A 113,079-nucleotide genomic window follows, 5' to 3' on the forward strand; every position below is an offset into this window, starting at 1 on the left:
CGTAAAAAAAATTGTCATAAGTTATACACAGCTCAACAAGTAAAATAAAATATGTAAAACAGTAATAATAATAATAATAATAATAATAATAATAATAATAATAATAATTATGATATGACATTATGATTGTATCACAGTGTTATGATGGTAATGTATAACCCTCTATAATGTAAATAAACTGAGATAATAAATTGAGAAAGAAATAACCGCAAAGATTCAATTTTTAACTCTTTTGCCCTTAGTTCTGTCAGTAGCTGCTGCTGCAACGCCTGAACCCTCCAGGGATAAACAAAGTGTTATCTCATCTTAAACACCTAAAATAACCTATAAAATGTCACCATTCCTTTGCTGGGCAATGCAATTTCCCTAAATTCCCGAATAATGTATCCATCTATCTGTCTGTCTGTTTACCTTCCCATCTAAGTATAAGTTAATAAGTTACGTTAATATGAAATATATGAAGTCGATTCTCTATCTCAGAGCGGTTTCTCACCTTCCCTTGGTGGAGGAAGTGGCAGAGAGAGAGAGAGAGAGAGAGAGAGAGAGAGAGAGAGAGAGGGAGAGAGAGAGGGAGTGAGAGAGAGAGAGAGAGAGAGAGAGAGAGAGAGAGCAGTCCGAGGGATCGTCCGACTCCAACACAGCACGACTCGGACGGACAGTTATAGATCCCTCCGCTCCTCCAACCACCGGTGACACCACCCTCTCTTCAGATATAGCCCTGCCTTCTCCCTCCACACTGTGTGGGGTGGGGGTGGGGGTGGGGGTGGGGGGGGGGAGGGGGCCTGGGGGTGGGAGAGTGACAGTGGGAGTGGGAGGGTGGGGTGGGTTTGGGTGGGGTGGGTTCACCCGGGGGCTTCAATCGATTGCTATCTCAACCCCACAGGGAGTAGAAGAACGCTGTGCAGGTCTGACACCACCACCTCGACATGCACTTTTTAACACGCGCACACACACACACACACACACACACACACACAAACACACACACACATGCACATTAACGTCACTATCCTCATCATAACCCTCGTCACGGCTGCCAACAGCATCCGCGGGGAGTGACCCGGCGTGGCCGCGAGGGAACCGCTGTCAAAAGTTGGGGATGTTCTTTCTTCTTCTTCTTCTTCTTCTTCTTCTTCTTCTTCTTCTTCTTCTTCTTTTTCTTCTTCTTCTTCTTCTCCTTCTTCTTCTTCTTCTTCTTCTTTTTCTTCTTCTTCTTCTTCTTCTTCTTCTCCTTCTTCTTATCTTCTTGGTGCATGGAAACAGGGCTTGAAGTTTGGGGTCACCCGTGCTGCAGGCCGCTGCCGTGCCCTCCGGGGTGTCACGATGGTGAATAATGGATGCGACGGTGAATTATGATCAATAATTAACGGGAGCTCATTATTCAATCGGCCCCAAACAGCGAGAGAAGTGCCAGCTGACAAAGTATCAGCGGAACGTGAGAACAATCCGTTATGGCGATGGAAAACTTTGCGCGATCTCCGAAAAGAGACAAACTTTCAACATCACAACCTACTTGAGAACCTTCCAAGAAGCACCACTGGGAGTAGAAGAGGAGGCTCCAAACAAAGTACTCCGGCCATTCAAGTGTGACTCTCTCACGGGACGGTGTGGTTCAAGTGGTCAATTCATTGTTTAAATTTGGGATATATCGCAATTTTTTCAAGATTCAAGATTCAAGAGGTTTATTCGTCACATACATATACATACTTTCATACATATATGCAGTGAAATGTAATACAGGCCTTGTTATAACACTTTATTATTTGGAAACTTACCACTCCGCCGGAGCTTTTCACTGTACTTAAACGCAGTGGAAAGGCTTTATATGTTATTGTGGCAGTTTCGCCACCACACGCCACCCAAGCAGCGTTTTCAGGGCCCTCCGCCACAGAGACACAGACAACGGGGGGTTGTTAACAGTAGTTTATTGCAGAGAGGAGGCTAGGTGGAACAGGCCCGGAGCAGATAGAACATGTCATGACAGTGCTCCTCTCCCGAGTGAGTGTGGGGGTGTTTTAACCCGCTGCTCGTTAGCCCAACCAATGAGCAACAGGTATGCAGCCACCCTGACCCAATCGCGTGGATCCAGGTCAGGTGTGGCTGCTCACCACACCATCCCCACACCACAGTTATACAGGGGAAAATGGTCCTAAACCACACATTCTATCAGGATTTTAAAGATATCTTTGACATTTTTCCACTTCAGCACATCAGTTATTTTGGCTGCATCCGTGCAAACGTTGGAGACGGGAAACAGGAAGTTGCGTCGCTTCCTGCTGCAACCTGCTGTACACTTTGGATGTGGAAAAAAACGTAGTTCTATATAAAATGCAATGTAACTGTTGACTTTGGAATAAGATCTTGAAAATTACCCGTGGGGCAGTTTTAAGCAAAGAGTTTCCTGTTTTCTAAAATATGACATTTTCATAAGGCCTGGTTCGAAACACAACAAAACCTGTCCTTCACTTTTGAGGATTTGAGGTAGAGAGGCGTGGACTTGTTTAATGTGTATTTGCAATGTCGCTGCTATTGCACAGAGGACGGAAGGTACTCAGAGGGCTAAAAGAATCGCTACTGAGAAGACGACAACGGAGACACAGATGAAGATTTAAGGGGCGATGGGGGTGGAGGTGAGCGAGAAGAAGATTGTGGATGTGAATGAGAGGCACCTGAAGAATCTTTGATGAGGATGGATGGATGGACAGATAGAGAGACAGACAAATAGATAGATGCAGTTTCACAGCATTCAAAAAAAACATAAAAAATATATAAAAATGATAATGTTATACATGTAAAAATGTGAAGGTCTGTTTGATTGCACTTGATTGCACAAATTAAACTTGAACCTTTTTATCTCTGTGATTTTATGGTTTTTATGTGTTTTTAGATTATTGTTAATATTTTTTATATATATTATTATCATTATTTTGGTAATGTAAATTTACTACGTAATTTTATTTTATTTATATGCTTTTTCTTCGCTTTCAGACAAAGCCTTCTCTATATAAAGGCAAAGCAAGGCAAGCTTATTATATAGCACATTTGAACAACAAGCCAATTCAAAGTGTTTTACATAAACCACCAAAAGCATTAAGACAGACTGCTAAAGACACATTATAAAAGGACATAGAATGCATAAATGTTAAAAAAAAAAGAATACATACTGTTGTGTTTTAATTAGTAACCTGGTATGATTAAATCTAGTCACCCCACATGTAAACCCTCAACATGTTAAACAAAAATCAATGCATGAACAACCAAATTTAATACCAAATTTAATATAAAACTATCCATTAAAAATACCTTTGAAAAGTGGTACACTCTGTAAACCACCAGATGGCGCCACGGAGGACACCATCTCCCGAAGTCATGTAAGTGTCAAGCCCCGACTGAAGAGTCAGCAAAAATCAGTCTTTCTGTTTTTTATTTTAACTGGCTGCCACTAGGAAACTACAAATGAACGCCATCTTCAAAAGAAGGAGGGTTGTGGCCATGAAGGCCGTGATTGTCTGGCCGAGAAGCGACGTCCGAGAGCGGCTTAACAAAGAAACAAGACTACGATTGGCTCAAAATATATTTTGATTATTGTTTGACCTTAAAAAGAGGCGAGATGTGTAAACGAGCAAACGCCTCGCCTATAAATAGCATAAGAACAAAGCGAGAGGTCAGTTCGGGTTTCGCGAAACCAACTCCGAGTTTCGTTGCTGTGTCCGTGCTTATCTGATACGCAACAAAACTTGCACGCATCGGCTTCTCTTCTTCTCTCTTCCCGTCGTTTTCAATGAGCCCGTGGTGCAGGCTCTCCTGCCCGGGCCTTGGCTGCGAATCTTCTCAACGACGACAATTCACATTTTTCGGCTTGGATCTTCTTCAAACAAGAATAATCTACAGGTCTTGACCCGAATCTTTTGACGACGATAAAATCACCCTTTTCGGCCCAAATCTATCAAGTGACAACAATAGAATGCATTACAGTGCAGTGCAAGAAACGAATCAAAGTAACCTGCTTTTACTTTTTGTTAACCATTATTAAGCCTATTTCCCCTATAGTGTTTTGGGATGGGATGACAGAGGGTCAAAGGTCGGAGGAGTGGCTGGAAGGGTAATGGGGGCTGATGATTGATGCTGACGACATACAAACAGGAACAGGAACAGGAACGTAGGACACCAATGCATCGGGGGGACTTTTTTTTTTTTTTACTTTGAAATAAGTTGTTTACTGTACATGGGAACTCTGTGTGCTGAGAGAACAATCTCAAATCTAAATTCCATCCGCTCTTCCTTCGTGTCCTTCTCCTGAAACTCATCAGTGCGGCCATCAGTACAATTTAAAATACAAATAACAACATTATTCCAGGATTTCAAATGTTTCAAAGGTTTCTGAATCCAAGATTTTCAATCTTGGTTAAATAACCAGATGGAGGCGGAATCACTGTATCATATGACAGGGGTTTGCAGACCAGTAGTTCCCAGTGGGCCATGGAGGAATTGCAGGGCATCTACAGTACACACACACACACACACACACACACACACACACACACACACACACACACACACACACACACACACACACACACACACACTGTATTTTTACATATTTAATATATACTGTATATGCTCCATATTCATGCACACGGGCGCAATTTCCTGCTTTTATGCTCAAATGTAAATTATTGATTCGATATTACTTACTACCTTACTACCCCGAATTTAGGTAAAAAAAAATGTTTTGTTGTTTTTTTGGTTTTGTTTATTGTTTACTGTATATTGTCAAATTCATTATTTTTTTCTATTTTTAAATGTTTATTTGAACAATATTAATTTTTAATGCAGTTTGAATTTAAAAAATGAAAAAATGTAACTTTTATTTACATGACAAGGACAGTACTGAGGACGATAATACCGCGGAGAAGCAGCAGAAGCAGGCTATGCCACCAACAACCATAGTACCAATTCCCTTTCCTCCCAGAGGCCTTGGATTATAGGGAGCCATGATCAAGCGATTATGAGAGATTATTGCACAAGCAGCTTCATACTTTTAGAACTGGGCTGAGAAATATGCTAGGTGTAGCACCAAAAGTGGATTGTATGACAGTTTTTTGGTTTCCGTGAAACACATCATAAGTTACAAAAGTAACAAACATTGTGGACTTATGTCTGGGGCAGGTGCTCAGAGGTTCTGTCCTCCCTGAGCTCGCCTTAGGACCCCTGCTTTACCGTTTGACAGGTGTACTGCCCCAGTCGAACTCCCCACCTGTCACTGTCCCCGGGATGGACAGTAGCTGAAGCGAAACGGTAAGGCGCGGGAGGAGAGAGGGGAAAACTGACCCCTGCCGCTGGTGGACCGGACGCCCCACCACCACACCGGGCTTTCCGGTGGAGAGGGACGGAGGGCAGCGACGGCAGCTTCTCCCCCCGGCCACGGCCAGGCCCAACCCCGCTTTGCAGCGACCAACCCAGCCCTTAGATCCAATCCTCATCCTGAAGTTATGGATCTGATTTGCCAAATTCTCTTAACCACCTTGTTCCAACATGCCAGTGGCTGTTCACTATGGAGACCTCCTGCGGATATGGGTATGGCCTGGCGCGAGATTTACACCTTCTCGCCTGGATTTTTAAGAGCCAACGAGAGCTCACCGGACGCCGCCGGAACCGCACCGCCACGGCGGCCCTCCTACTCACCGGCGACGGCCAGGTATTGGCCCGACGATCCAGCGATATCCATTTTCAGGGCTAGTTGATTCGGCAGGTGAGTTGTGATACACTCCTTAGCGGTTTCGGACTTCCGTGGCCACCGTCTTGCTTACTATATCAACCAACACCTTTTCTGTTACCCGCGCCTGTCAGCAAAGGGTAGGCCCACGCTGATCCACTCCGCTGATCCACAGTGTTACACGCGTGCAGCCCCCGACATCTAAGGGCATCACAGACATGTTATTGCTCAATCTGGTGTGACTGTACGCCACTTGTCCCTCTAGGAGGTTTTTGACGTAGACTGTGCGGGGCCGCGTAACTATTTAGCCTGCCAGAGTCTCCAACCAGACAAATCGCACTAGCATCGGTTTATGGTCGGAACTATGATGGTATCTGATCCTCTTTGAACCCCCGACTTTTATTCTTGATTAATGAAAATTGTTGAATGAATTGTCGGCAAATGCTTTCACCTCTAGCGGCGCAATACGAATTTCCCCCGGCCGCCCCTGTGTGCCGAGCTGTGGTATTTGGTGCAACCGGACCTGCTATGAACACTCTAATTTTTTACAAGTAAACGCTGCGAACCCCACGGGACACTCAGTCAAGAGCATCGAGGTGGCGCTGAGAGAGCAGGGGCCGGGACGGGCGGTGGCACACCTCGCGGCGGACCGTCAGCCCGGCCCCGAAATCCAACTACTGGCTTTTTAACGGCAGAATCTTTAAGATAAGCTATTGGAGCTGGAATTAATTACCGAGTACCAATAGGTACCCTGATTCCCCGTTACCCATGGTCACCATGGTAGGCACAAGAAGTACCATCAAAAGTTGAGAGGGCAGACATCGGAATGAGTCGTCACGGCCGCGGAGGGCGAGCAATCCGTCCGAGGTTATCTCTTCGCCCAAGCGGCCGCGTCCACGGAAGCCGGGCATCCTGCTTGGGTTTTAGTTCTGGTGAATGGCAAACTCGGGACAAAAAAAAATCGACACTTTGAAAAGATACAAGACTTAGAAAAAAATCGACACTTGAAAAAACTTGACATTTAGAAAAGTTTTGAGACTTAAAGAAAAAATTGACACTTAGAATAAATCAGCCAAACTCGGGAAAATTTGTCACTTAGAAAATCGTTAGCGGGAGTAGATATTTAAATACAACAATTCTAAATGCTGATGGTAGATTTGCCAAAACCTTGGATTATATTTTCTATGGACAATATTTACCTGAGATTCATCAAGTTGGGTCCAATGTGTCGACTGCCTTGAGAAAAGGTTATGACAAAGACAAAAAAAGGAAAAAAAGCATTACTAGTGAAATGTTAACAAATAAAGTGAAATACAAAAAATTCATGAAAACGATAAGAGGTACTCCGCCCTTTTGGCAAAGTGTACAAAAACTAGATATCCCAACACGGTTTTGTTCATTTTCTTTGGGTGATTTACGATGGGAAGAAGTTCTACAAAGTATTGTGAAACAAGAAGGAAACCAAAAGAGTGCGGATGACCTGAATTGGTCTGAAAAAAATGTGAAATGTTCAAAATGAATCCTGTTACAGCTGTCCCTGTGTTTGATCATGGCTTCCAATGTTTCCTTAAAGATGTCGTCATGTCATCGCCGCAAACAGTTGGTGAAATAATAGATGACTTCTACAGAATTGAATTTCAGCAGCGTGGATCACCTCACTCATTGTTTGTTGTAGGTTGAGAATGGCCCAGAAGTTGACAATGATAATGAAGTGATAGCTTTTATTGGCTGATATATAACATGTGAAATGCCTCCTGATTCAGACAGACGTGTAGGACATTGTATCAGGTGAACAACAACACAGCAAAAGACACTGAAAAACACGCAAGGAAAAAGGAACATGTAGATTGTAGGAATGTAGGAACATGGAGATTCAATTTCCCAAGACCAACAAGTGACCAAACATTTAGGACTAAATGTAAAAATCTTGATGAAGAGGACAAAGATCAGTGTGAAACAGAAATCCATTCAGAAGAAGCTCTGCGATTTAATAATAACTCACAAATGACAAGAAATGAATCCGAAGCCACAGTAAAACAATCATTTATGATCTGATTCTGAATCCGAACACTCATTTTGTTTCAGTTGATGATTTGTTTGGTTATATGGCAGTGTCAGACTGAAGCTGGAAACGCAGTACAACCAGATGACAATTCTGTGAGATATCAGGCAGGTCTGACGCCTTTTACAGCTTTGTATATGAGTAGGAAGACTTTAAAATCCACTCTAAAGGAAACTGGGAGCTATTGCAACAGAAATAAAATTGGAGTGACGTGCTTCCGCTTTCAAAAGCAAAAGACGGGAAACCACGTCAGTCTGTTAGGAGGGTAATGAGGGATGTAAGGATCCAAAAGTGAACTGTATTGTGAACGTTGTGATGTCGTGATGCGTCAGGGTCCTTTCACAGTGATGCTGTGTTCACATGCATTCAAACTCAACCCGTGTCAATCTCACACACGTTTGTGTCAAAATATGTTAATTTGCGTTTTCAAAGTTTCAAAATAAAATGCAATGAAGTGGATTTGTACATTTTCGATATAAATAATATTTTCTTCAAAATCTTCATACTGTATTTTTCCAATGAGTTGGCGTCCACTTGCAGTACCTAAACCGACCACCAGAGGACGGCGTCCGACAGGTGCAGAATGGCTGCACTAAGGGCTTCACTGGGTTTCAATATCCAGTATATACTGTAACTAACCCTAACCTTAACCCTACCCCTGACCCTAACCTGCATAAAAATACACTTTAGGGACAGAGAACCTCACCACAGACTTATCTTCTCAACTGCGTCTCAATTTGTGTCTTACTTCAACAAAACTTTGATACCGTGTATTTTGTAGTTTACAACGATAGAATCTTATAGTACAATGTGCCATCTTGTGGAAAAGGCCATAACTCCTTATAATTCCTTGACTCATTGTTATTCCATAGCTCTGTATAATTCCAGGACTCCTTTTAATTCCATGACTCGTAATAATTCCATAACTCCTGATAGTTCCATAACTCCTTATAATTCCATTACTCCTCATAATTCAATAACTTTTATAATTCCATAACTCCTTTTTATTCCATTAATCCTTATAATTCCATAACTCCTTATAATTCCATAACTCCTTAATTTAAAAAACAACCAAAAAACAAACATCTGCACAACCACCACAATGTAAATTTGTTCATAACCAAGTGTACGTTTACTGTGTGGTTTACAGGCTTATTGCCAACATTTCGTTGACTGTTTAAGGTTTATTATATTCAATGTCAGGTTTATTGTACATCACCATTTCTATCTTATGTTCCTCTTTCTGCTTCACTCTTTATTTCAATTTATTGTAAAGGACCTTATATATTTTTTAAATATACTGTATATATATTTTACTTTTGATTGTTTATTTTTAGGTTGTACACATACATATTTTTTTATCATTAGGTTTCGTATATACCGCTATTTTTTTATTGTGTACAATGAACTCTTGATTGTATATTTTCAAATGTTTCCATATACTGCTGTTTTATTTTGAATATTTTTAATATATTACTTTATTATTTTGCTGCTGAGCTGTTGAGATCATGTAAATTCCCTCTGGGATGAATTAAGTCTCTATCAATGATCTATGTTCCATATGTCATTGGGCGAACACTCCAAGTGCTAAAAGTCACCATCACACCAGTGTGCACACCTGGCTGGCATGGAAACCACAGAGTATCCACCTGGGAGAAGGCCACTTCTGGGCTTGAAAGTCATATTTGCATATTCAGGGTTGAATAACTGGGCTCGGCCCAGAATAGTCTCCTGTGTCTTCCAGCAGATGTTCTCGTCCCCACGGTGACTCATATTGTCATTATTTCACACTTTACCCTCCTCTCCAAACCATAGCGTGAACAGTGATATGAATATTGGCAGCTCCGCTCCATCATTAACACTTCCAGGCTGAAAGTGTAGTCAATTAAAACTCGACAATTCCTGGAGAAAATGTGTAAAGTGTCCCTGTGTGGCCGTTAGTGTGTCTATGTATTATGTGTATTAGTATTATTATTATCATCAAAAGGAACTCACAATCAGATTATATTGCGTTTTTATATATTTTTTTTAACGGATTGTTAAATAGTATTTTATTTTTATCCTTTTTATATTATTACATATTACATTATTTTCAGATTCCAATTATTTCAGGTTATTTGATGTTATATAATGTTATTATTATATGATGTGATTTATATTAACAATGATAATAATGATATAGAGTTTATTAATCCCTCTGGAGGAAATGAGTTCTCTGCATTTCCCCATCCTCGTATCTGACATATCTAGGGGCAGTGGGCTGCCACCCTCGTAGGGTTAGGGTTAGGGCAGTTGGGGGTTAAGTGTCTTGCTCAAGGACACTTCAGCACCGTACCTGCTCTACCGCCTCAGCTACTGCCCCCGACTGTCCTACTATCAGATAAGTGTCTGTCAGTCCATTTGGCCCCTCCCCCCTGTGTGCTTCTAGAAATAGAAAGTGCCACGCCCTCAGCAGCACCTGTGGGAGCGTCAGTCCAATCCTTCCACAAAGTGGGAGCCTGCGAGTGGAGACCGAGCAGCTCCATTTCATGTCTTTCACGTCCATGTGGCTCAATAACTCTGGAGTAGCGCGGCAAAAAAGGCTAAAGGTTTCATATTAAGAGGATATAGTAGAACGACAACAAGCGTTCACTTACACATTTCTCGATGTGTTTTTAATGTAAATATCAAAGTGTCCCTCATAGTGGTTTGACCACACCACATAAAGCTTTGAGTATGTATTCATCTGTTTCCTGTTTAGGGCCCTGAGAGATGCTGAATTTAGCATTGAAGGATTATAGGTTCACAATTTTTTCAACATTTTCCAACCAACATTTTCCCTAAAATGTTGGTTCCTATCAATTATTTATAACTGTTCATAGAAACAACCTCACTCAGCGCTGTACTGTAGAGGAACTTACCACTCTGCTGCAGCTTCTCACTGGGCCTGAATGCAGTGCAATGGAGCAAATGTTTAAACTTCCATTAATCTTCTTTTTGAAAACGGGAAACTGGCAATATGGACTCACGTGTTTTTATTTTATTTTTGTTACACGTTTTGAATAACATTACAATGTTGGCTACAGAAGATTGTAACGTAACTTCCTGTTTCCAGTCTCTTACTTCCTGTTTCTAGTCTCTTGGGCTCCATTTACCTGCCATTAAAACACAATCTGTATCTGGGTGTTTTATCTGGATAAGGGAAAACACATGTTGATGCAATCACTACAGATTTTCTGTAACATTGCTGAGAAAGGAATCCATCCACAAGTTCAAAACGTCCCCTAACTCCAGTTTACTTCGTCTAACTGCGGCTGACTGCGGCTGACTGTGTTTGTAATGGAAATGTTTGGACTCGTTGGAAGGTTTGTGATCCACTCCCATCGTTGAAGGACTGAACGATGCGCTCATTCTCCAGATAACGTATCTGGACACAGATCCCATCTTCATGCAGGTGTCACAGGGGCCTTGCCTTAGCCTGGATGTGGCCAAAACAGCTGATTTGAGGATGGACAGACGAGTTAATGAACTTTTTAACCACAAAACAATGTCAGACTTTCTGACTGTAACGTGAGTTTCCTGTTTTGAAAAAGGAGTTTTAACATTTCAAGGAGACTTAACATGTGATTTCAGGCTTGCAGACTCAGCAGATTGCCAGTAGGAAGTGACGCAACATCCTGTTTCTAGTCTCTCTAGTATTTATTTTTGCCTTTTTTGGTGAAAGAGTAAATAAAACCATGAACCACCTGATAAAACCTATAACATATGGAGACTTTCTGACTCTTTCTGACTCTTTTGGACTGCACTGAAGCCCAGTGAGAAGCTGCAGCAGAGTGGGAAGTTTCTCAATAGTCAAGCGTTGATGATGGAACCAACATTTTCACAAGACGTGGGTGGAAAAATGACAAACCAATCTTTGAAATTACATTTTAAATATTGAGTAATAATGATATTGACTGGGAGCAAAAGTTGAAATATCCTTTAAATCATGGGTCTCAAACTTGTGGCCCGCGGGCAAATTGAGGCCCGCGGGACGATATTTTGTGGCCCCCTACTTGACATCAAAGTTTAGTGTTAGTGCGAGCCGCGCGTTTTTCTCACAAGCACCTTTTTGCCGAGTCGTTGGGCGAGTCGCTGCCCTGGGCGTTTTATATTTTTTTATCACTTATGGGCTTCCATAGCTCAGGCTCATGACAGCTTCCAGTGGTGTTTGTTGACAAGTTAGCCAACGCAAATTAGCAACGTTAGTCACTTGGTTGAAACGTGATTCCGGAGTGACACCAAGTGGAAGGAAAATATATGCTGTCACCCAGTACAAGGTACAGAGGACTTAGGAAGTGGGCGGACTCAACAAGAGTGATCACTCACTCACTCACTCATCCCATGGCCTAGGGGGCCGTAGGGGTGTCATGTTGGGAGCTTGGGCCGTCAGGGATCTCCAGCGCTCACGGTCTTCTGCTGTACGAAGCAGGGTTTGGAAGCTGCGGCCAGTCCATTCTTTGATGTCGTCTATCCAGGACTTTCTCTGCCTGCCTCCTCTTCGTTTCCCCTCTACCGTCCCCTGTAAGATGATCTTTGACAGGGAGGTGTGTCTTGTGACATGGCCAAGAGTAATCAGTGACCTAATAAAGACAGCAGAGTGCAATAGGAAAGGGAAAGAATTACATTGATAGCATGAGATGGGCGGCAAGAAGAAAAGCCAAATGGTGGTTACAACCTGAATATTATAAAGAAGAAGTTATAGATTATTATTACAAGAGAAATAAAGAGAAGGAAAAAGGACAGATATGTGCGATCCAAAAGAAAACAAATTTACCAAGAACAATTTAATGAAAAAGAGCAAGAAAAAGATATAAAACATGAGACAATGCACTTGATGTTAAGAATTAAGACAGGTGGAGTAACATGGACATATCTGTCTGAAAAGCTCTTCTCCACCATGAACTTTAATAAGTCAAAGTAAAGGTCCAAACTTACTGATGAGCATCTTCAAGCCATACTGAGGGTCTCAACTGCTTCCTCCCTCAAGCCAAATGTGGCTCAGCTGTGTAAGAGGAAGCGCTGCCAGGTCTCTGGCAGCAAGGAGTAGGTATGAGAAGCCTTTGTTCTGAAGAACCCTTCATGTTCTGAACTGTTATTAATAAAGATTGAGAAGATTGGATCAATTCTACTTTTTTTTGGAATACTTGAAACCCTTTTTTTGTGGAATATTTGATGCGGCCCAGCCTCACCCAGACTCTACCTCCAGCGGCACCCAGGTAAGTTGAGTTTGAGACCCCTGCTTTAAATCTTGTGATAAAACAATCACCAACATTTCACAGTTTCCGTGAGGTGTCGCTGCAACACGTTGAACCTGAAAAAGTTCCAAATTGTGCAGTTTGCAGTTTTCTTCCTCACAGCCACCGTCTCAGAGGAGCAGTCAAAACACGTTGATTTGCATGTGAACGCCTCGCTGCCCCCCGAGGCCTTTAAATAAGAGCCGGTGACTCTGAATCCCGGTTCTAGACGGAATCGACCCATCGAGCTGAGCAGCCATGAGCTTCACGTCCATCGTCTGCTTGGTGCTGTCCCTCTGGCTCCACGGTAAGAGCAAAACAAATCTGACTCTGAAGCCAATGAATTGAATCTTTCAATGAAGTTTAACAACACAATGGATCTTATGGCTCTTTTTTGGATCCATTTCCTTGCAGGGTCTTATGGGCAGATCGTGGTGACGCAGACGCCGAAGAGCAAGTTTGTATCTCCGGGTGAGTCGGTCAGCATCAGGTGTCAGTTCAACAGTGACGTATACCGAGATTCAAACGGAGATCGTCTGGGCTGGTACCTCCAGACTCCCGGGGAGCCCCCAAAACTCCTGGTATATCTTGTCACAAAACGTTATTCCGGCGTCCCGACTCGATTCAGCGGGAGCGGATCCGGGAAGGATTTCACGCTGACCATCACCGACGTCCAGCCAGAAGATTCTGGAGATATCTACTGCCAGAGTCTTCACAACATCCAGAGCAACTGGCCACGGACACGGTGATACAGGCTCGTACAAAAACCTCCCCTGGCGTCACACACCAGCGCTCACATTCAGGGATTTAACGACACAGCGGCTAAGAAACCAAGGTATTTCATTTATTTTAGAATATTATTGATAAATAATATTTATTTAGTTCTTTATTGTGAAAATCTTTGTTTTATTCAGGCATTGAGCTGTTTTTTTTTATGTGAGATATTATGTTGTTGCTCAGCACAAACCTTAATGCCTTCGGTATTTAAGAGTCACTTGTAATAAATAATAATAATCCTTCTTCTTCTTATTATTAAATACATGAATAGTTGTTTTACAAAATAAAATAGTAAAATATATATTTCTTAAGATTTCGTTAAATAATATTTAACGAAAATGTTTCTCAAATGCTCCTGTTTTTGTAAGCAAAGGCCTCACGACTTAATATTCGAAATATTCCGGGTTTTCATCCATTATTTAAACTTTTACAATATTTAGACATTTTTGGAAATGGGCAGTACTTCAGAGCCCACTAAAGGAGTTCTGAGTGGAAGAATAGTGGCATGTTGCTAAAGTTGATGAAAGTATGAATAACAAGGCGGTGTGTGCAGCCGGGCATCATGGTCAAATAAGCCCCTTCAGAGTGACATCTCCTCACTTAGCACTAAACTATTTACTGATATTAAGCTTCAACTGGACATATCTGCATTCATTCCTTCAAGTCCTCCATCACCACCAGCCGGCCTTAGCATTAGCATGTGGGCGGAGCGAGACGAGGGAAAAGGTCAAACCAAGCGGTCGTTATTCAGAAATAACCCACAACCGACCTTGCTGCTCTGGACCAATCAGAAGGGAGTATTCCACAGAGCCACCTGTAATAACACCAAATCAAACCAGTTGAATTGAATGAGGAGAACTTTATTGTCTTTATTGTCTGAAATCAAGTGGGTTAGGGCTCGGTCTATGAAGGGATTAATACACAAGTGGAAGCGGTCGCCATAGCAACGGGTGGTGGTGGCGGTCTCAGCAGTGTTGGCGGCTGAGGCTCTGGGTGACGGGGGTCTGGGAGCCCCGCTGGGCCCGGCAGGTCACCCGCTCCGCCGCCGCCCACTCCCGGTCGCTGAGGGTCAGGGTGCTGGTCCAGCGGTACAGGTTGCCCTCGCCCCCCTGCGGTGTCCCGGGGGTCGCGGCGCTGGAAGCTCCGCCCACCGCGGTGGTGGTGCCGCTGCTGTCGTCCAGCGTCCAGCTCAGCTTCCAGTCGGACGGGAAGCCGGCGTCCGCCAGGCAGGTCAGCGTGGCGGACCCCGCCACTGAGGCCAACTTCTCTGAGGAGGGGGGCAGGACGGTCAGGGTGGGCGGGCGTTCACCTGGAAACACAAACAGAGAAAGACAGGATGGAGGGATGGATGGATAGATAGAGGAAATTGCGGTAAAATAGGCAACAATAATACAAATAAAAGAATTTACGAAATATAAATATGCAATAACCTGAAAAAATAGCAGAATATATGGCAACACACAATAAATATAAATACGAACTTGTCTAATATTAACCAACCAAAAGTTCATCCATCATGTCATTTTTGTGCATTTGGTCTGAGCAAAAGTTATAAAAATAAAAACTAAAGATACATATAAAATAAACTAAATATGAAAATAAAACAATAATAAGAAATAAATGAGTAAATTCCAACATTTAAAGGGAACTTACTTCCGACGTCCAGTCGGGTGCCGCTGCCGAACGTCCCACAGTGAAACATCCTCATTCAGCAGCTGCACAAAAACCTCATCACACTCATTCAAACACATTTTAAAGATGAGAACAAACACTGTGCATCCTCCAGCTGCTACACTTGGATTTCATGAAATATTTACTGAAAATACAGTTGTGTGTGAGTGACCAGAGACATGTTCATAAAGTGTTGTGTTCAAAAAGAGGAACAAAAAAACAAAAACAGAAAAATCTGTTTTTATTCGTTTCATTTCTGCTTTATGCTGCTTTTTCTAATTCTACGTGACGCTGTGTTTTCATTGTTTTCTTTGTTTTCATCTTGATATGAAGGGCTGAGCATAGGCTGTATAGGCGGTGGTCTAGGGTGCCATCACCCATGGGGGCACTAAGCCAAGAAGAGGAAATAAATATATACATATATATTTTACAATACAAAATATAAAGACGTTGGGCGCCCCTAGATGTTTATTTTTATGTTAAGATAAATACAGTTTTTGGCCACCCCAAAATGGATGACAAACAAGGGACAGAAGGTAGTACAGTGTGTGTGTTCTGGTTGTGCAGGGTTCCTCCCCTCTCTGAAGCGGCTGCTCAGCACGCCATCCTACTTCCTGCTGCTCTGTGGGAGCGTCCTGAACTTCAACTCCTTCATCGGCCTCCTCACCCTCAAAGACAAGTACAGGAAGCAGCAGTTTGGGCAGTCTGCGTCCAGAGCAAACTTCCTCGTGGGTAAAGACACAAAGTCCAGATGCACCAACACCGTGTGAAACAGGGCACCTTCATAAGAGAGCAGAGATATCTCCAATACTACAACCTGACACCAAGAGACAAAAGATAACACGGTTTCCAGACCGAAACAGTGTCAGGTGTCTTTTCCATAAAAAAATGATTATATAAATAAAAACGTTTTCTTTTATTACAAGTCGCTCACATGGGAATAGAAATCCCACTCAAATATAATGGATTCCGTCTATTCCTCACCTGGCCACCAGAGGAAGCTCTCTGGGCTGAGCTCCATGTTTCACAAGTAGAGACATCAAACATTGTTTCTGTGGGGGCTAATGTGTTTAGAGACGTTGTGCTTGGAGCCAATTCATGGTGTTTCATGATGAAGCTCATGGCTGCCTTGTCTTTTTAGAACCAGCACTACCAGTACATTCAAGGCACCTCTGAGGAGCCTGCACACCGTGGGTGAGTGTAGCTCATATGGGGAGAAAGAGAACAACAGAGCCCTCCTGCAACATCTGGAGCTTCTAGGTTCAGAACCTTGATTCTCAAATCCACTTGACCCTGGAGGGTTTTCATAAAAAGCAGCTGGAGGTAGGAGCAGAGCGTCAGCCTGCGGGTGGATGACAATGTGACTTCATTTTCTGTACAGTAACCATCATATCAAGAGAGACCACTGAAGATGATCTCAGAGAAGCTCCGCCCAGCAGGACTCTGGTGTGACGGCTTCAGACGCTGCCTTCAAGTTCTGCCGTCACGGGTTCCAGTCCTGACCTTTCCATTCGAGTCACTGCTGAGGTTCCTTTAATCGGATGAGTGGAGGAGACAAAGACACCTGGAAAGACTCAGTGGGGGTTCGATGCCGAATTGGTTTTTAGAATCCGGGCCCCGGGGACGTCTTTAAAAGCTCCTGGAGAGCGGGGCTGAGTGTGAAGGGGACCTGATGGTATGATGCTGTTAACACAGACGCTGGATATGTCTGCAGACATGAGGTGGCTGGTTCAACTCCCTCTCCGTCTCAGTAGCTGGATCAACCAAATACAATCCCTCTGGGAGTGTGTTCCCTGACAGAGCGCTGTACAGGGCTTAGATTTTTAAACTCTCTCTTTTACCATCAACATGACACTGACATGTTAACACATCTTACCACCCTATAACCGCCACGATTATCAGAAAGCAAACCTTGTACGGGGTTAGTAAATATGTCAGTACCATCTGTCACAACTTCTAATGCATCTGCACAAATAAGCAGAGGCACGGTTGATCACTTTTACATGACTGTCTCACAACATTAAGAGTTTGGGTTGGCCTTGTTAAGTCTGGAATTTGAACCTATGATCCAGACTTCACACTGAGCTAAACCTTCTGTTGTTCTCAAGCTGTCTGTCTAGATGTCGTACTCACAAGTGGCTGGAGGGGAATGAGTTCCGATCGACAAAGCTTGGACTCATATCACTTCTGATGATGATGTCACAAAGGGCCTCGCTCCTGAAAATAAGGCCATTACCACAGTTTATCACAAATTTCTGCTCCAAAAGTCGATCGATATTGATCAAACCTGAAAAGGACATCCAAAACATCCCGGTTCTAACGAGACCTCAACCTGCGGGCTGGACCACTAATAGTAATAATAATAATAATAATAATAATAATAATAATAATGATAATTATAGTAGGAATAATTATACTAATAATAATAATGATGCTAATAATAGAATTATAGTAATAATACTTATAGTAGTAATAAAACAAGTAATAATAGTTATGATAATAGTAATAATAATAACAATAATGATTATAATAGTCGTGTAGTAATAATAATAATAGTAATAATAATAATAATAATAATAATAATAATACTATTCTTCAAGTGATCCAGCGTTGCCCCTGGAAACAGATGAGCTGATGAGGAGCAGACACAAAGGCCGTCTCACAATCTGTTTGTGAGTTTGGCTCCCGACAGCAACAGAGAACGTCTGCAGCTTGTGTCAGCGTTTATTTTGGTTTACTTTCACTTTTAATACTCCAGGGAAAGTTGTTCTAATGAAAGGGAAACAGTTCTGTTCATCACGTTCAGTTCAGCCACGGTGCAGGGACTAGTGGTACCGGTATATAGTTGGTGCCTTGCTCAAGGGCACCTGTAAAATTACTGTGGAAAGAGGGTATATCCTTTATTTAAATCCACTTAATGTCACCGAGTTGAAGCGATAGCGTCTGTGGTCACTGTGTGGAAAGCTGCGTTAACAACATGATGTTTTGCTGATGGATCATTGACATTCACCCCAAATGTGTCGCTGACGCCACGAAGAAAACATTACTTCCAAAAGTTTCAGGACCTTTCATCACGTCCTTCACTTGCACAGCAGCGGTTTCACTCCTATATGTGTGTTTGTGATTGTCATTAAAAAAAGAGGAAATAAAACAATGTTTTACGTGTAAAATCAATTGATTGATTTACAACAATCTACGTGTGATTAGCGCCACCTGGTGGACAACATCGTACATGATCATCAACCAACCTTTGACGCAACAGAACTATCCAGTGCAACGCAACTGTTTCAATAATTCAACACAATGAATGAACATCTACAACAATATATGAAATAATCGCAACGAAAACACCCAAAACATCAGCCACAAATAATATGACTTAGTGCTCTTACTTTGGCCAGACAGGTGATACATAAACAAACAACTTGTTTCCCTTCAGCAGCAGACCAGAGGGAATGAATGACTTCCGGCTCCAGCGGAAGTCATTCAAGTCAATGGAGGAGCTCCGTCCCCGCAGCGCCCCCTAGTGGACGGGGCCTTCAATGACAGTACTGTGTACATTTTGGTGCATAATGTTACTCGTGACTTTTAGTGATGTCGTTTCAATAAAATTAAATATGGAATTCATGTCATGTGATCCAGGCGACATGTCATCATTTTTAAAACTTGAAATAAAAACAAACTTCAAAACGTACATGTTTTCCAAACATTTTTGGTCGACATAAATAACCACCACAACACAACACAACACATAAAATATGATCCTAAAATACAATTGTACAAATATCAATACAACGTTAGAAAATTGAATAAAACCCCCAAATACCATCAATAAATAGCAACATAAAAAGCAACATAAATAGAATACCTTCAGTGACTTCTTTTTCCCAGATAAGTGCCACTCAGAGCCGTTGTAACATCCACACTCCATTCACTGCGTTACTTTTGAAAACAGGACGTCAAACACATTCTGACTTGATTATGAGGCAGGTGGAAACGCCCTAAGCAAACATACTAAAAAACCAAAACACATTCTGTGTTTAAACAAGCAACATCAGCGAGCATCAGCAAAAAAAAACAAAACAAAAAGGAAAATGTCTGTTCTCCACACAGCGACCACAGAAACCAATGGAAAAAAAGCTTCTCAGGTCCTACAGAGATACTATACTTAATATATGTATATTCATACATATGTTTACTGTATGAAACACATTGCATATACAAAGCTTTAAAGTGGTAATAACACAAAAAGCCAGCGTCTAATTCGCAAAGCACCGCAAATGGTGAAATGCACCGCAAACTGTAGATTACACAAGAAGTTCAATAAAGTACAAATTGAAAGAAACATGTATTTATTATTTAAATGATTGACCTTTTGTCTGGGTGTTCACCGATTATGTCACAATACACAGAATAAAGAAGGCTATTATGCCTGGACAATTAAAAATGTCTGATACGACAAATTTGGGGCAGAATCAAGCAAAATGTGTGTAGCTTGATGCAGGACTACGGAAAATCTGCAAAATGTTATACGTACCCAAAATGATTATAATGGACCCTGTGTATTGCTGCCTGCGGCTATGTTGTTATTGTTCTGATTATTATTATAATTATTCTCCTTGGCCCTTTTCAGGCTAAAAAGTGTCTGGAACAACTGCTGCAGCTATGGACACGGCTGAGGAGTGGTTAGACACCTCAACCCATCTGTGCATCACCCACATGCCAAGGAGTACGATGAGTTTGTGGCGTAAGGCGCTTTGTGACATCATCCAATTTGTGATAAAGCGTAGTCTTAAAATGTAGGACGAGTCCTTCCATAATAAGTCCATTTTTATATGGTGAATAATTTGGTCAAATACAAAATGACCCACGTCATGACATATCTCAGCCATCCAGTGAAAATTTATGACAGGTGGCTCCTTCCGAGTCAGCTACACCAACAACAATATGGTGACTGATATTACAATTATAAGGTTGAAAAAATGGTAAAAACAGAACAGTAAGGTTTATAATTTCTTCATTTCCTATTGTGAAGACGGCCTAGTTTGTGGAGAATAAATTCATAACAACATAGCTTTTTTATAACTGTTTTTGACAACTTCATTTAAGTTGTACATTTTTTCCCCCTTTTTTTTTTAACTGTCAATGACGGCACCGTCCACCAGGGGGCGCTGCGTTGCCGGAGCGCCCCCATTGACTTGAATGACTCATACTTTCTCGTCTAAGGTGTAGAAGTTGTTTGTTTATGGACGCACCAATCAGAACAAAGTAAGATCCCTTAATAATATCCCATGTGGCTGATGTTTTGGGTATTTCTGTCGCAATTATTTCACAAGTTGTTGTAGATGTAAATTGTGTTGAATTATTGAAATAGCCGCGTTGCACTGGATAGTTCTGTTGCGTCTAATGGTTCGTTGATGATCGTTTACGATGTTGTCCACCAGGTGGCGCTGTTAATCAGCCCACGTCAATAGTCCCAGGGAGATTATTGTAAATGAATCAATCGATTGATTTTACACGTAAAACGTGGTTTTATTTCCCCTTTTTTTAATGACAATCACAAACACACATACACGAGTGAAACCGCTGCTGTGCAAGTGAAGGACGTGATGAAAGGTCCTGAAACTTTTGGAAGTAATGTTTTCTTCGTGGCGTCAGCGACACATTTGGGGGCGAATGTCAATGATCCATCAGCAAAAAATCCTGTTGTTAACGCAGCTTTCCACACAGTGACCACAGACGCTATCGCTTCAACTCGGTGACAGTAAGTGGATCTAAATCAAGGCACCCTGGTGGTTAGAGATTACAAACTATGGGTTTACATGTATGTTTGTGTACCTTCTTACCTGGTAGATGTCAGTAGATCATTTAGATTGACTTTTTTTTTCTCTGTGGTCCCCATTACTTTGCCGGATTCATGAAAAATACGAAAAACAGTAGTCCATGAAAACATCGAGTAGAATCCACTGAAAAGTGCGCTTGAGTGATGCGTTCAAGATCCAGCGAGGCGTCGGAAAAAAGATGCCTTGCAATGGTAATTACTTAAAGTAATATCCCAACGTTTTTCGAATTTTATGGTAGGGCGCGGCGGTAAAACAATCTCGATGTTCATGACTGAGTCCATGATAACGATGATACATTCATGAGATTTATTTTCGATACAGTTTGAAAAACAGTCTTTTTTTTCTCGACCTACAAAGACACAACACAAACAGAAAATAATACAGCAGAGAAACAACCACGTGACATGAACAGCCAATCGCACAGCAGAAAAACAGCCACATGTACAGAGCAGAGAAACAACCACGCGACACGAACAGCCAATGGTACAGCAGGAGTGTCGGTGCTTCCTCCGCTCTCCGGTCGTTGGCTCGGATGAGGCCCCCGGAGTTGATGTGGCGGGTCTTCTTTAAACAACAACTACAACTTGAAGTCGCCCTCCTCCCAACCCGAGCCCGGCGCGGCTCCTGCAATAGGAGAGCGATTAAAGAAAGAATCAGCGAATTCCAGTGACGTCTGGTCTGACGGTCAGAGGGAGTCCCTCGCTCCGCTCCAAAAATCCCTGCATTCACAATTAAACGCGTAAGTTAGAACAATGACAAAGTTTGGTTAACAGTCAAAAATAAATGATTGGTTTAAGGGACGTCATGCATAAATAGTCCTTCAGCTAAACTTTGCAGATTTAAATGAAAAGTGTTCAGTTTTGCCACATTCTAACATAATAATTCGAATGACAAATTAATGTTCAAGTTGCCTAAATGTTGTCTGCCTTACAATATCGACAAGTCATCCATTAAACTGAATTTTCCTATTGTTGATTATTTACAGAAAAGATACAATGAAATGCTAATTCAAACTAGCATTTACTTATCATATTCATATTCATAAAATTTATTTATTATGTTAGGTAATTACAAAGATTTTTTGTTATTCTTTGTTATTTGAGAATACATAAGTGATATAAGGATGTAGAATTGAACATTAAATGGCATAATCCTTTCAAATTTGAAGAAGATTCAAAAACCACAAACAGCAATAATAAATCTATGTGCATTGATAATATTGAAAATGCAGATTTAAGTTGAGAAGATGGAAGTATTGATGAAACATGAAGTGATAAACACCAACATGGAATGTTTATGGAACATGTTTACAGCCTGTTGATATTGTACAGGAAGTATTAGAGCAGCACTTTGAGGACATGTCTGTCGCACCATCAGAAGGGAACAACCCTGCACCATTATTGGACAAGACACCAATGACACAAAATGTTTCCCACTTCTTCTCACAAACAACAATGGGAACGTTTCATACGTGTTGTCATCCAAGTTTGATTCACACAGATCTACATTCGTATCAAGAAGTATTGATAAAACTTAACGTATGTTTAGTAAATGTTGATGCATGTCACATTAAACAAAGAAAACCGTAATATGTACCAAGAAAGAATAAGCTGGACCCTGTGTATTGCTGCCTGCCGCAATATTTAGTTGTCCAGCCCTGTTATTGTTCGATTATATTGGAATTATTTCATGGAAACGTAACTTAATCCAAGTAAAAAACCTCAACTGAACTTTACAAATCAATTATGTAAATTCGACTGTTATCATAAATCAACATGACTACATCATAATAAGCGTATACCAGACACGTCATCTACCGTCACTGTTACTGCAGATACTTCGATGCAAAAAGGTTAGATAACAATAAGACAATATGACAAAATAATAAATATAATACTTTTTTTGCAATAAATGTACTTTATAACAATTTTACACCTAAACTTCACAAACTCTAACAAAAAGGCAGAAAGTGTTTGTGAAATTAACAAATTATTCCATAATAATTGTAATTCCAAATTACTGTTCAAGGTTCAAGGGCTTTTTTTGTCACATATACACTACTCACAAAAAGTTAGGGATATTCGGCTTTCCGGTGAAATTTCAGGATGATCCTAAAATGCACTATAATCTTTACAGGTGAACTTAATTTGACCTTCTCTAAACTTTTGAATGCACATGTCCAACTGTTCAATGTTTCAGTACTTTTTGCACAACTTGCTGTTCTCTCACAAGGAGCTGAACGGCAAAACAGGTGTTTGATCCATGAATGGACCAATACATTTCCTGGTTCAATTAGAATTGGTATTTAAACAGTCCTCTTCATCCTGCTGTTCACGTTTTGACATCATGAGACCAAGACGACGCCTAACAATTGATCAACAGTACCTCGCCGTTGCGAGGCTTCAAACAGGATGTTCTCAGAGGGAAGTGGCCACTGAGCTTAGAGTGTCACAGAGTGTCACCAGCAGGTTGCAACAGAGATACAGAGACTGGAAGAGTCATAGAAAGGGTTAGAAGTGGACGTCCTTTGGCCACAATTTTGTGCATGGCACAAAATTATCAAGAAAGTACCTAAAACGAATACGTTGGACCCTGCATATTGCTGGCTGCAGCTATATATGTTATTATTACTACTACTACTATTATTGTTATTATTATTACTAATATTATTATTATTATTATTACTACTATTGTTATTATTATTATATATATATATATTTTTTACTATTTACTATTTTTTACAGCCCTCAGGTTGAGGTCTCATTAGAACTGGGATGTTTCAGAGGTATTTTCCTCAAATCGGATCAATATCGATCTACTTTCAGGACAGAAATTTGTGGAAAAACTGTTCTAATTCCATTAGTTTCAGGAGACATCATCATCCTAAGTTAGATGAGTCTAAGCTTTGTCTATCGGAACTCATTCCAGCCACTTGGTAGTACGACATCTAGACGGACAGCTTGAGCCGGTGCTGCGTTTAAAGAAAATCTGGAGAACTGTAACTTGTGCTGCATTTTACAAAACCCCAGAACCTATAATGGTTCAAAGAAGACGTTTTGGCACCGCAGGAAGTTCCAAGAACCATTGGAGGAACCAACCTTTTCTTTTGTGTCCGCACTGCGTCATCCAGGAGCCATCGTAATTATTAAAATACCGTTCTTTATCCTTCTGTTTTATTTCATCTGTTACCAAAAAGCTGCTTTCAAATTGTGAAATAGATATTCTAATCTGACTGAACCCTGAAACCCAACTAGATGACATGACAAATGTTTATTGAGAATAGAAGGTTTAGCTCAGTGTGAGGTCTGGATCATAGGTTCAAATTCCAGACTTAACAAGGCCAAACCAAACTCTTAATGTTGTTAGACAGTCATGTAAAAGTGATCAACCGTGCCTCTGCTTATTTCTGCAGATGCATTAGAAGTTGTGACAGATGGTACTGACATATTTACTAACCCTGTACAAGGTTTGCTTTCTTATTATCGTGGCGGTTATAGGGTGGTAAGATGTGTTAACATGTCAGTGTCATGTTGATGGTAAAAGAGAGAGTTTAAAAATCTAAGCCCTGTTCAGCGTTATGTCAGGGAACACACTCCCAGAGAGATTGTATTTGGTTGATCCAGCCACCTCATGTCTGCAGACATATCCAGCTTCTGTGTTAACAGCATCATACCGTCAGGTCCCCTTCACACTCAGCCCCGCTCTCCAGGAGCTTTTAAAGACGTCCCCGGGGCACGGATTCTAAAAACCAACTCGGCATCGAACCCCGGCTTCCGGTCCGGCAGCTCATCTCTTTGAGCCACTGAGTCTTTCCTTTGTCTCCTCCACTCATCCGATTAAAGGAACCTCAGCAGTGACTCGAATGGAAAGGTCAGGACTGGAACCCGTGACGGCAGAACTTGAAGGCAGCGTCTGAAGCCGTCACACCAGAGTCCTGCTGGGCGGAGCTTCTCTGAGATCATCTTCAGTGGTCTCTCTTGATATGATGGTTACTGTACAGAAAATGAAGTCACATTGTCATCCACCCGCAGGCTGACGCTCTACTCCTACCTCCAGCTGCTTTTTATGAAAACCCTCCAGGGTCAAGTGGATTTGACAATCAAGGTTCTGAACCTAGAAGCTCCAGATGTTGCAGGAGGGCTCTGTTGTTCTCTTTCTCCCCATATGAGCTACACTCACCCACGGTGTGCAGGCTCCTCAGAGGTGCCTTGAATGTACTGGTAGTGCTGGTTCTAAAAAGACAAGGCAGCCATGAGCTTCATCATGAAACACCATGAATTGGCTCCAAGCACAACGTCTCTAAACACATTAGCCCCCACAGAAACAATGTTTGATGTCTATACTTGTGAAACATGGAGCTCAGCCCAGAGGGCTCCCTCTGGTGGCCAGGTGAGGAATAGACTGAATCCCTTACATTTGAGTGGGATTTTTTTCCCCATCTGAGCCACTTGTTATAAAAGAAAAGGTTTTTTATCTATATAATCATTTTTTATAGGATAGCCAGTTGACACTGTTTCGGTCTGGAAACCGTGTTATCTTTTGTCTCTTGGTGTCAGGTTGTAGTATTGGAGATATCTCTGCTCTCTTATGAAGGTGCCCTGTTTCACACGGTGTTGGTGCATCTGGACTTTGTGTCTTTACCCACGAGGAAGTTTGCTCTGGACGCAGACTGCCCAAACTGCTGCTTCCTGTACTTGTCTTTGAGGGTGAGGAGGCCGATGAAGGAGTTGAAGTTCAGGACGCTCCCACAGAGCAGCAGGAAGTAGGATGGCGTGCTGAGCAGCCGCTTCAGAGAGGGGAGGAACCCTGCACAACCAGAACACACACACTGTACTACCTTCTGTCCCTTGTTTGTCATCCATTTTGGGGTGGCCAAAAACTGTATTTATCTTAACATAAAAATTAACATCTAGGGGCGCCCAACGTCTTTATATTTTGTATTGTAAAATATATATGTATATATTTATTTCCTCTTCTTGGCTTGGTGCCCCCATGGGTGATGGCACCCTAGACCACCGCCTATACAGCCTATGCTCAGGGCCGGCCCTTCATATCAAGATGAAAACACAGCGTCACATAGAATAAGAAAAAGCGGCATAAAGCAGAAATGAAACAAAACAGATTTTTCTGTTTTTCTTTTTTTGTTCCACTTCATGAACATGTCTTTGGTCACTCACACACGACTGTATTTTCACTAAATATTTCATGAAATCAAAGTGTAGCAGCTGTCCATCTACATCTGTACATGCATCTATACATGTAGAGCTGTACGGGAGGATGCACAGTGTTTGTTCTTGTCTTTAAAATGTGTTTGAATGAGTGTGATGAGGTTTTTGTGCAGCTGCTGAATGAGGATGTTTCACTGTGGGACGTTCGGCAGCGGCACCCGACTGGACGTCGGAAGTAAGTTCCTTTAAATGTTGGAATTTACTCATTTATTTCTTATTATTGTTTTATTTTCATATTTAGTTTATTTTATATGTATCTTTAGTTTTTATTTTTATAACTTTTGCTCGGACCAAATGCACAAAAATGACATGATGGATGAACTTTAGGTTGGTTAATATTAGACAAGTTCGTATTTATATTTATTGTGTGTTGCCATATATTCTGCTATTTTTTCAGGTTATTGCATATTTATATTTCGTCAATTTTTTTATTTGTATTATTGTTGCCTATTTTACCGCAATTTCCTCTATCTATCCATCCATCCCTCCATCCATTCTTTCTCTGTGTTTCTAGGTGAACGCCCGCCCACCCTGACCGTCCTGCCCCCCTCCTCAGAGAAGTTGGCCTCAGTGGCGGGGTCCGCCACGCTGACCTGCCTGGCGGACGCCGGCTTCCCGTCCGACTGGGAGCTGAGCTGGACGCTGGACGACAGCAGCGGCACCACCACCGCGGTGGGCGGAGCTTCCAGCGCCGCGACCCCCGGGACACCGCAGGGGGGCGAGGGCAACCTGTACCGCTGGACCAGCACCCTGACCCTCAGCGACCGGGAGTGGGCGGCGGCGGAGCGGGTGACCTGCCGGGCCCAGCGGGGCTCCCAGACCCCCGTCACCCAGAGCCTCAGCCGCCAAGACTGCTGAGACCACCACCACCACCTGTTGCTATGGCGACCGCTTCCACTTGTGTATTAATCCCTACATAGACCGAGCCCTAACCCACTTGATTTCAGACAGTAAAGACAATAAAGTTCTCCTCATTCAATTCAACTGGTTTTATTTGGTGTTATTACACGGTGGCTCTGTGGAATACTCCCTTCTGATTGGTCCAGAGCAGCGAGGTCGGTTGTGGGTTATTTCTGAATAACGACCGCTTGGTTTGACCTTTTCCCTCGTCTCGCTCCGCCCACATGCTAATGCTAAGGCCGGCTGGTGGTGATGGAGGACTCGAAGGAATGAATGCAGATATGTCCAGTTGAAGCTTAATATCAGTAAATAGTTTAGTGCTAAGTGAGGAGATGTCACTCTGAAGGGGTTTATTTGACCATGATGCCCGGCTGCACACACCGCCTTGTTATTCATACTTTCATCAACTTTAGCAACATGCCACTATTCTTCCACTCAGAACTCCTTTAGTGGGCTCTGAAGTATTGCCCATTTCCAAAAATGTCTAAATATTGTAAAAGTTAAAATAAAGGATGAAAACCCTGAATATTTAGAATATTAAGTTGTGAGGCCTTTGCTTACAAAAACAGGAGAATTTGAGAGACATATTAGATAAATTTAATTTAAGAAAATATATAAATGTAATTAATAATAAAATCTTAAGAAATCTATATTTTTCTATTTTATAAAAACGATTTATGTATTTAAAAATAAGAAGAATTATTATTTATTACAAGTGACCCTTAAATAAATACCGGAGGCATTGAGGTTTGTGCTGAACAACAACATAATATCTCACTTTAAAAAAACAGCTCAATGCCTGAATAAAACAATGATTTTCACAATAAAGAACTAAATAAATATTATTTATCAATAATATTCCAAAATAAATGAAATACCTTGGTTTCTTAGCCGCTGTGTCGTTAAATCCCTGAATGTGAGCGCTGGTGTGTGACGCCAGGGGAGGTTTTTGTACGAGCCTGTATCACCGTGTCCATGTGTTGACGCTCTGGAGGTAATGATGACCCATGCAGTAGATATCTCCAGAATCTTCTGTCTGGACGTCGGTGATGGTCAGTGTGAAATCCTTCCCGGATCCGCTCCCGCTGAATCGAGTCGGGACGCCGGAATGAAGTTTTGTGGCGTAATATACCAGGAGTTTTGGGGGCTCCCCGGGAGTCTGGAGGTACCAGCTCAGACAATCTCCGTTTGAATTTCGGTATACGTCACTGTTGAACTGACACCTGATGCTGACCGACTCACCCGAAGATACAAACTTGCTCTTTGGCGTCTGTGTCACCACAATCTGCCCATAAGACCCTGCAAGGAAATGGATCCAAAAAAGAGCCATAAGACCCATTGTGTTGTTACACTTCATTGAAAGATTCAATTCATTGGCTTCAGAGTCAGATTTGTTTTGCTCTTACCGTGGAGCCAGAGGGACAGCACCAAGCAGACGATGGACGTGAAGCTCATGGCTGCTCAGCTCGATGGGTCGATTCCGTCTAGAACCGGGATTCAGAGTCACCGGCTCTTATTTAAAGGCCTCGGGGGGCAGCGAGGCGTTCACATGCAAATCAACGTGTTTTGACTGCTCCTCTGAGACAGTGGCTGTGAGGAAGAAAACTACAAACTGCACAATTTGGGACTTTTTCAGGTTCAACGTGTTGCAGCGACACCTCACGGAAACTGTGAAATGTTGGTGATTGTTTTATCACAAGATTTAAAGGATATTTCAACTTTTGCTCCCAGTCAATATCATTATTACTCCATATTTAAAACGTCATTTCAAAGATTGGTTTGTCATTTTTCCACCCACGTCTTGTGAAAATGTTGGTTCCATCATTTAGAACCGTTCAGAGCAGGAACCTCGCCGAACGCTTGACTATTGAGAAACTTCCCACTCTGCTGCAGCTTCTCACTGGGCTTCAGTGCAGTCCAAAAGAGTCAGGAAGAGTCAGAAAGTCTCCATATGTTATAGGTTTTATCAGGTAGTTCATGGTTTTATTTACTCTTTCAACAAAAATGGCAAAAATAAATTCCAAAGAGACTAGAAACCGGAAGTTGCGTCACTTCCTACTGGCAATCTGCTGAGTCTGCAAGCCTGAAATCACATGTTAAGTCTCCTTGAATGTTAAAACTGCTTTTTCAAAACAGGAAACTCACGTTACAGTCAGAAAGTCTGACATTGTTTTGTGGTTAAAAAGTTCATTAACTCGTCTGTCCATCCTCAAATCAGCTGTTTTGGCCACATCCAGGCTAAGGCAAGGCCCCTGTGACACCTGCATGAAGATGGGATCTGTGTCCAGATACGTTATCTGGAGAATGAGCGCATCGTTCAGTCCTTCAACGATGGGAGTGGATCACAAACCTTCCAACGAGTCCAAACATTTCCATTACAAACACAGTCAGCCGCAGTCAGCCGCAGTTAGACGAAGTAAACTGGAGTTAGGGGACGTTTTGAACTTGTGGATGGATTCCTTTCTCAGCAATGTTACAGAAAATCTGTAGTGATTGCATCAACATGTGTTTTCCCTTATCCAGATAAAACACCCAGATACAGATTGTGTTTTAATGGCAGGTAAATGGAGCCCAAGAGACTAGAAACAGGAAGTAAGAGACTGGAAACAGGAAGTTACGTTACGATCTTCTGTAGCCAACATTGTAATGTTATTCAAAACGTGTAAAAAAAATAAATAAAAAATACACGAAGACACGTGGGTCCATATTGCCAGTTTCCCATTTTCAAAAAGAAGATTAATGGAAGTTTAAACATTTGCTCCATTGCACTGCATTCAGGCCCAGTGAGAAGCTGCAGCAGAGTGGTAAGTTCCTCTACAGTACAGCGTTCAGCGAACAGGTTGTTTCTATGAACAGTTATAAATAATTGATAGGAACCAACATTTTAGGGAAAATGTTGGTTGGAAAATGTTGAAAAAATTGTGAACCTATAATCCTTCAATGCTAAATTCAGCATCTCTCAGGGCTCTAAACAGGAAACAGATGAATACATACTCAAAGCTTTATGTGGTGTGGTCAAAACACTATGAGGGACACTTCGATATTTACATTAAAAACACATCAAGAAATGTGTAAGTGAACACTTGTTGTCGTTCTAATATATCCTATTAATATGAAACTTTTAGCCTTTCTTGCCGCGCTACTCCTCCCAGAGTTATTTACATTTAGTCATTGATCAGACGCTTTTATCCAAAGCGACTTACAATTATTCAAACACCGACGGACGCAGCCATCAGGAGCAATGAGGGGTTAAGGGTCTTGCTCAAGGACACTTCAGTATGCTAGCAGGAGCCTGGGATCGAACCAGCAACCTTTAGATCACTAGACCACCAGCTCTACCTCCTGAGCTACCACCCCCGAGCCACATGAACTCTGAAAGACATGAAATGGAGCTGCTGGGTCTCCACTCGCAGGCTCCCACTTTGTGGAAGGATTGGACTGACGCTCCCACAGGTGCTGCTGAGGGCGTGGCACTTTCTATTTCTAGAAGCACACAGGGGGGAGGGGCCAAATGGACTGACAGACACTTATCTGATAGTAGGACAGTCGGGGGCAGTAGCTCAGGCGGTAGAGCAGGTACGGTGCTGAAGTGTCCTTGAGCAAGACACTTAACCCCCAACTGCCCTAATCCTAACCCTACGAGGGTGGCAGCCCACTGCCCCTAGATATGTCAGATACGAGGATGGGGAAATGCAGAGAACTCATTTCCTCCAGAGGGATTAATAAACTCTATATCATTATTATCATTGTTAATATAAATCACATCATATAATAATAACATTATATAACATCAAATAACCTGAAATAATTGGAATCTGAAAATAATGTAATATGTAATAATATAAAAAGGATAAAAATAAAATACTATTTAACAATCCGTTAAAAAATATATATATAAACACAATATAATCTGATTGTGATTTCCTTTTGATGGTAATAATAATATTAATACACATAATACATAGACACACTAACGGCCACACAGGGACACTTTACACATTTTCTCCAGGAATTGTTGAGTTTTAATTGACTACACTTTCAGCCTGGAAGTGTTAATGATGGAGCGGAGCTGCCAATATTCATATCACTGTTCACGCTATGGTTTGGAGAGGACGGTAAAGTGTGAAATAATGACGATATGAGTCACCGTGGGGACGAGAACATCTGCTGGAAGACACAGGAGACTATTCTGGGCCGAGCCCAGTTATTCAACCCTGAATATGCAAATATGACTTTCAAGCCCAGAAGTGGCCTTCTCCCAGGTGGATACTCTGTGGTTTCCATGCCAGCCAGGTGTGCACACTGGTGTGGTGGTGACTTTTAGCACTTGGAGTGTTCACCCAATGACATATGGAACATAGATCATTGATAGAGACTTAATTCATCCCAGAGGGAATTTACATGATCTCAACAGCTCAGCAGCAAAATAATAAAGTAATATAATAAAAATATTCAAAATAAAACAGCAGTATATGGAAACATTTGAAAATATACAATCAAGAGTTCATTGTACACAATGAAAAAATAGCGGTATATATGAAACCTAATGATAAAAAAAATATGTATGTGTACAACCTAAAAATAAAACAATCAAAAGTAAAATATATATACAGTATATTTAAAAAAATATATAAGGTCCTTTACAATAAATTGAAATAAAGAGTGAAGCAGAAAGAGGAACATAAGATAGAAATGGTGATGTACAATAAACCATTGAATATAATAAACCTTAAACAGTCAACACAATGTTTGCAAGAAGCCTGTAAACCACACAGTAAACGTACACTTGGTTATGAACAAATTCACATTGTGGTGGTTGTGCAGATGTTTGTTTTTTGGTTGTTTTTTAAATTTAGGAGTTATGGAATTATTAGGAGTTATGGAATAATAAGGATTAATGGAATAAAAAGGAGTTATGGAATTATAAAAGTTATTGAATTATGAGGAGTAATGGAATTATAAGGAGTTATGGAACTATCAGGAGTTATGGAATTATTACGAGTCATGGAATTAAAAGGAGTCCTGGAATTATACAGAGTTATGGAATAACAATGAGTCAAGGAATTATAAGGAGTTATGGCCTTTTCCACAAGATGGCACATTGTACTATAAGATTCTAGCGTTGTAAACTAAAAAATACACAGTATGAAAGTTTTGTTGAAGTTAAACACAAATTGAGACGCAGTTGAGAAGATAAGTCTGTGGTGAGGTTCTCTGTCCCTAAAGTGTATTTTTATGCAGGTTAGGGTCAGGGGTAGGGTTAAGGTTAGGGTTAGTTACAGTATATACTGGATATTGAAACCCAGTGAAGCCCTTAGTGCAGCCATTCTGCACCTGTCGGGCGCCGTCTTCTGGTGGTCGGTTTAGGTACTGCAAGTGGACGCCAACTCATTGGAAAAATACAGTATGAAGATTTTGAGGAAAATATTATTTATATCGAAAATGTACAAATCCACTTCATTGCATTTTATTTTGAAACTTTGAAAACGCAAATAAACATATTTTGACACAAACATGTGTGAGATTGACACGGGTTGAGTTTGAATGCATGTGAACACAGCATCACTGTGAAAGGACCCTGACGCATCACGACATCACAACGTTCACAATACAGTTCACTTTTGGATCCTTACATCCCTCATTACCCTCCTAACAGACTGACGTGGTTTCCCGTCTTTTGCTTTTGAAAGCGGAAGTGAGCGCACGTCACTCCAATTTTATTTCCGCTGCAATAGCTCCCAGTTTCCTTTAGAGTGGATTTTAAAGTCTTCCTACTCATATACAAAGCTGTAAAAGGCGTCAGACCTGCCTGATATCTCACAGAATTGTCATCTCGTTGTACTGCGTTTCCAGCTACAGTCTGACACTGCCATATAACCAAACAAATCATCAACTGAAACAAAATGAGTGTTCGGATTCAGAATCAGTTCATAAATGATTGTTTTACTGTGGCTTCGGATTCATTTCTTGTCATTTGTGAGTTATTATTAAATCGCAGAGCTTTTTCTGAATGGATTTCTGTTTCACACTGATCTTTTTCCTCTTCATCAAGATTTTTACATTTAGTCCTAAATGTTTGGTCACTTGGTGGTCTTGGGAAATTGAATCTCCATGTTCCTACATTCCTACAATCTACATGTTCCTTTTTCCTTGCGTGTTTTTCAGTGTCTTTTGCTGTGTTGTTGTTCACCTGATACAATGTCATACACGTCTGTATTTATTTTTAGTAGACTATGGATTGCAATAATGTAATGCAGTTTGACTGAATGCAGTTTCAGTCAATATCAGAATAGATTCCAACGTTCATCGTATTATAAACGAATATGTTATAAAATAATCATGTTTAATCCCTGACAATGTACGGCCCGATATCATTAAACATCAACTCCACGACAGGCATTGACTAAACTTTGCTCAGAGTACTTCAATATCAACATCCTTTGGCCCGGATCAGACCGGCCTCAGCACGCACCCAGGGGCCCAGCGTGCCAGAGGGCCCATGCATGTGCAGAGGAATACATTGAGGGAGTCGCACCACTATCTGATGGAATGGTGTGGAATGGAGAACAATTCACTCGTTGTGAAAAAATCATTTAAATGAGTCGGGAGTCACTGCGGCAAAAGAGTAATTTGCCGGTTTTGTTTCCTTATGTGTGATTGACGACAATATAACGTGACATGAGAGCAACAGTACTTGTGTTGTTTTGTGAGCCAAGTTTTGTCTAAACAGTGAAATGCTTTTGTCGGCAGATTCTCCGACTGGAGACATCCTGAAAGTACTGCAGAACACGAGTTGGGAGGAGAGCGCTGAAAGAGGATTCCGGTACTAGTCTGTCCTTCTGAACATCCCCGGTTCCCAGGTTTATGAATCCCTGAAATGTATTTACAGTCGGTTTCACTCCAAGCTGATGAACTCTGATCAGTCATGTGGTGCGGTGTAGTGTAATGCGAGGCAATGAAATAAAGGAGTGTACCGTTTTTTTTCCCAGTGCCCAAGGCTGGCCCTGTTGTGGTGGAAAGTATACACAGGTAAATAGAGTAAACCATCCTCTGACTTTGGCTAAACCAACACTTTTTATTACAACGTTGTAGTGGGAAACCTTCAGCGTTTGTTTGACTGTAAAGGACATGAAAACATCACTGATGCTATTTCACTATTCTCTGTAATTTCCCAAATATATAAAACCTATAGTATCACCTTGGTAATACTACGAGGTCTTTCCACAGTAAATAATGTTATAGTGAATTTCCACAACAAGTAAGCAACAAAACACTTCATTAAATCTCAGACTATGAAAATAAATCATCAATTATACAAACTGTATCGCCCCCTAGTGAGCAGCAAAGTGAACACATTGCCATCACATTCATTGAAAAAAGACATTTAAAGTGTTTACTCTATGTTGGGAAATTATGTTTCAATGTGTTTTTTATTTCAACCTTTTTCTTTGTTCCAGTGATTTAACTTTATTATTGAACACCTTCTACCAGATTATATCTTTCTTTATTACATTTTTTTACGACCCATACATTTTGTTCAGCCGCTTTGCCAGGCCCTGGAACCTTGTCACACACATTCACTCTTGTTGTTATTATGCTTAAATTATATTGGAGAGACTTGGCAAGAAGTTAAAAGCCAATTAACAAATCAATCCATCCCAAAATGTTTCTTTGACACGACTCCTGTGACTGTTAACATGGTTTCTACTGCGCTACTTCAGGGATTAAAAACGAGGCTGTGTTCACAGGTATTTCTATCATCCAGTCGTAGGTAAATAACCTTTGTACGCTGTAAATCCTTTGCTGCCATTTGAACTGTGAGGCTGGCTCAACTATATTCAGGATTTATTATAATTATTTATGATGAGGAAGCATTACAGATATAACATTGATCCCAAACACTTACGTGTAATACATATTATTTGTATCTTCATTTGAAGTAATTCCCCTGGATCTGCTATGAACAATACAGAGCAGAATGAGTTTTACACACTGTTGGACAATTGTCTTTAGACTCTAAAACCCTTTACTTTGAGGACGTGTTTCTGTCACTTGTAACAAAGTCTGTTTGTCTTTATTTCATTCAAATGTTGGTCATTCAAAAAGAACACATGGATTTGTACTGAGCTGCTTAAACAAACAAAAAAAGTAATTTCATTTGTATATTATGTTGTAAATCCCTGGTGATATGTTAAAGACAATGAGAATAAAATATTCATCTCACCTGGAAAGAGAATCCAAGTAAGTTACCCAAACTAAGTTTAGGCAAATTTTACAATAAACGCTTTTATATGAGTCAATAATTCAAATAAGTAAAAGTAAAGTTAAATTATTAAAGCATGGAGGAGAAATGAAGTTAAATCCAATATAATATGAATTATTTTCTCCATTGACTACAAATCATCTCCCAGGAAACTGAAACTAAAATGTTAATGTGTTTGATTGACAGGTGAGATGATCAGGGGGGCGGAGTTTTTACCACCATCATTTACACCTGGACTGAAGAATGGGTAGAGTGGTTCCTTAAATGTACAACCAGTAAAAGAGTAGATATGAGCCCTGGACTCCACATCATAGAAGGACACCAGACCCTCATCATGATCCACAAACACCCCCACCTTCTGGGGCTTGGCTCTCAGAGAGAGAAGGAGACTTGCAGCAGAAAGAGCCTTGTACTCATTTCCATTTGTCAACCAAATAGTCCAGCAGCCATCCTCAGGACTCGCTGTGATGCCATCCTTCCTGTTGATGGACTCTCTGGCCACTCCTAAAGCCCAGTTATTCTTCTCTTTAACTTGAACCTCAAAGTAAAATCTTCCAGAAGAGAAGCTCTGCTTTGTTAAGACTGATACACATTTAGAGAATCTCTCAGGGTTGTCTGGGACTTCCTTCCATGTGTCTGCATGATGAACTTGTTTTCCATCTTCAGACAGGATGAGGTAAAGATTTGCTGTATCAGGATCCAGAGTCAGATCTACATCATGCTGCTGGAGGCTCTTCAGTTCAGCTTCAAGCAGCTTCTCCATCTCCATGTTCAGTGCCTCCGCCAGTGGATCCAGGGCTCTCCTCAGGGTCCCTGCAAAAGACGGACGACTTTCTTTATGGATTTAAGTTTCTCTTGGATCTTCTCACTGTGCTCAGCCTGACACTTTTCGATGCTGAGCATCAGAGCAGTGAAGACCTGTGCACCAGAGGCTTCCTCTCTGTCGGCGTCTTCTCTACTGAGCTTCACTGAGAGATTTATCTCCTCAGTCCTTCGTTGTCTCTCCTGGATCATCTGCTCAACTTCAGACTCTGTCTTCCCCAGCTGAGCCTTCTTCGCTCCATATTCTACCTCCACAGGAACAACCGGATGGAACTTGTGGTCTGACTCACAACTGACAAACACAGGTGTGTTCTGTCTTGCAGAACAGCTCCAGAGGTCGACGGTGCTTCTTACACACCCTGTCTTCCAGATTGTGCACAGGGTGGATCAGCTTGTGTCTTCTCAGGCCTGGTACTCTGTGATGGGGCTCAAGGTGGGTGTCACAGTACGAGGCTGGACACTCTAGGCAGGACTTCAGGGCCTTCTGCTTGGTCCCGGTGCAGACATCACAGGGAACCTCTCCATGTTCAACACACTCAACTCTCACTTGTTGAGACTTTTTGAACTGAGCAGCCATCTCCGATATGAAGGTATTAACCTGTAATTCAGGTCTAGTATAGAAAAGCCGTTGACACACAGGACATGGGTACTGGACATCACCATCCCAGCGTGTTGTAATACAGGCTTTGCAGAAGTTGTGTCCACATGGTAAGGTTCCTGGACTGGTGAAAACTTCCAGACAGATGGAACATGAGAAATTCTCTTCAGACAAAGGGAAGACAATATTCAGCTAAAATAAAAAAAAAGGTTAAACTATAAGGGAAAACAGTTTTCTTCTTTTCTTCAATAATTCTAAAATGATTGACATCATTTCTAATATTTTCATTTAGCAAAGTTACATTTTTTTTTGTACTACTTTTTACTTAAATACATCTCAGTTAGCCACACTTAATGCAAACATTGAAACGCCAGCTGGGACCAGATTAACTTGTAAACATCATGTGTTCCACTCACCTTGAACTTCGGTTTCGAGTGCTTGACTTGTTTATGGGAAAGTCGCTCTGCAGCGCAGATACTGGCGATGACATTCATTCATTTCACGGATGGGACGCAGTACTCTCCTCTAACCCGTTGTTCCACATTTTAAAGAAGCTTTTTCCTTAGGTTTTAGTTAGACTTCAATAAAATAAATATACATTTAATGATATCCATGTGTTGAGTATCGAGAATACGTCAAGTTAGAATTTCTACCCTGTAAAACAAAAAGCAGTGTAAACGCGTGTGAATTAAAGAATAATGATAAAGAATAAAGTAGTATTTATTGTTTGTCTTGGCCTCAAATTCGTGTGTTGCATACTCCGTTGTACGTGTGTCAGAAATGTCTCTTCAGAGGAGTGGGAACTTTTGTACGTTGTTTCCAGTAGTGAAGTACAACAAAGCAGCCTCTAATAACCTGCTCCCTGTACAGTCCTCACAGTGAAACCACAGGGTGCGGCTGTACACTTGGCAAGCGAACAAGAGTCACGACCGAATAAGTGGAGGAGGGAGGACCGATGCATTATATTTATCAACTGCACAGTATCATACAGGCTCATTCTGAACAGCGAAATTCTTGTGACATGGCAAGCGACAACAGTTTAGAAGGCATGAGAAAGAAGATGTCAAATTAGAAAAAAAAGAGTCACAAATAAGGACAAAAAAAATCAAAAATATGCATCAAAAAATAAAACACTATCAGCAGTTCCAGAGAACTTTGAAAATGGGGAACATAGCTGTGGCAGATGAGGGGGCGTGGTTAAGCCGGGGTCTGCGGGCTCCAGCGCAGGCGTCGTCCCGCACCGGCACAGTAGTCTGGTGCGGCCAATCAGCCCGTGGCCGCTGATTGGTCGGAGTCACTGGGAGGCTTTTCTTATGTTTTATGTCGCGATCTGCAGACCAGATCGCGACCCAAAAAGGGACTGTGACTCGGATCAATTATTGGCTGCTTTATGTTCACGTTTTGGCCAGCGAGCCATTTTGTTGACGTTTTGTTTCATAAACCTCCAGTCGACACCTCACTGTCACAAGCCGTGGTTGTGGACGGAGCAGTCCACAGTAGCCTATGTCTCCTGGTTATATACAAAGGGAGAGTATAAATGGACAAAAAATAATAGAAATATTAAATATAATAAGTATGAGGTGCTTACATTAAATATAGGTAATCTACATTGACTGTACAAGTGACCAGAGCATATGAAGTGTGAACGTGTCATCAATATGATCAATAAGATTAGTATTGCTGGTTGAGGAGCCTGATGGCCTGGGGATAAAAACTGTTTGTGAGCCTGGTAGTCCATGCCAGCCAATAGCCTGGGTGGCTGTAGTCCTTTCTGATTTTCGGTGCTTTCCTAAGGCATCATGCGTGGTAGATGCCTTGCGCGGAGGAGAGATGGCGGCCGATGATGTGTTCACCACCCTCTGGAGGGCCTTGCACAGGCAGCGCAGCAGCTGCCGTACTAGGCAGTAGTGCAGCCAGAGAGGATGCTTTCAATGGTGCATCTGTAGGAGTTGGTGAGAGTTTTGGCAGACATGCTAAACGTCTTGAGTCTCCTCAGGAAGTAGAGGCGCTTTTGAGCAGTTTTTAGCGCAGAGTCCGCTTGCCTGGTGAAGGTGAGGTCATCTCTGATGAACACACCGGGGAACTTGAAGCAGGAGACTATCTCCACTTCAGCTCCGTCTATGTGTTTGGGGGTGTGACCCCCCCCTGCCGCATCCTGAAGTCCACGAGCATCTCCTTAGTCTTACAGGTGTTGAGAGAGAGGTTGCCTGGCACCATTTTGCCAAGTCACTGTCCTCTCTGGGGGCGGTCTCGTCGGCGATATGCAAATTGAAGGGGGTCCAAGGTGTCAGGAAGGGTGAAGCTGATGTGGGTTCTGACTAGCTGTTCAAAGGACTTCATGATGATGGAAGTCAGTGCGACATGGTGGTGGTCATTCAGGCAGAGGATGGAAGGTTTCTTTGGTACGGGGACAATGGTGGTCTGTTTCAAGAAGATGGGGGCTGCAGACCGGTTCAGGGAGAGGTTTAATATAGAGATGAATACCTGGGCTAGCTGGTCGGTGCAGCCTCTGAGGACACGGCCTGGAATGCCATCTGGCCCTGGTGACTTCCGTGCGTAGACTCTTTTAAAAGCTCTCCTCGTGTCAGCAGTAGTTACAGTCGAGACAGAGTGCAGTCGTCCTCGTCCCTGGCTAGCCTCCCAGTAGGAATGGTGTTGCTCACTTCAAACTGTGCCTAGAAGGTGTTGAGCTTGTTGGGGAGAGAGGCGGCGGCCTGGGCATCACTGTTATTGCTCCCTTAACAGTCTGTGATGCATCATAGTCCACACCACATGCGTCCTGGGTCAGTACTGTGGTACTTGGATTCCAACTTGTCCCTGGATGTCTTTTGGCGTCTCTGATGGCTGTGCATGGGTCATATCTAGACTTCCTCGAGGACCATGCGCACATCCCCGTTAAGCCAGGGTTTTTGGTTCGGGAAAGTCCAAACATGGACTTTCAGAACAACATCATCAATGCACTTGGAGGTGTAGGCTCAAACAGAGTCTGCGTATTCATCAATGTCCCCATCAGCTGCAACACAGAATATCTGCCAGTCTGTGGTTTCAAAACAGTCCTGTAGAGTGGCAATGGATTCCTGACTCCGGCGTTGAACTGCCCGAAATACCTTTTTTTCTGTTTTAGGCGTTGTCTGTAGGTTGGGAGGGGAAGAATGGAGGTGTGATCAGCCTTAGCAAAAGCAGGGCGTGGGAGGGGTTTGTCGCTGTTGGGTATTTTTGAATAACAATGGTAAAGAGTCAGATCACCACGGGTAGGAAAGTTAATTCGGAAATTCGTATTGTTACACGAATGTTGTTGTAACACTAATCTCTGTCGCAATGTAGCTTGAATGTTATTCTCGCTTGTAAGTCGCTTTGGATAAAAGCGTCTGCTAAATGACTGAATGTAAATGTAAATGTAAAGCTACTATGTGCTGGTGATATTTAGGCAAAACTTTCCTCATATCAGCCCTATTGAAGTCGCCAACAACAATAGAATCTGCCTCAGGTTGATTGCAGCAGAGCTGAATTCCCGAGGAAGGTAGAAGGGCCGTACTTTTATAGTGAAGCAATGTGTTGTAAGTACTGCTACATCCGAATCCCAGTGAGAGTTACCCCGACTCCGTAGGGCCGTCCTGCTGGTAGATGGAAAATCCAGCCGGGGTAGCGACCGAGTCTGGGTCCTTGCACCGCATTGGCCAACCAGGTTTCAGTAAACGCCAGCACGCAGCAGTTCCCAATGTCCCGCTGGAAGTTAATCCGTGCCTGTAGTTTGTCCATTTTATTATCCAGGGATTCAACATTTGCAAGTAAAATGCTCGGTAGGGGTGATTGCAGTATCACAGCCGAGGTCTGTATAGGACACCGGCACGTTGGCCTATTGTCTTTCTCCTCCATCGATGTGTTGGTAAACAAACCGATGGCAGGACAACAGAATTGCAGCATGTACTCCAACCTATATAGATTTATAGATTCATCTTTAAATCAACAGACATTATTTATCTGTAACTCAAGTGGTAATCCATTAATAGTATTTTGAAGAGCCTCCTGGGATTACAAAATATCCTGACCCATGTAAGCGTTCAAGAAAAAAACAACAACAAATGAATTAAATCGAACTTTGGAGGAACGACGGTGACCTTAGAGCGAACACTGTTATAAGAATGAAGGTAAATCTGGATGTTCAATAAAATAAAAAACCTTTTCAGTTTTTAATGGATTCTGGGACATATAGTATAATAGATCCAACATAGACAATCTTATGGATTGCCACTTTACATCTCTTTACTTTAAATAGATTCCAACTGCATCTTTTTTCATCCTTCATTCATCCAGATCGACAGTTTACTGACCAAAACTACAAGGTTCATTCTGGCATTACAATCTTAAATTCAAGAACTTTCAAGTACTTTTTTGAGCGCAAAAAATCATTGATCTTTATTAATTTAAATAAAATATAAACAGTCTCATTGTCTATTATTTATATTAGTGTATTGTGGCAGTTCCCCTTGCCACATTCCATCCCAGTGGCGTTTTCACGTGGCCTCTTCCTGTCATAATTATGGCAGTAAATGAGGGAGGAAAGGAGAGGAATGCAACCAGGAGGGTGCTGAAGGGGTGGTTCAAAGCAGGTGTTGGTAGTGTGTGTGTGTGTGTGTGTGTGTGTGTGTGTGTGTGTGTGTGTGTGTGTGTGTGTGTGTGTGTGTGTGTGTTGCGTGTGTGTGTGTGTGATTTCTCTTGACTTGATTTGGCCACTAGAGGGCAGAACACAGTGCCGGTGTCGTGCCAAAAACCGATCGTCTGACAAAAAAGTGATTGGAGCATCTACTCTGTCACGGAAACATTATTTATGTCTCAAAATGGCTTGGTTACATTCATTAGGGTTATATTTTAAAGATTATAGCCCACCCAATCCTTTTTACCTGTTGAAATGCCTTTAAAGGGCCAAAACCAGTAAGATGTCGTTTTCTCTTTGCCGAAAAGTGATGGCAGGTCCTACCCTGTGACTGAAAGGTTGTTTCTGCCACAAAATGACGAGATGACAACTGTGTGAGATATCAGGCAGGTCTGACGCCTTTTACAGCTTTGTATATGAGTAAGAAGACTTTAAAATCCACTCTAAAGGAAACTGGGAGCCATTGCAGCGGACCTAAAATTGGAGTGACGTGTTCTCGCTTCCGCTTTCAAAAGCAAAAGACTTGAGCCCACGTCAGTCTGTTAGGAGGGTAATGAGGGATGTAAGGATCCAAAAGTGAACTGTATTGTGAATGTTGTGATGTCGTGATGCGTAAGGGTCCTTTTCACAGTGATGCTGTGTTCACATGCATTCAAACTCAACCCATGTCAATCTCACACACGTTTGTGTGAAATTCTGTTTATTTGCCTTTTCAAAGTTTCAAACTAAAATACAATGAAGTGGATTTGCACATTTTTAATCGAAAAAGTAAATATTTTCCTCAAAATCTTTATATTCCAACTCCACAACTCCCCTATATATTTTTCCATTGAGTTGGCGTCCACTTGCAGTACCTAAACCGACCACCAGAGGACGGCGTCCGACAGGTGCAGAATGGCTGCACTAAGGGCTTCACTGGGTTTCAATATCCAGTATATACTGTAACTAACCCTAACCTTAACCCTACCCCTGACCCTAACCTGCATAAAAATACATTTTAGGGACAGAGAACCTCACCACAGACTTATCTTCTCAACTGCGTCTCAATTTGTGTCTTACTTCAACAAAACTTTGATATTGTGTATCAAAGGGCCATAACTCCTTATCATTCCATGATCCTTATAATTCCATGACTCCTCCATTTAAAAACAACCAAAAAAACAAACATCTGAACAACCAAGTGTACGTTTACTGTCAATTTATGTGGTTTATAGGCTTATTGCAAACATTTTGTTTACTGTTTAAGGTTTATTATATTTAATGTCAGGTTGTTTGTACATCACCATTTCTATCTTATTTTCATCTTTCTGCTTCACTCTTTACTTCATCTTATTGTAAAGGACCTCATATTTTTTATGGCTTTATTATTATTATTATTTTTTTAATCTTTTAGTTTTGATTGTTTGAGACAATGTAATTTCTCTCCAGGATGAATTAAGTCTCTATCAATGATCTATGTTCCATATGTCATTGGGTGAACACTCCAAGTGCTAAAAGTCACCACCACACCAGTGTGCACACCTGGCTGGCATGGAAACCACAGAGTATCCACCTGGGAGAAGGCCACTTCTGGGCTTGAAAGTCATATTTGCATATTCAGGGTTGAATAACTGGGCTCGGCCCAGAATAGTCTCCTGTGTCTTCCAGCAGATGTTCTCGTCCCCACGGTGACTCATATCGTCATTATTTCACACTTTACCGTCCTCTCCAAACCATAGCGTGAACAGTGATATGAATATTGGCAGCTCCGCTCCATCATTAACACTTCCAGGCTGAAAGTGTAGTCAATTAAAACTCAACAATTCCTGGAGAAAATGTGTAAAGTGTCCCTGTGTGGCCGTTAGTGTGTCTATGTATTATGTGTATTAGTATTATTATTATCATCAAAAGGAACTCACAATCAGATTATATTGCGTTTTTATATATTTTTTTTAACGGATTGTTAAATAGTATTTTATTTTTATCCTTTTTATATTATTACATATTACATTATTTTCAGATTCCAATTATTTCAGGTTATTTGATGTTATATAATGTTATTATTATATGATGTGATTTATATTACCAATGATAATAATGATATAGAGTTTATTAATCCCTCTGGAGGAAATGAGTTCTCTGCATTTCCCCATCCTCGTATCTGACATATCTAGGGGCAGTGGGCTGCCACCCTCGTAGGGTTAGGGTTAGGGCAGTTGGGGGTTAAGTGTCTTGCTCAAGGACACTTCAGCACCGTACCTGCTCTACCGCCTGAGCTACTGCCCCCGACTGTCCTACTATCAGATAAGTGTCTGTCAGTCCATTTGGCCCCTCCCCCCTGTGTGCTTCTAGAAAAAGAAAGTGCCACGCCCTCAGCAGCACCTGTGGGAGCGTCAGTCCAATCCTTCCACAAAGTGGGAGCCTGCGAGTGGAGACGAGCAGCTCCATTTCATGTCTTTCACGTCCATGTGGCTCAATAACTCTGGAGTAGCGCGGCAAAAAAGGCTAAAAGTTTCATATTAATAGGATATATTAGAACGACAACAAGTGTTCACTTACACATTTCTTGATGTGTTTTTAATGTAAATATCAAAGTGTCCCTCATAGTGGTTTGACCACACCACATAAAGCTTTGAGTATGTATTCATCTGTTTCCTGTTTAGGGCCCTGAGAGATGCTGAATTTAGCATTGAAGGATTATAGGTTCACAATTTTTTCAACATTTTCCAACCAACATTTTCCCTAAAATGTTGGTTCCTATCAATTATTTATAACTGTTCATAGAAACAACCTCACTGAGCGCTGTACTGTAGAGGAACTTACCACTCTGCTGCAGCTTCTCACTGGGCCTGAATGCAGTGCAATGGAGCAAATGTTTAAACTTCCATTAATCTTCTTTTTGAAAATGGGAAACTGGCAATATGGACCCACGTGTCTTTGTGTATTTTTTATTTATTTTTTTTACACGTTTTGAATAACATTACAATGTTGGCTACAGAAGATCGTAACGTAACTTCCTGTTTCCAGTCTCTTACTTCCTGTTTCTAGTCTCTTGGGCTCCATTTACCTGCCATTAAAACACAATCTGTATCTGGGTGTTTTATCTGGATAAGGGAAAACACATGTTGATACAATCACTACAGATTTTCTGTAACATTGCTGAGAAAGGAATCCATCCACAAGTTCAAAACGTCCCCTAACTCCAGTTTACTTCGTCTAACTGCGGCTGACTGCGGCTGACTGTGTTTGTAATGGAAATGTTTGGACTCGTTGGAAGGTTTGTGATCCACTCCCATCGTTGAAGGACTGAACGATGCGCTCATTCTCCAGATAACGTATCTGGACACAGATCCCATCTTCATGCAGGTGTCACAGGGGCCTTGCCTTAGCCTGGATGTGGCCAAAACAGCTGATTTGAGGATGGACAGACGAGTTAATGACCTTTTTTACCACAAAACAATGTCAGACTTTCTGACTGTAACGTGAGTTTCCTGTTTTTAAAAAGGAGTTTTAACATTTCAAGGAGACTTAACATGTGATTTCAGGCTTGCAGACTCAGCAGATTGCCAGTAGGAAGTGACGCAACTTCCGGTTTCTAGTCTCTTTGGAATTTATTTTTGCCATTTCTGGTGAAAGAGTAAATAAAACCATGAACCACCTGATAAAACCTATAACATATGGAGACTTTCTGACTCTTTTGGACTGCACTGAAGCCCAGTGAGAAGCTGCAGCAGAGTGGGAAGTTTCTCAATAGTCAAGCGTTCGGCGAGGTTCCTGCTCTGAACGGTTCTAAATGATGGAACCAACATTTTCACAAGACGTGGGTGGAAAAATGACAAACCAATCTTTGAAATGACGTTTTAAATATGGAGTAATAATGATATTGACTGGGAGCAAAAGCTGAAATATCCTTTAAATCTTGTGATAAAACAATCACCAACATTTCACAGTTTCCGTGAGGTGTCGCTGCAACACGTTGAACCTGAAAAAGTCCCAAATTGTGCAGTTTGTAGTTTTCTTCCTCACAGCCACCGTCTCAGAGGAGCAGTCAAAACACGTTGATTTGCATGTGAACGCCTCGCTGCCCCCCGAGGCCTTTAAATAAGAGCCGGTGACTCTGAATCCCGGTTCTAGACGGAATCGACCCATCGAGCTGAGCAGCCATGAGCTTCACGTCCATCGTCTGCTTGGTGCTGTCCCTCTGGCTCCACGGTAAGAGCAAAACAAATCTGACTCTGAAGCCAATGAATTGAATCTTTCAATGAAGTGTAACAACACAATGGGTCTTATGGCTCTTTTTTGGATCCATTTCCTTGCAGGGTCTTATGGGCAGATTGTGGTGACGCAGACGCCGAAGAGCAAGTTTGTATCTCCGGGTGAGTCGGTCAGCATCAGGTGTCAGTTCAACAGTGACGTATACCGAGATTCACACGGAGATCGTCTGAGCTGGTACCTCCAGACCCCCGGGGAGCCCCCAAAACTCCTGGTATATCTTGTCACAAAACGTTATTCCGGCGTCCCGACTCGATTCAGCGGGAGCGGATCCGGGAAGGATTTCACACTGACCATCACCGACGTCCAGACAGAAGATTCTGGAGATATCTACTGCCAGAGTTTCCATTACCCCCAGAGCGTCAACACATGGACACGGTGATACAGGCTCGTACAAAAACCTCCCCTGGCGTCACACACCAGCGCTCACATTCAGGGATTTAACGACACAGCGGCTAAGAAACCAAGGTATTTCATTTATTTTGGAATATTATTGATAAATAATATTTATTTAGTTCTTTATTGTGAAAATCATTGTTTTATTCAGGCATTGAGCTGTTTTTTTATGTGAGATATTATGTTGATGTTCAGCACAAACCTTAATGCCTCCGGTATGTAAGAGTCACTTGTAATAAATAAACATAATACTTCTTATTATTATTATTATTAAATAAATAAATAGTTTTTTACAAAATAAAATAGTAAAATATATATTTCTTATTTCTTCATTATTAATTATATTTATATATTTTCTCAAATTATATTTATCTATTATGTTTCTCAAATGCTCCTGTTTTTGTAAGCAAAGGCCTCACGACTTAATATTCGAAATATTCAGGGTTTTCATCCTTTATTTTAACTTTTACAATATTTAGACATTTTTGGAAATGGGCAGTACTTCAGAGCCCACTAAAGGAGTTCTGAGTGGAAGAATAGTGGCATGTTGCTAAAGTTGATGAAAGTATGAATAACAAGGCGGTGTGTGCAGCCGGGCATCATGGTCAAATAAGCCCCTTCAGAGTGACATCTCCTCACTTAGCACTAAACTATTTACTGATATTCAGCTTCAACTGGACATATCTGCATTCATTCCTTCAAGTCCTCCATCACCACCAGAGCCACCGGCCTTAGCATTAGCATGTGGGCGGAGCGAGACGAGGGAAAAGGTCAAACCAAGCGGTCGTTATTCAGAAATAACCCACAACCGACCTTGCTGCTCTGGACCAATCAGAAGGGAGTATTCCACAGAGCCACCGTGTAATAACACCAAATAAAACCAGTTGAATTGAATGAGGAGAACTTTATTGTCTTTATTGTCTGAAATCAAGTGGGTTAGGGCTCGGTCTATGTAGGGGTTAATACACAAGTGGAAGCGGTCGCCATAGCAACGGGTGGTGGTGGTGGTGGTCTCAGCAGTCTTGGCGGCTGAGGCTCTGGGTGACGGGGGTCTGGGAGCCCCGCTGGGCCCGGCAGGTCACCCGCTCCGCCCCCGTCCACTCCCGGTCGCTGAGGGTCAGGGTGCTGGTCCAGCGGTACAGGTTGCCCTCGCCCCCCTGCGGTGTCCCGGGGGTCGCGGCGCTGGAAGCTCCGCCCAACGCGGTGGTGGTGCCGCTGCTGTCGTCCAGCGTCCAGCTCAGCTTCCAGTCGGACGGGAAGCCGGCGTCCGCCAGGCAGGTCAGCGTGGCGGACCCCGCCACTGAGGCCAACTTCTCTGAGGAGGGGGGCAGGACGGTCAGGGTGGGCGGGCGTTCACCTGGAAACACAGACAGAGAAAGACAGAATGGAGGGATGGATGGATAGATAGAGGAAATTGCGGAAAAATAGGCAACAATAATACAAATAAAAAAATTGGCTAAATATGCAATAACCTGAAAAAATAGCAGAATATATGGCAACACACAATAAATATAAATATGAACTTGTCTAATAATAACCAACCTAAAGTTCATCCATCATGTCATTTTTGTGCATTTGGTCTGAGCAAAAGTTAGAAAAATAAAAACTATAGATACATAAAATAAACTAAATATGAAAATAAAACAATAATAAGAAATAAATGAGTAAATTCCAACATTTAAAGGGAACTTACTTCCGACGTCCAGTCGGGTGCCGCTGCCGAACGTATCACAGTGAAACATCCTCATTCAGCAGCTGCACAAAAACCTCATCACACTCATTCAAACACGTTTTAAAGATGAGAACAAACACTGTGCATCCTCCCGTACAGCTCTACATGTATAGATGCATGTACAGATGGAGATGGACAGCTGCTACACTTTGATTTCATGAAATATTTAGTGAAAATACAGTCGTGTGTGAGTGACCAGAGACATGTTCATAAAGTGTTCAAGAAGAGGAACAAAAAAACAAAAACAGAAAAATCTGTTTTTATTCGTTTCAATTCTGCTTTATGCTGCTTTTTTCTTATTCTACGTGACGCTGTGTTTTCATAGTTTGGATCTCAATATGCCTCTGTAAATATATCTTTAACCCAGTGTCATAAGTTGCTATAGCAAGATAGGAGGATTGGGGCCATAGGAATTTTTTGGAAAATGATGTGAGCCCTGCGATCTATCTCAGAATTCTGAGAGTAAAATCAGAATTATTATTCAAATAATTTAAGTCCTAAAATTATTTGAGGTTAATCTCAGAAATAAATTCCAAACTCAATTAATTGTAATAATTATTATTCAAGTACATTATTTTAATAATAATTCTGACTTCTGTCACAGAATTCTAATGTTTATTTTCACGAGGGAAAATAAAGTGTGACTGTGGCGCCCTCTTTCCGTCACCGGTAGTACTACGGTGTACGGTCCCAGGCCTCACAAGTTGGTTCACCTTTGACCTGAGAACAACAGATCCTAAAAACCTCGGTGCATTTATCCCCATTTCATTTCACCATACAAAATAAATCGGTGTGATGAAAGGATCCCGTGAATGCAGATGAGTACCTTTTTAATTTTTCTTATTTCCATCAGCGCTTTCAGTTCCCCGGAGAGCCGAACGAACACCGCGCCAAGATGGCGGCGTCCGGCTTCCGGCTTTGTGAGGTATTCACAACACCTGAGTGAAACACGCGCACCAATAATGTCCTAAACCTCAGCTGCGTTTGACCATCTATTTCAATATTAAAACGTCAGAGCAAAGCCTTGTTGTCCGTAAGAATGTAAATAATATAATCCAATGTGCGTTCAGTTTTATACGTCCGATTGAATGAGAATTACAATAAGAATTTAACGGTTGAAATTCAATTTTGACTGCCAAATTAAAATGTGAAAAGTGCATCTACCCGTCGGAAAATGTAACCTAAAACTCCCAAACCCAATTTCAGCTCATTCTCCATGGCACACTACGGGTGTAATATATCTTTGTCCACAACGTGGGTGTCTATGGGCTTGTGGCGCTGTTCTGCCTGGCTTAGGCATTTGTGTAAAAATGGTGTTTAAATTGTAAATGTGTTTGGAAATTGTTATTGCCTGATAAAGTGTAGCTCCCCCTTGTGCCGCCAAAACAGCTGTGACCTGTGGAGGCGTGGACTCCACAAGACTCTGAAGGTGTCCTGTGGTTTCTGGCACCAAGAGGTTAGCAGCAGATCCTTTAACAACAAACAAACAACAACAAACAAACAATATTCATCACGCAACACACCACACTACAACACATGCTTGCACACACACACACATGCACATGCTTTTGATGGTGGCCGGTGAAATGGATTCTCTGCTTTTGACCCATCCTGGCTTGTCCTTCCTCCGGGGGCACAGCCAGGAGCAGTGGGCAGCATACGTGGACGCGCCCGGGGACCACGTGATAATGTCCATCGCTGGTCAGACGATGATGGGTGCATGTTTTTGGTGGGGGTGACTAATCTCCTGGTTTTGAGCCCTGCCTGATATTTGGAATAAACCTTGTAGACTTTGACTTATTACCTGATTGTTTGTGTGTCGTGCTTATCGGCTCACATCCCTTCTGAGTGAGTGAGCGTAACAATATATCTGCGTTTCTGTATCTGTTTTCTACAATCCATTGATGTAGACAGGTCAGATCAATATTATGTCAAAGAACTGGAAATAAATCAATGAAAATGGACTTATTCACCATGAAAGATGAGGACTACAGGCCGATAAGCGAGGACCCGTGTTATTTCACGGTAAGTGGGCGTGGCTGGTATATATAGTGTGTGTATATAGTGTTTCGCACGGTAAAGGGGCGTGACAATTGCAAACACTAGTGTAGTGAATACTGACACACTGCAAGAACAAGACTGAGATTGAGAACGGAGATGAGATGTATACAGTGTATATAGTATATGTAGTGTGTGTGTGTATGTATGTATGTATGTATGTATGTGTATATATATATATATATTCAAGATTCAAGATTTTTTATTTGTCACATACATATACATACTTCCATACATATATGCAGTGAAATGTAATGCAACGCACCCGGTGATAGCACACAAGAAGTCCTAGGAAAAAGTACTAAAATAAAATAAAATAAAAAGTAGAAAATTACTTTCTAATAGACCGACTAACTGACTCCTAAAACGTAATACAGTAAGTGGAATACTTATAGAATAAGATAAAAAATATATAGAATAAAATACAATAAAAAATAAATTGAAATAAAATGGAATAGGTTGAAGGAATATGCCTATGTATATACAGATATGTGCATTTAAAGTGGCATGTGAATTAAAGTGGCATGTGAATGTGAATAGTGTGAGGTAGTGTTTGGGATAATACAGCACAGTATACAACAGTACGGCGCAGCAATACGGCATCACGAACAACCCTGAACAGTGATACAGTATGCGGTACAGTATGCTACATACAGTACAGACTACATACAGTTAATATATATATATAAAGGGAGATGCTTGACACTGAGACGCCGCAGAATTGTACACAGTGTACAATAGACTGGTCAGAGAGCTGGTCCGAAGTCCCAACGGTCGTTAAACTGGCAGCTCGCTAAGTGAGGATCACCTGTAGTTGAAAGGCTCCGGGTCAGTGCCATCGGGCTCCGGCGGGGGCGGCGATGCTCCGCACGGTGGCTGCCCGTCGAGCGTGTTGAAAGGTTCGGATTCGGTTCTGAAGGAGACTCACGGCGGCGCTCGCTCGAGTCGCTGTAGCGCACCGGGAGCGAGGGAGGGGAGTCGGGAATGGAATTCCTCCAGGAATAATTTAATTCTGTCAATTATTTTTATTTGGGTGGAATGCGAAGAGTAAACCAGTCACGTTCCATGTTAATTACGACAAACACCTCACGTTTATTTATTATTATTATTATTATTATTATTATTATTATTCTTTTGATTTAACCTCGACTTAAATGGAGTCCTCGGTGATTGATTCCAGAATGTTTCCCGAGGATTCGGCGTCGTTGGCGGAGGGGCTCCCGACTCATTCGGAGGTTTCGTTCGCCTGGAACGAGTCGTCCGCGAGCGGGCCTCGTCCCAGCGGAAGCGGAAGCCCCGGCTCCGCGGCCCGGATCGGCGCGAACGCTGTGCTCGTACGCGGTCAAACCGTGGGTCGGCGGGCCGCCCTGCTCCGGTCCGCGGGCGCATAATATACCGTCGTTGTAGCCGTGTTCCGAGTCCGGGCTCGGCGCGAGAACCGCGGCCCCCGGCGGCGGGAAGTAACGAAGAGCAGGTACTCCCGTTACTCCACCCAGGTACATTTATCTGTGCTTGGCTGCGTTACATTCCCTTTGTTTACCTTCGGTGTTTGCCCGACTCCATTTCAAAGCGAACGGCTACTCTAAGTGACTAACACGGCCTCGCTACTTTATTATTTTGAACAACCATTTACAATTAATATTGTTTATCTGTGTGTAACAGCTGATTTTGGGGGCGCTAAGCTAGCTCCACCTGCTGAACGAGATAGCGCTGAAAGTTTGAACCACTTCCGGTTTTCCAGTGACGCCGAGTGAGTGCGTCTGACGTCACACGCTCGTCGTCGTAAATGGACGCGAGCCTCGCCCCCGGCGCGCGCGCACGAGCGTGGGATTTATTGTTGTTATTGTTGTTATTGTTGTTATTGTTGTTATTATTGTTATTGTTGTTATTATTGTTATTGTTGTTATTATTATTGAGAGAAGTAATGCGGAAGTAAGCTGAAGTAAGCAAAACAAGTCATCACACCTAAAACATAGAAAAAATAAAATGGGAATATACATTGAACCTAAAAACGATAAAAAAAAAAATTCTAAAAATTCAAAATTTCGCAACATACAATGAACCAAGAAAATGACAAAAACAAATTAAAAATAAAAAAAACAGAAATTTGGCATCCAAAAAATGTACTGAAAATCTGGCACCCTAGAAAATTACAAAAAATCCAAACATTTGGCATTATACAATGAATGAAGCGAAGGGGAAAGACAAATAATACATAAATAGAGGCATTTAGATAGATTAGATTCAACTTTATTGTCATTAGCAGAGTACAGGTACAGAACCAATGAAATGCAGTTGACGTCTAACCAGAAGTGCAAAAGAAGCATTTAAATACCAAAGTGCTATTTGAATGCAGTGTTTCTGTGGAGTTATGTAGGCAAAAGAGATGTATTATGTACAACAGTGTAAGGTTATAAATACAGGTTTGTCAGGAGTGTAGGGGGATTATGTACAGAGAGTATAAATAGACATTTTATATAAATACTATATATAAACATGTAGTATATCTATGTATATTGTGCAGGTTTTGGTCAGGTTATGGAATATAAAAAAAAAAGTTAAGTTAAAAAAATATTGTGCAGTTTTTTAGGTGATAGCAGTGCAAGGGCAATTGATGAAACAGTGCAGTAGTGAGTGTAAACAGTTATACAGTGCAAGGCAGTAAATGTGAACAGGTGAACATTGCAGAAAGTGAGATGCAACAGGTAAGCAGGTAACAACGGGTAAGCAGGTAACCATTTAAAAGTCCAGTGCTAGGGGGGGTGGGGGTTTATTCAACAGTGTTACAGCCTCTGGAAAGAAGCTGTACTTGAGCGTGCTGGTGCGGGAGTGCAGGCTCCTCTATCGCTTGCCAGATGGGAGAAGGGTGAAAAGTCCATGGTTAGGGTGGGTGTCATCCTTGACAATGGATTTGGATTTGTTTAAGCAGCGGTCATGGTATGTGTTGTGGATGGTGGGGGTACAGCCAACAGTCCTCTGGGCAGAGTTCACTACTCTTTGTAGTGCCTTGCGGTTGGCAACGTTGTAGTTACCGTACCAGACAGAGATGCAGTTAGCATCAGTGTGTACGCTCTCAGTGGTACAGCGGTAGCAGTCCGATAGAATCCTAAGACAAAGCTGTGCTTTCTTAAGGGTCCGTAGGAAGTGAAGGCGCTGATGCGCCTTCTTCACCAGACTGGAGGAGTTGAGGGACCAAGAGAGATTTTCTCTGGTGTGGACCCCAAGGAACTTAAAGCTAGACACACGCTCCACCTCAGCACCGCTGATATGGAGGGGGGGGTATGTTTGCTCCTGGTTCTCCTGAAGTCCACAATGATCTCCTTGGTCTTCTTGGTGTTGAGTTCCAGGTTATTGTTTTTACACCACGTAGTTAGATGTTGAACCTCATCTCTATATGCTGTTTCATCCTCATCTCTGATCAGGCCCACCACAGTGGTGTCATCTGCGAACTTGATTATGGCATTGGAGCCATAAACAGGGGCACAGTTGTGAGTGAAGAGAGAGTAGAGCAGAGGGCTCAACACACAAGCCTGCCTGATAGTCTGATAGTGGAGGAGGAGAGACTCCCCAATTTAACAGCCTGGGGTCTGTTAGTAAGGAAGTCCATAATCCAGTTGAAGAGTGAGTTGCTGATGCCAAGCTGGCTGAGCTTGGAGATCAGCTTGGAGGGGATCACAGTGTCGAATGCAGAACCAAAGTCAATAAACAGCATTCTAGCATATGTTTTTGGGCTATCCAGGTGGGTGAGTGCTAGATGGAGCACTGTGGAGATAGCATCCTCTGTTGATCGGTTGCGTCGGTAGGCAAATTGGTACGGGTCCAGTGAAGGGGGCAGGCAGGCTTTCAGATGTGAGAGGACCAGCCTCTCAAAACATTTTGCAATGATGGGTGTCAGTGCAACAGGGCGGAAATCGTTCAGTTCCTTGGCTGTAGAGTGTTTAGGCACCGGAACAAAGGTGGCAGATTTAGGGAGGAAGCAGGAAGATGATGGTGCAAGATTGAAAAAATATTTTTATTTTATTTTTTACAAATCATTTTGTTGCTGTTGAATCATTGTGGCTACACAATGAAAATGCACAAAGCCCAAAGCCGTAAAATACTTTTTTTTTTTTTTTTTGCCAAACCAAACCTCCTGGTTACACTGACTGGATCAAATGAACAAAGGGTCGGAAGACTGGAACGGATCTTTATTCTTTTTGTTCCTCGAGTCACTCGTAAAATATAAAATCTCCAAAACACACGGGGGTATGGCACTTATTAACAAAATTAATATGGAAATTTATATGCTGTGACATATTAGAGATGAGAAAAAAGAATCCTACCTAAGTTCTACCCAAAAGTATTTCCTTTTCAGTTGAGTGAAAAACAAAACAATTCAAATATTGGCAATATACAATGAACCTAAAATTTCCAAAAATGTGCAATATGCAATGACCTAAAACATTTTCAAAAAACAAAAAGGTGCAATAATACAATGAACCTCAAAAATACCTACAAAATAAAAAAATGTGAAATATACAATGAACCTAAAAATTTACTACAGAATAGAAAAATGTGAAATATACAGTGAACGTAAACATGTGCAAATAAGTGAAAATGTGCACTATACAATGAACCTGAACAATTTAAAAAACTGGGAAAAGGGAATAATGAGCCTAAAAAATACTGACAAATACAACAATCAGCAATATACAATGAACCCTAAAAATTTACAGAAAAGTGTGTGTGTGTGTGTGTGTGTGTGTGTGTGTGTGTGTGTGTGTGCGCGTGTGCGTGCGCGCGTGCGTGCGCACATAGTTGTTATGCAAGCAATGAGCTGAGTGAACGAGTAAACTAAGAATCTTAACACTTAACACTAACTATTTTTCCTGACGTTCGGGGATTCCCGGAAACATTGAAATAATCTTTGTTTGTTTATTTTATTTTTTTTACCCGGGTCCCTCAAGAGACAACGTTTTGCCACACATGCTCACGGCCATGTGTTTCTGTTATGCTCATGAGTCTTTCCCCAGACTCCTTCCTCGTTTCCACAACAGAAGCTGCTGCAGATTACCAATCACTTGAGAATGATGGCGCTTCTTGGTGCGATTTTGTTTTGTTTGGGTTTTTTTTAAGCCGCTGTAATTTCCCAGTTGAGTAGAGACTCGTTGGAAGCCTCCATGGAAACACCCACAACAGAGGCTGCTTTTATTTTTTTTACTCCTTGACAGAGCTTTGGGCTTTACCGACCACAGCTCAGGTCGACTTTGTCATGTGCGGAAGGCTCTTGCGTCATGGGAGGGACGGCGGCACGTTTGGCTTCCTGCTTATCCCGAATTCCCGGCTCGTCGGCTGCAAGGATAAATACATTTCGGTAACGCCCCCCGCCTCTGTGTCGGTTCCACCCTGTCCCCCGCTAGGAGTGAGATGAACCCCTCTGCCCTGGGCCAGTCGCTGCCCCTCTTCCTCGGCCTGGAGGCGGGGAAGGCGGTGGCGGGGGTCCCCTCTGCCTCCGCGGGGCCTGGGCGCGGCTCGTCGGAGATGGAGCTCCAGAAGATGCTGATCGACGAGCGGATGAGATGCGAGAACCACAAGACCAACTACCAGACCCTGAAGGCTGAGCACACACGGTAGGGAGCCCTGGCTGCGTGAAAAAAGTGAAAGATTGGCAATATACAATAAACCTACAGAAGATAAAACTTGATCGATTCCTGAGAGGAAGTTTGGCTGTTGTGTCTTTAAAAGTCCTTCAATTTCACAGTAATGAGGTTTAATTTCAACATAAATATATCATAAAAGTTAAGTTGCCATTTTTGTGTTTTTTTTTTTTTTTTTTCAAATGCATTTGACTGTTTTGCAATTTGCATGTTTCCATCCAAATTCAAGGGAAAAAGTAAGCCATTGTTGGACAACTTGCAAAAGTTGCAATGAATAAAATCTTGATTAAGTTGATTTCCATCATTGTGGTTCAAGCAAATTGACATTCTCCCAGAATTTTTATGATTCACTGTTAATAGAAAGCTCTTCTGCAATAGCTATGAACATGTTAGTGCTCTTGTCATAATGCATGTCGAACTATAATCCCATCGTGACATAAATTGAATCTGGCTGTTATTGGTGAATCTGATGGAGAGTCTTTCTAGTTCCGCTCGTCACCCCCCCGAGATAAATAAAGTACCAGTGTAATGAGTAATGTTTAATGTGTAAGGTGTAATGTGTGCTGTGGTGTGGCTCTCCCAGGCTGCAGGACGAGTTCTTTCGCTCGCAGGCGGAGCTGAAGCGCCTCCAGAGCGAGAGGCTCTCGCAGCAGGAGAAGCTGCAGCTGCTGCTGGCCGAGCTGCGGGGGGAGCTGCTGGACAAGACCCGCGAGCTGGAGGAGCTCCGCCTGAAGGTGCTGGACACCATATATTTAAATATAGCGCATGTTTTCTGTATTGCAGTTCAACAGTAATTTCATAAATAGTTGATATAAATTAAAAAAACACACAGTAAAGCCTATTTGTGACACGGCGCAGCGAGGCACTTGTCAGGGCTGTCATTCAGTGGAGAGGCAAAATGAGCAGAAACAATGAGCGACGTGTAATATCAAAATCTGGCTTATTTGTGAAGTTGAAGATGTAAACTTTCATTCGCTGATATGGGTTTTTTGATGACCGATGCTAATATGTAGTGAGCAGGGCGGCCGATGGCCGATACACTGTATAATGCTGATGTCATGTTGTTATTGTTTTTTTTTCCGATAAAATACAACAATTTAAAAATAACAAGTGAGACACAAAATTGCTGAACTTAAATGAACATTTATTTGATGTTATGGTCTGCATTGTCTCTGTTTGCTTAAGTAGATCTTCACGCTGTCTGCAGTGCAGTTATTTTAAATAAAAATCATTGAGCAGACACTTTTGTCCAAAGGGGCTTTGCAATACATTACATTTGTATCCCAGGAAAAATTATTTTATTTATTTTTGTTAGAAATGTCGCCAAATCCTGTTAAATATGAAATGATATTAATTTCTGTTTTAATAACCCATTTTGGGTACAAAATAAAAGCATGAATACTGAGAAAAGCCTGCGCTATCCCTTAAAGAGTAAGAGTCGCCACTTGATGATGTCATCTCTCTGCTGCGCTCAGTCCACGCTGTGCGTGTGTGAGACGAGGCGGGGCTATGTAGACACTGCAGCGGTGTATGTGTGTGTGTGAACTCGCTGTCAGAGAGAGAGTGAGGAAGCGCAGCTGCTACCGTATGTTGATAGTGCAGAAAATAACCATTGAAACCATTTCAAATATTCAGAATTGATATGTACAGAAAAATTGCTTTTCCCAAGTTTGCAGACGTTTTTGTTTATCTGCCTCGTGAGCGCAGGCCAAATATTGAAATAGTGCGCGAGTGGTGCCATCGTGCAATGTGAGATCTCATCTAACACAAGTCGATGTTCAGCCACGAAACACGACACGTTTTCATCAACACACTCTTAAAAAAACTAAACAAAAAAAACCTGTTGTAAACAAGGGGCCGTGTTCTTTTTCTCGCTTCCGTGTTGAGCTCTGTGCACCGTCATTGGTCCGTGGGTGATTTCCCCGAAGTGTCGCGTTCCTCCCAGTCCGTCCCAGTTCGCTCCTGCGCGGCCGATGACACAAAGCACCACGACTGCAAATGACGTGGAATATTGCCGTGAAGCAGTTTCTGCCGCTGATTTGCGACAGAAACGGTATGAAAATGTACATAGGATAGGCATTTTTCTGTCTCCCCGCGTAACGTTTATGGATCATTTAGGGTTATTCCACTGTTTGCGGACGACCTCGCCCCATCTGTCGTCGGTCCAACTGTGTTACATGGATCGTTACGTCTCCGTTGATCAGTTCGATGAAGGCTTTACCGACCGTCCTACGTTATCTCACCAAGTCTTATCTCGTCTCCTGTAGGTGATGACCCCTCAGAGGTTGGAGCTGCTCAGAGCTCAGGTGCAGCAGGAGATGGAGACTCCCATCAGAGAGCGCTTCAACAAACTGGAGGAGGTCAGAGCTTCTACACTCTCCACTGGTCGTGTGGGCTAGAGAAATCCTCTCGGATCTGTTTTTGTGGTGTTGCTCAGGGTTACACGACACGGCCGAGCGCTCGCGGTCAAGATTATTACGTGGCCGCCCGAACACAGTTGTTTGAGCGGGTCGTCATCGTTTCTGTCGAATCGTCCGATTCTCCGGTTGCCCGTTTCCATTCAAGTTCGAGGGAAATGGTTGGCCACTGTTGGACATTTAGCAAGAGTTGCAACGAATAAAATGTTGATCAAGTAAGTTTCCCCTCAGTCGGTTTCAGGGGAAGTAACATTTTACCTGAATTTCTATGATTTCCTGTCATTAGGAAGCTCTTCTGCAACAGGTACATGTATTATTACCATAATCATAATAAATGCCAAACTTTAATGACATAGCAGCGTAAAATGAACAAAAGAAAGACAACTGCGTTGTCAATTGCAGTTGTTTGAATGACTTACTCAACCGTTGCGACAGCCCTATCCAGACCAAATGCGAGAACCGGTCTTTTAGTTTTACAGGCGTTGTCATTTTGGATGATTTTGTTTTTGCATCACTTCAATCTTGTTGCATTCGCACTTGGAACGTGGGAGGGAGCACAGTGGGCAGTGCACGACAAACACAGGGAGAACTTAATGAGAGGAAAAACATTGAAATTAATACAAAAAACAAAACTCTGGCTTATTGCGCCGGAATCTACGATAATAAAAAAAAAAAGGGCGACAAATATATATTATACCAAGTTGTTTTCATTTGAGAGTAGTTCTGACATGATCAAAAGAACCGTACCAAATACTGGAGGAGAAAAACCTTTGTTTCCACACGGTAACTTCCAATTCAGCTGGCGTCTGAAGAGGCCCGCTCCTTAGCTCCTCAATGTCAGTCATGTTTAACAGCTCTCGACGCCGTTAAATGGCTGCGGTTTGACGTATCCATGGCAACGGGCGGCTGATTGTCGCCGAGTGCCGTTGTGATAAGTGGAGTGCGGCGCTCGCCACCTTCCCCCGGACGGTCGGGTGGATGCGAATGGAGGAAATTCAACTTCGCTGTCTCTCTCCCTGATTGACTCGTTCACATGCCGACTCCCATAATAATACCACGCAGACTGTCCCACCGTTCCCAAATAACTATTGTTGGATGTACCAACAACCAACCTGGGAGGGATCGGTTTCCCAGATCCCAACACTATCAAGCAGCTGCGTTGGCGATGGTTTTGTAAATTGAGGGATCTGACAACATGGAACCGTTGACACGCATTCCCGCCGACAGTGGGCAGTTTAAGCGGTCGCCGCCGACACCCGCGCCCGGGTCAGGTTTGCCTTCGCGGGTCCCTCTTCCACGGGAGTCGACAGGCGCAACGACTGCAGCGGCTTGAAGTCTGGGCCCTGCCTCGCGGGAGCTGGCTTCCGCGGCGTCGCCCATTGCTGGGTTAAAATAAAATAAATAAATAAAATCCGGCAAAGGCAGTTGGTAGTTACTGACGCATTGGCCTCCTTTACGGAGAAGTTGCGTAGGGACGTGAGATGAATGTTACGGACGGGGCCGAATGATTTGGGAAAGCAATCGAATTACGAATTTTAGGCCAATAATACGATTGCGATTTAGTATGTGATTTTTTTTTTTCTTCTTTCTCTCTCGAAGTTCTTTGTCTTTGTACTTTGTCCCTAAACACGAAATTCGATGTATTTATTGACTAAACACGAGCGATAAATCATTCTATAGTATGACCAACGCAACACTGGATACGGTCAACATATAACCTGCTCTCTCCTGTCGGCCAGGCCTACGTGTTATGATGAAATTAGATGAATTGTTGTGAATAACGTATTTTTATTTAACTATTGAATTGTAAAAAGTAAAACCTTCAGTCACGGTACAATATTGACTGGTTGATTTAAGTCAAGCCTTGTGGTTGTTTGAATCTGAAAATTAACATACGAAAAATATGCAGCGTTTCAGCGGGAACGTTTTATTTTTTTATGAAAAATGCAAAAACAAAAAAATGCTCTTTAAATTAATAGTTAAAAAAAAAAAAACAGGTAAAAAATACAAACAGGCGCAATGCTCCGGAAGCAGCACCGCCCGGACTCCACAGGTGTCCTGGGCTCCGCCGGCGGCAGCGCACCGCGGTCCAGGCCGGAGCACCGGGCTCTCTGAGGGGCCAGCGCTGAGGTTCCCTTAAAAACAATCGCTGCAGGCGGCGGGGGGCAAGAGAGGCGAAAGAGGTGGAGAAAGTGTTGACTGTTGCGTTCCACCCGTCCTTGTTTCCCTTCCGTAAGGAGGCATAAGGTGAAATAACAACTCGGCGTCCTGGCCCGCCGACCGCAGGCGCCCCCCACGTCCTCGGTGCCGAGGCGGGAGGCGGGTGCGCAAAATGTGCGCCGACCGCTTACTCTCGCCGCCCCCCGCGATGTTACTGCTTCCATTCACACACACTTCCAGACACCGCTGCGCCAGCTTGTTCCGGAAATGATAACGGGTCGAGGTTGGGGGAAAGTGACGGAACATCAACACAGGCTATTTTTTGCCATATAACGCCAATATGGAACAGTGCCAGTGGGTTTACGGCTTTTGGTGCAAGTGGGAGGCGGGACTATGGGATGGAGAGCAGTTCTAATAATGTTGGCAACTTGATGACAGTCTCATTGCAATAAACATACAGGTACAGTATACATCCTAGGTCCCTCAATTTGGCAACGTTTCAAGGAAACAGTTTTTCCTTGGCCAGTTGAGCGAGATATCCCACAAGGCTGTGCAACGGTATTGAGGAGAAACGGAAGCTTATCTGCTGCGTGTAGTTGTGTTAATACTGGACAAAAGAACCGAAACTTTGGCAGCTTGTTGAGCCGGTTGCTGAGTTGCCGGGTCGTCTTAATGCAGCTCTGTTCATTTGTGAGGTTGAAGTGAACGCTGTGCGCCCGGCCGCAGTCACAGAGTGACGCCATCCGTGACCCGTGACCCCCCCCCCCCCCCCCCCCCCCCCCCGGTCATTTGAAAGATTGGTTTGTTGTGAACAAAACAGTTTGGTGTCTTGCACCGATGCCTGACTTCTAAATCCACAGAGCTGCCAAGAAAACAAGCCCCCTCCCCTTCGGGGAATTGAACCCCGGTCTCCCGCGTGACAGACGGGGATACTCACCACTAAGGGATGGAGCAGTTTTAACACATTTAACATTTGGCAACTCTCATTAGAATAGGATACAGAATACATCCTCGGTTCCTCAGTTAGGTTCCTTATAGATCTCCCATGAGGCTGTGCAACGACATTGAAGGGAAACTGAACCTTATCTGCTACATGCAGAGTCTTGCATTTAGATTCAAGATCAGCGGCTGTTTCAGAGCTGAAGCTGCGTTCACAGTTCACAGTTGTCTTCATTTTGAAGAACACCAGTCTCCCGTGTGGCAGGTGGGGATACTAAACACTATACTCACAAGGATTGGCGGGTGAACAGCTGACCTTCTGGAGGCTGAGTCAGCCGTTGCCCTCATGTTGGGACTATGGGATGGGTGGCAGTTTTAATAATTTTGGCAACTTTCGGACAGTCTGATTATAACAGGATGCAGGATGCATTCCGGCAAGAGTGAATGGGAAGGTCCACAGGTCGGCAGTGAGAGCAGCCGTGTTGTACGGTTTGGAGGTGGTGGCACCGACAAAAAGGCAGGTGGCTGAACTGGAGGCGCCAGAGTTGAGGACGTTGAGCTTTTCATCGGGAGAGACGAGGACAGACAGGATTAAGAACGAGTGCGTTAGAGGCGCAGCTCGGGTCGGCGGGTTCGGTGGGAAAGCGAGAGGGGCCAGATTGAGACAGTTTGGACACATTGTGTAAGGAGAGACGAGAGTTACATGGAGGAGGAAAAGAGGAAAGGCCGAGGAGAAGGTTCATGGGTGTGGCGAGGGAGGACGTGCAGGCGGTCGGCGCCGGGGAGGAAGACACGCAGAACAGAAGGTGTTGGGGGCAGACGGTCCCGCTGTGGCCGCCCCCTAACGGGCGCAGCCCGGAGGAGGAGAGTTGTTTCAGGCCTGAAGCTTCGCTCGCTCACAGAACCAAAACGTAGGGAAACGTTCAGTGTCTGGCATCGACGCAAGACTTCAGAGCCTTCACCGCGCATCACATTCCCCGGGGCCCCTCAATTATGCAACATTTCCAGGAAACATCGGTTTTTCCTTGGTCAGTATAGATCTCCCATAAGGCTGTGCAACGACATTGAAGGGAAACTCAACCTTATCTGTGACGTGCAGGGTCTTTGTGCTGGTTGCCTGGTCGTTGAAATGCTCGGGTCACAGCCCTCCTCATTTTGAAGGAACCCCGGTCTCCGGCGTGACCGGCGAGGGGATGCGCACCACTGTCCTAACAAGCGGCGGCGGCCAGAACAGCTCACCTACTGGCGGGCGAGTCGGCTGTTCCCCTCGTGGCGGGACTATGGGAAGGAGAGTGTCCTGGAAAAACAATATTTTTACATATTAAGAGAAAGATTTGGGAACCGAGGAATTAACTTCAAAAAGGATGAAAGCAGAGCAGTTCTGCAGAAAGGCTATCTGGTCCGCCCAGTCTTGTTCCCGGAGACCCATCTCCTACAGACTGGCATACCATCCCGTGCATTTTTACCTTATTTGGGCACATGTTTATCTTTTACCGCTGTGAAACGTACACGCATGTTCAGCACATAGCTGTAGTTTACCTTTCGCCTCTGTGAAACGTACACACACGTTCCCTGTGTTTTCGGTTGATCCCAGACTTAGCATATAGGCAAGATAATTATTATAAGCTTATCGTAAGCTTAACATTCTTTTGACAATGATTGAGAATGATCAAGGGCTACTTGCCAGACTGCTAGATAAATGATCAGTATTCACATTTGGTTATCAGAAAATCTTACTCCTATTCTCACGTCAGGACTTTCAACCTTTTATGTTTTCAGGGCTTTCAACCTGTCACATGAAGCAAGAAAATATGACCAAATGTGCTTATACCCTTTAAGCATTTCCCACCCCTGAACTCTCGCAAACTGCCTCCTAGGTTCTTCAATTTGGCAACATTTCAAGCAAACATCAGATTTTCCTTGGTCAGTTGAGTGTCGATATCCCATAAGGCTGTGCAACGGTATTGATGAGAAAGCAAACCTTATCTGTTACGTGTAGTTGTGTTAATACCGAACAAAGTCTTAAATTGAGATTTGAGATCAGCAATTGTTTCAAATCTGAAGCCGCGCTCCCTCACAGGCCCGAAATGTCAGGAGCTTGTTGGTTGCTTGTTGGTTGCTTGTTGGTTGCTTGTTGGTTGCTGGTTGTTGCCGAGTTGCCCGGTCTTCTTCGTGCTTGGGTCCATGTTTGCCTCACGGCTCTGTTCATTTGTGAGATTGAAGTGAAGGGTGTGTGCCTGGTCGTCTGAAAGATTTGTTTGCTGTGAACAAAACATTTCAGTGTCTTGCTTGAAATGCAACACGTCAGGCGTCCTCTCGCTGTGGGTCAAGTACCACAGAGCTGCTCAGAAAACAAACCCTCTCCCCGTCGGGGAATTGAACCCCGGTCTTCCGCGTGACAGGCGGGGATACTCACCACATTTAACATTTGGCAACTCTCATTAGAATAGGATACAGAACGCATCCTCGGTTTCGTATAGATCTCCCATGAGGCTGTGCAACGACATTGAAGGGAAACTGAACCTTATCTTCTACATGTAGTTGTGTTCGTACCGTGCAGAGTCTCACATTTAGAGACTTGGCGTGTCACCGAGAGATCGCTAACGAGGGCCCATACGCTTGTTGGGTCTTATCATTTTCTCCTAAAAGTTTGGTGGTGGTTTAATCCACATTGTCAAGCCCTATAATAACTTGTTTGTTATTTATTTTAAAAAGCAAGCAAATTTTATACAAGATTTGAGTTTTGGGTCACTATTTTTTTCAAATATCAAATGGGATATATATATATGTGTATATATATATATATATATATATATATATATATATATATTTTTTTTTTTTTTTCAAGAAAATAATCTTCCGGATTACCACTTTAAACGTAGCTTTGAGAACTAATTTTAGTTTAGTGTTTGTGTTTCTTACAGTGTATATCCTTTGATCCCTGTGTTCCTGGTTTCTAGTTTTTTTTTTTTTTTGTTTGCACAAAACTGGAGTTTGTGTTGTGTTTGCTCCAGGAAGCGGAAAAGTCCTGGTCGCAGTACAACAAGCTGCGCTACGACTACACCCTCCTCAAGTCCCAGAGCGACCTCCAGAGGGAAGAGGGGGCACGAGTCCTGGAGGAGAGGACCATGCGCTTCCAGGCCGAGGTGTGATTTAAGCTCCCACATGACTCCATAAGAGAACCTTCTCCATATTAAACAATTGAAATCAATTTCGACTAACCTTCTCTGGTGTTTCCCGGGTGGCCAGATCTCCCGTATGGAGCAGGAGCGGGAGGACTTGGTGGCCCAGTACCAGGGCCAGGACCCGAGCCGAGACGGGAAGCGGGTGGAGGCTCTGCTGCGGGAGAAGGCCCAGCTCCACCTGCGACTGAAGAGCCTGGAGGCCGAGGGGTCGGAGCTCCGGGCCCAGAGGGACGACTCGGGCCAGCAGGCCGACAGCGTGCAGCGCATTCAACTGCGGCAGCTGGCCGAGTCCCAGGCTGCCATCAAGAGGCTGGAGGTACGGAAGGAAGTAGCCACTAGCCCGCAGCCACTAGGCTGCAGCCACTAGCCCCCAGCCACTAGCCCCCAGCCACTAGCCCACAGCCACTAGCCCACAGCCATTAGTCTGCAGCCACTACCACCCAGCCACTACCACCCAGCCACGAGCATTCAGCCACTAGCCCTGGCCACGAGCCCCCAGCCACGAGCCCCCAGCCACGAGCCCCCAGCCACGAGCCCCCAGCCACTAGCCTGTAGCCACTAGCCCCCAGCCACTAGCCCGCAGCCCCTAGCCCCCAGCCACTAGCCCCCAGCCACTAGCCCCCAGCCACTAGCCCCCAGCCACTAGCCCCCAGCCACGAGCCCCCAGCCACGAGCCCCCAGCCACGAGCCCCCAGCCACTAGCCTGCAGCCACTAGTCTGCAGCCACTACCACCCAGCCACTAGCATTCAGCCACTAGCATCCAGCCACTACCACCCAGCCACTAGCCCCTAGTCTAAGGCCTGTTACATACTCCACGCAAGCTACAATACGCAAATGCAGGTACATGACGGCACGCACGTATTTTGCTTACATACTATACGCACGTATTGGGGCCCTGCCCCAGTCATAGACGGCTAGTCCACAGGGTGGCGCCAAAAGCAGTAATTCAAAACACAGTATATGTTTTTTGTAAATGCTTTATTTTTCAATTCACTGATAATACATTTACGGTGGGGGTGTGTGTGCGTTTATCCGGACACGGTGACTTCTTCCCCCGTGTCAATTGTCGAGTATTGTTTGTATTTAGCGCCTCGGGGGGCGCGAGCAATCGTATGCCACACGTGTGCGTCGCGTTTCCAACACCTGAATGCAAACGTTTGTGACGCCAGAACGCGAGGAGCGGCCCTCGCGTAGCGCTTTGCGTCGTATGTAAGAGGCCTGATGGCGGTGCGGGTGGTGCTTTATTGATTCTCGGCTGCGATGGGATCGCAGGCGGAGCGGCACTCGCTGCGTCTCCAGCTGGACCGCATGGAGGGCGAGGTGCGACAAGGCCACGAGCAGAGCGGACGGCTGACGGGACAGCTGCACAAGGCCGAGAGGGAGGTGGATTCCCTCACCTGCGAGGTACGCTGACCCCTGACCCCCTGGAGTATGTCACCTCCATGTCATGCAGTCGTGGGGATTTTGATGTCATTTGCGATTCTCCATACGGATCAGATCATTCATCCATTCCTGCCGTCGACATCGTCTGGGGAGAAAAGTCAATAACCGCTTTAAAGTGGTAATCCATCAGAATTCCATAAGAAACCAGATTTACCCTCGGGGGGTGCGCGCGCGCGTGCGTGCGCAGAATCGACCGTTTACTGACCACAACTAGCTACTCTGCCGTTCACTTCCTCTTCACTTCCCGCCACCAACCAATGGAAAGTGCATTTAGAGGAGGCGCATGCATAACACAAATACATTGAATGGCTGTTTCCTTAAAGGCCAAACTAAGTATCAAATGAGACTTGTTTTTTATGACAAAATAATCTTATGGATTACAGTTTTAACTTTGGAGTAAACTTTGATTTATAACAGTTTACAGACTTTTAGATGCAACGAAAGCTGTGGGAGTATTCTGCAAAAAAAAACAAAAAAACTGTTCAGTGTGGTCAGCCAACTGTCGATGTGGATGAACGTTCACCAAAAATATCCCCGTCACCTCCAAAAAAAACAACCGAATCAACGGCTCAGAGGAAGGCAAACGTTGGAGAAATTTAAAATGGCCGTCGCGCGCGGGAACGAGGGTGAAGCTGGACGTCGGAAAAACTACAACGTCGCGGTTTCTTATGGAATTCTGGGACTTGTTGCTTCATCCGCCCAACAGACGATGTGACGGATGACCACTTTAAAACTGTTTTTTATTTGTATTTCCTTCTGATGTGTGAAGGATCGAAAAGGGCATCAAAACAATGAATTAAATAAAATAAAAAAATGAAAATCTAAAAGTTGTGAGCTAATTCAGCTCGTGTTTTCCAGGTGGAGAAGATGAAGCACTCCCACAAGCTGGAGGTGGCCAACGTGAAGCTGGAGAGCACCAGGACCAAGGCAGCGGTGGAGCGAGAGAGGGACACTCTGCAGGGGCACATGGACAGTAAGACACACACACACACACACACACACACACACACACACACACACACACACACACACACACACACACACACACCTGAACCGGACATGAGGTCCATCATGAGGGCTGGGAACTTTAATAACGTGTGTGTGTGTGTGTGTGTGTGTGTGTGTGTGTGTGTGTGTGTAAAAAAAAAAAACCAAACAGAAATATTGATGAACTATGTTGAAACTGTTAGTACAGACGCAGCAGTCAGCCCTAACCCCAGACCCTCTCAGGTCTGCAGACGGACGTGGAGGTGCTGACGGCTTCCTTGGAGCGACAGAGGGAGGTGCTGGCGGAGAAAGAGAGGGAGCTGGTTCGGAGGGTGCAAGCCGCCCGCGAGGAGGAGCTCCGCAAGATGGCCGCCCTGCACGAGGAAAAGTGAGCGTCCCAGCATCCCATTAAATAATGCGTTCTCCCTTTGTGTGTTCGAAACATACGCTATGCGGTCTGGTGACGAGGCAACGAGACCGCACGGGGTGGTTGGCAATTGAAAATCCCCCCCCCCCCCCCCCAACTGGGAAGCCGTTACGCTCGAGCCCCCGGAATACGACAGCGCTGCCCTTTAAACCCGGAGGGACGGTCCCCTTGGGCTCCACCCAAGTTGAGCGTGCGGCGCTGACGTTTGTTTGTGTCAGGCTGGAGCTGGAGAACCGCCTGGTGGAGCTGGAGCAGCGGAGGGCGCTGCAGGACGCCGCCGCCCAGTCCCAGAAGGACGAGTGGGAGGGGCGTCTCCACGGCGCCCAGCTGGGGGTGGAGTCCACGCGCAAGGAGCTGCAGAACCTCAGGTGGGCCGCGCTGCTGAGGCCGGCACCGCCCCGGAGGCTGGCGGCGAATCCGACGCACCCCCTAAATGATTTCAGCATGAAACGATCACATTTTATTGCAAAAAACGACGCGAATGCATGCCAACGTTTGGGAAACACCGCTGCAAATTCAATCCTTTGGGGACTCAATGATCACCAAAACTCCCCATGAGACCCTGGCCGGGCTGGCGACCCGGCGCCGTTCACTCAAGGCTGCGGGGAGCCTATTGTTTATGAGCGTCTATTATTTTACCGGTGTTCACTGGTGTTTTTACTTGTCGCGTCAGGGCCAGGCTGCAGCAGCAGAGCTTGCAGCTGGAGGAGCTGGAAAGACTGAAGGCGGAGATATCTCATCTGAAACAGGTAGAACACCTTCAACATCACATTCCTGTCAAAATAAAAAAATAAAAATAAAAAAACCTGCTCGCTCGGCTGCTGGGGGATCGGGCGACTCAGCGGAGGCCCGACCCCGCCCAGCAGCCCAGCCCCTGACCGAGGGGCATTTTGGGGTCGAGCTCCGTCTGTCACTGAAGCCGCCGGTCCTCCTTTGTCCGATCTCCTCGGGGTTGTCCCGAGCAGCAGAACCAGGACCAGGGTGTGGAGCTTGAGGCCAACCGGCGGCTCGGGGACGCCCTGGAGACGCTCCGTGAGGACCTGAGGACGACCAGGATGCAGGCGGACAAGAACCGGCGCGATTCAGAGAGGTGGGAATTAAGATTGACGGAGAAGTTAAGTTCAAACAAAGAACGTTTATTGCATTGGGTCGGACCAATAGGAGGCGAGCTCTCTTATTTAATGCCACCGTTAGAATAGAGACACGTGCAAGTTCATATGAAATGAACAAAGGTTCAGGACCATGGGGCTCCGTGGCGGTGTGAGGGTGAGCGTGTGGGTGTGGGCGTGGGCGCGGGTGCGGGTGCGGGCGCGCGCGCGCGAGCGTCAGCCACTGCAACTGCCGCCAAAACGGAAAACTTTCTCAGCCACACTATTTTAACACAGGAAACGTCTTGGGCGCTGTGTCGGTACAAAAAGAGTCTTTCATACCAGGCTGGTCTTCAGTCTTCCGCTGGTTAGAGCTCACCCCTCCGGGTACAGGGGGTGGTTTTGTGATTTATTTTGGGTGTATGCGGCGCGGAAATTGTGGGGGGAGTTGTGCAGTGAAAGTAAAGAGGCAATATTATTGGACATTTATTACAGTCGAATTGTGCCACGCTGCTCGCACACTTACACCGCTTTTTCCCACTGCGCCAAAAACCCGGTAACACCCGCTAACACCCGGCATTTTTCAACAGTGGTAAAGGGAAATTTTTAATCGGCATTGGCTCTGACGTGAACAGGAGACCCGAGTCGACCCGCTTATTGTGGCCCCTTTACCGGCGCGATGCGACGCGCGTCGAAATTCCGGACGTTGCTGCGTTAATAGACAGGAACATTTCACATCCCGTATAAAATCCAAATCAGAAAAGTTTTGCGACCGCGAAATGGTGTGAGTGTGGGGACCGCGGCGGAGAACCCCCACGTTCCCCGCCGGGCTCCGAGGCGCTCCGGCGGCGCCCCAAGGACCGGGTAGACCCGCTAATTTAGATGTATAAACAGTACCAGTGAGGAAGTACCTCTGCTGAAAGGACCCCAAACCATCTGAGATGTTCTAAATGCTTGCTGGCTCTCCTCCGTCAGGCAGATGGAGGAGCGCCAGGTGCAGTGGCTGGAGGAGAAGCACCAGCTGCAGGAGCGAGAGGCGGAGCTCCAGCAGAAGTACAGCCAGGCCAAAGACAAGCTGCACCGGGCGGCGCTGGCCCAGAAGAAGGTCAGCGACGCTCTGAGACGGAGCCCAGCGACTCCCCGGCGGGTGCTGGGTTCCCCTCCAGAGGGGCCTTTTCTCTGTCACAGCAGCTCGCATCAAAAACAGGCCATAATAATAATAATAAGGCGATAGAACAATAAACCTTGAACTTAACCAGAGGGTGGAAAATTTTGAAATTGTACATAAACCTGAACACCGACCATATCCGTACTTAAAGGTGTTGTTTTTGTTGTTGTTGTTGTTGTTGCAGCGTAAAACGCAGACGGAGAACAAGGAGAAGAAGCTTCAGGATCAGGTCCAGCTGCTGGAAGCCAAAACATCACAGCTGGAGCTGGAGGCCAGCACCGCCCACAAGTGAGCGCCCATCCCCCTCCATAGCGAACCCTTCCGGACACCACAGCGGTGTCCGGAAGCACCACACCCGTGCAGTTCCTGTGGAAAGCGGTTGATGATTGCCGAGCCTCCACATCTGGTTGCCCGGGGGCGCAACTGGGCAACCGTTGTTGTCGGGCCCTGCGTCGAGTTACAGCAGGAAGTTACTATTCTAAAAAAAAAAAAGTCAGGTTGTGTGAAGTGGTTGGCAGTATCCCAGCGGTGGTTGCTCGTGGCGACCGGGCAACCGTTTTCTCTCGGGGCCTGGAGTAAGTTATAAGAAATCCTCGAACTGCGGAAAGGGTGTCGTCCAAACATTTTGATGAACTTTCTTTCTTTCCCTCCAAGATTTATTTTAGAACTTTAGACACCAAAGGTATGGATGTATCATACGTGAATGGAAGTGTAAAGTCAGCAAAACAAACATAGTTTACCGATACAAAATTCAACATAGATATGCAGTATTGTACTCTAGTTAAAAGTTGTCATTAAGCCTGCATTACAATGAATAATATTCACTGTGAAGGAAAAAAGTTATAAATTGCTTTGTATCATAAATACATTATTTTTCCTTCAACGTAATACGCTGAATGAAAAAAGTAATGAATTGCAAAAATCTGAAACCAGATCAATCCTGTTTTGAGAAGCGTCTTTTATTTTGATTTTATGATCATGGTTGTGACTACCAAACAGAAAAAAACAGTTTTCTTTAATTGTCTCCCATCCCAAATGTTTCGGCGTTGCGGTCCTTTGGATTTTGAGGCCGGGAACCGTATTTCCAGTGTGAACATGGTAGCGTGATTGAGATAAGACCGTATTAAACCCCCGGAGGGAAGTTCAGCCGTCACAGCGCAGTCAAGACGGATACTAAAGGAAGATACCAAACAGATATTTATTTATATTTACCAAACAGATGTTATTTCTTATCTCATTTTAATTTTGTCCACCGCATTGTTTTTTGCAGCCGTGACACCTGAATTTCTTAATACTATATGATATTATAATAATTATTATGTAATGTTACAGTTGGGAACGGGTTTCTAGGCCCATAGTCAAAGGAGGACAAAGCCAAAAAAGTTTGGGATGGAGGATAAACACAAACAGAAAATCCGGATTTTCAGTTTTGTCGTTTTTATCGCGGCCGTCGAAACTCACACGGGTCGTGAAATCATATTCATAACCAATTTTTGTGTGTTTGTAGGGTCGAAAAGTAAAATATATTTTCTCAAATGGAATTTATTTGGTGTCATTTGGCTTTCAGATTTGGCAATTTTTAACTTTGTTCCCGAAACTAAACACCAAACGAGTCCGGTTCCAGCGGCCGTAACGCCAGGATTTCTCCCCGGGGGATTATTAAAGTTGTTAATTTATTCAAGTTATTATTTATTAAAGCTGTTATTTATTCAAGTATTTATTTATTCAAGTTGTTATTTATTAAAGCTGTTACCGCTGGAAGGGCGCTTCCATGCTCATAAGTGGCGTTTTCCCGGCCAGGCGTCCCTGCTCCTCGGAGGAGCACATCCAGCTCGGCAGGAAGCTCAAGGAGTTCCAGCGGCGCCACGGCGAGTTCCGGCACCTCCTGCTAGCCGTCCAGGCTCCCGCCGGCTTAGGCCCCGCCCCCCCGCTCGTCCCCGGCCACCAGGGGGGGCCCTCGTCCAGCGTCACAGTAGGTGGAAGTTTATGGGTTTTTAAACAGTGTGCCATATTAGGGTTGGGCCATATTGACTATATCAGATGTTATTGTTTTTTTTTTTTAATGACTGTTACTGCGATATAAATGAGTCTTTTTTTTCGGATGACTAATGGCATAAGATATGAGGAAAAACAATATTTGTACCATTTACAGCATTTTTTTTTAACATATCTACATCAGATACTGGACTAATCTGCAGTGGTTTTTTTCTTGTAAATCTGAGGTCAAAATAAATACAAAGTTTTTTTGTGTTTATTGGCAAAATGACGAGGCGAGTGGCGACATCCAGTGGCACAACACAGAAACTACAATGGAAGACTTGAAATGCGACTTGAAATATGCCAAATTTTTTGCCGCGGAAGTTAAGCTTTGCAGTCGATCAGCGTGGTGCCCCCGCCTACTCGGTGATAAAATCATCTAAAGTCAAATTGAGCAGGAAGCACGGTCATCATCACTCAATATCACCCCCAGGAGGAGCAGAGGGAGCTGACCCTGCTCCACCGCCGTCTGGAGGAGCTGGAGAGCGTGCAGCAGCAGCAACTGGAGGAGCTGGGGTCGCCCTCGCCCCCAACGTGACCTCTGACCTCCGCCCTCAACGGCCCTCAGGTCGGTGGGCCCGTGCGATCCGGCGTTCCCGCAAGAAAGCTCTTCACTGGCGTATTTACATCCAAAGACGGCAAGATGGCGGCGCTCTCCAACATCGTCGACTGTGGTGTCTGTGGTGGCGCTGGACGCTTCCCTGGACCCCTGGACCGCCGTCGCCCCTCGCAGCCACGCCCGCTTGAACCTCGCTCTTCACCCATGCGCCCTGTAACTCCTCACTGCACGGGCCGAAAACATGCGCGAAATCCATGAGACATTTGTACAATATTAAAGTTTCGGCTTCTGAGGACGTTGTTTCGGGCATCGAGACCGAGCTCCGGCCCGTTTACAGGTCGAGATTCGAACCGCGCGCCGGGAAAAACCTCGCCCCTCAAGGCTGAAGCCGTTTGCATTGGGTCCCGAGGACTCAAGGTTCGGGCCAAACGCTGGGGTTCGCCGAAAACCCGAGAATATTTACAAGAATCTACAAATGTGAGACTTGGCGTGCCGTACCTGGGGGCTCAGCTCCAGGAGCAGCTCTTGAGTTTGTCGAACAGACTCGCGACGTGCTGCAGTTGCTCCTTCAGGCCAGCGGGGGCGCCGTTCTGCTCCAGCATCTGGTTGATCTGGGGGAGTTTGGGGGCGGGGTCACTTAAAGGAACATCGGGGGGGGGGGGGGGGGGGGGCGGCGGCCTAGTGCTGTTATTTTACCTGACGACTCACTCATTCTTCCACTGGCGAGTTGTTGTAAAGTTAATGCACGTGACAATAAAGTTCAACTGATGTGCAGCGGCAATGGAACGTGTTGCTGCTGCCGACCAATATGATCAAGGAGAAATCCAGAACAGGCCACACACACACACACACACACACACACACACCCCCCCCCATGGCTAAAATGTACAAAAGAAAAATAAACGCAGCATAGGTGGTGTTATAATTATTAAAAACAAATGAGGATCCAGATTTTATTTTTTTTTACATTTTAATTTTGTCCGGTCTCATTCATTAATTATAATAATCGTGCTTACTATGTCTTTTTTGCTTAAAAAATTTTGGTATTTTACTTTTCTTGATTTGACTTTATTTTTCTTTTAAGACCACTCGGTCTGGTTTTAATTTCATTCTACTGTGTTTATTTTGTGCCACGTCTTACAAAGTCCATTTTTAAATAAAGGTTTACTTACTGAATGAACTGCTGGAAGGAGTGTGACCGTTAGAAATGTAGTACAGAGTAAAAGGTACAGATATTTGTTTTGAAACGTAGTGAAGGACACACATACCTCAAAGTATACTAAAATGTATTAGACCATTGTCTATTGGAAAAATAGGATAAAATAAAACAAGGCCAAATTAAAAATATAAATACACACTACTGCACAAAGTGTCCCAAAATGGTACAAAACCTTCATATTAAATGAACCTGATTAATCCATATGATCAAAGACTAAATAATGGATGAATTTACTTGTTTTTGGACAAAAATACACTTTTACTACCAGCGCAGAGTGCACAAAAATGGTATAACACCTTGATATCGAAATTAACCATTTTTTGGCCTATAAGAAAACCATGAATAATGGCCATCTTAAAATGCATATTTTGAATAAATCCCGACTTCTCCATCACCTGGTGGTGTACGTCCAGAAAGCCGCGGTTCTTTTTGCTCTCACCTCAGGAAGGTAGCGCCGGACGAACTTGAAGAGCTCCCGCAGGGCTGCCGACTCGTTGAACTCGTTCTCATGTTTCTGGAAAGACGGGAAACAAACGTGGGGGACGAATATGAGCGGGCAGAATCTCCCCGTGGCCCTGGGAAACAAACCAAGGTGCCAGTGCTGGGCGGGGGCACCTCGCTGGTGAAGGCGTAGCCACGTGGCCTCTGGTTGTTTTGTGTCCCGATATAAAGTCCTGATTATTTCCGGCTTCTGGTTCTGGCCAGAAAGACTCAACCAGACGGGACCCGATTGACTCGCTGGAGCCGACGCCCGCTCCGATCCCCGTGGGGCCCCCCCGCCGCGCGCCCCCCCTTTCTGTATGCCCAAATCCCCCCGACCCCGCCCCCCTCCACACCTCCCGCCAATCAGATGAACGTCTGCGGATGGTGATGAGCGGGAGGCGGAGCTCCGAGGGCTGTGGGCTTGAGATTTCTTTGTCATGTTTCTTTGTCACATGGAGGAGGGTTTCGATTGGGATTCTCCTCTTTCGATGGCCGCCGTAAGGAGGAGGGACGGCTTGGTGCAGTGCTCCCAAACTCAAACCACCCGGGGGCCCCAGGCCGGCTTGTCTTCTTCTAGGGGGGCCCGTGTTGACCTTTTTAAGGGGAAAACCGGCCCGTTTGTTTTGTTCTGTTTCTCCCGCACATTAGTGAACCGCCTCGTAATCCTGTTGGAAATATCTCTCTGATGATCTCTTTAATTCAAGATGTTTATTCGTCACATACACATACTTTCATACGTATATGCACTGAAATGTCATTGTTTTATATTTTGAAAAAATTATGTACATTTGTGTGGATTAATTAAGCATTTTTTAAGCAACATTTTTTGCGGGTCAGAATTGTCCCTACTATCACCACGTAGCGGGGCCGCATGAAATTGTCTGGCGGGCCGGCTGTGGCCCCCAGGCCTGTAGTTTGGGATCCCTGGCTTAGTATTTGTTTGAGATATCAAAATTATTCGGCTTGGAATCAGCCGATGCTTCAAGTCCCTGTAAAGTGAACTCAGATGGTTTTCTAAACACATGATACATGTTAGAAAGTCATTGCTGAAAACATGTGAACAGCCTGAACGATGTCGTTAAACTGTTTCTTACCGTTTTTGTGGTCCTAATTTTTTTGGGGGGGGGGGGGGGGCGGGGCTAAACCATGAGTCGGTGACGTAGAGCGGCCATACATGGCAGCGCCGCCCCCTCCCCAAACACGATGTAAACACCAGGTCTGACCGTGGGAATCCAAGCATCAGTGGTGAAAGTAGCTGAGCTAACAACCCGGAGTTTGGGATATTTGGGTTTGGTGACGTTGACATTAGCTGCATGCTAGCAGGCCGTGGAGCCCCGACCTGGCCCATGGAGGAGCCAGCAGGGGGCAGCGGGGGTCCTGCAGCCAGACAGCGGCGCTTTGAGGCGAGGTACCAAACACAGGACTGGTTTCAACAGAACATTTAAACATGGAAGTTACTGAACCTTAGTCAGTGAAGCTTTACTGTATATATTATTACACGGTTAACGGGATGGGGCATGGTTTTAGCGTCTTCAGCGGACACGCCCCCATCGTGTGGGAACTGCCTTTTTTTTTTCTCTCTCTCCCTCCAAGATTTTAAACCCAAATTTTTTATACTTGGCGATTATTTGAATAATTCAGATTTATCTGTGGTTAATAACACATTGTCCTGTGGGGCGACAAACTCACAACACATTTGTTTTCACTTTACAGGGACGTTAAGGTTGCGTTGATTGTAAATGGAAACGAGATATTGCATCATAACTTGAACCCCCGGTACCCCGACATCATCCTGGCCCCCTCCACGCCGTTTTTAGGGCGGCGCCGGGCGTGGGGCCGACGCGCCCGGGGGCCCCGCCACCACGGCCGCCGCAGCTGTTTCTCAATGTGTGCTTGGTTCGTTTAACGCAGTTGCGCCCCCTGGTGGGGCGGGGCCCGGGCCCGGGTGCATCGACGCCGCGGCTGGTGTTACCTTTGACTCTTCCAGGAGGAAGTCCTTGAATTGGGCGCTGCTGATTGGCTGCTGGTCGTGGACCTGTTTGTAGTACGACTTCACTTCCTGTTTGAACTGGGGGATGTCTTTGGCGTAGAGCAGCTTGTTGGTGGGCGCGTGCTGAACACAAAGATATGTAAAAGATACACAGGTCGGTTGTTTAGATTCATCGGAACGTTCGAAATCCCACTTTAAATACATGCGTCATGGAAACCAGCTCTTGTGTTGCAAGGTCCAAACTGCCAGGCTGCACAAATTCACCTGTTTGAGTTCCAGCAGAACCGCAGCTCTGTGTCCAACGGAGCAAGTTTACATCCGACAGTCAGAACTATTAGTCGCGAAAGATTCAACTCTTTTTTTGGGGGGGGATTCAGTTCTTGACGAGTCAATCGGTAAAAAAAGAGTCGTTCCATTTGTCAGTCTTTGTTTGGTTTGGTTGGTATAGCGCACGGGGAGCGAGGGAGGACTTCCTGAACCATGAACCAGAGGAGGAAGAGTCGGTTTCGATTCCCAGTCGGGAACTGAACTCTCACTGGAATCATTTCATTAGCAGGGATGCAAAGAGTAAATCGCTCACATTCAGTATAAATTCATGCCAAACACCCTCGACCTTTTTTAACCTTGGACTTTAATTTGGACCAGTGATTACTTTCAGTTTGAGAGTCGAACATACCCTCTTTTGCCGGAGTGACTCCAGACTCATTAAAAAAAAATGTGTTCACTACGACTGAATCGGCCAGATCGACGAGAAACACTGAGATAATAACACTGACATCCCAGTAATAGTAGTAGTATGTAGAGTCCAAGTAGTACTGCTACCTTCCCAGCTGTGTCTCAGAGATTTCTACTGTTGTAGTAGTGCTGTGATACTATAGTAGTACTCGCTGCGTGTGGGACAGGAAGGAGTCCATGAAGGCCTGAGCGATGGTGGTACTGTAGTAGTACTACCTTCCCCAACTAGTTACTGTAGTACTATAGTCTAGTAGTAGTACTATAGTATTGCTACCTTCTACCTTGGACGATGGTGGTACTATAGTAGTAGTAGTGGTAGTAGTAGTACCTTCCCCAGCTAGGTACTGTAGTACCACAGTGTAGTAGTAGTAGTACCATAGTAGTAGTAGTAGTACCTTCCCCAGCTACTGTAGTACTATAGTGTAGTAGTAGTACCATATTAGTAGTACCTTCCCCAGCTGCATGTCGGACAGTGGAAGGGGAGCCCATGAAGGCCTGTACAATGGTGGTACTGTAGTATTAGTACCTTCCCCAGCTAGGTAACTTCCCCAGCTGCATGTCTCACAGGGAGAAGGTAGTCCATGAAGGCCTGACGATGGTGGTACTGTAGTAGTAGTAGTAGTAGTAGTAGTAGTAGTAGTAGTACCTTCCCCAGCTGCATGTCGGACAGGGAGAAGGAGTCCATGAAGGCCTGGGCGATGACGGTCAGGCATCCGTCCAGATGCGGCGTCTTCTCCACGTCGAAGACAAACTGAGGATTCTTCAGGATGTTCACCCAGAACCTGAGGGGCAGGCTGGGGGGAGGGGTCAAAGGTCACCTCTTGTTTGGAGACATGTATATGTGAAAGCCCCCTGCAGGACGTCTTCAGCCTTTTGTTCGGCTATTTTTCTTTTTTAACACGACCCGATAAATATGTGTTTATATTTATCCAGACGTTTTAGGAAAAAACAGGAACACCAGAAATAGCCGTTAGAAAGTAAAACACTTTAAATACCCGAAAGGGAGCGACCATTCTATATACTCATTTATTTAGCTACACACACGCACGTCAACAGTTCAAATCTTCCATTCAGGAAGGACTGGTTAATTTAGTGACAAAAGTTCAAGCTCCGTTAAAAAGTGACGGAATCACACCGCACAGAGCAGCAGCAGCAACAAAAAGAGCTTTTTCTGCTCTCAACCAATGGTACCGCAAAGATGTCACAGACATCTCTGTGACATCAATATTTTAGGGGGTTTTTATCTGAAAACAACTGTTTTGGTCTGAATTGCTAATAACCATATAGTGGAATTTGACGATGTGGCGGACCCCGCCACCAACAGCAGAAATAGAAGGAGCAACATGAGCAACGCAAACATATGAAATGGCGGTTTCCTCAGTTAAATGTTATTTTATTCTGTCTTTTTTATCCAATATGGGAATTATTAATTTAAATAAACACACGGATTACCACTTTAATCCTTATGGGGTCTTAATACAAATCTGGGACTGGCGGCGATCTCCCCCCGAGAACTCAGCTACGCCCTCAGAAACCCCACCTTCATGGACCTCAGGCAGGTTGTTCAAAACCCACTACAGAACGTTGTGATATACAGATATCGATCATATATTTTTTATCAATGTTTTTCATTATTGATCATGTTTACAGACCTGTTAGTCTTCCAGATGTGTAGGACATCTGGGTCGCTGATCTTCAAGATGGCCGCCTGAGCGTCCAGGAAGTCGAAGAAGTATTTGATGGGGGGCGGAGCTCGGCCCTGGGGCGCACCCCAGATTGCCCGGAACAGGTTCTCCACATAAGAGTGCACGGCAACCTGCAGCACCATGGCAACCGAACATTATAATATTATATTGAATATTTATAACGCACAGGTTTATCTCTAATGTGAACTATCAACAGACAGATCATCGTAATAAGAATAAAGTAGCAACACAAATAAAAACGAATATGCAATAAACCTCAAACCAATTAGAATAGGCAATATGTAATAAACCTTGTAATTGTCCAAAAAAGACAATTTTCGCAATATAAACTGAAAAAAAACCTAACCTTTTGAAAAAGAATGGCAATATACAATAATCCTAATCCTAAAATAATAAATATATAACCTAAAAAATTATGCAAAAAAAATTGCTTGATGGAATATACAAAAAAAAAGGAAATATTTGGCAATATAAAATTGACCTAAAAATCTACTTCAAAATAGAAAAAAGGGCAAAATCCAATAAATCTAAAACACATCTAAGAAATAAAAATCATTTGGCAACATACAATAAACCCTAAAAAAAATGATGAGACAAATTATAGAATAGAAAAAAAGAATTATGTTCCCATAATTCTTTTTTTCTACGTTCTGAATAAAAATAGTTCAGGGAATAGGGAACTTTGAAACACACTTAAGGGTCCGACGGTAACAGTTGCCCAGTTGCCCCGGGGCAACCAGATTTGGGCCAATGTCAACCACCTTTCATGTGGTAAAAAGAACGAAGCTCTGCATGGTAAATGATGCATTTAGTCAGTCGTGGCAACCAACACCCGACACGTGGCCGGCAACCGTTTGTAAAAGTTGCCGCCGGGGCCCCGCTAGAGCAGCAAGATGGCGGCGCGGGAGGAGCTCCGTGCCTTGGTGGACAGCAGCTTGGTCAGGTGGACCTCCTTCAGCTTCAGCTTCTTCCTCTCTGGGTTCCTCCGCTGGTCCACCTCCACTTCGGGGTCTATCTGAGAGGAAGGAGCAGCTTGAACCAGGAGGTGATTTAATAACACATATACCAAGCTGCAGTGACGGGGAAGATACCGCATTGAACTTTATTAGATGACATTAAACTTTGAGATAAAACTTGCACTTGATTGATCACTTACTTTGTAGGCTCTTCCTATGCATTTTGTACTGCCATTTCCCTCCAGGCTTGAATAAAGTATCCATCGATCCGTCTATCTGTCTGTCTGTCTATCTGTCTGCTTTTATTCTGTATATCACTCTCGTCCAATCAAATTACTTGACTGGGACTAATTTGTGATATACAAATATGGAATATCTATTGTTTAAAAAACGGAAATATCTATTTTTCTATAAAAATATGACATATATTATTGTGTTAAAAGATGACATGGCTATTATTGTATAAAAACCTGAATTATCTATTGTATAAAACATGACGTATATCATTGTATAAAAACATGAGTGACCTATTATTGTATAAAAATATGACATCTATTATTGTAGAAAACATTTGTTATTGTATAAAAATATTTATTATCGTATAAAAATGACATATCTGTTATCGTATAAAAATATGACATATATTATTGTATAAAAATATGACATCTATTGTATAAAAACATTAATTATCCATTAGTGAACTCTTACCAGGTGGAAGTACTTGACAGAAAAGTTCTGATCATCTGGAGAGAAACGAAGAGAAACAAACTGAGGTAAAGAGAAAGACATCGCTGACTCCAGTTTTTTCACTGCAAAGATCTTTAAATAATATTTTCGAAAAACTTGTGTGGACCTTACATTTGTTTGTTTGTGACTTTACGTTCAGGACTTTACGTTCATCACTTTGTGTTCATCACTTTACGTTCAGGACTTAACATTCAAGACTTTACGTTCAGAACTCTACGTTCATCACTCTACGTTCATCACTCTACGTTCATCACTCTATGTTCATCACTTTACGTTCAGGACTCTACGTTCAGGACTCTACGTTCAGGACTCTACGTTCAGGACTCTACGTTCAGGACTCTACGTTCAGGACTCTACGTTCATCACTTTACGTTCATCACTCTACGTTCAGAACTCTACATTCAGAACTCTACGTTCAGAACTCTACATTCAGAACTCTACGTTCATCACTTTACGTTCAGAACTCTACGTTCAGAACTCTACGTTCATCACTTTACGTTCAGGACTCTACGTTCAGGACTCTACGTTCATCACTTTACGTTCAGGACTCTACGTTCATCACTTTACGTTCATCACTTTACGTTAGAGTTCCTCACCCTTGACACTGCCCTGGGAGCTGAGAGGAGCCTGGATCCTTCTGGAGAGAACCTTCATCAGAGCTCCATCAGGAACCTACACAGAGGAGCACAAATTACTACTGCTCACATATTTCCACAGCTGGATTTTTTGACAACTCCTAAAAATAAGAATAAAACACATTTTGGAACAAAAGTCAAAGTGGAAGTGTTTTTCTAAATCACTTCAGAAATGACTTCATCTTTGATTTGATGCGTCTGTACCAGCCCGGTCCAGGGATCTGCTCTTCCTCTTTTGATGACGAAACTTCACCTACGTCTGAACCGGACCTCACCAAACACAACTTAAGTCCGGACTTTAGGCAGAAGTCCAGACTTTTGGTAAGTTTGGTTCCCTTCTGAAACAGCCCAGCCATCTCTTGCCATTTCTAAAGACACTTAAATGTCTCTCTCTCTCTGTCGCCCCCTCCCTCTCTTCCATCCTTCCTTCTGTCCCCTGGTTATTTTAGGCCAGACAATCTCTCTCTCTCTCTCTCTCTCTCTCTCTCTCTCTCTCTCTCTCTCTCTCTCTCTCTCTCTCTCTCTCTCTCTCTCTCTCTCTCTCTCTCTCCCCCCCCCCCCCCCCCCCCACTGCTCCTCCCACCTCTCACCTTGTAGTGTCTCAGTGTGTTCAGCATCGTCACTTCCCCCAAAACTTCAGATGTTTCGTCGACTTCCTCCAGAGCCACGAACGCTCCGTTACGCTCAAACTCTGCACAGGAGGGAAACATTGTATAAACTCATATATAAAATGTAATCATGTATACCACCTGAAGATGAGAGCTTTATACAAACAAAATAAAGTTTTTTACTTCATGAGAAATTTTTAAATTGTGAGGAACAAACCAACAGTAAAATGAATTCATATAAACCTTTATAAATAAAATAAAACAAACAACATTAGACAACGTTAGAAAAACAGGAAAATATATTCAAAATAATAATAATACACTGATCACACAGAGGGAAGAGACTAACACATTTTTTTTAATATATACTGTATATGTACTGTGTATAATTGTAAGAATCTATTAAAAGTACGCGGTCGGAACAGTTCCTGTGGGAATTTGGGTTAAAACCAAGTAAATAGGTCACATACTGTATATAAAATAATGGCATTAATAACGTTAAGGTTGGATGTCGCCATATTCACAATTAATAAATCTCTTTTTTATCAGTGAATTGTGTATATTTTCTATTTTTTACATTTTTCATATGTGGAAAGGAATCAGATATCGGCTAACGCGACTTCCGTCTAAAAGCGTAGATACATACTATTTAGATATATAGAAAATAGAGAACGTGTTATATTGATCATTATATACAGTATATCGTGATTGGAATAGAAGGTTTTGGCCATATGGCCCAGCCCTACAGAAAACATAGGCATCCTTAAAAGGCCATGAAAGCGCGTGGCGCCGTCAAGTTGTCTGACGAAACTTGCTCCGCAAGCTTTAAAGCTTTGCATAATTTTTCAACTTTTATCCATGGAAAGTGGTATATGTCCAGCTAAGTAAGCTACTCTCTGCTGTTCTGGAGAATAACCACCGCTCGACGCCCATTTTCTACGACATATTTTAAGACGCGAAATCTGGGCACAGGCAGATGACGGCCACTAGGGGGCGGGGGCTTCGGATTCAGCGTTAATCCAGCTTGAAACTTCCCCCTCACCGATGTGGGCGTCCCTGAGGGAAGTGTTGTAGAAGAAGCCGAACTTGGCCTGGAATGCCGCCAGGATCTTGGCCTTGACCTGGTCCACGGTGTCGCAGCTCAGAGCCTGGACCTCCAGCGGCTCGCTGAGCTCCCCGTCAGCGCCCACCGCAAACAGCACCTGCAGCTTCTGGACCAGATAACCAGACAAACAACAGTGGATAAGCAAAGATGAACCGCACCAATACATGCCGTGTGCGCGCGTTGGGAGAATGGCGGATGTTTTGTTGTTGCTTCGCGAAGTTTTGAGGCAACATGGACTGTAATATAATGTACAGCCGGCCGGTCATCATCACAAAATAATGAGGGTTTTGTTTTTTTTGTTACATTCGCATATAACGAGGAATTTGTCGTGGTGAGATTTTGCACGTTTCCCTACATACAATTAGCGTGAAAATATGCTTAACAGTGTGAAAAAATAATAATAATAATAATCAAATCAAATGAAAATAAATCAAATAAAATTTGAAATAAAAAGTCTAATTTACACAAATCGCCGAAAAACACAAAACATAAAATGGTCAAATATATCAAAATTGACACAATATAGGGAATCATTATATATAGGGAATTCAATGCATAGGATGGAAGGAAGGAAGTTATTGGTATGGGTATATCCTGTATATATTAACATTATAAATCATTAATCAAGTGGCAGCTAGATAAAGTATCATATATGAGGTTTTTGGAAGAAAAAAAATCTTACGGATTAACCACTTTAAACAATTAAAATAAACAAAAACTTGTTTTTGTTTATTTTACACTTTTGGACTTTTCCACTGCCTACCTGAATATTGTCATTTTTATTTCTACATTCTTCAAATGTAGGGGAGCAAACTGTTGAAGGAAAAAACAGGAAGTGGTTTTGGAGGGGTGTGTCTGTGTGTGTGTGCGTGCTCGTGTGGGTGTGTGTGTGTGTGTGTGTGTGCGTGCTCGTGTGGGTGTGTGTGTGTGTGTGTGTGTGTGCGTGCTGGCATTGCTTTCTATATCTGTGTGTTCAGGAAGGCGTGTGTGTGTGTGTGTGTGTGTGTGTGTGTGTCTAACCAGTGTGTTGAAGTCCTCTTCCTGCCACAGCAGCCAGTCCTCGTTCAGAGTGTATAGAGCTTTCTCTGTCACCGAGTCGACCGGCCCCTTAGAGATCTGCTGCTGGAGAGCACCGAGCAGGAGGAAGAGGGGATGACCCACCCCCTCCTGAGCAGAGAGAGAAGGAGAGAGAGACCTTTAGAGATCTCCTTCACCATGAGACGCTGGAGGAGGGTCAGGATGTCCACCCAGATACTGCAGGGGTTCTAGTCCGCCCCCATGGAGAACATGGAGCATACACACTGAAGTTCTACTTATCACCACCGGGGGGAGACACAGGGAGCCGCACGGGCAGACGAGTACATGGTTAGCCCTGGCTCATGCTTCTCCGTAGCTATGCGTCAACGTCTCTGCAGAGCCACGCGGCGCAGGGGGTTCTGGGTAACCCTGGGGTCACAGAGGAGCCCACGCCCACGCCTCCCAAACCTCAACGCCTCAATCACGCTGATTGGCTGAATTGTCCAACTTCCCGTCGGGAGGCAGGTTCCAAACAGGCAATAAACCATAGAAGCACGACTCGTGGATAGGTTTTCGAAAGCGGATTTCTATTTGCATATCCATATTTATGGGTTCTAAAGTTTTCACATAAAGTTTGGGGGGGAAAAAAACAAACTAATTTCTTCTATGTTTTCTGTACATTTGGGTTTACTAATTGTGACGCGGCCTTCCAGTGGACATGAAACGTTATACACAAAATTCATACGAGCACAAAAGGAAACAGCCACGCCAGCATCTCAGAACAACACCGTGCACCTCGGCTGACCTGCAGACGGAGATGCAGGGTCCAGGCTTCAGTGTCGACACTTAACCCCTAATTGCTCCTGATGGCTGCGTCCGTCTGTGTTTGAATAATTGTAAGTCGCTTTGGATATAGTGTCTGCTAAATGCAGTGTAATGTAATGTAATCTCGATTGTCTGAAGGTGGAAGGAACACTTTGCGGAACTCCTAAACCCGACTGATACGCACCCTGGTGGAGGAGGCCGGGATGATCCCCCGTCTGGGGGATCAGAACCCAGAACCCCTCTACTTGGTGGAGGTCAATGAGGTAGTCAGGAAGCTACGCAGAGGGAAGACGCCGGGGGTGGATGAGATCCAGGGTTGATAGATAGATAGATAGATAGATAGATAGATAGATAGATAGATAGATAGATAGATAGATAGATAGATAGATAGATAGATACCCTCAGGAAGCCGTACAGACAGATGCTCATCCAGTTGCTCAGTAGTTTCTCTACTATGGACTCCGTTCTTCTCAGCATCAGTTTGGGTTGCGAGCTGCGGGTGGCCTCCATCAGGTCCTCAAGCAGCTCCTCCATCACCTCCGTCAGGAAGGACAGATCCCTCTGCAGGACAACCGTGAGCAGCGAGGCCACCACGCACCTGACACAACACACGCAGGTACACAAAATGTGCAAAACATGAACACCTCGATACTGTTTATTATGCAATTCGGCGTATTGGGATAACGGACGCCAAGGCGGTCATCATAGCAGAATAACCCCCGACAGGGTTATCTGGTCTCGTATCACCTTGTAGGGGATTATTTTGCGATATTGACCACCTAGGTCTACGTTATCCTGCTTATGACACGGCTTCTTACTAAATAAAACAATACAGATTTGTTGTGATTTTAAGACTAGTATGACTAGTTTTATAACTAGTATACATACAGGCTCGGTGACTGGAGAGCTTCTTAACTTCCACTGAGAAAAATAATCCACCGCAACGTAATCACACAGCGAACTACTCACCTGGAACAAAACCTTCTCCCTACGTATGACAAACTCGCCACTATCGACCAATCACACCTGCTCACACACCCAGAGAAGCGGTAGAAGCAGCGGAGCTTCACCTGGTGTAGGCAGAGACTCACTTGTCCTTGATGGTGAAGCTCTTCTGTTGCTCCAGAGCATGGACCAGCGAGGTGAGGAAGACCTTCTCCCGGATGAGCCCGGAGAGGGCGCTGCAGCCCTCGTCCTGCTCCACCTTCTCCACCTGCGGAGCCCAGAGAGTATTATTATTATTATTATTATTATTATTGTTATTATTATTATTATTAATAATAATAATAATAATAATGATAATAATACACTTTAACTGTATAGCACAACACAATGAATACAGGAGATGAAGAGAAAGGTTTGGTAAAGGTTCTCTCACCTGGCCCAGGTCTTGGATACAGGACATCATTACATTCCCACCCTGGAAAGAAAAGAGGAGCAGGTAGACACAGCAAATGTGCGGATATACTGGAACACAAGTATATACCAAACATACTGGTATATACGGATATACCGGTATATAAGGACATACCGTATATGCGGACATAATTGTGTATACTGAACATAGTGGTATATACCGAACATACCGGTATATACGGATATACCAGTATACTGCATACAGACATACTGGTATATCCTGACATACCGGTATATACTGACAAACCATACATACAGTTTTGCCTTCCATACGCCATCCAAGTGGCATTTTCAGGGACCTCCAGCACAAAGACACAGGCGACGGGGTTGTAGACACACCAGTTTATTGTAGAGTGGACTAGTAGGAATAAGCCCAGGAGCAGATGAACAGCATGTCACGACAAGGGCTCCTCTACTGAGTATGTTTTTCCTGTTACCTGTTTTACCTTACCTTTTGCCCGTTAGACCAATCAGCCAGCAACAGGTGTACAAACACACTGATCCTGGGCCCCAATCACCTAGAACCAGGTCAAGTGGGGCTGCTAAAACCACACCATCGCCACACCACAATGGATATACAGGTTTATATGGACATACCGGTATATATGGACATACCGGTATATACGGATATACAAGTATATACAGACATACCGGTATATACGGATCTGGCAACTCGGGGCGTGTTCGACTGAGGCTCTCTGCCTCGGTGCCAACTGTGGCCAATTGGGCTGACTGGCCAATTACAGCAGCTGGGAAGGGTTTTTATATGTCTGTTTGTCCTACAGTGAGGGGAGCCACGGCAGGGAATGCGCGGGAGCACTCCGGAGAAATCCAAGTCTGAGCCCATCTTTAAAGTTCCCTGTTATTAGGCATCGATTGGCCTGGGTTTGGAGTGCTGATGCAGGAAGCAGGGGCGGTGCGTTCGCGGCCGGTAGGGACATGGGAGTGCTGCGCGGCGCCCGGGGACTGTAGAGATACAGCGGAGGTGGCCGAGGGGGCGGGGAAAGTGGAGCCCCCCCAAGGGCTTCCCCTGGCCCCATTTTGCTTTCCTGAAGGGGACTTCCCCTCAAACACGACACTCTGCGCGTCGCGTTGGAATGGGTAGAGAGGATTGATGGGGTGGCAGTGTGCCCAGGCGCCGCACCTGTGCTTTTCGATGATTAAGGACAGGTTATATCCGGTGAGCTGCAAAACCCAGACAGGAGAGGAGCTGTCCCAGTTGTTCTTATCGAAAAGCTGCCGGGCAATTATTTTCTAGGCGGCTCGCGGCAGCCCGATGGCCGGTCACCTCGGACAGGAAAACATGCTGCAGAGGATAATGGCGCGCTTTGCGGTCTAACAGGACTACACAACACGATACCCCGAAGCAGTGCCTTTGCACAAGCGCTGTTCCAGGTCATCTCCTAGGTCTGGATTCTGAAAGAAATCCTGACCAACCAAGCCATGAACTATTGGGCGTCCGCTCAATCCGGACCAGTGTGTACCACCTCCAGACCAACGGCCTGGTGGAGCGGTTCAATAAGCCGCTGAAGAACATGGTTCGTAAGTTTGTGCACGAAGCCGTAATTGGGATAAATGGGTGGACCCCAAGTTGCTTGCTGTACGGGAGCTTCCCCAGGCCTCCACGGGATTCTCTCCCTTTGAACTCCTCTTTGGAAGGGGAGACCCCGGGTGGTGCCGGACTTTATTCAGGAAAACTGGGAGGAAGGGCCTAGCAAGAAGATAATTCAGTATGTTCTGGACCTGCGAGCAAAACTCCACAAACTGGGCCACCAGTCACGTGAGAATTTGAGTATATATGCATTCTCTTATATGCGCTTCTCTCATACACCACCATGTAGAGACAACCCTGGGGGTGAAAATACGCACCTGCCTGTCTCGACTGGCCGAGCACAATCGCAAAATTGTGCAGGTAGAATTGAAGGCCATGCTGGAAATGGGGGTAATAGAGGAGTCTACTAGTGACTGTTGTGGCCCCATCTGGCTAGTTAACAAGCCAGATGAGACAGTCCAGTTTTGTTTAGACTACCGGACGGTGAACAGGGTGTCAAAATTTGACGCGTTCCCAATGCCCTGGGTTGATGAGCTACCTGACTGGTTGGGCATGGCTCAATTTTTACGACACTGTATCTAACCAAGGGCTACTGGCAGATTTCCTTGTCTACAGAGTCCAGGGAAAAATCGTCCTTCTCCACTCTGCGGGGGGTTGAACCAATTCATTACGCTTCCGTTTGGGTTGTTCGGGGCATACGCGCCACCTACTTAGACGATGTAATCATTCATAGCGACAGCTGGGAGTGGCACATGTTGCGAGTGGGGGCAGTACTCGAGTCCCTGAGGCTGGCGGGGCTTACCGCCAACCCTTAGAAGTGCACCTTTGTGAAAAAGGATGTATGGTATCTGGGGTACCACTTGGGTGGGGGGCTGGTGCGGCCCCAAGTGGATAAGACTGCGGCGATTGCAGCCATCACGAGACCCAAGTTTAAAAAGAAGGTAAAGCGGTTCTCCGATTACTTCCGGAGGTTCATTCCAGAGTTCTCAGAGTTGACCACTCCTCTAACCAATTTAAGTCTAAAGAGTGCCTCAGAACCGGTCCAGTGGACCGCGCAGTGTCAGCGAACGTTTGAGAGGACTGAGATAGCCCTCTGTGGGCCGCCAGAATTGCATACACCTGACATTACTCGCCCTTTTTGTCTCCAGACCGACACATCGGACAAAGGACCGGGGCAGTGTTGTGCCAGCAGGTGGAGGGGGTTGACCGCCTGGTCCTCTACATAAGCAGGAAACTTGCGGACCGGGAGACCAAATACAGCACAGTGGAGGAGTGCTTAGCCATCAAGTGGGTGGTCAACACCCTCCGCTACTACCTCCAGGGGCACCCTTTCACCCTCTGTTCGGACCATGCCCTGCTGCAGTGGCTCCTCTGCATGAAGGACACCAATGTGCGGATCGGTATATACTGACATGCCGGTATATACGGACATAGCGGTATATACTGACATACCGGTATATACGGACATACTGGTATATACTGACAAAGCGACATACCGGTATATACGGATATACCGGTATTTAAAGAAATACCGACGTACCGGTATATACAGACATATTGGTATATACGGACATACCGGTATATACGGACATACTGTACTGGTATATACCGACATACCGGTGTATATGGACATACCAATATATACGGACATACTGGTACCTATGTACATACCGGTATATATGGACATACTGATATATAAAGACATAACGGTATATACGGACATACCGGTATATCAGTATATACCGGTATATACTGATATACCAGTGTATATACGGACACACAGGTATATATGGACACACCATATATACAGGTATATACCTTTATACAGTTATATACGGATATACAGTTGTATACTGATATACAGGTATATATGGACATACCGTACATATGGATATACAAGTATATACGAACATACAGGTATATAGGGACATACAGGCATATACGGATACAAAAGGATATATAGGTATATACGGACATACAGGTATATACGGATATACAGGTATATATGGACACACAGGTATGTTTGTTTCATTCCTGGAGGTTTCCGGCTGTACCTCTGGGAAGAAGATCCTGGAGGCAAAGTGCTTGTAGTCCAGGAAGGGGATGGCCCCCACGTTCTCCATCAGTTCCATCTTCTCCGTCTGCAGGTCCACAAAGCCTGAGCAGGACATTTACATCCACCCTATGTTGTTAAATCTCTTATTATAATGCCTTTGTGTTTATTTTGTGCTTTAATTTGTATTGTCTTTCAGTTTTAAGTATAAGATACAATATATTGTTTATTTTTATGGTTTATTTTTTTTGCTTATTGTTGTTGAATGTTTACATTTGATTTATTTTTATGGTTGGTTATATGGTGATATGGTTACATACGGTTTATTTTTTATCGTTGTTATGGTTATGACTTTGACTATGGTCATGGTTATGCTTTTGACTATGGTCATGGTTTTGGTTTTGACTATTTCCATGCTAATGCTGCCTCACCCTGTCGGATGCGGTTCCTGACGTCCATCTCCAGGTCCTCCATGCACTTGTTCATCTCCTCCGTCAGCTTCCTCTGCTTGTAGCGGTAGATGCACACCACGGCTGAAACAACGCAACAAAGTGCTCATCTCAACCACAAGGACATTTGTTTTGTTGAACTAGGATTTGTTTTATTTTTTTTCTATTATTATTTAACAGAGACTGGTTATAAACAGGGTCATTGCTAGGTTAAAGCTAGGTTTGCAAAATATGCAAATCTCCAAATAAACAAGGAAAATAAGCCAAATAAATGTGTAGCCAGCCGGTCATTATCGGGAAATAATCCCCAACAGGGTGCTCAGGTGTTGTATGAAAGGGAGTTATTTTGCAATAATGACCAGCTGGCTGTACACTTATTTGGCTATTTTATTTCTATATTTGATGATTTTCTTTGTATATTTGTCTGTGTTTGTTTTTGTCCATTTTTTTATACCAATTGTAAATTTAGCAATGCACCAATGTTTACTTCAACAGATTCCTTGCATATGAAAATAATTATAATACTTGTCATAAAATATTATATGTACATAAAGTATTTGGCCGACTAAACAGAACAAGATTATTTTTGCTTTTTACAACGGCTACTCACTAATAAAACACATTGAGGACCTAACGTACCGAGCACGATGAAGGGGATGAGCAGCATGACCAGAACCCCGACCAGGAACAGTGAGGACAGACCTGGAGTGAGCGTCTCCGTCACGTCCCCAAACGTTATCTGAAAAACAACAGCACAAGGCGTTCCTAGGACTTTGGCGTAGCAACCGATCAATTTCACTGATCGACCGTACAAAGCGGGCTGATTGTATTCATTGATTGATTGATTTCCTGGAAACTGTGATGGTATATGATCGTGCTATACATATGTTCTTGTCCTCAAAGGGCTGGAACCCGATTAATAATAATATTCATATTTAATATAATATAATCTGAGGGAGCTCGGAGTGACCTCCTAGTGGACCTGACCCGCAGGCCACCAGGTGCTTTAAGGTACGTATGTGTTTTCTGTGATTCAAGATTCTTTTAGGGACTCCAGAATCGAGCCCTGCGGCACACCAAGCCAATTTATTTTGGTCCAGGTTTTACCTGCATGGAATTGACCTTAATGTTGGGATCGTTCTGGATGTCGCAGGTGATGTAGTTGCTTCCACTTCTGTTCTTTAAGGGGTCCAAGATGCACTTGTACTTGGCGTTGCCCTGACAGGCAAAAATCTCCAGCTCCGAAATTTTAATGTCCAGGTCGTCTGCCTCTTTCTGAAAACACCAAGAAATCACAGCCGACATATGGGGGCAATTTAAAAATGGAAAGAAAAAACAAACAGTTAAACAACAGCAGAAAATGCATACGCAATGGAGAGTGTCAACCAAACAAACACATTTGAGCAAGATGTAGAGTAGAGGTAGAGTAAAGGGAGAGTACAAGTAGAGTAGAGGTAGAGTAAAGGTGGAGTAGAAGTAGAGTAGAGGTGGAGTAGCTATTCTTACTTTATAATTGGCTATTTTTTATTACTTTTTTGTTTGGCAATTATCTTTGTATCGTTGCCTATTATTTTTGTTTTTGAAATGTAATAGTATTTTTAAGAGTAAAAGTTTTTGAAGTGCTTGGGGTATGTAGATAAATGTAATCCATTGTTATTATTATTATCATGGTTTTGCCTTTGGCGAACCTGTATGTTGACCTGTCCAGGGCTGGTGACGATGAAGCTGGTGAATTTTGGGTTGGGGAGGTAGCGCAGGCCGCTCTGGCAGGGCAGCGTCTGGTTGGCCACTCGCAGGGAAACCTCCGAGGTGAACGTCCCATGGGTGTGGCCCGCCGGGGGCGTACGGTAGTACAGAACCTGCCGAGAATATTACGTTAACTATTTAGTAAGAAAAATTCTGTATTATTATAAGAACATGTTTAGTGTGCCTGGAACCACAGTATGCATCATATAGTACATAAAAAGCAACAGGATGACGTACTACGTATGGTAAATATCATAGTATGTAAACACTAACCAAACTAACTTTTAGAAGTCGTTACCATCAGCTGATTTTCAGGCCCTGCACAATTACTACTGCTAACAGTGATGAAAGTGATTTATTTACTATTTATTATTATTATTATTATTATTATTATTATTATTATTATTATTAATAATAATAATAATAATAATAATAATAAAATGACATTGAGATTCCTATCCCAATAAAAATATATGTATTCAAATAAAATACAATCAAAATTTATTAAATTAATTATCAATTCATTATTATTAATTAATAATTAATTACAATTAAAATTTATTAAAATACTCATTATAATATGAAATTGAAATCATTATAATTATGTAAAAAACAAGAGCAATAATAATAAGAATAATATAAAAAAAAATAAAAATAAAAAAATAATAATAATAATCATTTTTATTAAACAAAATGTACCGCACATACATTTTTTAGGAAAAGTGGCTGACACCGTGCAACCAGAACGCGCAAGATCGACGACAATGGCCCAAATCTGGTTGCCCGGGGCAACTGGGCAACCGGGCAACGGTTAATGTCGGTACTGATGCCGGTAAAAGCTTCTGTGCAGTGTCCAAGTGGAACGGCTGTTTGAGGATGTATAAAGTATCTCCGGGAAGACTCACATACTAAAGCACGCCACACGGTAGTACAACCGTGTAGTACGTAGTACGCCACATGTCTTTACGACGTTGTCTTTCCCAAGTATGTGTTAGAATCCCACCTCTGCGCTGCAGTTCAGTGGGAGGCTGATATTCTGCGGCAAGTGGTTGTGGACGAATCCTTCCGCAAACTTCAGATTGGATCCCGAGACCCGGATCGTTCTCCCCCCACTGCAGGACCCGCAGCGTGGACCAATCAGAGGCGGGGAGCACACAGCAGCAGCCAATTAGAGGAGAGCAGGACCCACGATGTGGACCAGTCGGAGGAGAAGAATTTAAACATAATTCATACACCATGATGCAAAATAAAGTACACCGTTGGGTATAGTGGTATTTAGGACAGTGGGTGGATGGATGGATGGAGATAGATAGATGTCCAAGGACAAAAAGGCCAATGCATTTGTCATAACTCATATTCAATGTGACTGATTTGCACTTTGCATCCCACCCAAATAAATAATTTTGAGAGAATTAATTGATTTCTGTGAGAATTCCATTCACGACTCGGGGCTGAACGTTCATGGTTCAGGAAGTCCTCCCTCAAGTCCTCCCCCGTGCGCTGCACCGACCGAACGAGGCCAACCCAGATTCGCACCACTCAAACAACTCTTTACTGAGTGACACGCCAAGAACCAAATTTTAAAAAAGGAGTCAAAGCTTTCATCACTCCTAATAGTTGTCACTCTCAGAGTGAAACTTGTTTGTGTGAACACAGAGCTGCTGCTCCACTGGAACTGACAATGCAATGCGGATCTTGTGACACAAGAGCCAGAAAAACTGAGCATCAGACTTTAAAAGTGTCTGGTCAACATGAAAAAGTTGCAGAGGTTTCATTTCCTGTTGCCAAATGAAGGAGGAAGTTGCAAATCTTGTGGCAGAAGAGGGAAGTCAATTCAAATCCCTCTAAGCGAAAGCAGAAGCTAAGAACCTGACCCACCCTACATGGAATGGAATACCTATTGTGGCATATCTGCGGGCTAGATACTTAAAGAACATAATTCAATGCAATATTAATAACGTGGAATAGAAACGTTGTTCTCTACATATATCGGGGCGGGATTGTTAAATATAGAGCATAATTCGATGCAATATAGTATTAATAGTGTTAAGTACAAACACATTCAAATAATATTTACCATGAAGCATTGTAGAAGACATTAAACTAGACTTGATTACACTTTATTAAACTACATCAGATTAAACTAGATTTACTACTTTTTTTTTCATAAAAATAAAAATTTGACAAATTTCGTAATATCGTAAAAAATTTACTACCATCATCAAAGTCGTAATACATTGTTAAGGTCATTAAACATTGAAGCATTGTAAATGTCGTAAAATAAATACTACCGCCGTCAGCGTTGTAAAACATTGTTAAGGTCATTAAACATTGTAATGTCGTAAATGTTGTAAAAAATCCTACCGTTGTCAATGTCGTAAAACATCCTAAGGTTTTAAATGTCATAAAAAAATCCTACTACCGTCAACGTCTTAAAACATTGTGAAGGTCATAAAACATTGTAATGATGTAAATGTCGTAAAAAAAATTCTACCGCCGTCAACGTCTTAAAACATTGTGAAGGTCGTAAAAAATTGCAATGTCATAAATGTTGTGAAAAATCCTTCCGTTGTCAATGTCGTAAAACATCCTAAGGTTTTAAATGTCATAAAAAAATCCTACTACCGTCAACGTCTTAAAACATTGTGAAGGTCGTAAAAAATTGCAATGTCATAAATGTTGTGAAAAATCCTTCCGTTGTCAATGTCGTAAAACATCCTAAAGTTTTAAATGTCTTAAAAAAATCCTACAGCTGTCAACATCTTAAAACATTGTGAAGGTCGTAAAACATTGTAATGATGTAAATGTCGTAAAAAAAATTCTACCGCCGTCAACGTCATAAAACATTGTGAAGGTCGTAAAAAATTGCAATGTCATAAATGTTGTGAAAAATCCTTCCGTTGTCAATGTCGTAAAACATCCTAACGTTTTAAATGTCTTAAAAAAATCCTACAGCTGTCAACGTCTTAAAACATTGTGAAGGTCGTAAAACATTGTAATGATGTAAATATCGTAAAAAAAATCCTACCCCCGTCAACGTCTTAAAACATTGTGAAGGTCGTAAAACATTGCGTTGTTGTAAATGTTGTAAAAAAAAATCCTACCGTCGCCAACGTCGTAAAACGTTGCAGCAATCGCGAGGTTGTAAAACATTCCGAAACATCATCAAACACTCACAACGTAAACGTTTTGAGACATCATAAACGTTGCAAAATATCACAAAATGTATTGATTCAGGTTCCTACCCGAACCAGGTGGTGGGGGGCGTGAGGAGGCGACAGCTCGGTGACGAGCGGAGGGCGATGGAGGCGGTGCCGTGGCAACCGCCTCCGGGGACGACCAGGCAGAGCTTGACCGCGCCCTTGTCACCTCCGGGGACGTGGAAGGTCAAATTGTGTCCCGTGTTGTTCCATACGGGGGACCTGGCGAGAGAGGGATACATTATTATCCAATATCAGCATTGTTATCACGATTATAATTTTTATTCAAGCAACAAATAAATAACAAGAAACTCAAATTGATTCAATTATATATGTATTTGTTTTTATAAATACTAGGGATGCACCAATTTATCGGCCGTACATCAGTATCGGCCGATATTCTCCTTGTTGATCGGCATCGGCCTATCGGCAAATAAGGCAACATCCACCGATGGCAGTTGCCGATGTTTCCCACACATAGGCTTTACTTGGGCGGGGCCGCCCAGGCATATCAACAGCCGCAAAAGTATATTAGGCAACGTATTTTTCATTTTTTATTTATTTTAGCCATCCGCGATGGCATTTATAAGACACCGACACGGCTCTCTGCAGCGCTCCTAGCGGGAAGTGATGCTGCGTTCAGGGGAACTCGGAAAAAACTTGGGTATCGGCCAATCTGTCATTATCGGCCCGGAATTTCACAATCGGTGCATTCCTAATATATATGGTATATAAAGTGGAGTTCTGATGATCAAAGTGGGTGTAGGTTGTCTGTGATTTTATTATTATGCCTTGTGCCTTTTTATTTCTATGCTTTAATTATTTTTTGCTCGTGTACAATGTATTTTATGCCTCCTGTGAAGCACTTTGAATTGCCCTTGTGTATGAAATGTGACGGATTTGACGTTGTTGAAACATCGTCACAGACGCCAACACACGTCAGGTGGGAATAATTAGGACAATTTGAGAAAAGTTGCATCACCACCTGAGAAGGGCGCCCACGTGCCCAAAAAAAAAATAGACCCACTCTTTGTAGCTGCAGTCGCCGTCGCGCTTGATCCGAACCCCGGTGGCCAAACGGAGGTTCCGGCCCGCCAGCAGGACGTGGTTTTTGCCGTAGAAGGACACGACGTTCGGAGTGACGTTGAATATCTCCGGCTGGGGAGCAGAGAATACTTACATGGATAATATATTACACCCTGATTAGCAAATAAGCAAATATTGTGCTGGAATATATGGGATGCCAGTCCATCACAGGGTCACATAGGGAAGAACGATATATAGGAATAACAAGGATATTGTGATATGAACCTAGATATTGGCTGGGATGTTGGTTATCGTAATATCGCAATATAGTTAAATCTTGTATTTATGGCTGATTTTGGTTATTGTAATATTGCAATATGGCTGTATCTTGGTTATTGCTACGAGATTGTGGTTCTCGTTACATTGCAATATTGATTTTGGTTATCGTAATATTGCCATATAGTTAAATCTTGTGTTTGATGCTGTACTTTGTTTATCATAATATATTTGCGTTATTGTAATATTGCGATTTGGTAAAATGTTATGATATATGTATATGTATGGCTTTCAAGCTCTATTTTGGTGATTGTAATATTGCAATATGGTTAAATATTGTCTTTAAAGCTGTATGTTGGTTATCATAACATATTTGGGTCATCGTAACAATGTGATATGGCTGTATCTTGGTTATTGTTAGATTGAGATATAGTTAAAGGCCATATGTTGCCTTTAAAGCTGTATTGCTTGGTTTTGGATTTGGTTATTGTAATATATTTTGGTTATCTTAATCTTGCAATATGTTTGAGGTTGTCTTCAAGGCAGTATTATGATTATTGCACTGAAGCTAATTTTTGTCTTTAAGGCAGTATTTTGGTTATCGTAATATTGCAATATAGTTGAATGTCGTCTTAAAGCAGTATTTTCATTGTACTACTATTGGGATATAGTAAAATATTGTCTTTAAGGAGCGTTGCGGTAAAGTAATACAGTTTTCTGAACTTCATAGGCAGATTGAAATGTATTTCCCAAATGTGCAACTTCTGACATCCTGCTCCAGGGACGTTGTTAGACTGAGAATAGCGTGTTGAAATGTTAAAATTGGCAAAGTGTCAAAATTCACATCTGTCAGGGTGACTCAACATCGTGCAGATTGGGGATGGCTTTTGAAACATAAACATGCTGTAGTACAATAAAAGATTAAAATATGTAAAACGGCTGGTTGGTTTTTCCTTTTTTTTGTTTGTTTTATTCCTTCCTGTTTTCAATTTTTGCCTTCTCATATATATTTTTAATTTTATCTTGCCTTTAAGACCTTATTAAGGCAAAATTGAAGGACATTTCAGTCCGATTTTTGGTCTTACTCAAAGTACTTTAGGCAAGTTCTATATGTTATCTGCAGAGTCGTAAGTATTAGGCAGAAAGTGGTTATCAACAGGAAGATTCTATGAACTCAGGTCTTAATTAAAGTCTTACATTTTGATTTAAGACTATTTAGATATTTACAAATGACCTAACCGAACAATAATCCAGCAAAATAAACCTAAAAATAAACAATTAACAATAAAAATATTGAATGATATCATAATTGTATTATTATTACTTAACAAAATAATCCAATATGTTATTATATTTATTATTTTGATTATTGTAAAATATTATTAAATATTATTTATACATTTTTAAGAAATTATTACATAATTATTTAATATTCTTCTAATATTGATATGTAGAAGGCCCAATACTGGATTTAACACATTTTAACTCTTTTAGGCCCTCCAGACTAGTACTGTGATAAAGTTATTGAAAAAGCCATAAATTCCTACACTTGTATTTTATATTTAATATCATGTAATAACTACATTATATGATTAATATTAATATATACCGTATGTAAATATCAATATATAAATATTTGCACAAGTCAATATCACCCAGGGACTGACAAACTTTGTACTAATTCCCTCATTTGAAATATAATACATAACACACACATACACACACACACACACACACACACACACACACACACACACACACACACACACAAACACACACACACACACACAGGCAGGAAGCACCACAGACGACGACACCTACCAAAATGTCAGTTTCTGTCTCATGCGTCGGACAAAGTGCATTCTGGGAAAACATAAACAGAAACACAAGTTAAAAGAGAAGAGTCACTTTATATTTGGTACCATGACAACAGGACAGACAGGACAGAAGGGACGGACATGACAGACGAGCGGAAGTACAGTATACAGTATATATACCGACTGCAATTTCTATAAAGTATCTTTCTCTATTTATCTACACTGTATATACACACACACACACACGTATATATATATATATACAAAATAATATAAGTAAGTATATATATTTGTAAAATGTATACAAAAGACACTCAAAAGTAATAAAATACTGTATAATTGGCCAAAAAATAAACAAGAAAAATGTGTCACTCCATAATCAAAATATACATTTAAGTATGTATGTCTACTATATATTCTATACTACTACTATACATCTGCTATATATTCTTTACTACTACTATACATCTACTATAGTATATACTTCTACTATACATCTACTATATTCTGTACTACTGCTATACATCTACTATATAATCTATACTACGACTATACGCTATACGTCTACAATACATCTACTATATATGCTATACTACTACTATACATCTACTATACGCTATACTACTACAATACATCTAATATATATTCTATACTACTACTTCTATATGTCTACTATATTCTATACTACTACTATACATCTACTATATTCTATCCTACTATATATTCTATACTACTACTATACATCTACTATATATTCTATTCTACGACTATGCATCTACTATATATTCTATACTACTACTATACATCTGCTATATTCTATACTACTACTACACATCTACTGTGCAGTATATTCTATTCTACTACTATACATCTACTATATATTCTATACTGCTACTATACATCTGCTATATTCTACACTACTACTATACATCTACTATATATTCTATACTACTACTATACATCTGCTATATTCTATACTACTACTATACATCTACTATATATTCTATTCTACTACTATATATTCTATACTACTACTATACATCTACTATATATTCTATTCTACTACTATATATTCTATACTACTACTATACATCTGCTATATTCTATACCACTACTATACATCCACTATATATTCCATACTACTACTACTATAATAGATATTTCATTGTTCTTCAAAGTGATGTTTCTTGCTTCAGGGGCCTCACACAGAGCCGCTCTTGCTGTTGCTGTTTTGAGTTCTAGTATGAAACAGGATGTAGTACAGTACGTGGAAACCAAGCTTCTTCGTAAACGTCGGCCAGGGCCTTCGGTGGGTTCCCAATTTGTGAAAAAGTGAAGTTATTATTATTTGTATTTTTTTTAAACCTGTGTTGTCAGCGTGCTGGGCAGACAACACAGAGTACTTGTTCCATTGCATCTAGGACGGAGTTAGTCTGCAAGTGGAGTTGAAGTTCTCAACCTGCAATGCAACTCTTTATTCACTCTCAAATCATCAACAACTGCTGCAATAACTCTGTCCTGTGGACGACCTGTAGGATGACCAGAGCACAGTTTTTGGTTATACAGAACCGCCACCAACCCCCCTCTTGGGAGAACTATTTTACCATGTTTGATTCTATAAACAACCGATCACTACTCCAAGAGGGGGCACCCGGATGTTAGTCCATCCCCCCGACGCCAGCAGGTAGGTATCCACCCACAACAGCAAGCAGCCCCCAAAAAGACAAGTTCTACATGTTCCAAACATCGACACGCACAAACTTCCATGAAGCTGTGGTGCCATGTGCTCAGCCACAGGAAGAGAAAGAACATCCTCAAGATTCCACCCATCCATCCATCATCCATCCACCCATCCATCCATCATCCATCCACCCATCCATCCATCATCCATCCACCCATCCATCCATCATCCATCCACCCATCAACCCATCCATCCATCCATCCACCCACCCATTCATCCATCCATCCATCCATCCATCCACTTGTTTCTCCTATCTATCCATCTGTCTGTCTATCCATCCTTTTGTCTTTCTATCTATCTAGAGTAGAGCTCTTACCTTCCCACCTGCCTGAGCCCATGAGCAGGAGTTGTTGCGCCATCCACACCCGGCTGCGATGCACTGGCCACAGCTGAGCAGAGAACAGACATCTTTAAGATACACAGCTGCAATAATCAATCATCAGCGTCACATACTGAAGAACACAAACAGATACACGTCAGATAATGGACAACATATATGGTATTTCATCTTTACAGCAATATTTTACAAACAAATCAAATCCTTTCGTGGAATCAGTTCACTACAGAGTTGAGGGAGGTAGAGTAGTGGTAGAGTAGAGCAGAGTACAGGTGGGATAGAGGGAGGTAGAGTAGAGCTAGAGCAGAGGCAGTGTAAAGGTAGAGTACAGCAGAGGTAGAACAAAGTAGAAGAGAAGAGGTAGAGCAGCGGTAGGTAGAGCAGAAGTAGAGTAGGAGTAGAGGTGGTGTAGAGGTACCGTAGAAGCAGAGAAGAGGTAGAAACGAGGGATGTAAAGTACATGTAGGTAGAGTAGAGTAGCGGTGGAGTAAATGTAGAGTACAGTAGAGGTAGAGTTGAAGTAGTGGTAGAGCGAGGGAGACCAGAGATGAGGAAGAGCACAGGAAGAGAAGTAGGTGGAGTAAAGGTAGAGTGGAAGTAGAGGTAGATAGGTGGAGGTCGAGTGGAGATTGAGCCAGAATAGAGGTAGAGTAGAAGCAGAGGCAGAGTAGAAGGAGAGTAGACTGGGTGGAGGGAGAGTGGAGGTAGTTTAGAGGTAGGGTGGAGGTAATGTGGAGGTAGAGTAGAGGTGGAGTGGAGGTAGAGTATAGGTACGGTACGCAGACTGGGTGGAGGTAGAGTAAAGATAGAGTGGAGGCCATGTGGAGGTAGAGTAGAGGTAGAATAGAGTCTGTGTAGTGGTATGGAGGTAGAGTAAAGGTAGTGTAGAGGTAAAGTGGAGTTTGTGTGGAGGTATGGAGTTAGAGGTGGTGGTAGTGTGGAGATAGAGTGGAGGACGTGTGTCAATCATTATGGGGTCCATTCTCCAGCGTTCGAAGAGCAACGCATTTGATTATGCAAGAAATTCTCGCTGGAACCTGTGTCCAAACTCACGGCGCCGTGACGGCAGAGCAGTCGGTCAGTTTCACCTCCTCCACCAGAGTCACTTCATCCTCCAGTTTCCCTCCCTCCACCCTGATCAACACCTTCACATTCAGGCCTGTGGATTTAAACAAATAATACGACGACGGTTCAGCCGTTCAAAGGGCGAATCAGTTACTACAAACCGACTGAGATGGAAGAGAGAGAAAGAGAGAGATGTAGATAGATATGAAGACGGACAGACAGATAGGCAGATAGACAGATAGACAGACACACGGACAGTCAGATAGATAGGTATGATATAAGGTAGGGTTGGTCTACAGGAATAATTCCTGTTCATGATTTTGTCTGTACTGCAGCCGTCCATATTACTTTAAAGAACTTTATTCAAGTGCAATCGCACAAACCAAGGAGCGCCATGATGAACCTGTCTCTCAGGAGGATGAGCGCCGCAAGGGATACCTCTACAGGAGGGGATACCTCTACTGGAGGGGATACCTCTACAGGAGGTGATACCTCTACAGGAGGGGATACCTCTGCTGGAGGGGATACCTCCGCTGGAGGGGATACCTCTACAGGAGGTGATACCTCTACTGGAAGGGATACCTCTACAGGAGGGGATACCTCTACTGGCAGGCATACCTCTACAGGAGGGGATACCTCTGCTGGAGGGGATACCTCTACAGGAGGTGATACCTCTACTGGAAGGGATACCTCTACAGGAGGGGATACCTCTACTGGAGGGGATACCTCTGCTGGAAGGGATACCTCTACAGGAGGTGATACCTCTACTGGAGGGGATACCTCTACAGGAGGGGATACCTCTACTGGAGGGGATACCTCTACTGGAAGGGATACCTCTACAGGAGGGGATACCTCTACTGGAGGGGATACCTCTGCTGGAAGGGATACCTCTACAGGAGGTGATACCTCTACTGGAGGGGATACCTCTACAGGAGGGGATACCTCTACTGGAGGGGATACCTCTGCTGGAAGGGATACCTCTACTGGAGGTGATACCTCTACAGGAGTCACCCCAGGTCACAGCCCAAATAAATGCTTCACGGAGTTCAAGTGACGGACACATCTCAACATCAACCGTCATCAAATCAAATCGTCAATAAAATACTTTTTTGGTTACTCAACTATTAAATCCTTTTGATGTCTTTACTATTATCCTACAATGTAGAAAATAGTAAAAAAAAAATGTAAATCCTTGAATGAGTAGGTGTCCAGACTTCTACCTCTACTGGAGGGGATACCTCTACAGGAGGTGAAACCTCTACTGGCAGGCATACCTCTACAGGAGGGGATACCTCTACTGGAGGGGATACCTCTACAGGAGGTGAAACCTCTACTGGCAGGCATACCTCTACAGGAGGGGATACCTCTACAGGAGGGGATACCTCTGCTGGAGGTGATACCTCTACAGGAGGTGATACCTCTACTGGAGTTACCTCTAGTAGGTGTCCAGACTTTTGACTGGTACTCTATATTAGTACATACAGTATATAACAGACGCTTCTGCTCTGACGTTCTCTGGAACGTTCACGTTTCAGGTTCTTTTCTTTGGGACGACTACAGAGCTTCACTGACCCTCGACAGGAAGCCTGCTGCTACTGAAGGTGCAGGTGCATTGTGGGTAACGTTCTTCCAGATCTGCTCCACACAGCTCCTTCCCGCCTGAGGAGAAGTGGCAGGAGAAGTTGGACAGTTTTCCAGTTCCTCCGGCTCTCATGTGAGTCCAAACCGTCAGATTGAGCTGGGGAATCAACAGGAAAACTATAAATATAAGCTCTAAGTGATAAATTGAAAAAAGTAGTTATTGACATTATTTTGTAGTATAGATTCATGAAGATAGGATATATGACCTAACATTTCTCCTGATAAGAGGCCTGATACATATTAAAGGAGGTTAAATATAAAAACAGTTGGCAAGATACAACAAAGTGTATACAACAACATTAGCAATAACAAGGAAAATATACAAGAACAAACATAATGCAATAAAAATAAAATAAATATAAGAAACAACAACAAACAAGAAAAATAAATAAGAACAAAAATAATCCCCAAATAAATAAACAAGAAACAAGAAAAAATGGCAATAAACAGTAATGCCAGCAATTAACAAGAAGAAACTATACTGTACACTATACAATAAATCTAAAAACAAGACAAATAATCCAAAAAAATAAACAATAAAAATGTCACAATATACAATCAACCTATAAACAAGCCAAATAATCCTAAAATAAACAATAAAAATGTCACTATATACAATAAACCTGAAAAACAGGACAAAAAACACAATAACAATGTCCTAATATACAATTGTGATGTGGAGACGGGATGGTTTGAGCAGCCACACCTGACCTGGATCTGGGTGATTGGGTCAGGGTGGCTGCATATCTGTTGCTCATTGGTTGGGCTAATGAGCAGCAGGTTAAAACCCCCATCTTCACACAAACTCAGGATAGGAGCCCTGTCATGGCAAGGTTCCATCTGCTTCTGGCTGATTACACCTAGCCTTCTCTCTACAATAAACTCATGTCTACAACCCATCGTCGTCTGTGTCTCTGTGCTGGAGGGCCCTGAAAACGCCACTTGGGTGGCGTGTGGTAGACAGAACTACCACAACAATAAACCTAAAAACAAGGCAAATTATCCTAAAAGAAACAATAAAATGTCACAATATACAATAAACCCCCAAATTAATTAAAATATTGAACATTTTTGGCACTATAACATAATCAGTCTGAAAGGTGTGGAACTGCCGTTGCTCCTTACCTTCCTGTGGTTCTCCTCCAGGACGTGGGACACCACGTCCCTCTGGCTGAGGTCCTCAGGGACAGACAGCCACAGACCTGGACACACGTCCTCAAAGGAGCAACTAGGAGCACAAATAGGACGGACAGACAGATATACAGACAGACATGAACAGGTACTTGGTGTGTGCCTTTAACCCTGAACGGGATCAATATATGACAGCAGGAAGTGGAAGATATAACCTTAACATTATCTGGTAGTGTCCAGTCTAAATAAGAGACACCGGTGGAGAGTCATCATGGCTGACCTTTTCAAAGATGGACACCAGCCGCAGTAAGGGTCCATGGCAGCCCAACAGTGCTCCTGACCAAGGTGTTTTTCACACTGGGCTACGGGTACACGCCTCAGCTGGAAACACACAAAGACACATACAGTCCGGTTCCAAACCACTGCTGCACACAGAGCATTTTGTGGCTGGGGCAAAAATCTGAAAAAGGACACTTTGCACAGATGGAGGCGGAGCAGAAGAAATGTTAATTATTTTGGACACCTGAAACACCATTTCCTGCAATCTAGATCAGGATACATCTACGGGTTTGAAGCATAGAGGGACATTTATAAAGTTTTCTCTATCGTAGGGGCACTCTAGAGGGACTTGACACTACAGTCTCTACAGTAGGGCAACCTAGGGGGATACTGCTGCTCCCTCAACATACAGTTTGTGGACAACTTTGGAACCTTCTTAAACCGTCCAAACGCCTTCAGACGTCCAATCTTTCATGGTTCACGTCTCCTCGCCATGAACATGGAACTCACGTTAAAATCCTCTGTTCACTACTCAACAGAGTCCGATCCACTCTACTGACATTAATGACTGTCACTCTGCTTTACAAATTCCTGTAATTATAAACCGTAGACCGAAATCACGTTACTTCCCTGTAACGTACAGGAATCGAAGCAATTTACTGTCGGTTTTGACCTTAACTATCAGTCCTCCACAAACCTATGCACCCAAAACAATAGAAATGGCTTCATGAAACGTCAGGTCGCTAATGAATAGGTCGTTTTGAGTTCATGAGCTTATAAGTAACCATAACTTGGATTTCTCTCTACTGACTGAGACCTGGCTGGATGGAAATGGCACAGTTGCACTCATTGAGACATCACCTCCTAATTTCAAATTCATCCAGACCGCTAGAGCTGATAAGAGAGGCGGTGGAACAGCTGCTGTCTTCTCTGATATCTATACTTGCAAGGAAATCCTCCTCTGAGAATTCACGTCTTTTGAACGCCTCGCTGTATGTGTGTGCGTGTGTGTGTGTGTGTGTTCTCTATGAGATTTGTGGGTGTGCTCTGTATGCTGTGAGATCTGTTTATTCCGCACTGACTGTTCTTATGATTGCGCAGACATTTTATATATTTTCTTTGACTGTATTTCTTTGTAAAGCGCATTGTGTTGCCCTGGTACGAAATGCGCTTTATAAATTAAGTGTGACTTGACTTGACTTGACTTTATAATGTTTTCTATAGCGTAGGGGCAATCTAGGCACTTTACACCATTTGCTCTATCATAAGTGCACTCTAGAGGGATTGTACAGAATTTTCTCTACTGTAGGGCCACTAGGCGGAGCTTAATGTTTTCTCTATCGTAGGGGCAACCTAGAAGGACTTTACACCACTTTCTATACCGTATGGGCAACCTAGAGGGCACTTTACACCGTGTTCTTTATCATAAGGGCATTCTAGAGGGATTTTACACAATTTTCTCTACTGCAGGGGAAACTATGGGGGACTTAATGTTTTCTCTATCGCAGGGGCACTCTAGAGGGACTTCACACCATTCTCTCTTTTGTACGGGCAACCTAGAGGGCACTTTACACCATTTATGGAACGCCACTGTTCCAAATACTCATGTTATATATACATACATGTTCTACTGTATATACATTACACCTGTAGCAACCAACCTGGTTACTAATGGCAGCAAACACATGTTTACTATCCACTGGGTCCAGGTACATTTTGGAAAACAGCAAACGGTCATCGTTGGCCTTGTAGAGAGCTTCGGGACATCTGGTCCGGAAGTTCTTGTCCATGGCAAGCTGAGATGGAGAAGAAACAACAACAATGGCTTTTGTTATACAAACACTGACACTTCGGAAGTGTCTTTTGTTTTTGTTTTTTGTGCAAACTGAAAATGTATGAATAAAACTTTCCCACCAAAACAATAACGAAAAAAAACAACAACAACCAGCACTTAAAGTAAAGTCTCTAGAGGAGAGACACATTAGCCCCGATCGCCATCCATCACTGTGAGAGTGACATTTTTTTAGAGCGTAGCAGTGACTCCCTGTCAGAGATGCAATGTGGCCTTTAAAAACCCTCCGATCTTCATAATGCAATGAGGATGCATTTCCGACCCAAACATGACTGCGGCTAGGTATTAACCACGGAACTTCCAACACTTTTAACCTTGACAACCTGTTGGATTTGTACTACTACGCCTCACAACGGGGAACATTAAAGGTCGGCTCCTCTAAAGACGATTTCAATCCTGTTTCGAGCCCGCTTTACACCCAATGTGACAAACGGACGTCCATTCACTCCTATGGAGGGTCAGAGTCCACAGTGGCCAGCTGAGCTGGTACAGTGTTACTCCATGTTAGGATGTGATCATGTCTTATTTTTATTTGATTTAATTTGATTCTATTTTGTTTTGCTTCTCCGCCCTGTGCTCGGCTTCCCCACAGGGATTAAAAAGGTTGATCTTCGCTCTTATCTTAGAAACGCCGATAACAGTGCGTGAGGCGTTTGGTTTTCGTGGAAGTGGTGCAACTGGCCGGATGCAGCGCAGGCGGTGATGGCTTAACTAATGGGTTGCACTAAAAACACACACACACACACACACACACACACGCATGTACGCACGCGCACACACACGCATGCACACACGTACACACACATACACAGATAAATGTATATAAAGCCGAACAGAGATACTGCATATGGAGAGTTGAATATAAAGAATATAAAGAAAGAGAAACAGTGAGAGCGAGAGAGAGAGAGAGAGAGAGAGAGAGATATCAAAATAAGAGACGGAGGGGCCGACGGATAGATGGATGCAAAGATGAAAACAGAAAGAGAGGGACAGAATTATATATATATATACAGAGATTAGAGCGAGATGGAGAGATAGACAAAGATGAACATAGATAGATAGAAATTTTGAGAGATAGATGGATGGAAATATATATAAATAGATAAAAAGAGAGATAGATATAGAGAGATAGGGAGATTTGAGAGATGAAGAGAGATGGAGAGATAGATTTATTAATATACTGTACATATAAGTAATAATAATCTATATCTTTTATTTTGATATATTCTTGTTATATTTGGCTATTCTTTTATTCGGATATTGACGTTTTTTATTTGACCGTTTTCTTTGTATATTTGGCTTTTCAAGTTTTTTATTTCACATTTTATATATTTATATAAAAACAGCCATATATATTTGGATATGGGTGTTTTTTCTTCACTTCCTAGTTCTAGTCCCTAACTTCCTGTTTCTGGTCTTACATCAGCATGTTGCCCAAAGAGGTGGAAAACCCTGAAAAACAACAGTAGGTTGTTGGTAACATGTTTTTGAAAGGCTCGCACGGTTGCCCCACTGGACCGAATGGAAGCAGCAGCAGCAGAGTGGTGAGTTAGTCAACATGAAGAGTGAACCACAGTAAACTTATCCTCCACTATTCATCTAGTGACTATTCACACAAGTGACTTGATGGATGAATGGATGGGTGAATTAATGGATGCATGAATGAATGAATGTATGGGTGAATGAATGGATGAATTGATGGGTGGGTCAGTGAATGGATGGGTGAATTAATGAATGGATTGGTGAATGAATGGATTGATGGATGAATGAGTGGGTGAATTAATGTATGGGTGAATTAATCTATGGGTGAATGAATTAATAGATTGGAGAATGAATGGATGGATGGATGAATGTATGGGTGAATGAATGGATGCATGAATGAATGTATGGGTGAATGGGTTGGTGAATGAATGGATGAATGAATGGATGGATGAATGTATAGGTGAATTAATGGATGCATGTATGGGTGAATGACTGTATGGGTGAATGAATGAATGGATGTGTGAATGAATGGGTGAATGAATGTATGGGTGGATGGATGAATGTATGGGTGAATGAATGGATGGATGAATTATTGTATGGGTGAATGGATGCATGAATGAGTGAATGTATGGATGATTGAATGTATGTATGGGGGAATGAATGGATGAATGAATGGATTGATGAATGAATGTATGGGTGAATGAATGGATTAATGAATGAATGTATGGGTGAATGAATGGATGACTAAATGGATGGGTGAATGAATGGGCGGGGACCTTGATGACTTGTCCGTCTCCAGTCCCAATGAAGAACACCACCCAGGTCTTCAGCCTCACTGCCAGCACCGACGTCATGAAGCTCTGCTCCGACAGAACCCAAGTCGGATGCAACACCACTGGTTCCGAATGCACCTCCGGACAATCTTTGTCTACCTGGATGGATAGATGGATGGATTGATAGATGAATGGATGGATAGATGGATGGATTGATAGATGAATGGATGGATTGATAGATGGATGGATGGATTGATAGATGGATTGATAGATGGATGGATGGATGGATGGATGGATGGATGCTCTATGGATGATGAATTGATGATGGATGGATGAAGGATGAAGGATGAAGGATGGATGATGGATGGGTGTGTGATGGATGAATAAAGATGTAAGGTGTAACAGCAGCTCACATCAAAACAAAACTCAATATATTAATAAAGTGTGAATAAAAATTGAAAATAAATTGGCAATATGCAATAAACCTAAAAAAACAAGTAAAAAATAGAAGAGATTGGCCATGAACAATAAAGTAAAATGTCAAAAATAGGAAATTGTGCAATTTTGCACATAGATATAATTCACATACAAGATGTAAATAAAATAATAAATTCAAATATTGATAAATAGCATACATAAAATAAAATGCATATGCACATTGGATTAATAGTAATAATAATAATAATAATAATAATAATAATAATAATAATAATAATAATAATAATAATAATAATAATGTTATAATAATTGTTATTATGATGATCGTTATTATTGTGATTATTATTGTGATTATTATTATTATTATTATTATTATTAGATAAATTAAAACGTGTAAAAATATTAGGCCACCGATTGATTGATGTTGAAGTCGGGGTCCACGTAGCCCTGCACCGCGGCCGGAGGACTGACGTCGAACACGGCGAGCCGCGTCTGGTTCTGGTCTCCACAGGCGAACACCCCGGCCCAGAGCACCGGCGGACCGAGGGGGATGACCGAGGAGGACACCAGGCTCGTAGCGGCGCCAGGGCCACCTCCGCAGCCGCGGAGCGTGGCGCCCCGCAGGGACTTGCAGATCTTGGCTTTGCCGCCTCTGGCCTCCAGCCACAGCAGCCGGACCTTGGAGTCGGACCTCAGGTCGGAGATGATGTAGATGGTCGCACCGACCTGGAATCCGTCCACGAACCGGATCCGCTTCTTGCCACAGACACTGACCTCCCCGTCGGGCCCCTGGTCCAGAGAGGAGAAGATCCGCCCGTGCTGCGCGTCATTCGTGTTGAGGAGAAGCAGGCTGCCGCGTGGGGGTAACCCTTGCGTGTCCACCGTGGACAGGATGTAGGTCTGACCCTCCACACGCACCGGGAACCCCAGGGACTGCGGGCTGCCCCTGGAGACCGGGGAGGCCGTGTCCACCTCCACATCCTCCCAGTGGAGCATCCGGGAGATGTCGCGCAGGTCCAGCAGCTCGCAGTAGCCGCACGGGATGACCCCGCCGGTGAGGACCCCGCCGGTGATGACCCCGCAGGTGACCAGGGTGCGGTTCTCGGGGAACGGCACAAACGTGTTGACGCTGAACGTGGCGTTCCAGTCGCCCGGTTCGGGAGATGGGGGAGGAGGAGGAGGAGACCCTCTCCAGAAGCGCACGGCGCGCGGCTTGGGACAACTGGGACCCTGGTACCCTTTCTGGAACAGGGTGTGGAGCGGGGTCAAGCCGAGACCCAGCTGGTGCAGCCGGTCTTCGGTGACCACGTAGACCGAGTTGGTGGCGACGGCGAAGTCTCGGATCACTGTGTCGGCGGTGAAGAAGTCCTCCTGCCCCCGAACCCGGACCCGCTCCAACCCCGACCCGCCCCAGAAAGCCAGGAGGAGCCGGAGCAGAGAAAGCCTCATGGTGCAGCGCGGTCCGCTCTCTGCGGACGGTGCGCGGCGCACTGGAGAGCCGCGCGTAAAATGCGCACGGGTCTGGGCGGCGACGCAGGAATCGGGGGAGAGTCGTTGGTTTCGTTCGCGACCCGGAAGCTGCAGACACGGTTTTTTTTCTCCCCCAGATTCGGTTCTTGGAGAGACGTTGAGTCGGTCCCGCTCTGAGTCGTGAACGGAGTTGTGACAGGATTCATTTAGTTCAGAAATACCCTGACCTGTCATGTTTTTTATTTTTATTTACTTATTCGTTTATTTTTTTTCTGCATTTGACGTCAATTCAGTCATCAGGATTCATTTTCAGTTTGTGACTCCATTCTTTTCCAGTCATTTGGAAGTTTGGAGCCTTGCATCGCGTGAATGTCCATTCAGTCACTCCTGACCGCATGAATTCAGGGAAAAGGCATTTGACTTAATTCAACAAATTAAGCTTTATCTCAAAATATTGCGCACGCAAATCAAGCTCATACCATTGTATAAAAAGGAAAAGACCAGCTTCGACCTTTGACCTTCACCAAAATAGACAATCAATCAAAACTGTAGACGTCTCGCAACGACTGTAGAATGCACATACAAAACAGGGTAAAAACAAAAACAAAAACATATAAAACACATGCAATGATAAAGACAATTTGGGGTTTTGTGAGAAGAATAACAAGCTATTTATTTACTCATTACAGCACCACTGGCCATGAAGTGCAGGGAAGTCCTCTTGGTGCAGGTGCCAACACAAATGTTCAAAGAAGAATAAAGATTAAAAGGAAAGAAACGTAATAAGAATAGAAAGATATGCATGGATGAAGCAGGGTTCAATCAGAGAATTCAGGAATTACAAACACAGTTGGCAGAATAAGGAAGATGTGTGCAATGGTATGGTGCAGTATATGCATACAGTATATTCCAAATATAAACGCCTGACAGTTATTTGGAATTCACTCATGTTCTGAATCATCAAGCCAAGGTGAAATGTGCTGCAGTGCGCGCAGAAGGCCGCCAGAGGGCCCTCGTACACCACAGCTCACACTGCAGCGGTATGCGGCTTTGAATCAGCTGCGTGGGGCTGGGAGTGGCTGTGGTCCACAGCTCCACCCCCTATATCCCACTGGGCTCCACGGACTGCACGGATCCTTATATTCCACGGACCCTGCCTCTCGAGGTCCACAGATCCAGCCTCTGGAGGTCCACTGATCCAAACTCTGGAGGTCCACAGACCCAGCCTCTGGAGGTCCACTGATCCAGCCTCTGGACGTCCACTGATCCAGCCTCTGGACGTCCACTGATCCAGCCTCTGGACGTCCACTGATCCAGCCTCTGGAGGTCCACTGATCCAGCCTCTGGAGGTCCACTGATCCAGCCTCTGGACGTCCACTGATCCAGCCTCTGGACGTCCACTGATCCAGCCTCTGGACGTCCACTGAACCAGCCTCTGGACGTCCACTCGTCCAGCATCTGGACGTCCACTGATCCAGCCTCTGGAGGTCCACTGATCCAGCCTCTGGACGTCCACTGAACCAGCCATTGGACGTCCACTTATCCAGCATCTGGACTTCCACTCATCCAGCCTCTGGACGTCCACTGATCCAGCCTCTGATGTCCACTGGTCAATCCTCTGGAGGTCCACTGATCCAGCCTCTTGACTTCCACTCATCCAAACTCTGGCGGTCCACTTATCCAGCTTCTGGACATTCACTGTCCAGCCTCTGGCGGTCCACGGACTGCCTGGCTCCTTATATTTGATATCATCCTCTGGAGCTCCACTCTGTATATTCTAATGATCCAGATGCTAGAGGTCCTCTGACTCATTATATTCCACATATCTGACCTCTGGTGAACCACTCCTTCTATTCCACTGATCCAACCTCTGGAGTGCCACTCCTTCTATTCCCCTCATCCAACCTCCACTGGAGCCGACTGACAGCAGGTTCCGGACGTTTTGGGTGGATCCGAGAAGGTCAAATCCACCTCCACACAGAGACAGTTTGGATGAGGCTGAGATTTGATTATTTTGGCCCATTTCTGCCTTCGCTCCTCTCTGGTGAGTATCTGCCGAGATGTACTTGCATACATGTCAGTGGTTCTCAAAGCAGGGTCCGGGGACCCCCCCGGAGAATCCTTCAAGAGGTTCCGAGGTGGTCCCCAACAAAATAACTCATGGTTAAACTTCACCATTAGAGAATGTCCCATAATGACTGTTTTGGTCACCATTATATCTCTATCCATCGGTATAATATGATATCGTTTGCAGTTTTGTGAACTTCTTCCACTGCTCTAGATCTCCCAGTGGTCATTATGTCCACATGACAAATGCTTGGTTCCACAATATTTATTGTGGTTAAATAACGGATTACGTCATCACTAAATATGGTAAAAGTATCCCGAGAAAATATGGGCTTGAACTGTGTTGCCAGTGGTTCATAAGACAGGGGTTCCCAAACCGAGGTCAGCAGCCCTCTAGGGGTCCGGGAAGAGGTTCCACTGGGTCCGTAGCAAATACATTTCCTTTTTTTGTTTGTTAATTTGTTAAACATTTTTGTGTGTATCTTTTTTTACCAATTTTACTTTACGCAATATATAGACTCTCCGTCACTTTTCGTCAGCAAGGTTTATATATATATATATATACAGCATATATACAGTATATATATATATATATATAAAGCATATATATAAATACACTATATATATATATATATATATATACGATCAGCCACAACATTAAAACCACCTAATATTGTGTAGATCCCCCTCATGCCGCCAAAACAGCTCTGGCCCACTTAACAATATTTTGGTAGCACATTCTGACGCTCACGTGTCCATTGTAGGTGCTTTCAGGGGTGGACAGGGGTCAGCATGGACACTGTGAGCGCTCCCACACGCAGCAAGCTGCCATGGACCATGTGTTCTGACACCTTTCTATCACAGCAACATTCACTTTTCACCAATTTGTGCTGCAGTAGCTCTTCTGCGGGATCGAACCAGACGGGCTGGACTTCACTCCCCGCGTGCATCAATGATCCTAGGGCGTCC

The 113,079-nt window shown here is 43.4% G+C and overlaps 4 protein-coding genes and 4 gene segments (V, D, J or C); 5 read left to right on the forward strand and 3 right to left on the reverse strand.

Annotated features, from left to right (window-relative positions):
- The first annotated feature begins 13,266 nt into the window (after positions 1-13,266).
- Positions 13,267-13,782, forward strand: LOC307246421 (immunoglobulin kappa variable 4-1-like). The segment is given in 2 exons: positions 13,267-13,340; positions 13,448-13,782.
- Positions 13,783-21,064: 7,282 nt separating this feature from the next.
- Positions 21,065-27,418, forward strand: LOC307246528 (Ig kappa-b4 chain C region-like). The segment is given in 3 exons: positions 21,065-21,245; positions 26,666-26,727; positions 27,067-27,418.
- Positions 27,419-35,881: 8,463 nt separating this feature from the next.
- On the reverse strand, positions 35,882-37,629 carry LOC307246422 (E3 ubiquitin-protein ligase TRIM21-like; the record flags this gene model as incomplete). Its single annotated transcript, XM_080022334.1, is given in 4 exon segments — positions 35,882-36,549; positions 36,585-36,829; positions 36,831-37,327; positions 37,552-37,629. Coding segments are annotated over 4 exon segments (1,488 nt in total).
- Positions 37,630-45,931: 8,302 nt separating this feature from the next.
- Positions 45,932-46,422, forward strand: LOC307246423 (immunoglobulin kappa variable 4-1-like). The segment is given in 2 exons: positions 45,932-45,980; positions 46,088-46,422.
- A 1,027-nt stretch (positions 46,423-47,449) lies between these two features.
- On the reverse strand, positions 47,450-48,178 carry LOC307246424 (Ig kappa-b4 chain C region-like). The segment is given in 2 exons: positions 48,130-48,178; positions 47,450-47,793 (listed from the first exon to the last, which is right to left on the reverse strand).
- A 7,567-nt stretch (positions 48,179-55,745) lies between these two features.
- cep83 (centrosomal protein 83) lies at positions 55,746-72,270 on the forward strand. The gene is made up of 15 exons (XM_080022474.1): positions 55,746-55,835; positions 56,446-56,596; positions 58,130-58,222; positions 64,393-64,524; positions 64,628-64,879; positions 65,837-65,968; positions 66,866-66,980; positions 67,238-67,382; positions 67,640-67,789; positions 68,095-68,170; positions 68,387-68,511; positions 69,485-69,614; positions 69,862-69,965; positions 71,478-71,649; positions 72,148-72,270. The coding sequence occupies exons 1-15, from the start codon at positions 55,747-55,749 to the stop codon at positions 72,250-72,252; spliced, it is 1,971 nt and encodes a 656-aa protein (XP_079878600.1). The 5' UTR covers position 55,746; the 3' UTR covers positions 72,253-72,270.
- Positions 72,271-72,350: 80 nt separating this feature from the next.
- plxnc1 (plexin C1) lies at positions 72,351-108,270 on the reverse strand. Its single transcript, XM_080022335.1, has 31 exons — positions 108,139-108,270; positions 105,690-105,824; positions 104,030-104,130; positions 103,744-103,846; positions 102,550-102,715; positions 100,966-101,071; positions 99,892-99,964; positions 97,839-97,880; positions 95,743-95,873; positions 94,761-94,937; positions 92,519-92,627; positions 91,458-91,628; positions 90,877-91,044; positions 90,409-90,508; positions 89,752-89,853; positions 89,322-89,425; positions 85,678-85,719; positions 85,391-85,512; positions 84,699-84,897; positions 83,478-83,624; positions 82,395-82,563; positions 81,335-81,435; positions 80,706-80,781; positions 80,071-80,105; positions 79,326-79,421; positions 78,353-78,516; positions 77,347-77,494; positions 75,948-76,088; positions 73,932-74,006; positions 72,772-72,884; positions 72,351-72,497 (listed from the first exon to the last, which is right to left on the reverse strand). The coding sequence occupies exons 1-30, from the start codon at positions 108,214-108,216 to the stop codon at positions 72,780-72,782; spliced, it is 3,486 nt and encodes a 1,161-aa protein (XP_079878461.1). The 5' UTR covers positions 108,217-108,270; the 3' UTR covers positions 72,351-72,497; positions 72,772-72,779.
- Positions 108,271-111,213: 2,943 nt separating this feature from the next.
- The window catches only part of rerg (RAS-like, estrogen-regulated, growth inhibitor), a 30,670-nt gene continuing 28,804 nt past the window's right edge, over positions 111,214-113,079 (forward strand). For all 3 annotated transcript variants that reach the window (XM_080022469.1, XM_080022471.1, XM_080022470.1), the window contains exon 1: positions 111,214-112,087. Coding sequence is in view for 1 of the 3 variants with exons in the window: in XM_080022470.1 (XP_079878596.1) it covers positions 112,036-112,087 (52 nt within the window). In the remaining 2 variants the exon portion in view is untranslated. The remainder of the gene's footprint in view (positions 112,088-113,079) is intronic.

Source organism: Zeus faber, assembly GCF_960531495.2.
Source record: "Zeus faber genome assembly, chromosome: 21".
Taxonomy (NCBI): Eukaryota; Metazoa; Chordata; class Actinopteri; order Zeiformes; family Zeidae; genus Zeus; species Zeus faber.

What these genes read in the sequence shown, in the direction of transcription:
- cep83 (XM_080022474.1), top strand. Translation starts at nt 55,747, where the DNA reads ATGGAGCTCCAGAAGATGCTGATCGACGAGCGGATGAGATGCGAGAAC. An exon ending in CTGAAGGCTGAGCACACACG is followed by an intron (nt 55,836 to 56,445) that starts GTAGGGAGCCCT and finishes TGGCTCTCCCAG; the next exon opens with GCTGCAGGACGAGTTCTTTC. An exon ending in GAGGCCAGCACCGCCCACAA is followed by an intron (nt 69,966 to 71,477) that starts GTGAGCGCCCAT and finishes TTTCCCGGCCAG; the next exon opens with GCGTCCCTGCTCCTCGGAGG.
- plxnc1 (XM_080022335.1), bottom strand. Translation starts at nt 108,216, where the DNA reads ATGACGTCGGTGCTGGCAGTGAGGCTGAAGACCTGGGTGGTGTTCTTC. An exon ending in TTGCTGCCATTAGTAACCAG is followed by an intron (nt 104,131 to 105,689) that starts GTTGGTTGCTAC and finishes GTGTGTTTCCAG; the next exon opens with CTGAGGCGTGTACCCGTAGC. An exon ending in CTGGACAGGTCAACATACAG is followed by an intron (nt 91,045 to 91,457) that starts GTTCGCCAAAGG and finishes TGGTGTTTTCAG; the next exon opens with AAAGAGGCAGACGACCTGGA.